The 144,179-nt window shown below is 33.1% G+C and overlaps 11 protein-coding genes and 2 long non-coding RNA genes across 13 annotated transcripts in view; 11 read left to right on the top strand and 2 right to left on the bottom strand.

Annotated features, from left to right (window-relative positions):
• Positions 1-2,130, top strand: part of LOC101257682 (probable pectinesterase 8) — a 2,986-nt gene extending 856 nt beyond the window's left edge. Inside the window, exons 3-5 of the mRNA XM_004243600.5 lie at positions 492-698; positions 1,488-1,747; positions 1,823-2,130. Of these exons, the coding sequence (XP_004243648.1) occupies positions 492-698; positions 1,488-1,747; positions 1,823-1,979 (624 nt within the window). The 3' untranslated portion in view covers positions 1,980-2,130. The remainder of the gene's footprint in view (positions 1-491; positions 699-1,487; positions 1,748-1,822) is intronic.
• A 52,362-nt stretch (positions 2,131-54,492) lies between these two features.
• On the top strand, positions 54,493-57,492 carry LOC101257981 (zinc transporter 5-like). The gene is made up of 3 exons (XM_004243601.5): positions 54,493-55,304; positions 56,127-56,276; positions 57,000-57,492. The coding sequence occupies exons 1-3, from the start codon at positions 54,732-54,734 to the stop codon at positions 57,303-57,305; spliced, it is 1,029 nt and encodes a 342-aa protein (XP_004243649.1). The 5' UTR covers positions 54,493-54,731; the 3' UTR covers positions 57,306-57,492.
• Positions 57,493-62,435: 4,943 nt separating this feature from the next.
• On the top strand, positions 62,436-65,417 carry LOC112941880 (uncharacterized). Its single transcript, XM_026032220.2, has 2 exons — positions 62,436-65,137; positions 65,214-65,417. Exon 1 carries the CDS (start codon positions 62,507-62,509, stop codon positions 63,809-63,811), a length of 1,305 nt encoding a protein of 434 aa, XP_025888005.2. The 5' UTR covers positions 62,436-62,506; the 3' UTR covers positions 63,812-65,137; positions 65,214-65,417.
• A 9-nt stretch (positions 65,418-65,426) lies between these two features.
• LOC104648492 (uncharacterized) lies at positions 65,427-68,281 on the top strand. The gene is made up of 3 exons (XM_069287447.1): positions 65,427-67,497; positions 67,582-67,701; positions 67,775-68,281. The coding sequence occupies exons 1-3, from the start codon at positions 67,279-67,281 to the stop codon at positions 68,279-68,281; spliced, it is 846 nt and encodes a 281-aa protein (XP_069143548.1). The 5' UTR covers positions 65,427-67,278.
• Positions 68,282-77,925: 9,644 nt separating this feature from the next.
• LOC101248893 (zinc transporter 5-like) lies at positions 77,926-80,073 on the top strand. The gene is made up of 3 exons (XM_004243848.5): positions 77,926-78,604; positions 78,687-78,836; positions 79,526-80,073. Exons 1-3 carry the CDS (start codon positions 78,032-78,034, stop codon positions 79,829-79,831), a joined length of 1,029 nt encoding a protein of 342 aa, XP_004243896.1. The 5' UTR covers positions 77,926-78,031; the 3' UTR covers positions 79,832-80,073.
• A 6,097-nt stretch (positions 80,074-86,170) lies between these two features.
• On the bottom strand, positions 86,171-93,114 carry LOC101258278 (UDP-glycosyltransferase 1). The gene is given in 7 exon segments (XM_010325651.4): positions 86,171-86,728; positions 86,730-86,837; positions 86,839-86,956; positions 86,958-87,232; positions 87,234-87,389; positions 87,391-87,524; positions 91,542-93,114. Coding segments are annotated over 7 exon segments (2,802 nt in total). The 5' UTR covers positions 93,022-93,114; the 3' UTR covers positions 86,171-86,197.
• Positions 89,461-91,335, top strand: LOC101258571 (UDP-glucose flavonoid 3-O-glucosyltransferase 6). The gene has a single exon (XM_004243603.5). The coding sequence runs from the start codon at positions 89,633-89,635 to the stop codon at positions 91,091-91,093; it is 1,461 nt and encodes a 486-aa protein (XP_004243651.1). The 5' UTR covers positions 89,461-89,632; the 3' UTR covers positions 91,094-91,335.
• Positions 93,115-99,798: 6,684 nt separating the features above from the next.
• On the top strand, positions 99,799-102,298 carry LOC104648425 (uncharacterized). Its single transcript, XR_742430.4, has 2 exons — positions 99,799-99,939; positions 101,888-102,298. It is a non-coding gene; the product is annotated as an uncharacterized lncRNA (long non-coding RNA).
• Positions 102,299-106,203: 3,905 nt separating this feature from the next.
• LOC138337531 (uncharacterized) lies at positions 106,204-110,605 on the top strand. The gene is made up of 9 exons (XM_069287446.1): positions 106,204-106,295; positions 106,539-106,638; positions 106,740-107,063; positions 107,557-107,815; positions 108,937-109,083; positions 109,186-109,312; positions 109,576-109,700; positions 109,791-109,961; positions 110,379-110,605. The coding sequence occupies exons 1-9, from the start codon at positions 106,204-106,206 to the stop codon at positions 110,603-110,605; spliced, it is 1,572 nt and encodes a 523-aa protein (XP_069143547.1).
• A 4,431-nt stretch (positions 110,606-115,036) lies between these two features.
• On the bottom strand, positions 115,037-117,297 carry LOC101258876 (anthocyanidin 3-O-glucosyltransferase 2). The gene has a single exon (XM_004243604.5). The coding sequence runs from the start codon at positions 116,636-116,638 to the stop codon at positions 115,190-115,192; it is 1,449 nt and encodes a 482-aa protein (XP_004243652.1). The 5' UTR covers positions 116,639-117,297; the 3' UTR covers positions 115,037-115,189.
• Positions 117,298-118,478: 1,181 nt separating this feature from the next.
• Positions 118,479-120,866, top strand: LOC112941879 (serine/threonine-protein phosphatase 7 long form homolog). Its single transcript, XM_026032218.2, has 6 exons — positions 118,479-118,509; positions 119,033-119,267; positions 119,352-119,823; positions 120,142-120,281; positions 120,492-120,582; positions 120,693-120,866. Exons 1-6 carry the CDS (start codon positions 118,479-118,481, stop codon positions 120,864-120,866), a joined length of 1,143 nt encoding a protein of 380 aa, XP_025888003.2.
• On the top strand, positions 120,142-121,679 carry LOC101249472 (uncharacterized). The gene is made up of 3 exons (XM_019215015.3): positions 120,142-120,582; positions 120,693-121,253; positions 121,334-121,679. The coding sequence occupies exons 2-3, from the start codon at positions 120,866-120,868 to the stop codon at positions 121,411-121,413; spliced, it is 468 nt and encodes a 155-aa protein (XP_019070560.1). The 5' UTR covers positions 120,142-120,582; positions 120,693-120,865; the 3' UTR covers positions 121,414-121,679.
• Positions 121,680-136,244: 14,565 nt separating this feature from the next.
• Positions 136,245-136,631, top strand: LOC104648426 (uncharacterized). The gene is made up of 2 exons (XR_002028128.3): positions 136,245-136,386; positions 136,558-136,631. It is a non-coding gene; the product is annotated as an uncharacterized lncRNA (long non-coding RNA).
• Positions 136,632-144,179: the final 7,548 nt, after the last annotated feature.

The following is a 144,179-nucleotide window of genomic DNA, read 5'->3' as shown; positions in this document are numbered from 1 at the left end:
ACACTTGATTATATTCACGTCAAAAAGTACTACATTGGGGTAAAACGCTTTCTAAGAAATGAGCATTTTATACCTTTTCTTTCTCTTTCATTTTTCACTCAGAAAAAAGTAAAACTATTACTCCCTCATTTCAGTCTGTTCATGATACTAAAAATAGATATTCACTTTTTACTTGTCCAGTTTGAAAATCAAGTATTTTATGCATAATTTAACCTTACTATTAGGGATGATATAGTAAATATACTATTTTTTTTAATTGATTGTTTGAGTGTGTCAAATAAATATAGATAGAAGGGATGTTTTGGTACTTGTAATTCCATTATCCACCACAAACTTAATTAATTCTAAATAATACAACGATCATGTGAACAAAATTTGGTTTTCAACAACACAAGAAACTTCCCTTTAATCCAACAATTTGTTTCCACATTATAATTGAAGATTTGCATCCGTACGTACATAGTCAAAAGTTTTAAATAAATATAATCCAGAATGTAGCTCCAATGCCGGTACCTGGGGCAGTCGGAGCACAAGCAGTGGCGATTAGGATAGGCGGAGATGAAGCTGCCTTTTGGGGTTGTGGATTTTTCGGAGCTCAGGATACCCTTCATGACGATCGCGGTCGTCATTACTTTAAGGATTGTTACATTCAAGGCTCTATCGACTTCATTTTTGGAAATGGCAAATCAATCTACGAGGTATACTAATACTATTAACTAATTAGATTTAATAAGATAACTTAGCAAATATCAAATTTATATTTGTATGTTATAACAAAGTTTGCATAATTGCACTACATAACAACCATAGAAAGAGATAGTGACTTGGGCAGAGAATAGCAGAAAAAAGAAATATATAAAACGAATTGTATAATTATAAGTGTATTGAACGATTATATTCGATTTGAATTAGTATAAAATGAAAAAGAGAGAGACAAAAGAGACTTGGGCAGGGAATATACAATTGAATCAAATTGTATAAAACGAGAAAAAGAGAAATTATATACAATTTGAATTTGTATATATAAAACGAGAAAGAAAGAAAGACAAAAGAAACTGGGCAGGGGAGTATTTTTATTGTATAATTATAAGTATATATGACGAAAATATATGTATTTGCATGTGTATATACAATTTTCTTTCGCTTTATACAAACAGGAACACAATTTATACATTTCGCTTCTGTTTGTATAAGCGAGAGATGCGTGGGTGGCGAGCGAGATCTGGAAGAGGGGAGAAAGGGGAACAAAAATATGTGTTATACAAATAGAAACAAATTTTATACACTTGTATTTGTATAAAAGTGAGAGGAACCAAGCGAGAGATGGAGCGAGAGTTTAAGGGAGAGGGGTGACTGGCAACAGTTTGCTACGGGACACATTTAAATCAAATGATTGTCATAGCAATTAATTTAATATACTAGTTTGTCATTATATACAATTTTTTTTTTTTCAAAAAAATTTGTAATAGTTTCAAGTGCGCTTGTAGAACTGTCAATTAATATCAATAGCAAGCCCAGTAGCCCCAGGAGTGAAGTCGATAAACGGGGCAGTAACTGCACACGGAAGAGCTACTAAAGATGAAAATAGTGGCTTCGTTTTCGTGAATTGCACTTTAGGAGGCACCGGTAGAATTTGGTTGGGGCGGGCCTGGAGGTCTTACTCTACCGTTGTATTTGCTAACACCTTCATGACCGATATCGTGGCTCCTGAGGGTTGGAACGACTTGAACGACCCTACCAGAGACCAGTTAAGTAAAACGCGTAATCATTTCATCTAAAAATATATATTACATTCTTTGATTAATTTTTTTTTTTGTTATAGGACAATTTTTTATGGGGAGTATAATTGCTCCGGAGCAGGATCCAATATGGCGTTGAGGGCACCATATGTTCAAAGACTTAATGATACACAAGCTCTTCCATTTCTCAACTCCTCTTTTATTGATGCTGATTTATGGCTTCAACCTTTCTCATCTTAGCATTTCTCCTTCTTTGTATTTTTTTTCGATTTAATTATAACGTTATGTGTGATGCGCTCCATCGTGAAATAATTTTAGAATTGAACGACATTGGTGTAAATTATTCTGGATTTCTCTTGTATATATATACATACATATCCATTTGATACTAGTATAGATCATCAAAATCATTTTTATTTTATTTTTTTACATAAAACCCCTTCATGTAGTCCGTCGTGTTTGCTAAATTAGTACGTTTTTGTCCTCTCCTAAACTTTTGTCTATTTATCAACATTGGTTTTGAACTTTTGATCACAATTTTGTGTATAAACTGTTCAGTCGTCATTTTCGTCGTTAATCGTCGTCCTCTTTGTTTAAAACAAACATAATTATATGAGAGAGGGTAAGAATATGAGTGCCTTTTATCTTGTATAATCCAAAAATCATTATAACCAAACCAAAAATCTATATTAATTATTCTTTACAACAAATTTTAAAGTGATAGAAAATAAATTGCAATTACAATAAAATAAGAAAAAAAATAACTTTACTCATACAGATTGCGGGTACAATTCTGTTAATCCCTTGATTTTACTCTCCTAAAATGATTTATCCAAGATTCCAGGGCCGCTAATGGCGTATTTCTCGAAATATGATAATTTAGATTTGACCTCTCTGTATGAATAATTTATCAATTTGCAGAGTATTCGAGATGTTGATCTCTTTATGAATTTATGAGATGTCTTTTAAGGAATTTAGTTTTCTTTATATAGGCATAAACTAGGATTTAGAGTTGAGTAACCTCCAAGAATCCTAAGTTGAGCAGAACATAATTTGTAGAGTCCTAACTCGAATTGAACGCATCTTTTAGAGTCCCGCAAAATTTCAAAGTCTACAAATGCCCTCTGCTTCAAGGCTTGTCGGAGTGTAGACTTGATGAAACTCAGAGACAAGGCTTGAAGTACTCATTCGTCCACCTTTGAAGCTTCAGATTTTCATATTTTGATTTAAGAGAGAAGAAATGGACAAATTTTGTCCCACTGGACGTGTCAATTTGTTTGTAATAAATTTTAACTTGTTAGAAAAGAAATTGCAACCACAAATAAAAGATGAAGAAATATAATTTTATTCATCAAGAATTGCGCGTACAATTCTGTTGATCCCTTGATTCTACTCTCCCAAGATTTATCCATGATTCGAGGGCTGTTAGTGGCGTATTTCTCGAACTAGGATGATTTAGATTTGACATCATTATACAAATAATCCATCAATTTGCGGAATATTTGAGATCTTGATCTCTTTATGGAATTTTTGAGATGTCTTTTAAGGGAATTTAGTACCATTTATATAGACATAAACTAAGGTTTATGATTGAGTAGCCTCCAAGAATCCTAGTTTGAGTTGAACACAATTTGTAGAGTCCCAACTCGAAGTGAACGCATCTTCATGTAGAGCCCTACAAAATTTCAATGTCTATACGAGCTATATCAATTTGTTGTAGATAAATAATTTCATGCACGATTAAATTTGAAAAGAAAGGGTATGTAAAAATTACTCAGATACAGATCTTATTTTACCATAATCTCTTAAATTCCCCTTTATTTAAAAAAAAACCAAAAAAATCATCTAGGATACATCATTTCCTTCTTATTGATGCATCTCTATCACTCTCGGATACATCACTTCCCTCTCGTTGATACATCTTTATCCCTCTCAAATACATCCCTCCCCTCTAGATACATCCCTCTCATATGTATTTGATCCTAGCCCCTTTCTAATCCATTCCTCCTCTCTCAGTTACATCCCTCCATATGTAACCGGATGACCTATCCCATCTTTGACACATTCCTTGCTTATGTATTCGGATGTCTACTGATGTATTCAGAAGTTAAGTGATGTATCTAAAATTTATAAATTTTGAGAGACTTTTGTAATTTAAAAAAGAGTAAGGAAATAATGTAAGTTGCTCTAGACATTATACATGGAATATCTGTAAATTATACAAAAAAAATATACTAATATAGCTTTTTAACTTATATAATGTTGAGATGGTTGTAATAATTGCGAAATGAAATAGTTTTTAGATAACTCTAGCATGATTTCTTATTTTATTTTACTATTCCTTGTTCTCTTTTTTTTGGGGAGTGGGGGGTGGGGGATATAGTATTCTTTAGTAAAAGAAAGGAGTGATCTCTTCTTATGTATATATCTTAGTCTTTGGTAGCGTTGCTTCTGTTCTCTTTTTTAAGTGTGGTACTCAAATCCTTATGGATCACAGAAATGTTGACCCTAGGCCCAATTGTGATGATGGATATTTTGCAATTGTTTTCGTCACAATGCTAGCGAATATAAATTTATTTGATACTTTAAAAAAAAATATTTTTCATGAATATAAAAATCTAATCTAATTCTTGGTATAATTATAAAAATATATAGTGAAACCTATAATTTTATTTAAAAAATTTAATAATCAATTTGATTAAATTTGCTTCAATCAATTCAATTGATTTTGCGAATTATTTCACACCCCTAATTTTTTGTCATCATTCATTCTTTTATTAAAGTTGAAAAGACTTTAAATATGGTCCAAGTTAGACAAGTGGTTGTAGTTAATATTCCATATACTTTATAACGAAGTTTTTACTACGTAACTTGGAAGTGTCACTATTGAGCGATGCTAACATGAATATCGAATAGACGCAATGACTTCAATTTTAGACATGTTGAAATAGACAAATTAATAAACAAGTCGGTTAGTGATGCGCCCAAAGTTATTTGGTTGTTAACAAATTACAACAATTTTTTTTATATATAATTTTAAAGTTAAATGCATAATTCAAATATAATTTTGATTTCTGATTTTTCTACCCTTAATTTCAAATACTATTTTTCTTTCGATTGAATGTCGAAATGTCTACCTAATTTATGAGACGTTATTTCCACCATTTTTGGATCTCTAATGAATAGTGTGTCCAAGGGATACTACAACTTATATGTAAAAAGAAATATTATTATCCTTCATTTCATTTTCAATTTCACCTCAATATATCATCAACTACTAAAAATTAACGTTTAGCAACGAATTATTTTGTCACTAAATAACGACAAATTCTCAACGAAATTATCATTTTGTTGCTAGAAGAACAAATAATTGTTTGAGGTATATATTGACGGATTTGCGACGGGATATTTATTTTGTCGTTAATCATTAGCGCGAAGTTTTGGCGCCCAAACTTTTCCTACGGATTTAATAACAAATTAGCTTGACAAATTTAATTAATATTTAGCGATGGAACTAGTGAAGGAAAAAAGGTCTCTAGACTTTAAAATATATTTTTATAAAATTAAATTATTTAGTGACGGAAAAATCCATTGTTAAAATTTATTATAAACAAACTTATTCATTTGATAGAGTCGAATGTTATAATCCGTTGTTAAGTCCGTCACAAAATTACTCTAAACACTATTTTCATTGATGGATTTCACTGATGCATTTCCTCTTCTTCTTGGATTGAGATGGATAAATAAATGACTTTTTCCTATAAATTAATTGTCCAAATTCACTACAAAAAAGGTGTGAATTACAAGGGGATTTGTTAAAGAATAACAATAAGTCTCACATTGGTAGTTAATGAGATGGGTGGACTCCCTATAAGGTTTGGACAATCCTCCTTCCTTTGAGCTAGCTTTTAGGGTGTGAGTAGGGACCCCAAAATCAAAATGCCCATGCACCAAATGCTAAGCTACTAGGCGTGAGATGTGGTGTTAAAGAATGACAAAAAGTCTCACATCGGTAGTTAATGAGATAGATGAACTCCTTATAAGGCTTGGGTAACCCTCCTCTCTTTGAGCTAACTTTTGGGGTATGAGATAGGCGTAAGATTTAATTTAATGGGAGCACTTTATCATTAAAAATATCGTTGTTATTGGCGGGATGAGAACACTACTAAAATAAAATCTTGAAAAGAATACAAATTCTATTTTACTTACTTTTCTAATGGTGAAATGATCTAATGGACCCTTATACTTGTACTAGTTTGTATTATAAATCCTTCTGTTTGATATTTTACCAACTAAACTCTTAAACTCAATAATATATATATATCCCTCTGACCATTGACCAATGCTGATGTGGCATTCAGATAGTTGAGTTGGCGAGAGGAGTGTGTCTACTCGCGTGTTAAAGGCGAGTGAATGTCAAATTTAAGTTTAAGAATTATTGAAATTATAGAAGAATAAAACTAAAAAATAAAAAATAAATTACAGGGAATAAAAATCCTTCTTTTTCAACCTCTCAACCCTTTTTCGATTTACATCCATGCTCAATCACTATGCCCAACCCTTTTTTCTTTTTAATGCAGATCTCTTGGCATTGCCACCTCCCTCAGTCCAGTGATTCACCGGTGAAAGGAGAGAGCGACGGTGTTTGTCAGAATTCGCTGATTCGGAGTGGAATGAGAGAGAGATGACGCTAGTTCATTTTTCTGCAAAATGGGAGGCGGTGAGGAGGTTTGTCGGTCGCATTTGTGGTGCAGTAGCTTAGGGTTGCTGGATTTCTGGAGGGTGGATAAGGAAGAAAAGAAAATGGTGAGGGTCTATCAGAGATGGAGACAGATGAGGGAGAGAGAATATGTGATTTCTCCGGCAAGAAGAGTGGCAGCGGCGGCGGAGACAAATTTCTCCAGTGAAATTTGACGACTTCACCATGGGAATGGAAGAGAAGATGTATAGTAATCGTGAATCCCAAATTCTAGTTTTAATTTTTTATTTTATTATGTTAGTACCTTTTATTTAATGAATTTGGTTAAATTTTAAAAGTAATTAATAAAGATTATTATGACATGTTATTAACTTATCTGACTAGGATTTGACATGTCATTTATTTAAGGGAGAGTGGACTATTCACATGATAGGAAGAGTTTAAAAATCTTCTTTTGATTGAATCTAAGGATACTAAGGATACAGTTGATAAATGATTAAGTAAAAGGATTCATAATACAAAGATATACAAGTATAAGAGTTCACCAGACAAATTCAGTCTTTTCTAATTTCTCTACTTCCCTCATTCTTGGGACACATGTTCCCAACTTAAGTTGTACGGCTAACTATTTTCTCTTTCCAAGATTTGATACCTTTTACTCCGTTACCCTACCCTACCCTGCTTGATATATGAATATTTTTTAATCAAATTTTGACGATAAAGTATTTTTGAGCCAAATAAATTAAATAAATAGTATTTTTATTCCTTTCACATAGTTAAAGATATTTTTTTAATTTTTTTCCTAAAAATAATATGATAAAATTTTAAAAAGAAAATACAATAAAATTGAAAATAAATTTTGAATTTTATCAAATTCCAAATACGGCTTTAATCATATCTGAATTTTTTTGACTAAACATTGATTTTCAATTTATTTATTTTTTTTAAAAAAAATCATGGTCTAACATAGGAGGTGGTCCTGCTATATTGGAAAAATTCAGCTCAATTTTTAGGCTTGTCCTCACCTCAATCAACATTAATTGTCAATATCAGAAGCATACACTTTACACTTGTATTATTTTTAGTTGATTATATCTTTGTGGATATTATATTCCATGAAAAGTAGAACAAATTATTAAATGCAAAATATCTGACCCTATTTGAACGTAAAATACTTCAACTCCTAGGGCAGGCTAGACACATTTCTTAGAAATTGTTCCTAAGTAGCCTAGTTTACATTTTCGGTAGAATTAGAATTCTCATTAACCTTGTAGAATCAATCTCAATATTTTTAGTACTGAATTTATTATATTTTTTAACTTATGAATTTATATCTTTTACTTTATTATAACTTTTGTAATATTATATTTATCAAATTATACTCACATCAAAAATATTAAATTTAGATGGACAAATATATTTTTTTTAGAATATTTATTTTTTATGATCAAGTCAAAATTTGATGTTTCATTATTAATAGCTGAACTATTTGGGTGGGTTTCAAGTCGACAATGGAAAATGTGAGTAAAATCTTCTAAATAATGAGAAAATAATACCTAAAGTCACATCATATATAGTTTTTCTTCATTGGGAGAGTGACTAGGAATTTAAATATTCTTCGTTAAATTAATTCGTTATTTTTTCTCCTCAACGTACGTGCCATTTTATTTATTTGAAGTGTCTTATTTTGTTATTATGCACAACAAGTCAAATAAGGTGATTTTATTATATTTTTGGCTAAATAAGGTTTTAAACTTGTGTTTGTTGATAGTTTTTGTCAAGAAAATTTACTTTAAAACTCAAGCATAATATGCTGAAATTTAAATATTCCTACAAATGAAACTCCAACATAATGTGTTGAAAGTGAAACTTTACCAATATGCTAAGGAGCTCGAGTTGTTTTCTCTATGGTTCATGAAGTATCAAATGCAAAGGTTTAAAAGTTTGTTCAAGTCACTAAATCTATTATAGAAAGTCCTCAAAATTGTCACTGAGTGTATTTTTTTTAAAAAAAATAATTATTTTTGGCTAAACAAATTGTGTTTGACCAACTTTTTAAAAAAACTTATATTAAGAGTCAAAGTACAATAAATAGCGAATATAATGTACTTTTAATTATAGAAAGAAACTAGTTTATACATCTATTATAAAAAAAATTAAATTAAATTTTAATTTTTTATCAATTAATATATTGAAATACAAATTTTCAATCAATTTGTTTTAAGGGTTGAAATCTTTAAATGTTTTTTTTTCTAATTTTGCAAGAAAATTATATATAATCCTAAAAAAATAATTTTCTACTTCTGCTTTTCTCTAAGAAGCAAAATTTTTTAGTTATTTTTCAACCACAGAAAAAGTGCTTCTGCTTCCATTAAAAAACACCTAATTTTTCAGAAAAAAATGCTTTCGACTCCCAACATCAATATCAAACAGACTCTAAAAAGACTTACAAGATATGCTTTAGTACTCCTTAAGAATATATATAATTTGTGATTGAGCACTTTATATTTAATTTTTAATAGCTTGATTTATTTCAAAAAGTTTTAAAAATACATGAAAAAATGCACGTTTAAAAAATTGAGTAATTTGAATGTTGTATTCTATATCAAAATATTGCGCGGGATAGTCAGAACAGAAACAGGGTAGATCTAGTAATACATATACAAAATTTTCGCCTTTGTCGTTCCATCAATTGCCATCCCTAGCAGAGACTAGCTTCAATAGGTTTTGGAGGTATACATTCTTCTTCTTCATGAATTGAGATGGATAAACAAATCCTTTTTTTTTATAGAAATTATTGTTAGTGTAGTTTTAGCCACAACCTATTTATCAATGGTGAAGATCAGAGGCGGACCCGCATGGTGTCCGCCGGGTGCTCGAGCACCCATTAACTTTGTTACGGAATATATATATCTATGTAGAAATTGATAGGTATTTGTTTAAAATTAACATAGAACACCCAATAAATAAATGATTTAGTTGGCCCAATGACTCCTAGATGGATACTTAAAACTTTTTTAGTGTTGTTGTTTTGTATCAAGGTTGGAATTTTTTTTCTAAAAAATTCTCTGTGTCACGATATAAATTTTGCAAAAAAAATTATAAATAGAAGATGATTATGTTAGAATGCCAAGTCAAAGAGGAGATTTGTTGGATATTTGTTCTGAATTACTTATCATTATTGGTCTCTTTTTTTTAGGAAAAGAAAAACATGTAATCTTTATATTCGGCTCGTCTTTTTTCTTGTAGGAAAAATTTGTCTCTGTAAATAGAAGTTTATTTCTTCTAACACAAGAACATTCACAACGTAGTCGTAAGGGTTTTAAGAGTTTTTCCAACAGGTAGAACTTGTGGGATACAAGTAATACGTTATCACTTGACGTCTTTATATTCCAAGTGAACTGGGCGAGGTTAATTCTCTCAATATTTGTACTCTCATATTTATATAGTGAATTGCTCATTTCTTCTTGTCGACGTAGGTCGGGTGATCAAACTACGTTAAATATTTATATATTATATATCTCATTTGACTTCTTACTCATGATTTTTCAGAATTTGTTTTGCTACCTTCCACATGACAACTAATTATTTCGACTCTAACCGTTTGTATTTTTAATACAAATTATAGTTTATAACTACAAATATCTTATATGATTCAACAACTGTCATATTATTTTAAAAAAATTATTGTCTAATGTTATTTTTTAAAATGTTTGAATAATTTTCACGCTAAAGACTAGCTTTCAGTAGGCGTTGGGGGTATATATTCTTCTTCTTCTTGTATTGAGATGGATAAACCATGACCTTCATTTAGAAATCTGTAGTTGCAAAATATTGTTGAATCCATCTCATTGTTTTAGTCAACTTTAGCTATTCAATTGGTACAAACAATTGTTAAAAAGGAATAGTAATTGGAGTTGAAAAGAAAAGATTTGGTAGTTGGCAAATTGGTAAGATTTGCAACCATTTTTGACTTTGCTATGTTTACATATGTCATTAGTGACATATGTATTGTTTTATCCTTCTATAAATAGAGCATTCTTGCTCATTTGTAGAACAGACCAAGTTAGAGAGAAAAACCATTTTGAGAGCAAAGTGAAGTATTCCATAGACTATATAAGAAAATAGTCTGTGAAGAAAAATAGAGTATGAGCGATATTTTAGTAAGACGGAAACCAAAAGAGTGTTGTTCCTTTTGAGTGTGTAGTAGTCACATTGAGTGTTGAATTCGTGACTACACAGTGTAAAATTTCTTACTATAGTAATATCAGTTGCTCCTCTTGGCCCGTGATTTTTTCCCTTATTCAGAAGGGTTTCCACGTAAAATTCTTGGTGTCGTTATTTTCCCATTTTATTTCCATTACATTTACCATATATATTTTTGTGCTTGTCCGTGTTTTCCCAACAAACTGGTATCAGAGCCAAGGTTTTATCTGAGTATGCTCTGTGGTTGCAGCACAGTCTGAACTTCCACATCAGAAAAGATTTACTTTGATTTGCGATAACTATATTTTTTGGGGAAAACAGTGGAAGTCAACACAAGTAGAATAGTTACTTTGAATGGTGTTAATTATGTCATTTGAAAGGGGGAAATGGAAGATCTGCTTTATGTCAAGAATTTTTATAAACCAGTATTTACCACTGTAAAGCCTGATAATATAACAGATGAAGAGTGGAATTTGTTGCATAGACAGGTTTGTGGATTCATTAGTCAATGGGTCGACGATAATGTGTTGAACCATATTTCTGGGGAAACACATGCTCGAACCCTATGGGAGCATCTTGAAAGTTTGTATGCTCGAAAGACTGGCAACAACAAAATGTTCTTAATAAAGCAGATGTTGAGTTTGAAGTATCATGATGGTTCTCCAATGACAGATCATTTGAATAATTTTTAGGGGATTATGAACCAATTATCTGCTATGGGCATCAAATTTGATGAAGAAATTCAAGGCTTGCTTCTACTTGGTTCCCTACCAGATTCTTGGGAAACATTTAGAACGTCATTGTCAAATTCTGCTCCAGATGGTGTGATCTCTATGGATTCCGCCAAGAGTAGTGTTTTGAACGAAGAGATGAGAAGAAAAACTCAAGGTTCCTCTTCGTCGGATGTCCTGATAACTGGCCCCAGGGGGAGAAATAAAACTCGTAGTTATCAGCATAGAGAACAAAATAGGAGCAAATCCAAAGGCAGACTTAAGGATATTGAGTGCTCTCATTGTGGCATGAAAGGGCACACAAAGAAGTTCTGCATCAAGTTGAAGAGGGAGAACAATAACAAAGATGAAACTAAACAAGATGGCAATGAAAATTGCCTAGCCACCATCACCACCGAAGATCTTGTTACCGTTCTTGATGCAAACATGATAAATATTGCTTGTGATGAGTCAAGCTGGGTTGTGGACACTGGTGCCGCATCTCATGATAAATATGGTGAATGCAGTTGAGAGCGATAACTCTTCAACATTATGGCACAAGAGGCTTAGCCACATTAGCGAGAAAGGACTTAATGTTCTAGCTAAGAAGAAATTATTGTCAAATTTCCAAAGTGCTAAATTAGAAAAATGTGAGCACTGCTTGGATGGTAAACAAAATAGAGTTTCTTTTAAGTCCTACCCTCCTTCGAGAAAGACAGAGTTGCTTGAGTTAGTGCACTCTGATTTATGTGGTCCAATGAAGACAAAGACATTGGGTGGTGCACTTTACTTTGTCACTTTCATTGATGATTGCTCGAGAAAACTTTGGGTCTATGTCTTGAATACTAAAGGCCAAGTGTTAGGTGTCTTTAAGCAGTTTTAGGCTTCAGTTGAAAGAGAAACTGGAAAGAAAGTGAAATGTATTCGTACTGATAATGGTGGTGAATATTGTGAACCATTTGACGAATACTGCAAGCATCAAGGTATTAGACACCAGAAGACTCCTCCCAAGGCTCCTCAACTTAACGGTTTGGCTGAGAGGATGAACAGGACCTTGATGGAAAGAGTTAGATGTTTGCTTTCTGAAGCAAAGTTGCCGAACTCATTTTGGGGTGAGGCTTTATTGACCGTTGCACATGTTATTAATCTATCTCCTGCTGTTGATTTGCAAAGTGATGTACCAAATAGTGTTTGGTATGGAAACGATGTTTCCTATGACCATTTGAGAGTATTTGGTTGCAAAGCTTTTGTGCATGTGCCGAAATATGAGAGGTCAAAATTAGATGCCAAGACAAGGCAGTGCATCTTCATTGGATATGGCCTAGATGAATTTGGTTACAGGCTATATGATCCAATTGAAAAGAAACTTGTGAGAAGCCGTGATATTATTTTCATGGAGAATCAAACAATTGAAGATATTGACAAAGCAGAGAAGGTAGAATCTTCAAGTTTTGATGGTATAGTCCATCATGATGAAGTTCCTCACACAAGTGTGCATGATGTTATTGGGTTTGATAATCATGGTGATGCCCAGAATCATGTATCGAATCAACATGTTGATGTTGATAATAACAATGATATTGTTATTGATGATCCTGTTGCTCATGAAGTTGTGGACGAATCAAATATTCCGCTTCGGAGGTCCACAAAACAGCGGTTTCCTTCCTCCCGTTATTCACCAAATGAGCATGTGTTACTCACTGACGGGGGAGAACCTGAATGTTATGAGGAGGCCATGGAAGATGAGCACAAGAATCAATGGATTGAAGCCATGCAAGACGAGATGAAGTCTTTGCATGAGAACCACACTTATGAGTTGGTAAAAGTGCCCAAGGGCATGAGAGTTTTGAAGAACAAGTGGGTTTTCAATGTTAAAGTTGAAGAACACAACTTGAAGCCCAGGTACAAAGCTAGATTGGTTGTTAAGGGATTCGGTCAAAGGAAAGGTATTGACTTTGACGAAATATTTTCTCCTGTTGTGAAAATGTCCTCGATTCGCACAGTTCTAGGTTTGGCTGCTAGTCTTAATTTAGAGATTGAGCAGATGGATGTGAAGACGACTTTCCTTCACGGTGACCTAGAAGAAGAGATTTATATGGAACAACCTGAGGGCTTCAAAGTAGATGGTAAAGAAAATTTTGTATGCAAACTCAAAAAGAGTCTCTATGGCCTAAAACAAGCTCCTAGAAAGTGGTACAAAAAGTTTGAATATGTTATGGGGGAGCAAGGCTATAAGAAGACTTCTTCAGATCATTGCGTATTTGTACAAAAAATTTCTGACAATGATTTTATCATCCTTTTGTTGTATGTGGATGATATGTTGATTGTGGGCAAAAGTACTTCCAAGATTGACGAGCTAAAGAAAGAGTTGTGTAAGTCTTTTTCTATGAAAGACTTGGGTCATGCCAAACAAATTTTGGGCATGAGAATTACTCGTCTTAGAGATAAAAGGAAGATTTATTTGTCCCAGAAGAAGTACATTGAACACGTACTGGAGCGCTTCAATATGAAGAATGCTAAGCCTGTTAGTATACCTCTTGCTGGTCATATGAAGTTGAGCAAGAAGATGTGTCCTACAGCTAGGGAGGAAAAAGAGAATATGGCCAAAGTTCCATATTCCTCCGTCGTCGGAAGTCTAATGTATGCAATGGTGTGCACTAGACCTGATATTGCTCACACAGTTGGTGTTGTCAGTAGATTTCTCGAAAATCCGGGAAAAGAGCATTGAGAAGCTATGAAATGGATACTCAGGTATCTTAGAGGAAGCTCAGATGAATGCTTGTGTTTTGGAGCATCAAATCCAATCTTGAAAGGCTATACAGATTCTGATATGGTAGGTGACCTTGATAACAGAAAATCCACTACTGGATATTTGTTTACTTTTTCAGGGGGAGCTATATCATGGCAGTCAAAGTTGCAGAAGTGTGTTGCACTATCTATAGCTGAAGCTGAGTATATTGCGGCTACTGAAGCAGGCAAGGAGATGATATGGCTAAAGCGATTTCTTAAAGAACTTGGTTTGAATCAGATGGAGTATAATGTCTATTCTGATAGTCAGAGTGCAATATACTTGAGCAAGAACTCCATGTACCATGTAAGAACAAAACACATTGACGTCAGATATCATTGGATTCGTGAGAAAATGGAGAATGAATCATTTCACGTCAAAAAGATTCACACAAGTGAAAATCCTGCAGATATGCTGACCAAGATGATACCAAAAGACAAGTTCGAGTTATGCAAAGAACTTGTGGGTATGAGCTCTCTCTAAAGAAGTTGAAGATACCTTCTTCCAGTAAATGGGACTGGAGGGGGAGATTTGTTGAATCCATCCCATTGTTTTAGTCAACTTTAGCTATTCAATTGGTACAAGCAATTGTTAAAAAGGAATAGTAATTGGAGTTGAAAAGAAAAGATTTGGTAGTTGGCAAATTGGTAAGATTTGCAACCATTTTTGACTTTGCTATGTTTACATATGTCATTAGTGACATATGTATGGTTTTATCCTTCTATAAATAGAGCATTCTTGAATTTGTAGAACACACCAAGTTAGAGAGAAAAACCATTTTGAGAGCAAAGTGAAGTATTCCATAGACTATATAAGAAAATAGTCTGTGAAGAAAAATAGAGTGTGAGCGATATTTTAGTAAGACGGAAACCAAAAGAGTGTTGTTCCTTTTGAGTGTGTAGTAGTCACATTGAGTGTTGAATTCGTGACCACACAGTGTAAAATTCCTTACTATAGTAATATCAGTTGCTCCTCTTGGCCTGTGATTTTTTCCCTTATTCAGAAGGGTTTCCACGTAAAATTCTTGGTGTCGTTATTTTTCCATTTTATTTCCATTACATTTACCATATATATTTTTGTGCTTGTCCGTGTTTTCCCAACAAATATGATTGTGAATAAACTTTGGAATATGGGTGCCACTTTAATATTTTTTTTCTTGTTAAAGATAGCCTTATTATTGGCTGGATCAAATTAACGCCACTAAAATCTTTGAAAGAGCATAAATTCTATTTTACTACTTTTCCAACATGTCTACTTCCATCATTCTTGGGACAAATGTTTCCTAGTTAACTTGTCTACTTTCAATAAGGTTATCTTTTACTCCCTCACTCAACTTGATCATATTCTCAATATATATATATATATATATATTGAGAATATGATCAAGTTGAGTGAGGGAGTAAAAGATAACCTTATATATATATATATATATATATATATATATATATATATATATATATATTGTATTTTAAAAAAGAGTAGTCACTTGTTATCCTAGAGTAGATTTATAGACTAAATGCTTTATTTCAGTTTATGTGATTCAGTTTTCTTTTTAGTTAATTCAAAAAAGAAGATATATTTTAAAATATTTATTTTATTTTTAATGAAATGACTAATAGCTATAAAAATATCAATCACTTATTTTAGACTAAAATTTTTAAAAGTCATTCTTTCTTAAATTTCATATCAAATCTAACTAACTCAAATAAAATGAAATAAAGAGAGTATTACATATTATTATAAATATTGTTTTTTACTTTTATTGAAATTTTTTGAGTTGGAATTGTAGATAAGATAATATTTGATTATAATATTTACAAATAATATTATTTGTTTGAATATACTTTTCTTTAAGAAACATGAAATACGATTAAATATGGTTGTTTTCATAAAATAAAAAATTAGGGTAACATTTGCAAAAAGCGATATAGCAAAAGTAAAAATAAGATTACCAGTGTTTTTCAAATTTCAAATTATATTTAAAATTTTCATGACTTAACACTGATTTTTATTTTTTTTGAAAAGTAAAAAACTGAAGAAAATAAAAAATTTCATGGGCAAACAGGCCTAATATTAATTTTTAAAGGAAAAATCTTTTTGGCAATAGTAAAATAATAGATTTCACCCTATGTTAATTTACTTTTTTGAACGTTTTAATCCTTTCAATTTTCATACTTTTCAATTAAAAATTATTTTAAAATAAAAAAATATTATACACTTTTTAAATTTCTAATCAAATTTAGATTAAATTTTATGATCATTTATCATTACCTCATTATTATTTTGGAGAGACCCGTCTTACGAGGTGGTCTTGCTATATTGGAAAAATAATTCAGCTCAATTTTCACCTCATCAATCAACATTAGTTGTAAATTTAAGAAGCATACACTTTACACTTGTATTATTTTTATTTGATTACATTCTTGTGGATATTATACCGACCTTAGCTGAACATCAAACAGTTCTGGTTCTAGTGTCCAAGGATTGGTTCTTTTTTCATTGGGTCCGGAGTTCACATTAAAGGCCCGATTAAATTTGAATTACATATTGCAAGGTCTATTCGGAGGGTGGCGCTTTCCCTACAGGATTTTCTCCATATTCATAACTCAATCTCGAGACTCTGATTAAGGGTTAAACACTCTCACAACCTTAACACACGATTTTCTTCCTTCTTTCACTCCTCTAATCTCTCTCTAATTTCATTCATAATCTTATCAGTTACAATTTTCATATCAATTTTGATTTACAAAAGCTTCTTTCTCCAATTAATCAAATTCAAACTACTTAATAGGTATAGTGCGTCTCCTCCATAGTCGTCTTCTTTAATTTTATTTTTTTCTTCTTTATTTCCTGATACAGTGGTCACCTCCATAGTCGCCGTCTTCAATTTTATTTTTTTTCTTTATTTCCTGATTCATACAAATTACGATCCTTATTTTAGTATTGATATTACTCAACTAGTGCAAGAAGGATGCATCTAGTACTTCTAAATAGACTGTGAAAAAAACGCTCAAAAAGACAGAAAAAATAAAACTACTAGTGGCTTTGGGAAGGACTTTTGATCGGGTTCCATGGATGACGTCTATGTTAAGTTTAAAAACAAAAAGATACAAAAGTAAATGTAGAAAAAATGGATGTATATTTATCTTCTAAAGTGAATGTTGAGAAGGAGAAGTCGAAATAAATCAGATTGTTGATTTTCTTTCTCGATTTTTCTTGTTCATCTTTTTCTGATATATATGGGTTCAAATTTTTAATGTATCATGTTGTTTTGTTTCTTAAATTAATGTATAATACCTTCATTTTAACATTATGATACGTTATAATTCCATCATGTACAATGTATCGTGTTTGAATACTAAATTATCTTATGGTTATAGTCTGGTATACATTAACTTATTTTTAATATATCTAGTTAACTTTGTTTCTCAATTTAATGTATAATGTCTTTTTTTCAACACTACTATACATTACAATTTTATCATGCACAATATATCGTGTTCAAATATTAGGTTTTGATACATAAACTTAAATAGTTTTATACTTGAATCAGAACTTCTACCGAATGTTTCATGTATCTAAGTGTTGCTATGTATCTTCTATCATGTTCAAATTTAGAAGGATATGTATCTATACACAATACATGATACATTAAAGTGTCACAAGTATGTATCAGATTCATAAGTGGTGATAGGTAAATGTTATTATCAAAAGATTGCTTAGTTGAGGCAAACTGTGAAGATCTTAAAAATTATCTACACAATATTTTGTCATTTAAATAGTGCTAATATCAAATACACTTTATTATACACAATTGTACAAATTATGTGTTTGATACACATTTTTATGGAACACAATATTACATCTATTAAACCTTATAACTGACACATGATACTCTATAATGTATCGGATACACAACATTCTATACTTACATGAACGAATACACAATTTTTTAGTCATGATACGTAATTTGAATTTATATTAATGGTATCAGATACGTAGCCAACTACCACAAGGTAATGTATCGATCTCAAACCTAACATCTTATGGACAACAATTGCTTATTTAATATATCTTGTAGAAATACAACACTTATTAATTTAATTAAACGAGTTATGTAAATAATAATGTATTTATTAATCTATCGATATTGGAAACAAAATTCAAAAGATGATTACGCGACCTTATAAAAGGTATGAATGATCTATCAAATCTGTATGCATCTCTTTAGCCTTTGTGTTTGTTGTATGAATGAATAACGAATACATTGAAATCTCAACTCTTGTTTCTTTACCTCAACGATGTATTAGATCTCCAAATTTTTCAACAACTCATCGATTTTTAATTCAACTGCAATGGTTGATTTGAGATTCACGAATCAATTTTTGACCAACAATTTAATCACTTTTGTATTATTCATACTTCACCTCACTTTCTTAGATTTTGAAATGTCTCGACAAGATCAACATGTTCATGTTGTATCAGTACAATTTATCGACAAGTTTAATTCAAAAAATTGAGATTTTTTTAGAAATAATCAGAAGAAAATTTTTATGGAATACATTAACTAGATTTTAATATATTTTGAAATACAAATAGAAATGGTCAGTAGCTTTATTGATCATTTCCTACTTTGGTGCCCACGAGATAGATGAGATGGAGAAGAGGCCAAGCAACATAATCAACATTTTCCTGTGATTTTCTTCTACTATATATCGAATTTCAAAGTTTTTCTCATCTCATCGATATAGTGCAATGGTAGATTTGAGATTTACAAAAATATTTTTCCAACTACTATTCATTATGCATCTTATCAAATTTTTGGCGAATTTGGATCTAATTTGGATGATTATTTGATGAATAGGAGACGATGAATAGAAAGAAAAAAAATGAATTTTGAATTTGTTGATTCTAAAAGAATTTGCATCTGATTGAATATTTGAAAGAAAATTGATGGCAGAAAAATTGAATTTTGAATTGGTTGAAGTTGTTACCATTTGGGAGAGATCGACATCCAATTGATTAGCGTGATTTGGGAAACTCAGATTCAAAATGGATTCTCTTTCGTTTTAAAGTGTAACTGAATTTGTTTAATGTATCAAAATTAATGTATCCAACTCCTTTGCTATGTATCCAGATAGCACTTATTTTGAGGAATTTTTGTAAATTAAAAAATAGTAGGGATAGAATGTAATTTTAAGTCATTACACTATGGGACTTAGGTAAGCTATACTTAACTAAAAGGTTTAATAAAATATTTTTATTTTATTTATGAATAATATATAAATAATTATAAAATTTATATATCTGATTTCTCAATTCAATTTGGTTATTTTTACAATTTATTTTTAGTAAAATCAAAATCAAACTAAATAGTATCGATTTTTAAAATTTAAATTTAATTAAGCCAAATAAAATATTAGTTTCTTTAGTCGATTTGATTCAAATTGCAATTCAATTTGATTTTATATATATATATATATATATATATATATATATATATATATATGCCTTGCGCTATTTGGAAAATAATTGTGAAACTGTTGGTATTTTATTATTGATCGTAACAATAATAAATAATTTACTAATGTGTCAACTAATAAAGTCGTTATGTATTCCAAATGTTGAAAGTTTTATAAATTTATGTCATACATTTATTTGAAACTTTACTTTGCAGGAAAAATTTAAATTTCGTATTGTGACCCTAATGACTTTATTTTTCTCCCTCACAACTCCTATCGGAATTGCAATAGGACTAGCAATAACAAATGGATACAATGAAAACAATAGAAAAGCTCTCATTCTAGAAATTTATTTTGGGTTTAACTGACATCTTAATTTATACGTCACTCATTGATTTTTTAGCTGCCAATTTTATGCATCGAAGAATGCAAAGCAATGGAGAACTTCAAGTAGGGGCTCATACTTCACTTCTTCTAGGTGATGGTCTCATGTCTGTCATAGTCGTATGGGCTTGATCTAGCACAATCATTATCAATTTCACTTTTTTTTGTCTTTTACTTTCAATGTATCTTCTTTAGATAGTTAACTTAGATATAAACATATGAATGTAAATCTTTTTATATGGAAAAAATAATGACGTCAAAGCTTGCATGATTATAGAACCTTATTACCAACATATATTTGGGTGTAAATATTAGCTCATAAACATTTTGAATTTGATTTTGCAACATCTTCATGAAAAATTTAGTAGGGAGTTGAGAGAACAATATGTGGAGACTCGCCATTTTTACGGCATTTTTGGGTATTTAAGAGTCATTTTACAGAAATTAAGGGATTTTCTCAGTTTATTGTAAGTATTAGCGCATAAATATTTTGGTAATATATCTTCCACTTGATTTTTTTTGAACCTTTATAAAATACTCTATAGGGAGTTAGGGGAGAAGTGCGTGAAGCCTCACCATTTTTAAAATATTTTTGAACACTTAGGAGTCATTTTATAAGAATTAGGCGATTTTTCTTAATTTTCCATGTGTGTTAGCGCAAGAATATATTGGTGATATGACTTTTGGAAGAATTTTTTTAAAAAATGTTTGTGGAACTCTCCATAGAGAGTTAAGCGAGCAATATGTGAACTCTCGCCATTTTTATGATATTTTTGTGCATTTAGGAGTAATTTTACAAGAATTAAGCGATTTTTTCTGTTATTATGCACATGAATATTTAGGTGATATGCATTTTAGATAATTTTTGTGCAAACCTTTACGAAATCCTCCGTAGAGAGTAGTATGTGAAATCTCACCATTTTACTATAATTTTGTATATTTTTACAGGAATTAGACGGTTTTCTAAATTTTTCGTATGTATCAACGCATTAATATTTTTGTGACATGACTTCTGTTTGATTTTTTTTTGCAAAACATATGTGGATCACTTCGTAAGAAGTTGATGGAGTAGATAGTGAAACCGCAACAGTTACGATATTTTTGGCATTTGAGAGACCTTTTTTTTACATGAATTAGGCGTTTTTCTCAGTGCTTCGTGTGTATTAGCTCTAACACTGTCACGATCCAAAACGCGTCGTGAGTGGCACCCACACTTAGCCTCCTATGTGAGCGAACCAACCAATCTAAACCCCATCATTTCAAACATAATGAACAAAATACAATGCGGAAGACTTAAAACTCATTAATAAAAATAGATTAATAACTTCTAAAACTCAAACACTTATTATTATACCCAAAATCTGGAAGTCATCATCACAAGAACATCTATCCTCGAATTACTAATTCTAAGAAAATCTAGAAAGCTAAAATAAATATAAAGCTAGTCCATGTCGGAACTTCAAGGCATCAAGACATGAAGAAGAAGATCCAGTCCAAGCTAGAAGCGTTAGCTCACCCTGAAATCCGGTGTTATGAAGACTGGCTAGAGTTGCGGTTGAGTTGAAGACGACGGTACGTTTGCTGTACTCCACAAATAACAAAGAAAGAAACATACAAGTAGGGGTCAGTACAAACACAAGTACTGAGTAGATATCATCGGCCAACTCAAAATAGAAAACAGTATATATCAGATAATATCATAAAATCAACTACAATACTCAACATGCGGCATTTACAGTTACCATAACCCTTGGTCACAACACCAAGCACATCAATAAGGACTCACGCCTCCCCATCATACTCATTTGGGAATTAGGTTCATTAAATTGAGTATATTAACATCTTTCAAGATTCATTATCTTTATCCTTCTCGTGTCGGTACGTGACACTCCGATCCTCATATACTATCCTGGTACCGGAACGTGGTACCCGATCCATAAACTATCCTGGTGTCGAAACGTGACACTCCGATCCTCATATACTATCCTGGTACCGGAACGTGGCACCCGATCCATATGCTATCCTGGTATCGGAACGTGACACTCCGATCCTCATATACTATCCTGGTACCGGAACGTGGCACCCGATCCATATACTATCCTGGTGTCGGAACGTGACACTCCGATCCTCATATACTATCCTTGTACCGGAACGTGGCACCTGATCCCCTAATCTCACTACATGTTCATCAAGCCTTCTTTTCTACCAAGGCATCATCATTAACAAAGTAGATTAGGGTTTTCAAGATTTAGGATTCAATAGCTTCATCATGCTTATTTTATCACAATTATATAATCACATTCATGCAAGCATACAATTAAGCATATATAAGGGTTTAAAACACTACCCAATACATATCATTCGCTATTAAGAGTTTACTATGAATATCATAAACCATAACCTACCTCCACCGAAGAATTGTGATCAAGCAAGCAATTCCTCAAAATCTTGGCTATCTTCTTCGTTTTCTCCCTCTCTCGATCGTTTCTCTCTTTCTCCTCTGTTCTTTCTATTTTTCTTATTCAAACCCTTTTTCTTTTACCCTAATTAGCATATAATTAAGTATAAAAAATGATGAATTAACCCATTAATTAATTAAGGGTTATCTCCTTTAACCCTCAAGTAGTTAAATTATTAACATTAACCCACTAAATTTATAATTATAGCAGGAATAGTCCAAAACGCCCCTTAAAACATTTAACAGAAATCCGACCCAGCCTGGGATTACGCAGTCTGTGACGGGCCACCGTGACTGCGACGGTCCGTCCTGCTGCTTCCGTCACAGAGTTCAGAGACTCATTTTATTAAAGAGTCTGTGACGGCCCGTCATGCTTGTGACGATCCGTCCTGTCATTTCGTCGCGAAGTTCAGAGAGTCTATTTCAGTACCCAAATTTCAGAATTCTAAGTGTTTTGGAACGAGACCCCCTCGACGGTCTGTCGTGCCCATGACGGTCCGTCGTGGGATCCGTCGTCTCAGCCAGTTTTTCCATAAATAAAATCTGCTGCTCAAAACGACTAAACAGGTTGTTACAATAGATACCAATTTACCCATCGTTCATTCTCGAACGATCACAAGAAAAGAAACAAGGGCGAAAAGGAGTACCTGAATCTGTAAACAGATGTGGGTATCTTTCTTGCATATCAGCCTCCTTCTCCATTGAACCTTGATGGATGCAATCTCTCTTGACCTCAACTTGCGGACTTCTCTATCTAGAATAGCAACAAGCTCCTCCTCATAAGACAAATTCTCATCAAGCAGAACTGAATCCCAACGAATGATATAGTTTCCATCCCCATGGTATCTTTTCAACATAGACACATGAAATACTGGGTGCACTCCCGACAGTCCTGGGGGCAAGTCTAATTCATAAGCTACCTCCCCCATGCGCTTCAGAACTTCAAATGGACCAATATACCTTGGGCTTAGCTTACCTCTTTTTCCAAACCGCATCACCCCTTTCATGGGCGACACCTTCAGCAAGACTTGCTCACCCTCCATAAACTCCAAGTCTCTAACCTTTCGATCCGCATATTCTTTCTGCCTGCTTTGAGCCTCTAAAAGCTTTTCTTGAATGCATTTTACTTTATCTAAAGATTCCCTCAGAAGATCAGTACCCCAAGGTCTAACGTCAAATGCATCAAACCACCCAATAAGAGACCTACATCTTCTCCCATACAATGCCTCGAATGGGGCCAATATCAATACTTGAGTGATAGCTATTGTTGTATGAGAACTCTGCTAAGGGTAAGAAGTTATCCCAATGACCACCAAAGTCTATCACACATGCACGAAGCATATCCTCCAACACTTGAATCGTTCGCTCAGACTGACCATCGGTCTGAGGATGGAACGCACTACTAAGGTCCAACCTAGTACCCAATTCCGCATGCAATGTTTTCCAAAACTTAGAAGTAAACTGCGTACCTCTATCCGATATGATGGAGAGTGGAACCCCATGCAATCGAACAACTTCTGAGATGTAAAGTTTAGCTAACTTCTCTGCATTGTAGGTCACCTTGACCTGGATGAAGTGAGCAGACTTAGTTAATCTGTCCACAATTACCCAAATAGATTCAAACTTCCCCAATGTCTTTGGAAGACCAACCACGAAGTCCATTGCAATTCTCTCCCACTTCCATTCAGGAATGGGCATTCTCTGAAGTGTTCCTCCGGGACTCTGGTGTTCATACTTTACTTGCTGACAATTTGGACATTTGGCAATGAAATCAACAAAGTCGCGCTTCATTCTACTCCACCAAAAGTGTTGCTTTAGGTCACGGTACATCTTGGTTGCACCAGGATGTATAGAATATCCGGAACTATGAGCCTCTGTGAGAATAGTGTGGATCAAATCATCAACACGGGGCACACATACCCTTCCCTTAATTCTCAAAACACCATCATCATCAATCATTTCTTCCTTAGCCTCTCCTCGCAACACCTTATCTCGGATCCGGATCAGTTTCTCATCAGTAAACTGTTTTCCCTTAATCTTGTAAAGAAAAGAGGATCTTGCCTCCACACTGGCCAAAAATCCTCCCTTCTCATTTACTTCTAACCTCATAAAGTTATTAGCCAGAGTCTGAACTTCTTTAGCTAATGGGCGTCTAGAAACTTGCAAGTGAGCTAGACTTCCCATGCTTCCTGCCCTTCTACTTAAGGCGTCTGCCACAACATTAGCCTTTCCTGGATGATACAAGATAGTGATGTCGTAGTCCTTCAGTAGTTCCATCCATCTCCTCTGTCTCAAGTTCAAATCTTTTTGGGTAAAAACATAATGTAGGCTATGATGATCCGTGTAGACTTCACACTTAACCCCATATAGATAGTGTCTCCATTGCTTTAATGCAAACACTACCGCAGCCAACTCCAAATCATGGGTCAGATAATTACGTTCATGCACCTTTAATTGCCTCGAAGCATAAGCAATTACATTCTTCTCTTGCATTAGCACTGCACCCAACCCAGAATAGGATGCATCACAATAAACAATGAAGTTCTTACCTTCCACTGGCAAGGTGAGAATGGGTGCAGTAGTCAACAAAGTCTTGAGCTTCTGAAAGCTTTCTTCGCACTCGTTCGACCATACGAATAGAGCATTCTGTTTAGTCAAGCTTGTCAATTGGGAATCAATAGAAGAGAACCCCTTGACAAATCGGCGGTAGTAACTGGCTAAACCAACAAAGATCCTTACTTCTGACACATTAGTAGGTCTCTCCCAATTCTTCACTGCCTCAATCTTAGATGGATCCACCATCACTCCATCCTTAGAAACCACGTGTCCCAAAAAGGACACTGAATCTAGCCAAAACTCACACTTAGAGAATTTGGCATAAAGATTTCTCTCCCTCAACATTTCCAACACAATTCTCAAGTGCTCCTCATGTTCTTTCTTGCTCTTTGAGTATACCAGTATATCATCAATGAATACAATGACAAATAGATCCAGATATGGCTTAAAATCCCATTCATCAAGCTCATGAAAGCGGCAGGGGCATTCGTAAGCCCAAAAGACATTACTAAGAACTCATAATGCCCATACCTGGTCCGAAAAGCAGTCTTGGGCACATCCGTTTCCCGTATTTTCAATTGATGGTAACCGGATCTCAAATCAATTTTTGAGAAGGTACAAGCACCTTGTAACTGATCAAACAAGTCATTAATGCGAGGAAGAGGATACTTGTTCTTAACAGTTACTTTATTTAGTTGCCTGTAGTCTATACACATCCTAAAGCTTCCATCCTTCTTCTTCACAAACAGAACAGGAGCACCCCAAGGAGATGCACTTGGTCTAATGAAGCATTTTCCTAACAATTCTTGAAGTTGGGCCTTTAACTCTCTTAACTCCGCGGGAGCCATTCTATAAGGGGGTATAGAAATGGGGCGAGTACCCGGTTCAAGATCGATGCAGAAGTCAATATCTCTATCCGGTGGCATACCAGGAAGGTCTGCAGGAAACACATCCAAAAACTCACGGACTATCGAAACCGACTCAATTGAAGGTACTTGGGTAGTATCATCCCTGAGGTGTGCCAATAAAGCTAAACAACCCTTACTAACCATTCTCTTAGCACGAAGAAAGGAGACGATACGAACTGGATTGGAAGTGTAGTCGCCCTCCCACACTAACGGATCTGTCCCAGGCTTGGCTAACGTCACAGTTTTAGCATTACAATCCAAGATTGCAAAATTTGGAGAAAGCCAAGTCATACCCAGAATTACATTGAAATCAACCATTTCTAAGATAACCAGGTCTACATGAGTATTGCTCCCCACAAAAGTCACCAGACCAGACCTGTATACTTTTTCAACTATCACAGACTCACCCACCGGAGTAGAAACACGAATAGGCATGTCAAGCAATTCACAATGTAAATTAAGACCATTAGCAAATGAGGAAGATACATAAGAAAATGTGGATCCAGGATCAAACAATACAGAAGCCATGCAATCACAAACCAAAAGATTACCTGTAATAACAGCATCAGATGTCTCCGCTTCAGACCGCCCAGGGAAGGCGTAACAATGGGCCCTATCACCTGTTTTCCCGTTGCCCCTACCATGCTGCGCTGCAGTAGTTCCAGTTTTCCCGCCACCCCGGTTGGTTTGGTGACCACCATTACCTCGGCCACCACGTTCTCCAGAATAGCGGCCTTTTCCATGACCACCTCTACCTCTAACTATTGGAGGTCTGTAACTCTGTTTTGGACAATACCTCTTAATGTGTCCGGTCTCCCCACATCCATAACACTCTCTGGATTCAAGCATCGGCCTCTGTGAGAAAGACGAAGTCTGGGGATAACCACCAAACTCAGAGAAATGTTGGTCGGTCTGCGGTGGACCCCCAACTACAGTCTGTAGTGAAGACTGAATAGGTCGGGCTGGGTAACCTCCTTAACCCTGCCCTCTGGAGTAAGAACCATTAAACTCACCTCCCTTACGAAACCTTTTTGATGTCGATGCCATGGTGCAGTCATCTGGCTTCACTCCCTCTACCTCTATCACGAAGTCTACCACTTCTTGAAAGGATTTCACTGTAGCCGCTACCTGTAAGGCTGAAATTCGCAACTCTGATCTCAACCCCTTCACAAAACGGTGAATCCGCTCTTGTGGACTGAAACATAACTGGGTGGCATACCTGGATAATGCGCGAAACTTAGCCTCGTACGCAGTAATCGACATCCTACCCTGCTCTAGGCTTAGAAACTCATCTCTCCTCCTATCCCTCAAAGTACGGGGTATATACTTCTCCGTAAACAAGCTAGAGAATGATGCCCAAGTCATAGGTGATGCCTCTGTTGGTTGACACTCAACATGTGACCGCCACCACATTTTGGCATTCCCTTGAAACTGATAGGTCACAAACTCAACACCAAATCGTTCTACTATACCCATTTTGTGTATTAGCTCATGACAATCAACCAGAAAATCATAAGCATCCTCAGATTCAGCACCCTTGAAGACTGGGGGTTTCAATTTCAAGAACTTACTAAAAAGTTCATGCTGATCACTTGTCATTATAGGCCCCATAGTCAACCGAGGAAACGTGCCTATTTCCAATGAGGCATCCATGCGGGGAGCCACAGTAGCCGCATGTTGTACCTCCGGAGCCTGAGGTGCTGGTGCAGAAAACACTGGAGGCGCTTGGCCTTGATCAGATAACCCGCTAAGTTAAGCAAGAACCTGATTGATCATCTCTGGGGTAGGTTGGGGTGGTAATTCCTCATTCTGTACTTGCTCATTTTCCCCATCCTCCCCCTCTCTTACTACTTCCTCAGTTGGTGGAGGAGTCACCGCCCTAGTACCAGATGGGCTAGGTGCTCGTCCTCTTCCTCTAGAGGGCGTCCTCCCACGACCTCTTCCACGGCCTCTTGTCACTACTCCTCTTCGAGCTACAGCCCCTGTGGCTGGCTCAGACGCTTCTTGTCTTGCCGATGTTGGTGTTGGCGCAGTCGTTGCTCTAGTTCTAACCATCTGCGAAATAGAGTGAAGATGGTCAGATACCAATTTGTATCACCTAGATACCAATTGGATCCAAGTAATAGCACGAAAGAAAGAAAGAAAGAACAGAATTTTCCTAAAGTCTTATAGCCTCCCAAAGAAAAGTGAAGGCGTCCCCCTACCGTTCCTTAAGACTCTACTAGACTCGTTCTTGTGTGATGAGACCAACGAACCTAATGCTCTGATACCAAGTTTGTCACGACCCAAAACGCGTTGTGAGTGGCACCCACACTTAGCCTCCTATGTGAGCGAACCAACCAATCTAAACCCCATCATTTCAAACATAATGAACAAAATACAATGCGGAAGACTTAAAACTCATTAATAAAAATAGATTAATAACTTCTAAAACTCAAACACTTATTATTATACCCAAAATCTGGAAGTCATTATCACAAGAACATCTATCCTCGAATTACTAATTCTAAGAGTATCTAGAAAGCTAAAATAAATATAAAGCTAGTCCATGCCGGTGTAATGAAGACTGGCTAGAGTTGCGGTTGAGTTGAAGACGACGGTACGTTTGCTGTACTCCACAAATAACAAAGAAAGAAACATACAAGTAGGGGTCAGTACAAACACAAGTACTGAGTAGATATCATCGGCCAACTCAAAATAGAAAACAGTATATATCAGATAATATCATAAAATCAACTACAATACTTAACATGCGGCATTTACAGTTACCATAACCCTTGGTCACAACACCAAGCATATCAATGAGGACTCACGCCTCCCCATCATACTCATTTGGGAATTAGGTTCATTAAATTGAGTATATTAACATCTTTCAAGATTCATTATCTTTATCCCTCTCGTGTCGGTACGTGATACTCCGATCCTCATATACTATCCTGGTACCGGAACGTGGCACCCGATCTATAAACTATCCTGGTGTCGGAACATGACACTCCGATCCTCATATACTATCCTGGTACCGGAACGTGGCACCCGATCCATATACTATCCTGGTGTCGGAACGTGACACTCCGATCCTCATATACTATCCTGGTACCGGAATGTGGCACCCGATCCATATACTATCCTGGTGTCGGAACGTGACACTCCGATCCTCATATACTATCCTGGTACCAGAACGTGGCACCCGATCCCCTAATCTCACTACATGTTCATCAAGCCTTCTTTTCTACCAAGGCATCATCTTTAACAAAGTAGATTAGGGTTTTCAAGATTTAGGATTCAATAGCTTCATCATGCTTATTTTATCACAATTATATAATCATATTCATGCAAGCATACAATTAAGCATATAGAAGGGTTTACAACACTACCCAATACATATCATTCGCTATTAAGAGTTTACTACGAATAGCATAAACCATAACCTACCTCCACCGAAGAATTGTGATCAAGCAAGCAATTCCTCAAAATCATGGCTATCTTCTTCGTTTTCTCCCTCTCTCGATCGTTTCTCTCTTTCTCCTCTGTTCTTTCTATTTTTCTTATTCAAACCCTTTTTCTTTTACCCTAATTAGCATATAATTAAGTATAAAAGATGATGAATTAACTCATTAATTAATTCAGGGTTATCTCCTTTAACCCTCAAGTAGTTAAATTATTAACATTAACCCACTAAATTTATAATTATAGCAGGAATAGTCCAAAACGCCCCTTAAAACATTTAACAGAAATCCGACCCAGCCTGGGATTACGCAGTCTGTGACGGGCCGTCGTTACTGCGACTGTCCGTCCTGCTGCTTCCGTCACAGAGTTCAGAGACTCGTTTTATTAAAGAGTCTGTGACAGCCCGTTATGCTTGTGACGGTCCGTCCTGTCATTTCGTCGCGAAGTTCAGAAAGTCGATCTCAGTACCCAAATTTCAGAATTCTAAGTGTCTTGGAACGAGACCCCCTCGACGGTCCGTCGTGCCCATGACGGTCCGTCGTGGGATCCGTCGTCTCAGCCAGTTTTTCCATAAATAAAATCTGCTTCTCAAAACGACTAAACAGGTCGTTACAAACACCCCGTATCTAAAATAGACCAAAAAAATAAATTTTTCAGAAAATCTGCAGGTGCATCGATGGAGTTAGAAACCCCAAAATCTCAGCCTAGAAAAATTTGACAAAGTGTCGAACGAAGGACGGACCTACGGTCTGTAGGATAGACTACTTTCCGTAGTCTACGTTCGTCGATCAACACCCCATTTACCCGCTATCTGACAATAACCACGATTGACCAGCACAGTCTGTAGATGGACCTACGGACCGTAGGTGAAAATTAACAGATAGTTAGGGGAAAATGCAGTCTGGTCAACTTCAATTGATAATAACTCTTAACACAAAATGAATTAGGCTTCCTATGACATACCCACAGATAGATAATTGAATTATCTTTCCATAACCACCGATCTTTCTAAAATAAGACCTCAGAGTAAAAAATTTTGTCCGTTTTAGTAAGGACATGTCGAACATGCCCAACCTACGGACCTAAACAACGGACCGTCAGTCAAGGTCGTCGTTTAGTCCGACAACAATTAGCTCAGGGTTTTTTTGATATTTTTCCACTTTGTTTAAAACCTAAGATATTTAATTTTGACCATAAATCATCATATTTTAGTCAGTTTAAGCCTAGAAATTGTAACAACCCTAATATGGCTATGCTAAGTAATGCTTAATGTATCTAGAATGCCTACGATTAGACCGGGTTCGCACGTATTGATGCGCGTAGAACCAGACCTCTGAACCCTTGCAATAGCCAAGCCAACCAACTTGGTGATTTTGTTGAGCTAGGAAAGGTTGGGTCCAGCCATGTAGCACACGCGAATAAAAAGATCTACCCGGATGAGTCTTAACCGAACTTAAAAAGGGGTAATCTTAAGTTTGGAGGGTCTAGGGGTAAAATGGTCTTTTTCAGACTAGAGTAGAATTGTAATTACCCTTTAATTAATTAATATGGTAGAGGGGCAATTTGGGTAGAAAGAGCCGAAATTGACTCTTTGAGCGAAATCTTTCTCCACCCAGATTCGAGCCTTTGTGAGAGCAATGATTTAATTTGATTTATTTTATATAGTGGATTAATTTAATTAATATTTAATTGCTGATTTAAGAGAAAATCAGATTTTATTTTTATTAAAAGATAAATCCTAATTTGACTAAGTCTCTTCGTAATTTCCTAATTATAAGTTAACACTCTCACACGTTTCTCACCACTTCTCTCTCACTCACGATCAACCTTCAACAAGAGAACAAGAGTAGAACGTCAAATACAAAATTTCATCAAGAACTTGAAGCTAAAAAAACTCAAAAGTAAAACAAGCTTAAAAAGAAAGATAAAAATCAATTTCAGGTATGTGTTTTCTTTTCTCTTGGTCCCTTTCCCAAGAGACTCTTAAGGTTCAGTTTAATCGCAACTGAAAAACTAAGGTTGTCACCGTTGCAATCCCCTGTCATTAGATCCTTTGAAAGATTCAAAGCATGTGTTGGTATGTATTTGAAAATTATGTAAGGAATGAAAGATGTATTCCGGAAAAGTGTATTAAGTTAACTGATTGAGTATGTGTGTGCTGTAAATTAACTATGTTGCTGCCTGAAATTTGTATGTTAAAAATGTTGTGTTTCAAGTGTATGAAAATGTTGAAAGCATGATGTTCATATAAGGATAATGTTTCTGATTAAATGTCACCCGAAATACTCCACGAATCAACATAAAAACTTGAGAGAAAGATGGATCGAAAAAGACCGAATTTCCAACTTGCTGGAAATTGTTGGTTTCGTCCTAAGATTGGAAAAATGAGCTATGTTTTCTTTAAAAAAATTAAATATGAGGTCATTGGGGATTGAACCCAAGACCTCACCAAATGCATATTACATAAAAATTTCATGAGAAAAACGAAAAAAAATTAAATGTGGTGAGTGGAGATTGAACTCATTACCTCTTGAATAAATGAGAGAGTTAGGAGAAAAATAAAGGAGAAAATAAAATGAGGTGAGTGGGAATTGAACCCACAACCTCTTGGATAGGTGAGAAAGTTGAGAGAAATATTAAGAGAAAAAGAATGAGCTTGTGGGGGATTGATCCCACAATTTCCTTGTCTTAAACGAGAAAGAGAAGGAAAATGATATGGGGGGTGATGGGGATCGAACTAGGATTCCCTAAATCTGAAAAATGCAATTATCCAGTTTTATATAAGATTAAGTGTTGCTCAATGGATTCGAAATCGGGTTTCCTTGCCCAAATTTTGTATTGACACATAATTCTTACGTGATTAAATAATTAATGAATGATTCCTATAGGAATCAAATTGAGACCTTAGCATACTTGCAAGATGCATAAGTCTTGTACCACATAATCTTGGACAATATGAATAACTTAAATGAACTATCAATGAATCCTCATAGCTTGTGTGTGTGGACTCATAAGTCCAACATACGTTTATAAAGTAAGTGAACCTAAGATGTTATGTGATGAATGATGAGACCCAGAAGGGTTAAGTAAAAGTGTGAAACACACTAAAAGGCCAAGTGTATTGGCATATAATGAAATGAACATTCACGTAAAAAAAAGGGTGAGTATACAATGAAATGAACGATAACAAAGGTGTTTGATTAGGATAATCAAGAGGTGAACTAAACTTATATAATGAAACTAGGTCATTCTTAGTCATTGCACAGTGAACCGAATGAGAGTCTTAAACTACATCCTAGGTATAGCTGGTGTTTACACTAGCCTATGAATGAAATGAAATAAAGTACGTATGAATGAATGAAGCAGACTCTGTGTTTTCTAAAGAAGGCTCCCTAGTTGAGGTGCCATATGTAAAGCCCTCATTTTGGGAGTCCTAATGTTAAGTCCATGATTCCAAGGTCTCATGGCATAGGAACGAACGAAATAAAATATGATATGTTCTATATGCAATATGTTATGTGTTATATGTAATATGTTATGTGTTGTGTGCCATATGATACGTATGATGATGCATGTTACTCTCATAGCATGACTTTCCGAATTCAATTTTGGCAAGTCCACTGACTCGACTTTCCGTAACTCATATCGTTAGGAGAAAGCTTTTCTAAATCATGCACGTCCGTGGTGTGTGCTTGCATATACCCAAACTTAGTACAAGTGTGTACTAATTCCATACATTTATCTACTTTTAGGTGAAGGTGCAGCTGAACGTTAGAGATTATGAGTCGACGCAGAAGTTATCCGGTCGTGGAGCTTTCATCCGGATTTGGTAGACCCTCATTCTTTCGAGGATGCTTATTGGTTTATTCTAGCGTAGACGTAGGCATGATCTAGTGGAGTATGTTCCACTAGCGTTTCTTTTGTATTTACTTTCAGACATTGTATTGGTGCCATTTTGGCAATTCTATATTTATGATTATCTCTTTTATTTGATTATCTTGATTTAGATGGTTGTTTTGAACGCTTATGAGTTTACGTAGATAGTATTATGCGAGATCAATATTTTCCAATATAAATTTTAACTAAACAAGAGTTCAAATGCAAAAATTAACCTAGAAGAAGTAACAATGACGTATGTAGGCTTGTATGAGACCTCTGAGAGGTCAACGACGCCTATCTCGTCTGGGGTCAAGATTCCGGTCGTGACAGAAACATAACAAAAACTTACCTAAGTCAAATCATTAATCAAAACTTAGAAAATTAGAAGCAAAAAAAAAAAGGTCAAGAACCCTAGTTCAAGAACCAGGTATGTGGGATTTCACTAGTGGGTTCATTTCACCCATTAGGTCCCTAGTTTTCAGTCAAATTATTGATTTTTATATCATGATTAGACCTAGATTTTCTAGAACTTCAACAGAACTTCATGAATTAATTAATTATATGTTCCAAATCATATTTCCATGTTATTATTCAGTTTATCGCATGAATTTCAGAACCCTAGGTATGTATTTATTTATTTCTTGAATTACACATGCTACGTCTGATATTTTACTTACTTCATATATACATGCCTCAGTTATAAATGCATAATTACCAGATTAATTGTTGCATTCTCAGTTTGCATGTTCACTTTTGAGCTATCCAGTATTTTCAGAAACTCAGTCATAATCAGTTAATTACATAATTCATTGGGGGTAGCATTAATACCGAGTTGAACTAGGGTTCAGCGTACCCAATAGTCCCAGAACTACTAGCCAAGTAGGTTGTAAGTTCCCTTTGTAGGCAATCAGTTTAGTGATCACGCCAGCATGTCTTTATACCTCTGGAAGGGTATATTGGGTTCTCTCGATGGGGCGTATACATCGGACTCCACATTTAACTCATGTGATTTTGTTATCGGTTATTAGTAGCTCCCATAGATCAGTAGAATTACACTACATTGACCATTTATTAGTATATTTAGCATTCAGTTTCAGCATGGTATAAATTGGTCATTGTATTCGGTTATCTCAGCATTCAAAATCTATATCATGTTCAGATTATATACTTGCTTTTGTGTTTGTTCAGTTATGTGTTATTTTAGTTTTATTCTATCCTACATGCTAAGTACCTTCAAGTACTGACGCATACGTGCACTACATCTTCTTGTGATGTAGGTTCATATTCTTAGCATCCAGATCACGCTTAGATTGATTCTCAATCTCCAGTTCAACCTCATTTTCTTAGTATAATAGTCATGAGTTTCTTTTCAGTCTTTTAGTCATTTAGTTTCAGTTTTTGCTAGAATTAGTTGGGGCTTGTCACAGCATTTCTAGTCGATTAGAGGCTTATTTCAAACATAGTTAGTTTCAACTTAGTATTGAGTTAATAACTTCTTTTTATTAAACTCGTCAGTATTTCAAGTATCTCAATTATTGAATATGGGTATTTCCTATCTTTTCATTTAAAGTATAATTTAGCTTCCACAATAGTTTATATTCTTTAGTATGCTCATGATCATGCACCAGGGTTGTCTTGGGATCACTTGTGGTCCTAGGTTCCGTGTCCGCTTCTTGGGGATAGCTTGGGGCATGACATTAGCTCATGAATATTTTGATGATATTACTTGCGGTCGATTTTTTTTGCAAAACCTTTAGTACAGAACCTTGAATAGGGGGTTGGGGGAGCAATGTGTGAAGACTCATTAATTTTTGCATTTTTTTACATTTAAGAGTTATTTTATATGAATTAGGTGAATCCCTATTAATAGAGATCTCTTCCCTGTTCAAAAAGAAGAAGAAAAACATATGGTTGTTTATTTGAACCAAAACTCACATTATCTCTCCTTTTATTTTCTCTATAAAATAGCATTCTGAGTTCTAGTGAAATATGGACACTATAGGCATCACTTATTTAATTATTGAGTCTTCTTATTTTGAAAATAATTTCAAATAAGTAATTTGAATTATTTTATCATAATAAATTACATATTATTCACTAGAAATTCATAATTGTACTCCTCTATTTATGTTTTAAAATTTTTCATTTAACCCTTATGTAATTTCTCGTGTTAAGATTATACATAGTAACTAATAAATTAAATTACTGACGACTTTAATTTAATGATTAGTTTTCTTTAAAGTACTGCTTAACTTATTTCATGTGTCGGACTCATAAATCCACTTGCAAGGTTTGACACGAAGATAACTTATAAGTTTCTCAAAAATGCATATCATCAATCTCTATATCGAGATATGGATTTCATCAACTAACTTATTATTTCACTAATACATATATTATTATCATCTAATCTAACATGTCTATTGACTCATCTCAAAATCTCAAATTTTAATAACTTAAAATATACAAATTATAATAGTTATATGAGGATGAATAATATAAGTATATTCAATAGTTTAAAAAAATATGCTTTTGTCAGTCTAAAACAATTATCTCTACTCAGTCTCGTTCAATACATACAAAATGCACTAGCACAAAAAGTTGGAAATATACCGTTCCATAATCATGATAAATTATACTATATAATATTGTGCTACAATCGTACGATGTCATGTCTCATTTCTATTTTAGATTGTGAAAAAAAACTTTATACTTGTAAGCATCAATAATTTAATCATCTCTGTATAAACTAAAATTCTATATATTAAATCAGTTAATGTATAAGTAAACAAACACCATAAATAAATGTATAATCTATCAAACTTTTTTATTATAACATAATAAATAATTATAAAATACGATATCGATAACATATGATTAATAATATATACCATAATTTTAATAAGCTCTATCAAAAGACGACGTATTATATTTGAGATACATAAAATTTTGTATTCAAGTGATGCACGGGTGCTCCGACTCTTATTTTATAAGGATTATAGTAAAAAATTATGCTAAAATATATTGTTGTTGATATTAACTACTACTCTGGATATTGGTATTAACTTTGTTTTGATAACTGAACAAAGCAGTATAAAATCGATTAGTTACAAAGATATCCTCTACTTTTATGATGATGTTAAAAAAAGTTTTGAGAGATAACTTGTGTTTTTATCATTTTAATGCATGTATTAAATTCATTACATTGTTAATATCTAAAAATTCATGGTATTATCAATGCACAATAAGGGATCGTTTAGTACACTGCATTAACAGAAGTATTATATATGGTATAATTTAAGGAAAACATTCACATATAGCCACTTAAAAATAATTAATTACTCTCTATAGCTATGGTTTGATAATTACAATTTGTAACTACATGTTATTTGGAGGAGAGAGGCGAACGAGATTGGAGAGAGAGGAGAGAGGCGAGAGAGAGGCGGAAAAGAGTGGGAGAAAGGTGAATTGTATATGTATATTGGTTAGATAATTATATATTATACATATGTAATTGTATATATGGCAAGAGAGATTGGAAGAGGGAGGAGAGAGGTGAGCGAGACTGAGAGATAGAGGGGATAGGCGAGCGAGATCGAGAGAGGCGAGAGAGAAAGGGCAGAGAGTGGAAGAGAAGTGAATTGTATATGTATATAACTGTATATACATATACATTTGTATAAATGGCAAGCGAGTTTGGGAGAAGGAGGAGATAGGCAAACGAGATTGAGAGAGGGAGGAAGAAACGAGTGAGAGAGGGAAGAGAGTGGGAGAGAGGTGAATTGTTTATGTATATAGGCTAAAAAATTGTATATTATACATATTTATTTGTATATCCTGGCGAATTATACATATACAAATATGACTAATTATACAAACTCGTAGTTAGCCCACATAATTAATGTATAATGTTAGTTGCGAGTGATAATTATAGCAAACTATAGCTATGATGAGTAATTAACTTGTATAAGTTTGTTTATCCGCGTAATTTTTTCCATAATTTAATTAATACATGGTATTATAGGATGTATTACTGATACATTCCATTTGGAGGTATTAGTCACATAAAGACAAAAATATCCCTCAAATCTTTTTAATTATTATTTTTAATTTTCTTGATTTAATGTTTTATATTTGTACTAATAAATTTATTCAAATAAATTTGCTTACAAATTATTTGAGAGATTTATTTGTTAATAAATATATCTAAGTTTAATCAATACAAATTTGAAATGTGAGTTACTTAACATTTACTAATTAAAAGATAAATATATCACTAATTATTCGTATTTTGAACAATTTAAAAAATTACATACATATTAAAATTATAACTTGCAATTTTTATGCGTAAATGTATATGATTTATTCAATTTTACCATTGTTGCCCGTTTATACAATTTTAAAAGTAGTTGATTTATCTTTTTAAAATTTAAAATTGACATCTTATGAGTGATCAATTTATTAAGATGAAAATTATTTATCCTCAAGTAATTCAAATAGAAAATTGGAAACATTGACAACAAAATTATTCTTCTCATAGTTAGACCATAAAAAAAATATTTCTCGACAATTATCTACCTTGATCCAACTACATAATAATTTAAGGGTATAATTGGAAAGGAGATTTTTTAAGAATTTGAATACAAACACAAGTTGGAGTTGGAAACAATGAACCAAACGTTGGATAAAAATAAATTCTGCATTATTAATCCCTGCATTACTAATCCATGCGTTATTCATTTTTGTACTAAACGACCCCTAAATACAAAATAGAGTGTAACTAGTTATACATAGGTTGAAAAAAGAGTGTCAAACAAGATACTAATAATACGCATAGTTAATACATGTATTATTTTTCTTATATATTCTATTAAACTATCTTTAAATTTTTATCCCATAATTATTTATTTTTATCCCTAACATCAAAAGTGTATTTGTTATTTTTCACACTCTGTCCCTTACTTTAATTTGTATGAAAAGTCAATTTAAGACTTAGTTTCGTTTGAGTTATTAAATTCTGCATTGGCTATGAAATCATTTTATTGGTGAAAGAGGATTTTTGCGTAAAAATCTGATAATTGGATTGAGACAACTAAGCAACGCGTTTTGGTCAACTAAGGACATTACTGTTCTGACAGAAGAATCTTTTGCCAAGTCTATGAAACTCGAAGTCTTCTGGCCAGTTGACAATTGAGTTCAACAAGAGAAATAATAATATTTTATTGGTATATCATGTATTTTAATATTAGAAGTTAAATTATCGTGTATGTGATAATTAGTAAGCATAAAAGGAAGAAAATGATGACATATTTCTTTATAACTCGTGTAACTATAATAATATGTCCTCATTATCTCCAACTAAATGTCCTAGTTAATTCTTAAATAACTATCCATAATTTTTATATTTTATTGTGGAAGAAATTCTACACACATTTTCCTCTTCCTTTTTTCGATATAATAGAAAAATGGAGAAAAAAAATTGAAAAGTGGATGATAAGTTTTATGTTGTGTTCGTATTTCGAGTTAGTATAATGAAAGAGAGAATTGAAAAGAGAAAAATATTTGAAGTCAACTAATTTACTATAAAAAAGAGATTAAAAAGGGAAAACTACAAAGATAAGCAAATTTATACTATTTAATTACTCATCATAGTTATAGTTTGCTATAATTAGAGTTCAGAACATAAATAAGCTACAAAAAATTAAAAGTAACCAAAATAAGCCACTATTTTAGAAAGTAACTAAAATAGGCTTAGTGAAAGAAAATATTCCACTTTATCCAATATTTCAAACGTTTTCCTTTAGTCCCATAACGTCTACATTTTAATATAAAATGAACCTATTTCTTATACTTTATAAAGTGGAAGTTTTTTTCTTGCACTTTGTAAAGTGGACTTTTTATTACACTTAATAAAGTGAAAAAAAAATTTATACCTTACAAAAAGGAATATTTTTCACGTTTTGCTATCTTTATGAAGTTTTAGTGTTGTCATACAATTGAGATGTTTTTTCTATATATGTAAAAAAATATAAATATTTATCACAACAATTAACTTACTTAAATAAAAAATCAAGGGTTGAATATACTGATAATCATTTGCATAAATAATAGGCGAGACATAAAAATTTGAGAATGTCCTAAAATTTTCCATCATTTCAAACTTTGAGGACTAACCAAAATAATTATCTAGTTCATAACTTGAAGCAATATTCCTATCTTGCTGAAGTAAACCACTACAAAATATATAATAATAATAATAAGAAGAAGAAGAATTAGAAATCATATAAGTTAATAAATAATTGACAAAATGATCAAATAATAATCGAAATATAATTATTGAGCATTACTAGTCACTTTCCTTGATAGTTTCGTTCGAATCAAAATCATATCGATCGGTAAGAATATTTTGATAATGAGTCATGTTAGAAAAATCAGTAGATTGAGTTATCAAAAATCTATCAACGGTATTATGATTTTCTAATTGGGGATGAACATCGACCGATAAATGAGAACGTTATCGGCTAGTCTTAGACTCCTTTCTAACATAGATTTCAAGTATTGCTAACTTGATTTGATCTATGTAATCATTTGGAACCCTCAAAAAGTCAATCAACGATTAGTCATTATAGATAATCCACTCTCTAAAATTTACTTGTCCTTGTGATGAAAATGAAGTAGGTGTTTTTCGACTATAATCAAATTATAATCAATACTATTTATGCCCCAATCGTTTATAAATTAATGAAAGAAATATTTGATATCGGATATTAATTGAATATGTAGCATTGTGTTTGGGAGGACAATTATAATAAATGGTAATTCTATCATGTATAATTACTCCATCCCAATAAATTGAAACTCAAACTTTTGATTTAGAAGATATTATTTTGTGATTGAAATGAAGAATAATAGAAGACATGTGTACAATGTTGTTGTATTGGGCTCTTAATTATCTGTCAATTCTGTATGTTGGGCCCAAGCCTGTTAGGGCGTAGCTTAGCACTATATATAGACGCTAAGACAAACCCTATTCTGTATTCTGTTTTTGCCTCTCCGTAATAAAACTGCTCCCTCTCTTCCCCGTGGACGTAGCCAATTTATTGGTGAACCACGTAAATCTGTTGTCTTGTTTTTCGCGTTTATATTTTCTCGTATTATCTCGAATTACGCACAACAAATTGGTATCAGAGCCTCTCGGTTAATCGGTGTTCTTGAAGAATTCGAGATGTCTTCTTTGAACGTGAAAATCGACAAATTCACAGGGAGGAACAGTTTCAGTTTATGGCAGATCAAGATGCGGGCTTTATTGAAACAGCAAGGCTTCTGGGCGCCGTTGTCGAAAGATAAGAACGCCGCCGTTACTCCTGAGATGGCGATTCTGGAGGAAAAGGCGCACTCAACGATCATGCTGTGTCTCGGGGATGACGTCATCACGGAGGTCTCGAATGAAGAGACTGCTGCTGGTCTGTGGTTAAAGCTGGAGAGTTTGTACATGACAAAATCTCTAACCAACAAGCTGCTTTTGAAACAACGTCTATTCGGTTTACGAATGGCTGAAGGTACACAACTCAGGGAACATTTAGAGCAATTGAATACTTTGTTATTAGAATTGCGTAATATCGATGTGAAGATCGAGGATGAAGATGCTGCCCTGATTCTGTTAGTATCTCTCCCAATGTCGTTTGAGAATTTTGTTCAATCGTTCATTGTTGGGAAAGATACTGTGTCGCTGGAAGAAGTCAGATCGGCCCTTCATAGCAGGAAATTACGGCATAAGGATAACGGCACAAGTACAGACATACAGCCTTCCGGTCTGTTCACCAGCAGTGAAAAGGGAAGGAAAAACGGCGGAACGAAAAAGAAGCCGATGTCGAAAGGTGCAAAGCCGGATGATGTTTGTAATTACTGCAAGGAGAAGGGACATTGGAAATTTGATTGTCCGAAGAAGAAGAAGCAATCGGAAAAACAATCAGTTTCTGCTGCTGTTGCTGAAGAAGACACCAATTCTGAAGAAGACATTGCCCTAGTCACGGATGAGCACACTCATCATTCAGATGTGTGGGTTCTCGATTCTGGGGCATCCTATCACATCTGTCCTAGGAGAGAGTGGTTCACGACTGATGAGCAGGTAGACGGAGGCAGCATCTCGATGGCCAACAGCTCTGTCTGCAAGGTGGTTGGGACAGGCTCGATCAAGATAAGGACACATGACGGTAGCTTCTGCACATTGAACGAGGTCAGGCACGTTCCATTGATGATGAAAAATCTGATATCTCTCAGTCTTTTGGACAGTAAGGGATTTACCTGGTCGGGAAAAGATGGAGTCTTGCGGGTCTGGAAGGGTTCAAATCTGATTCTGAAAGGTGTCATGCGTGGTACTTTGTATTTTCTACAAGGTTCCACGGTTACAGGTTCAGCCCATGTTGCATCTTCAGAAGTTCACCAGAAGGATATGACTAAGTTATGGCACATGAGACTTGGTCATATGGGTGAAAGAGGGATGCAAATTCTGTCAAAGGAGGATCTTCTTGCTGGTCATAAGGTTAAGAGCCTAGAGTTTTGTGAACATTGTGTCTTTGGAAAACTACATCGCAACAAGTTTCCAAAGGCCATTCACAGAACAAAAGGCACACTTGATTATATCCATTCTGATTGCTGGGGTTCATGCCGTGTTGAGTCTTTGGGAGGCTGCAGATTCTTTGGGTCCATTATTGATGACTACTCAAGGATGACTTGGGTGTACATGATGAAGCATAAAAGTGAAGCTTTCCAGAAGTTCAAGGAGTGGAAAATTTTGATGGAAAATCAAACAGGGAAGAAGATCAAGAGGTTGCGAACTGATAATGGGCTGGAACTCTGCTGGTCTGAATTTGATCAATTCTGTAAGGATGAAGGGATTGTTCGACATCGTACAGTCAGAAATACACCACAGCAGAACGGTGTAGCTGAGCGGATGAATCAAACACTTCTGGAGAGAGCAAGGTGCATGCTCTCTAATGCTGGGCTAGATAGAAGATTCTGGGCAGAAGCGGTTAGTACAACTTGCTACTTGATTAACCGCGGACCACACACAGGCATACAATGCAAGACACCTATGGAGATGTGGTCAGGAAAAGCTGCTGATTATTCAAATCTAAAAGCTTTTGGTTGTACGGCTTACTATCACGTCAGTGAAGGTAAGTTAAAACCAAGAGCTAAAAAGGGAGTATTTGTGGGCTACGGAGATGGAGTGAAAGGTTTCAGAATCTGGTCTCCAGCAGAAAAGAGGGTTATTATAAGCAAGAACGTTGTCTTTGATGAAAGTTCTCTGCTTAGAACCATTGTGAAGCCTACAACTACGTCAGAAACTGGGAGTCTTGATAAACAGGTGGAGTTTCAAGTCATTCAGAACGAGAGCGATTTGAAAGAACCTGAAGAGGAGGGTCAAGAGCCACAGACAGAAATTGATATTCCAGAATCTATGCCATCAGATATCCATCGGAGTATAGCTCAAGATCGGCCAAGGAGGGTTGGAGTTCGGCCACCTACGAGGTATGGTTTTGAGGACATGGTGGGTTATGCACTGCAGGTTGCTGAAGAGCTAGATACATCTGGGCCGTCTACTTACAAAGAAGCCATTTTAAGTCCTGATTCTGAAAAATGGTTTGTTGCTATGGGAGATGAGATGGAGTCCCTACACAAGAATCAGACATGGGATTTGGTCATACAGCCTTCGGGGAGAAAGATTATTACTTGCAAATGGGTTTTCAAGAAGAAGGGAAGGGATATCACCAGCAGAAGGAGTCAAGTATAAAGCCAGGGTTGTTGCCAGAGGTTTCAACCAAAGAGAGGGAGTGGACTACAATGAGATCTTCTCACCAGTGGTCAAACATACTTCCATCCGAGTGTTACTAGTGATAGTTACACATCAGAATCTGGAGCTTGAACAACTTGATGTGAAGACAGCGTTTCTACATGGAGAGTTGGAGAAAGAGATATACATGACTCATCCGGATGGTTTCCAAGTTCCAGGGAAGGAAAATCACGTCTGCAAGTTGAAGAAGTCCTTATATGGACTTAAGCAGTCTCCAAGGCAGTGGTACAAAAGGTTTGACAGCTATATGGTGAAGTTGGGCTATACTCGGAGCTCATATGATTGTTGTGTCTACTACAATAGGATCAAGGATGATTCATTCATCGATCTGGTGCTTTATGTAGATGATATGCTGATAGCTGCAAAGAAGAAGTATGACATTCAGAAGCTGAAGGGTTTACTTAGTGCTGAGTTTGATCTGAAGGATCTGGGAGCCGCTCGGAAGATTCTAGGGATGGAGATCATTAGAGACAGAGAGAGAAGGAAACTTTTCTTGTCACAGAGAAGCTACATTCAGAAGGTCTTGGCGAGGTTTGGCATGTCTTCATCTAAGCCTATTGATACCCCCAGTGCTGCCAATATCCATCTCACTGCCATGTTCGCTCCACAGTCAGAAGAAGAGAAGGAGTATATGTCACGAGTCCCTTATGCCAGTGCCGTAGGAAGTTTGATGTATGCTATGGTCTGTACAAGGCCAGATTTAGCACATGCAGTCAGTGTAGTGAGCAGATTCATGGGACAACCAGGGAAAGAACATTGGCAGGCTGTGAAGAGAATTTTCCGGTACCTTAGAGGTACATCTGACGTTGGTCTCATTTATGGAGGTGATAGTGCTTGGTTACTGGCTATTCTGATTCTGACTATGCTGGAGATGTTGACACAAGAAGATCGATGATTGGCTATGTGTTTACCCTTGGCTATTCTCATTTAGTGTTGTCATACAATTGAGATGTTTTTTCTATATATGTAAAAAAATATAAATATTTATCACAACAATTAACTTACTTAAATAAAAAATCAAGGGTTGAATATACTGATAATCATTTGCATAAATAATAGGCGAGACATAAAAATTTGAGAATGTCCTAACATTTTCCATCATTTCAAACTTTGAGGACTAACCAAAATAATTATCTAGTTCATAACTTGAAGCAATATTCCTATCTTGCTGAAGTAAACCACTACAAAATATATAATAATAATAAGAAGAAGAATTAGAAATCATATAATTTAATAAATAATTGACAAAATGATCAAATAATAATCGAAATATAATTATTGAGCATTACTAGTCACTTTCCTTGATAGTTTCGTTCGAATCAAAATCATATCGATCGGTAAGAATATTTTAATAATGAGTCATGTTAGAAAAATCAGTAGATTGAGTTATCAAAAATCTATCAACGGTATTATGATTTTCTAATTGGGGATGAACATCGATCGATAAATGAGAACGTTATTGGCTAGTCTTAGACTCCTTTCTAACATAGATTTCAAGTATTGCTAACTTGATTTGATCTATGTAATCATTTGGAACCCTCAAAAAGTCAATCAACGATTCGTCATTATAGATAATCCACTCTCTAAAATTTACTTGTCCTTGTGATGAAAATGAAGTAGGTGTTTTTCAACTATAATCAAATTATAATCAATACTATTTATGCCACAATCGTTTATAAATTAATGAAAGAAATATATGATATCGGATATTAATTGAATATGTAGTATTGTGTTTGGGAGGACAATTATAATAAATGGTAATTCTATCATGTATAATTACTCCATCCCAATAAATTGAAACTCTAACTTTTGATTTAGAAGATATTATTTTGTGATTGAAATGAAGAATAATAGAAGACATGTGTACAATGTTGTTGTATTGGGCTCTTAATTATCTGTCAATTCTGTATGATGGGCCCAAGCCTGTTAGGGCGTAGCTTAGCACTATATATAGACGCTAAGGCAAACCCTATTCTGTATTCTATTTTTGCCTCTCCGTAATAAAACTGTTCCCTCTCTTCCCCGTGGACATAGCCAATTTATTGGTGAACCACGTAAATCTGTTGTCTTGTTTTTCGCGTTTATATTTTCTCGTATTATCTCGAATTTCGCACAACATGGGTATTTTCCCTTAAAATGAGTTATATTAGTTTTCTTAGGCAGTGTGTGAAGTTTGGTTAAGTTTGGAGGTCAAATGACCAAGAACGTCCATGACGTTTGCAAAGTGTGCCTTAGATAGTGTTCTTATTTCTTGAGGTGTTTAAGTGAGTTTAACATGTTCATTTTAATTGAAATTGGTGTGAGTTGTTCATAAGACCTAGACGACTATGTTTAGGGGTTCAACGTCCGAACACGACCCCACCTAGGACCCACAAGGGGTCCTAGAGAAGGTCCCAAGACTTGGACCCAAAACTGCCTAGGCACTGTCCACCAACGAGACCAAATGACGGTTGGTAGGTCAATCAACGACCCATTGTCTTGGTCCGTCGATTGGACCTGCAAGGTCAGTTGGTCAGGCTCCAAATGGAGCTAAGTGTCAACCAACGAGACCCCACCAACGGTCCGTTGATGGACAAATGGTCCGTTGGTTAGGTCTCGTCAGTGAGCCTGCCAAAAGCTGTTAAGAGGTTGCCTTGTCTTGGGGTGTTTGGTAAATTTACCTCAAGTCTTATATGACCCTAGGACGTTAGTTTTAGGATTATTTAGGTATATTAAAGTGTATTAAACCCTAAGACCTAATTTTAGACTCCTCTTTCTAAAACCCAAAACTCTTCTCCCTTAGAACTCTCTCTCAAGTCTCTTTGGAAGCTAGAAGTCAAGAAGAGCTAGGAGGGCTGTTGGTGGCCAAGTTTTTCATCAAAATCAATGGGGCTCGTCTTATCTAAGGTATGATATCCATCCTTGAACTCTCTTCCATTCAAGTAGTTCTTTTTAATGAATTTTCAAAAAGGGTTTTTAACGATAGTTTCTTTTATCTTTAATTCTAAATATGGGTCTTGCATGAAAACGTTTCTAATGACTTAATAATGATGTTTTTAATGTTAGTTGGTGATTTTAATGCTATAACTTCAATGAAATCATGATAAAACTTTTCATCAAATGTTGGCTTAAGAAATAGGTTAAATGAGCTTAGTTTTGTAGTCTTTGAACTTCGGTGTCCTTATGTTGATATTGTTTTTTAGCTACTATCTTAAGGGCTAATTTATGATGAATTATTGATTAAAATGTTATAGGTGATCGAAGTTTGGATTAAAGGGTAAGTTGGTTATGTTGTTTAAGCTTTAATTATGAAATGCTCTTGAGTGGTATGGTCCACCTTCTTGGTGGCGGTGTTTGTTTGACTTATATGAATGTGAAGTTACTTATTTATTGTGAATGAGGCTATGAAGGCTTGTTATGTGAAGTAAGTATGAAAATGGTGTTATTCTTGTTAAATGTGCTTATTGAAACTATTACGTGAAGTATGCTAGAAAGTATGCCTAAATGAAGTATATGATTATGTGAAGCTTGTAAAGTGTGTGATTTGATGACTGAAGGTCTAAATCATGTATAAAAGTTAATGTGAATGAAATGATGCTTATGTGCGAGGTGTGCTCACATGTACACAGACACACTAAATGAATGTATGAAGCCTAGTTGAGTAAAAAAAAAGAGTCTTGGGGTGAACATTCTTTGTGAGTTGAGATGAAGTGTTTAGTAGAAACCTCACTACACCGTAAGAGCTCTCTAAGATAGGTTGGAGGATGAATTCCCTTTGCGAGTTGAGATGTGGTGTTTACTAGTTATCCTTAACCTAAAGTTTATAATGTTAAAAATCTGTGGGGAGTTATGCCTAGCACCGAGAAGATATGATGGAGAGGTGGGTACACTTCGTGAGTTGAGATGTTGTATTCCAATGTACCTCTTGATATAAGTACTCCTCGTTAGTAGAGAATGAGTTACTTAGTAGCAATCTCCTTATCCCTTGACTATGCGCCCACATAGGTGTATCTATCGGGTAAGCCATGTAAAAGCTAAGAGAATGACCTCACTCTAGGCAAGTGAGGACCCCTCATTCAATAGGGGTTATCATCGGGATTCCATGTCTAGCTCTCATGGTCTATGTCGGTTAATCTAACTCCCACAAAAATAATGAAAGTACTAATTCTTCTAAATTAGTGTGCTACTTAGGGTAGGTAGTGAAATAGAACGCTATTTATCCATTGCATTAGGTAGGCATTTCGAAGGGGAGTCTTGGTGAGTCTTATGTGAATTGAATAAACTAAGTCTTCTAAAAGAACGTGCTACTTCGGTTAGGTGGTGATATGGGACGCTATCTATCCATTGCACTAAGTAGGACCTTCCGAAAGGAAACTCTTGGTGTCAAACCTTCTAAAAGAATGTACTACTTAGGGTAGGTGGTGGTATGGGACGCCATCTACTCATTGCGCTAAGTAGGCATTCCAAAAGGAAAGTATTTGGTGTTTTGTTGGGTATTCTTCTAATGTCTTGTGATTGAGTGGTGACTTGTTCTCCCGAGTGGAGTAAGCTCATGGTGCGTAGTCTTAAGGATCTCCTTGGTGTGTATTGAAGGAGGTGTTTAGACGTTGTCTTCATGTCATACCTTGGATAGCCTTAGGATAACCTCGGTTAGAAAACTTCTACGAAAATGAGTTCACTTCCTCATTGACAATACCTTGGAAATTCACTATTCTAGAGTCTTTTTAGTTCATTGTTATGTCAAAATGAACTTATTGTAAGTTTGGGTACTTTTCTGTAAATTGCTTCCTTTGGTTTAAAATTATGAAAATTCTTCTTTAAGTGTTAAATGATGATTCTTATGTTGTTTTACTTCTATATTCATATTACTTAATTGGCATGAAAATGTGTTTTACTAAAATATTTCTTTTTGCATGTTTTTGCATATGCCATACTTAGTACATCGTTTTCTACTAACCCCAAAATTTTTTATTACTCTATAAGTATAGGTTTTTGGAAGCAAGGTTGAAGGCTAGAAGGCAAAGCTTAGGAAAGTTTCTCTCAAGACAAAGTATGTTACTCATATATTCGAGGTCATAGTCCTTTTCTTAGTTTCTTTATTTAAAGACTTATTATGTATTTTCTTTCATGTAAAGGGTCGTGTCCCTAAGATATTATATTGTGTCTTTAAGTTGGCTTCTTACGATGAGATTCTCCAAATATTTATGAAAGACTAGCTTTTTTTATTAAATGTCTTGAAAATTTTTAATTCCGCACTACTTTTCATGTCTTATGTAATGAATGATAGTTAAAGGGCTTGTACAAGACCCCAAAGGGTCAAGTACACCTTGCCACGATCCAAGGGTTCTCACAAGCTTCTAGGGGGTGCTTTCGGATCGTGACCGGAATATTGGATAAAGTGAAATTTTTTCTTCCACTAAGCCTATTTTAGTTACTTTCTAAGATAGTGGCTTATTTTGGTCACTTGTATTTTTTTGTGGCTTATTTAGGTTCCTAACTCCTATAATTGCCACTCGCGACTAACATTATACATTAATTACGAGGGTTGACTTCGAGCTGTATAATTAGTCATGTTTGTATATGTATTATTCGTCAGGATATACAAATACATATGTATAATATACAATTATTTAACCTATATACATACACATTTCACCTCTCTCCCACTCTCTACCCTCTCTCGCTCGGATCTCTCCTCTCTCTCTCAATATCGCTCGCCGCTCTCATCCCTCTCCCTATCTTGCTTGACATATATACAAATGCATATGTATAGTACAATTATGTACATATACAATTCACCTCTCTCCCACTCTCTGCCCTCTCTCGCTCGCCTCTCTCTTCGGTCTTGCTCGCCTCTTTCCTCCCTCTCCAGTCTTACTCGCCTCTCTCCTCTCTCTCCCAATCTCTCTTGCTATATATACAAATATATATGTATAATATATAATTATCTAACCAATATACATATACAATTCACCTTTCTCCCACTCTTTTCCTTCTCTCGTTCGCCTCTCGCCTCTCTCCTCTCTCTCACAGTCTCGCTCGTCTCACTCCTCTATATAAATGTAGCTACAAATTGTTATTATCAAATTATAGTTATGGGAATAACTAATTATTTTTAAGTGGCTATATGTGAAAGTTTCCCACTAAAAAAGGTATTCTTATAGTGGGGGATTATATTCTTTTAACTGATTCAGAATTGTAAGAGCTACGATGTTGTCCGATTGTTATATCCTAGAGGAAACAAATCAAGGGTTACACAATAGGATCGATGTAGATTATGTCGCAGACTTGCAGTAGCTAACAGCTCCTTAAAAAGCAAAATATTGTTCCTCAACCTAAGTTCTTATTTATTTGTTTTTGTCATTTTATTTTTAACATTAATCTATTATAATTTGTGTTATATACACCAATATATTTTATATTAAAATTGTGTTCCTTCATTACAAAACAACATGGATATTTATAAAAGAAAATATGAATATTTATAACCAACTCTCTATACAAATGTCGCTTAAAACTTGCAATTCTCGATGCAATGAGATTAATTAAATACGACTAAATATCAAAATTATTTAATATGCCCTTCAACTTTGCGATTTAGAGTTGATATATGACTTATTATAAAAGTGACTCTTATTATGAGTCCGTTTGGATGGGCTTAAAAAAAGCAACTTTTGAAAAGTATTTTTGAAAGTGCTGAAACCTATTTTAAAAATGAGTAGTTATGTCTTTGGATAAAAGTGCTTCAATTGAAAAAAAAAGTTGTTGATGTGTTTGACAAATAAGTGCGGGTAAACACTTTTTTTTAATCAAAATGTCTGAAATACCCTTAAAAACTGTTAACATGATAAAAAAAATTGATTAATTTAAGGTTTTTATACTTAAAAAAATTAAAACAAAACTAATTTATTTTTTACATCCATAAGTAATAATATTTCCTTTCATTCACATATTTCTTTATCATCACAAATGTTTTATAATTATAACTATAATTATAATAATAATATAACGATAATAATAATAATAATAAATAAAAATAGTAATAATACTAATACTACTACTACTACTACTAATAATAATAATAATAATAAGAAAAATAATAATAGTAATAAATAATAATAATAATAGTAAAAGAATTAAGGGCAAAAAAAATAATATATTTGATCAACATAAATGACTTTTTAAATTGAAAACAAAAAGCGCCCCTCTTTTGATTTAAAATAAGTTTTTTTTGAGTTAAAATAAATCATTTTAATAATTGTTACACACTCTAATAAATCAAAAACTGACTTTAAGTCAGTTTGACCAACTTTTAAACTCATCCAACCAGGTTCATATACCGTTATCATTATACATGACTAAGATATACCTTTATATCTAACCAAAACAAATAAATTAAATTATTTTTAAAAAAAAATGCGTTAATTAGATCGTTCTAACAAAGTTCTAAGGCATAATTTGATCCTTCAATACAAGTTAAATTTTTTTATTTATTTTCCTTCTCTTTAATTCATCGAATGATCGATATTTATTATCTTGATGATCAAATATATTTTCGCTTATTTTCTAATAATATTTGTTACAGACTTTGATTGTTTTTCAAATATGAAAAATAAATTACTCTATAACTGTATAAATTTTTTTAATACATTCTTGCTTTTTTGTCTTTTTTTTAATTCACATTTCTTTCTTTTTATTTCTTATTTTTACACTAAAAATGATTTTTTTTTAAATAATAGTAAATGTAATCAAATAGATTTATAAAAGAGATATTTTAAAATTAAAGTAGTCTTTAAATAAAAGAAATCAAATATACATTTTTTTTGAACCTGCACGTAACATGTTGATGTTCTGTTCCCTTATTGAAATTTGTTTGTTTTTTCTTTAAAATTCATTATTATTTTTTCTTTTTTCTCTTAGCCATTTCCTTATGTGAATTCATTGAAAAAAGAGTTAACCAAGTTGGACTAATAATTATATTCAGTTATACATTCTTATGATACTTATTACTTTAGGCACAATTTGTCAAGGTATTTGGATTTAGGTCAAATAAAATGTTTTTCATCAATCAATATTTTTGGTTTGAAACGAAATGGATCGAATAGGAAGACCGTGGCTTAGGAAATTAAGCACACAAAAATTGGTTATGATTTTAATGTTATTTTCTTAACAAACAAAAGAAAATGAAGTCTCCATGTCGTGGGGTGGGGGTAGTGGATGGGGTAGGTAGGAGGATTGCCTAAGCCTTATAAGGAGTCCACTCATCTCATTAACTATTGATGTGGGACTTTTGTCATTTTTTAATAAAAAGTTTGATTCATTTATGTCACTACCGTTAAAGAAAATGCTTATTTATGCCATTATTTTTTAATAATGGTTTTACAAAATCATTTTTGACACGCTATCAATTTTAATTAGTCACATGACAAAAAAGATTTTGCAAAATCACCGTTAAAAAATAATGGCATGAATAAGCTTTTCTTTAACGATAATGGCATAAATGATTCAAACTTTTAACTGATGGCATAAATAAATTTTTTTCAAGCTTAATGCATATTTAAGCCTTTTAATAACATTCTATTTTTTTTAAGTAAGTTTAGTTTAAAAAGACATCATATCAGTCAAAATAAAGTAGTGAGTTACACGATTTAAACGTGATTTTCTGCATTTTAAAATCTGAATTTCAAGAATGGAGGAGAATACCTTAGTCCACATAAAATTAGTTAATTTAATCAGAAAAAACCAATCCAACCAGTCAAATTATAGTTACGAAATAAAAGAAAAATAAGTTTTACATAAAATCCAACATTACATATAAGTAGTAGAAAAATGAGTTATGTGCCAGTTAATTAAGAAGAGTCAATTGGTGAAAAATACATATAACAACTAATAAAGAGGAATATACTACTTTCTAACCTATGTCCAACAATAATTATTTCTTATTAACTTAACACATAAAAATGATGTATTATTCATTAATTTTCTAAACAAGACAATAAATATTTAAAATCTCAAAATAATTTAATGAACAAGTAAAAATATACACAAAAAAGATAAAGGTTAAAGCTAATAAAAATGACTTGTGGTCTCCTCTTCGTTATATGTCGACATCTTTTTGATATTTTGCTCTATTTTTCTTATATTCTTTCTCTATCTGTCCATATCTACGTAGCATAGTGAACACATTATGTCTTCATTTCTTCCCCTTTTAATGTTTGGTTGCTACAAATCCGAGTTAATATCTCAAAAGTTACTCAACTTTGAAAAAATCATCCAATTTCTTTATATCAATAAAATCACTCAACATAAAATTGTATATCAATAAAATCACTCAATTAAATTTATCACTTTAAAAAAAATTGATATAACAAAACAAATTATGTTTTATATCATGTTTATGATTTATATAATAAAATAAATAGCTCAAAATTACTATGTCATTATAAAATAAAATAATTAAAGATAAATTTCAATTTTGAGATACTAAAATACAATTTAACTTTCGTATAGTTGTTCTTGTTTCTAGTACAACTTCAAATACTTTTTTTTTTAAAAATAAATCTCTCCAAACGCTTACTTAATAAAAAGATATAATACATCAATATCATTTAACTTAGCTTCAAATCATATTTATGTCCTTTAACTTTGAGTGTACACAAGTAGACACTTAAATTTGTATGAAGTTGAACAAATGGACACACATGTTCTATATGTCATTCTACATATCATTTTTTGTCCTACGAGGTGTTCTACGTGTATTGTGTCATGTAGAACTCACGTGATTATTTATTTAAAAGTTGAATAGTTAAAGTGCCTGAAAAAAATACTTTCCTATAGAAATTTTTAGAAAAATACTCAGCATTGTAACACTGTTATAAAGGTTGAATGTATCAAAATTATTTTGTTTTCTCCAAATTAGTCTATCGAATGTGTCAAATCTTTCAGTATACTCATGGGATGTTATTAATACAAGAAATAATATAAAAAATCTACCAGTTTCAGATTTCATGATGACGATGAAGAAGAAGCAATAAGAAATAACGAAAGACAGAAAGGAGGCTGCTGAAAATATTGTTGTTTTTATCTTTTATTATTTTATTCAATAAAGGTGAAATAATAAATTTTAAGATATTTATTTATTATTTTAATTATTATAATTATGATAGTTTAGTTGAATGATTTTATTGATATAAAAATTTAAGTTGAATGATTTTATTAATATAAAATAAAATTTAATAATTTTACTAAATAAATTTTTAAAATTTAGTGATCTTTGAGATATTTACTCCTGCGAATCCAGAATAACCAAGTATGTGCATACTCTTTATAAATACTCTTTTTATCCTAATTTATGATATTCTTTTATATATTTTAATTTTTGTGAATGACTATTGTAGTTTTTAATATTTTTTTGTCCTAATTTACATGAATAACTCTACGATTCTTTGATACTTTTTATGAACTTTCTCCCGGGGATCAAAAATACTAAATTTTAGATATTAATATGAGTATAATTATTTTGTAAAAAAATATAATTTATGTATGTACAAGTCAACATATATATCTATCGAATCCAATTAATTAATTTAGTTAAAGAAAAAAAAACCTCCAAATAGTCCTACTTTTGGGCGATATTGGAAGTAATAGTTTATTTCTTTTAAAAGCTGTATGACTTTGTATTTTCTATATATACTAGAAAAAGAGAAGCCGTGCTTCGCACGGGCTCAATTATTATTTGAAAATTTTTAATTTTTAATTGTGAAAATTTTGAAAATACAATAATATTTATTTTTTCTACTAAAATATTAAAATTAAAAATCAAAAGAAATTTATGAATAAAAAGATTGAGAAATGATAAGCAAATGTATTTCTTACTTAATAATAATAAAAGATGATATAATTTGGACAGCTAAATCAAAAGTTTAAATTTAAATCATAGGAATATTTGCTACCTATTTAGTATGACTTTTTTGAATATTTAAATTTAGAAACGTGTATATAACACTAAAAATTTATATATTATTTTCATGTAAAGCAGAATATGAAATAATTAACACAAAAATAAGTAATACATAAATAATTAAATCTTAATAATTAATGTTTATTTAAAATCACATAGTTAGCATATCAGGTTTTTGAATTTTTCTTTTCCTATTTTATTCTCAACATTAATTACTTATTTTAAATTATTTTTTAAAATATATAATTGTATGTCAATTAACGTAAACAAAACAGTTATATAAATTTAAAATTTAAAATTTAAAATTACAAATATTCAAGTGGCCGAATGCTTTTTTCTATGTAATATGTGTATAAGCAATAAAAATGCAAATTAATAGAGAAGTGGGCCCCGTTTGAGTGACCCCAAGTTCTTTCTACGTAATGTGTACAAGCAATACAATGAGACACTGCAAATTAATAGAAAAGTGGGCCTCCTTTGAAATGTGAATCGGAGTGCTGCTTGCTTATTCACATTTGCTATATAATAAGTAAAAAAAAATATTAGTAAGTTGTCCAAGTCTTTCTTGGTTTCCTCTCATTATTTTTCTCTTTTTTTTAATACTTCATATGTATCAATAGTACTCCATAAAACACTCAAAACTATCATTGGGATCACATAAAAAGCCCCTTTTAGCTTTCTACACCAATATTTATTATTATTAATGGCACAGTTTAAAAAAACGATATTCTGGTACATTCTATTGGTTCTTCCCGCGATAGTATTAGGGGATTTAGGGGATTGTACTTGTGATCCCGAGGATGAATACAGAAACAAAAAAGAAGCACTCAAGTACAAAATGGCAGCACTCGCTTCTATTTTGGTAGCGAGTTCCATTGGTGTGATTATTCCTGTTCTGGGCAAGGCGATTCCCGCTTTAAGCCCAGAGAGGAATTTGTTCTTTATAATTAAAGCTTTTGCGGCTGGTGTGATTTTATCAACGGGGTTTATACATGTGCTTCCTGATGCATATGGAAGTTTGACATCGCCATGTTTGGCAAAACATCCATGGGGAGATTTCCCATTTAGTGGATTTATTGCAATGGTTTCTGCATTGGCGACTCTGATGGTGGATACTTATGCAAATTCGTATTATAGTAAGAAAAATTTGGAAAATGGAGTGGCGGTGGCTCAGTCTGGAGATGAAGGAGGAGTGGTTCATCCTCACTCTCATGGTTCAGGATCAATGATGGTTGATTCCAAGTCTGAACTCCTCCGTTACCGTGTTATTTCTCAGGTAAATTATTTGATAAGTAATTCGGGAGAGTATTGAGTTATTATCTATCTATTAAATCACGAATTAATAATCTTTATGATTATTTTGTACACTACTCCGTGCGGAGTAAAGTTCGATTCAGACGAATTTCTTTTGTGTAGATTAAGTAAATATGTGTATATTCTTCACGCTATTAATATTGGCTGTGATTACACTGTAAAGATCGTGGAAGGGAGAGAGGTAATATGAGAATTGATTCTGCACTTAATATGTGTCAGATTCAGTAAAAGGAAAGTACATCTTTTTTCTTTTTAAAAAATAGTAATAATGAATGATATTCTTTTATTTTTATGTTGATTTATTTAAATAAAATAAAGTTTTACCTAATATAAACACTATATTAAAGAATTAAATTTTTTATATTTATTCAAAGATCTGAGATATTTTATATTAAAGTTTTATCTAACGAAAGAAGTACTAAAGAATTATATCTTTGTTTTATACTGAAAGATCTGAGATATTTTATATTAATTGAAGTCAAATGCTATCATTGATTCTTGAACACATTTATATTTTCAAAGAAAGAATCGCTACCACACACTATTGTATTCCTCGTTTTTTATTTTAAATTTTACCGGAATTTTAGAAAATAATGATTGATACGAGTATTTTAACATAATATTCATATTAATTGATGATATTAATAAATAACTTTATTAATATTTTAAATGAAATAATAAATAATTATCTATTTTTATACGTTAAAATAAAAATAAACAGAGAGTATAATTATTTTTTAGTGTGTGAATAATACTAACATAAAATTTATGGTGGGGCTTGCAGGTTTTGGAACTTGGGATAATAGTGCACTCTGTGATTATTGGAATAGCTTTGGGTGCTTCTGAAACTCCAAAAAACATAAAGCCTCTAGTTGCTGCTTTGACTTTTCATCAATTTTTCGAAGGCTTGGGACTTGGTGGATGCATAGCTCAGGTAATAGTTTATTTATTTAATTTTATATTCCCTCCGTCTTTATTTATTCGTTCATATTTTTTCTTGTAGTTGTCTCTATATACTTGTTTATAATGATAAATCAAGAAAGGATAATTTTCTTTTCCTATTATACCTAGACTTCTTCAAAATTTTCAAAATTTATAATTAATAAGGTTAAGATTGTAACTTCACTATGTTAGTATTGTTATCTTAATATGTATATAATTTCTAAAGTAAACAGCTAAAAAGGAACGGCAAAAGTACAAATTTGATTATCTATATGTATACATCTAAAAATCGTTTCATATAAATGTGGGGTGTGATGAGTATTGTTTTGGGTCCATTGCATTTATGTGAATAGAAAGGCTACGTACTCGCTGCTTGTTTCTTTTCTAAATTTTGACAAAGTCTTGAACGTGAAGTGTTGTGAGTTTTTGTCCAAATGCATAGTTACAAAAATACTTGCCATCCAAAGTCAGAAAAAGCATGCTACGTCAAGTCAATGAAGAACAATATAATGGCTACGTTATTACTCCAAAAGTTTAGGTGTCGGTACATTAACTAATTAAATGTATCGATCGATGATTAATTTTGTAGGTCACTTATAATTTATTTTTTCTAGTTTTATAATCTTCATTTATACACATGACAGATCTAAAAAAAAATCCATTTTTCTTATAAATTCATTTAGACACTTAAAGTTTAGTTTGGATGTTTTGGCAGGCAAAATTGAAGAGTCGGACAATCGCAATAATGACGTTATTATTCTCGCTCACAACTCCAATTGGAATAGGAATCGGACTAGGAATAACAAATGTTTACGATGAGAACAGTCCAACGGCTCTTATTGTGGAAGGAGTATTTAATTCGGCATCAGCTGGCATTTTAATTTATATGGCACTCGTTGATTTTTTAGCTGCCGATTTTATGCATCCAAGAATGCAAAGCAATGGAAAGCTTCAATTAGGGGCCAATTTCTCACTTCTTCTTGGTGCTGGACTCATGTCTATGTTAGCCATATGGGCTTAATTGTTACCAATATAGGAGCTAGTATTATAAAAAAATTTCACTTTTTTGCGTCTACTCTTGGCTATTGGTTCTATACAATATATACATATATACACACGATTGTAAATCTTTATTTAAGCTACATAATAGTGCACCCTTAACTTACTTTCACTTGTTTTGTTTATATGAAAGATTCTGCTTTCTAGTGTGCCTACTATGTTTTGGACCATGTTGATTGAAATCAACCTTGAAATTGTCTTCCGTTTCAATTTTATTGATTTTGACTTGACACAAAATTTAAGAAAAAAAAAGAAGACTTTTGAATCTTATATTTTTAAATAAAATCAAGTGTGTCATTTTTTTTTACGATGAACATGAAATTCAGAAGAGGCGTGAAGATTAAAATAAGTTAAATAAAGGATAACTACTTTGTTAGACATACATCACTACCATATATACTAACTTACCTTTAGTTTTAAATAATTACATATATTATCACTTTTATATTTTATACCATATATTATTGAAGATACAATCAATATTCATATCCCTTAAAACTACGATTAATTACTTATCTATACATTTAAACTCCAAATTACTGTTTTAATTAAAATTCTCTCAAAGAAAATGAGTTAGAGTAGAGCTGAAAACTTTCCTCTTTCTCTTCCCTCGAAGAGTCAAAATTTACTAAGAAAAACACTCAATTGAAATGGATGTTCTACAACTTGTCAATACACACATCAAATTCTTAACCTTTGATTTTCTCACTCTCAAACTAATTCCCTAAAAATCCACCATTTTTTCTTGCAAGGGGAGATGTCTGTCACACTCAGAGACAATGGATATTGTTGTAAGCAGAGATTTCTAGCTCACTAAATTTATCAGATTCGACATTGATGACAGTATCAATTGAATACCTTGTATACTATAGATCAACCAAGAAACTTCACATCACTTCTCCAGCCAAATCTAGGCACCGTTAGCAACACCGATGAATCAAAAGGTGAAGCAAACACTACTGTAGTGAGATGCTTTAACTAGCCAGGAACATGATCGAAAAGTTTTAATAAACGGAGATTTATGCATGTATTTGACACATTATTAATGTATCTGATTATATTTATCTGTTTTTATTAGTGTATCTTGCTATTTGTGGATTTATCTAATGATAAATTGGAGATATACGTATTATTGAAAATTTACGCATGTATTTGACACAATTTGCTTGTCATATATTTGAGTCTTGTCATATATATATGATCTTCTCTCTTGTATCTTAATACTATCATATATATTTGTTGTGTTACCACAAGAGATAATACACAAGTACCCTCTCAACCTATGTCCGAAATCTCAGAGACACACTTATACTATACTAAGGTCCTATTACCCCCTGAGCTTTTATTAATAATTTTCTACCCCTTTTCTGCCTACGTGGCACTATCTTGTGCCCAATGCTGGGTGATTTTTTTTTCAAGCTAGTGCCACGTAGACCGAAAAGGGGTAGAAAATCACTTATAAAATAAGTTCAGGGGGTATTAGGACCTTAGTATAGTATAAGTGTGTATCTAGAGTTTTGGGTATAGGTTGAGGGGGTACTTGTACATTTTCCCTTATCACAATGTATCTAACTATTTTCATATTTATCTGATATACATGTTTTTGGATATAAAATATGAAATTGATACTTGATACATCAAATTATATATATAAAAGATACATGAAATAATATGATATCATATAAATAGATACATGAAATTAACGTTAGATCATACCAATAGATACATGAGATTAATACGTGATACTTCTATGATACATATGAATATATTTGTATGACACTCATGTATCTAAGTGTTTAGTTGGTCGAATACATTATATATTGGAAATACATACATCAAATTAATAAATTTAATATTTAACAATAGTAAAATGAAACTAATCAAATTACATAACCAAGATATACACGTTTTTGTCTTTTATTAATAATATAATAAAATGAAATTAATTAAACACATATATAATCCTTGGTTGTTCGCCTTATATTAAGGGATTTAATTAATTTAAATTTTAAGAAATTGTCCATGTATTTTGAAAATCCTCAATAACTCCTCTAATTAAGGAAATCCGTTACAATCAATTAATTTCAATAAATAAAATATGCGTCTCAATTTAAATTTAGCATATACATATATCTCGCTGATTCAAGATGAAATATGTTAGAAGAAGTAATATTTGAAACTATCGAAAATCTAAATAATTAAGAACTAAACTAGTAAATTTATGTAGTTTGCCTTTAAAATAAAAGAAGCAAAATATGTTGGATTCGAAAGAATCATGACGTTATTAAAAATTAAGTAAAAGTATACCAAAATATATTACTAATATAATTTGACCAAACGATAACCTACATATAATAAAACTAATATAATATTGAAAACATAAAAACTACTGGGAGAATAATCTCCCCCCTAAACAAGACTCTAAAATGGACGATCTTGTATTTGTAGCAGTGATAGAGCCAAAAATTTCACTAAAGTTATTCAAATTTTAAAAGAGACAATAGATTATTTTAGCAGAGTGAGCACACAAAATATATTTCTTTACTGATAAGTGGATGCACCCAAATTTCAAAATTAAATTACATATCATTAAATAACTAAATCATACGGAAACTTCTTTTTATATGAAACATAAAATAAACTAAGAATGGTATAAATCAAAACTAATGAAGGAAGGTCAACAAAAACAACTTTAGCTACTAGTTGAATATACTCCCTTTAGTTCATATTAAGTGAATTGTTAGAGAGTTTTTTCATGACCCAAATAACTGTCTGCTTCAAAATTCAAGAGAATTGTTGAAACTTTTTTTTCTTCCGTATTTACCTTTTCTTTTAATAACATCTTAACTATTTTACATTTCTAAAAAAGTTGATTTATAAATAATAAAAAAAATATAATAGTGGATGATAATTTTTAATTTTATCTTTAAAAATAATTTCTTGAGAGTGTGTTATATACCTAATAATTCACTTAAAAAAGATCAAAAATATAAAGAAAACAATAAAATCTTAAGTATTAGGTTAATCAAAATTTAAGGTTAATTATTAGATTAATCAAAATTTAAGATTAATTATTAAGTTAATCTAAATTTAATGCTAGAAACATAAAGAAGATAACGAGGCGGCTACTTTGTTTTTTAAAAAGAAATACTCTATTGTGTTAAAAACACAACTAATGAGGATCGAACAACCGACCTCAAAGACCTAAATTAGCATGGTAAAAATATTTTATTAAAAAAAGAAGCTAAAACATAGCATGCTTACTGCAAGCAACCAATCTGTGTTGTTTATAAGGGCGTTCAATTTATTAAATATCTAGATAATATACACCATTTTATTTATATAGACCATATAATTTTTTGACAAAGGATATCAGCTGACCACCCTTACTAGGTTGTAGCTAGCTCTGCCACTGATTTTTTATATGAAAAGTAGGGGTGTTCGTTGTTTGGTTTGGATCGGTTATTGATTAAAATCAAAACAACACTACTAAAAAAAGACCAAAAAGAGACCTAAAAATGGAGACCTCAAAAATAGGTCAATAATAAGAGACCTCATGAGGTCGCTATTTAAATTAATATCTTTTAATTTTTTTTTAATGTAGAAGAGACCTCGTGAGGTCAATTTAATGAATAATTTTTTTTTTTACCTAACTTATTTAAAAAATTTTAATTTTTAATCTAATTCTCATAAAATTGGAGACCTCATGAGGTCTCTTAGACAAAACCAAAAACCTAGCCAAAATTAAAATAACTCTTTCTTCCCTCTCTTAATTTTTTTACACGACTGCGCGCCTCTCTCTCTTTCTCACTGACCTCGTCGACGGCGCGCCTCTCTCTCTCGTCGTCGATCGTCGACCGCCTCTCTCTTTCTCGTCGTCGATCGTCGACCGCCTCTCTCTTTCTCTCTCTCTGTCGACCCTCTCGCATTGCTATCTCTGTCGACCCTCGCTATCTCTGTCGACCCTCGCTCTCTGTCGACCTTCTCGCTCCGCCGCCAGGTCTCGCGCCACCAGCTCGCCAGCCGCCGCCAGTTGCAGCGCCTCAGCAGCAGCACAACGCCTCCATCTCCAGGTAAATATCTTCGCATAGTACAACTACTTATGGTTTCACGTGAATTAGGACTTTTTCTTATTATTTGGACACCACAAGACATTGGGCATCCTAAGAACTTGTGACCAGAAATTGTGACACTTCCAATTGGATTCTTGAAACTAATCATCTGTTCAAAATTAAAAAGAATAATTAGATCGTCGCTTTGAGAATTACTAAAGATATTGTAATTAGAAGTAAGAAGCAATTGAAACTCACATTGTTTACAAAAGGGGTCATAAGACCACATAGTGCTGCATCACAGTGGATGTAAAATCGATCTTGTGAATAGCCACATTCTTTGAGTGTTTCAAGAATAACATCAACATCATCAATAGCTCCTTTGAACGTAGTTCCTATAGTTAAAAGAACCATCAATGGAAAAGACTTAAGATGACTGATTTGATCACATAAAAGAAAAAATGAAAAATGATAAGAGGTTGGAGTATACGTATATACCAATTGTGACATTTATAATAGCTGGTTTGTCCTTATTTTGAAGTAACTTTGCTCTTAAATCTGAATAGTCCATCTCTCCATTTACTGATGTGTTGATTGTTTCTGAATCCATTCTATACATTCTTGCAGCTTTGAATACTGATATAATAATTAGCTTTAAATTTTAGATATAATTATTTGTTAAGCATAAGTACCAACACTAGTTGATCCTATTGATGACAAAATTGATTTTCTTTTGAAAATCAATTTGTGTCCATCTAGTGTTGACACTTAGCTTTAAATTTTAGATATAATTATTTGTTAAGCATAAGTACCAACACTAGTTAATCCTATTGATGACAAAATTGATTTTCTTTTGAAAATCAATTTGTGTCCATCTAGTGTTGACACTTAGCTTTAAGTTTGTAACTATCGTGTTAGTATTAAGTTAAACTAAACTAATTAAACTTAGAAATTTGTTAAGTTAGTTAATAAGTTAAACTTGTTACTATAGTATTAGAATTTATTTAAAACTAGACTAATTAGACTTAGAAATTTGTTAAGTTGGTTAATAAGTTAAATTTGTAACTATTGTGTTAGTGCTTGACAAATTTAATTTATGATTCTTATGTAGATGGATCGTAGTTGGATGTATAATATGACTAATTTTGGTCTAATGGGGCTAAGACCTGAATTTGTAGAAGGTGTCGTTGGTTTTGTGGAGTATGCAAAGACATTAGATCCTTTTCAACGTAGTGGTATGATTAAGTGTCCTTGTAATAAATGTCAATGTTTAAATTATGAAAAACCAGATGCTGTTGAGCTTCATATCTATCGAAATGGGTTTAAAAAAGAATACACTGTGTGGACTAGTCATGGAGAAATTGATAATAACTTTGATGTATTCCAACATTATGTTCCTGGTGAAAGTAGTAGCAATGTGAATTCTAATGCACAAAATTATAGAATTGATGACATGGTTCAAGATGCTTTTGGTGTGCATTCTGATTTTGATTTTGCTAATCAAGGTGAAGAAGCTCCTAATGTTGAATGTAAAATTTTCTTTGAACAATTGGAATCTGCTAGTCGGCCTTTATATGAGGGGAGTCCACACTCACAGTTGTCTATTGCGGTTAGATTATTAAGTATCAAATCAGATTGGAGTGTTCCTCAAGGGGCAATGGACTCTGTGATTGACCTTATTTATGATTTAGTTGACCCAAATCTAGAGATACCTGATAATTTCTATAAGGCAAAGAGGTTGGTATCAAAGTTAGGAATGTCATCGATGATAATTCATTGTTGTGAAAATGGTTGCATGTTATACTATAAGGATGATATTGATCTAGAATCGTGTAAGTTTTGTGAAAAATGTCGTTATAAACAGACAGCTAGTGGGAAGAAAGTTCCTATTAAGGCAATGCATTACTTACCTCTTATACCAAGGTTAAAGAGGTTGTATGCGTCTAATAGATCTGCTCCTCATATGAGATGGCACCGTGAACATAGAAGACCACCTGGAGTTATGTGTCATCCATCCGATGGAGAGGCTTGGAAGCATTTTGATAGAACATATCCACTATTTGCAGCTGAACCACGTAACATTAGATTGGGTTTATGTTCAGATGGATTCACGCCACATTCTGTTTCTGCTGCACCATATTCTTGTTGGCCTGTATTTGTAACACCATATAATCTTCCACCCGAGATGTGTATGACCAGTCCATATATATTTCTCAATTGTGTCATTCCTGGCCCTCGGAATCCAAAAGTATTGATTGATGTATACTTGCAACCTTTGATTGATGAGTTGAAACAATTGTGGGTTCAAGGGGTTGAAACATTTGATGTGTCTCTTAAGCAGAATTTTAATTTGCGGGCTGTCTTAATTGGACTATTAATGATTTTCCAGCGTATGGAATGTTGTCAGGGTGGATGACAGCGGAAAAGTTAGCTTGTCCTTATTGTATGGAAAATACTAAATCATTCACTTTGAAACATGGTCGTAAAAATTCTTGGTTTGACTGTCATCGACAGTTCTTGCCAATGGATCATGAGTTTAGGAGTATGAAAAATGCATTCAGAAAGAATTCTGTTGAACAAGGTTATCCTCCTCCAATCTTAACTGGAGAACAAGTTTGGGAGAGGGTTCAAAACTTTCCAAAGGTCGCAAAAGAACAACCCTATAAATTTGATGGATATGGTGTTGCACATAACTGGACAAAACAAAACATATTCTGGGAGTTACCGTATTGGAAGGACAATCTTCTTCGACATAATCTTGATGTCATGCATATTGAAAAAAATTACTTTGATAATTTATTTAACACAGTAATGGATGTCACTGGCAAGACAAAAGATAGTGTTAAAGCTAGAATGGAATTACCTGAATATTGCAGGCGAAAAGAGTTATGGTTGCAAGAGAAACAGAACAACAAGTTCTTCAAGCCTAAGGCTAGTTATTCATTTACAAGGGATCAAAAGCGTAAAATTTGTGAATGGGTCGAGCAACTTAAGATGCCTGCTGGACATGCTTCAAATTTAGGAAAATGTGTTGATATGGAGCATGGAAAATTACATTGTATGAAAAGTCATGATTGTCATGTCTTTATGGAAACATTACTCCCCGTTGCATTTAGTGGCTTGCCTGATAGAATTTGGAAACCTATGACTGAAATCAGTTTGTTCTTCAAGGACTTGTGTTCTAATACGTTAAGGGAAGACAACCTAGTTCAGATGGATCAGAATATTCCTGTAATTACGAATAAATTGGAGAAGATTCTTCCACCTGGATTTTTCGATGTGATGGAGCATCTTCCTGTACATATAGTGCATGAAGCACGCCTTGGAGGTCCGGTTCAATATAGATGGATGTATCCTTTTGAAAGGTAAATATTTAACTATTAATATTTTTATATTAATATGTTGTTTAAATCAATGATAACAATGTATAATGTAGGACTATTGGAAAGTCTAAACGTGGCATGAAACAAAATCATAGAGTTGAAGGCTCAATGGTTCAATTCCATCTTGGCAGGGAGATAACTAATTTTGGTTCTTATTACTTTAAAAGAAGTGTGTCATGCTTTCAAAATAGACCCAATTGCCATGACGATGGTGGTGAAACTATGAAGCCACTATCAATCTTCAATCAACCAGGCAAAGGTTCAAAAAAACGCACAAGGAGGAATCTTAGTGCCATTGAGTTGCAGTCTGCATCTACACATGTCTTATTGAATTGCCCACAAGTTAAACCATTTGTTGAGTAAGTTTCTGGGTTCTCACTAAAATATGTAATTACAAGACAAAACAATTAACTCAATATCCATCTTGTTTGACAGTTACTTTGTGCATTTATATGGCAATGAAAGAGTATTTGAGAATTTCTCAAAGTGGTTTCAAGATTACGTAAGCCTTATAATATTTTCATAATACTATTATTATTAAATAAATTTATATTTAATTGATGCTAATTTCTTACTTTTTAAATATTTATAGATTTATGACACAAAAAATGGTCAATTTGACCAATTTTTGAAGGAAATTTTCTTGGGGACCCATCAAGACTTATTCAATGAATAAGTATGTTGTTAATGGTTTTAAATTCACTACTGAAGAATACTCCAAATATAAAAAAACTAACAATAGTGGAGTTTGGGTAAAAGGTGGTGATGGAAATCTAGATGGAGTTGATTATTATGGGGTACTCAAGGAGGTTTTGGAAATGGAGTATTCCGGTTGGCCTACAAAAAAAATTATATTATTTAGATGCAAGTGGTTTGATCCAACCCCAAAAGAGGTACGAGAGAAATCAAACAATATAATATCATTGAAGTAAAGCACACAAGGGAATATGAAGCTTATGATCCTTTTATTATTGCACAAAATGTTAAGCAAGTGTACTATGTTCCTTATCCCTTGCGTCCAGATAAAGCTGATTGGTGGGTGGTTATTAAAACCAAACCCATGGGCCGTGTGGAAGTTGAAAACGTGTTGGATGTTGCATACCAAAATGATGATTCATTAATTTTCACCACACCGTCGATATTGAATTAGAAAATGATTTAGAGCATCCTGAACACATATTAGAAGAGGTTGATATGGAAGAAATAACAAATGAAGGGGCAAATGCAACAATTCATGAGGATGAGTTTGAGTATGATGATGAGGATGAAGATGAATATGAGGACGAGGACGAGGATGAGGATGAGGATGAGAATGAGGATGAGGATGAGGATGAGGACGAGGAGGATTAGTAATTACCAATGTATCTCTATATTAATTACCTTGTGTGCCTTTTGTTTTAATTTCAATAACTTCAACTTCATATGTACTCGTGTGCCTTTTGTTGGATGTTGTTTTCGATATTATTTTGTACTTGTGGTTGTGGCTTTATTTTATTTTAAAAAGTGATGAACTGCTAGATAAGCTACTGGATGATGTTTGTCTCTCATATCTTTAATATTTAACAACCTTTGACTTTAATGTTTTTGTTACTAATTAGATGACAGGTAAATGTAAGAATAAAGATATTGATAATGGCCCCAAAAAGAAAAAAAAGAAAGAAGGTATGGTTAGTATACAACAAACAGGTATACATAGAAGATCAGACAACACAACATCTCTCCCACCAAAAGACACTCAGCCACATAGCTATTCTAGGCGGACCGTGCCTCCACGTATTATTCCTCCTTCGACCTATATGCATCCACCACTGGAATATACTCAGCCGCCCCCTCAGGTACCTTTGATGATGACCACATCAGGGAATGCTACCCCACAGGGATACAGTGTTTTGCCTCAAGAGGATAATCGACCAACGTCTAGTGTCTCTCGCACTAATACTCACAACCCTGCAGACTCACAACCATCATCATCATCTGCTTCACAACTTATGATGTCGAGTCTTCGCATTCAAGGTAATAGTTCTGAGCCTAACACTCCTACCACAAATCAGTCAGATACACCTGGTCATGACAATACACAAGTTGGCATGAGGGACATGCATAATAGACTTGTCATTGAGCCTGAAGGCTACACGTAAGTTTTTTTTAAAAATATGGTATGTTTATTATTATATGATTTAATTCTATTTGTTTTAACTTGTAAATGTTAAAACTTTGTATTATAGTTTCAATCCAGATGATGCTGTGGGGATCATTTCTCAGACAATCAAAGAACTCTATAGAGATGCTTATCCTACATGGGGCAAGTTCCCTAGCAATCTCAAGAGACAAATATTTTTGGAGTTCAGGGTATATTCGAATTTATTTGTTTAACACTATTAAAATACTTGTCTTCATTAATACTTATCAAATAAAATAATTTACGCTTTGATTGTAGAAAAAATGTGCTTGGCGTCCGGAACATGAGGCCAAAATTTGTGCAAACTTTCACAAGAAAGCTATGCATACTCTTGCTAGTTTGTTTAATAAAGCTCGTAGAGATAATAGCAAACCTAGCTGGGTTCTATCGGAGGATTGGGCAAAATTACTCGTGCATTGGAAATATGATCCAAGATTTAAGCAGATGAGTGAGATCGGTAAAAAGGCAAGATCATCTACTAAGGGTGGTTCTCTACACACAAGTGGGGCTCAAAGTCAAGGAAGTGTGAGGAGGAAATTGGTGTGTATCATTTTTCTTTGTGTTTATATATTTTATGTATTAATATTTAATTACTCTTGATTATAAGTTTATTATTTTATGTAGGAAAAGGAACTAGGAAGACCGATAACTCAAGCTGAGGCATTTAAGGCAACACACATTAGAAAGAAGAAAAATCCTGAAGATCCAGACGTGTGGGTTGAACCGCGAGCTGAAGTGACCTATGTAAGCCTCTAATTTTAAAAAATAATTACTTATTTTCTAAATTTATATTCTCATATGATAACATTCAATTTAGAATCGATATCTTCAAGCTTTGGAGGATTTACAACAAACTCTGCCTGAAGAAAATCGAGGTATGCCACTTACTCAAGAACAGGATGAGAGAGTTTGGTTAGACTTGACTTGTGGGCCGAGTAGATATGGGTATGCATATGGAATGCCGCATAAAACCTTTCGTGAATTTTCTTCTGAGTTTGAAGGCCTAAATAGTTCAAATCATGATGAATCAATGAAGAAAAATTTGGCTATGGAGAAAAAGATTGTTGAGCTATCTAGCCAAGCCGAAGAATCACGGGCTAGGGAAAGGCGGTTGGAATTACAGTTTGCGGGTCTTAAGGCTCAATTCGATGCATTACTTGCCTCAGGAGGGATTCCCCCTTGTTCTGGTGATGTCACTTTCCCTCCTCGACCTCCTCAATCTCAACCTACTCAATATCCAATGTATGGTCAACAAAGAAATATGACCCATGAGAGTAGTGATGAAGAAAGTGATGATTATGTGGCAAACACACTACCACATTAGTGAATTTTAGACTTGTGATATCTAACTTATGGATTATTTTGTTAACTTTATAATTTTGTGATGTGAATTATTTGTTTTGTGAATACATGATAACGTTGGAATGTATTATATAACTTATGGATATCATGGTTTTTGTTTAATATATAATTATGTTGAAGTGAGTTGCAATTGAGTTGATAAGAGAATATTTAGTAAATGTATTGCTTCAATTGAGTTTTTGAAGCTCTTTGAGTTTGATTTGGTTACTGAATTAAAATGACAGGTGATGAGAAGCCACAGAAATAATAATTTTCTGCCAGTTTTTTTTCCAGAAAAAGAGACCTAATGAGGTCTCTATTTTGCATTAATTTTCCAGATATTTCATAATAGAGACCTCATGAGGTCTCTTTTTTGCATTAATTTTTTCAGATATTTCACATTAGAGACCTCATGAGGTCTCTATTTATCATTTTCTATTTTATAAATGCAGAAGAGAGACCTCATGAGGTCTCCCTTTTGTATTAATTTTTTCAGCTATTTCAAAATGGAGACCTCATCGGGTCTCTAATTAACATTTTATAAATGCAGAAAAGAGACCTCATGAGGTCTCTTTTCTGCATTATATTTTCCGTAAATATCATAATGGAGACCTCGTGAGGTCTCCAAATATAAATGCAGAGAAGAGACCTCATGAGGTCTCTACTTTAAAATAATATAAAATTAAATTAAATAATATCTTAGCGACCTAATGAGGTCTCTTAATTAAAATATAAAATTAAATAATATTATAAAATTGTGACCTCATGAGGTCTATATATAAAAAATATAAAATTAAATTAAATAATACAATAGTAACCTCGTGAGGTCTCTTTTTTGTAAAAAATCAGATTATTTGTTGGTGACCTCGTGAGGTCTCCGTTTGGCGACCTCATGAGGTGTCTGTAAAAAAGTGACCTGCATTTTACTGACCTAGCGTTGCGGTCTCTTTTTAGGTCTCTTTTTTCCGAAAAGAGACCTCGTGAGGTCTCTTTTCTAGGTCTCTTTTTGGCCGTTTTTTAGTAGTGCAAGTCAATCTAGTCGGGTTTTTTAAATATCTAAAATCAAACCAAACCAAAAAAATAACCATCGGTTTGGTTATTGTCGGTTTGATTTGATATCTCTGGTTTATTCGGTTTGAAAGAAATAATTTTTTTGAGGACGTATGTATCTCGATAGACACAAACACCAAGTACATAAACAATCTACGGAAAAGCTAAGTCGGTTCAATCAAGCAATTGAGCAATATTAGAGTTATCATTACATGAACCAAGTGATTCATTTAAGAGAAAGTGAGACTATTTTATGTGAAGTACAGTAGGTAAAGACTAAAATAAATTTTGATGGACTTAGATTTGATATTGTTATACCTGGGCTGAAGTGTTGGGCTTGAGAAAATATTAAAGTTAAAGACTTGAGCTAATTGAAATTTAACAAAACATTTTAAATTTATTTATTAATAATATATAAATAATTATAAAATTTATATATCTAATTTATCGGATCCGTTTGGTTATTTTTATGGTTGTTTTTTAGTAAAATCAAAATCAAACCAAATAGTATCGATTTTTAAAATTTTAAAATCAAACATAACCATACTAAATCAAATATTAAATTTTTTAATCGATTACAATTGATTTGATTGTTAACCATACCCATGAACGACCCTAATAAGAAGGATGGTCTTCGATTGATAGAGTTCTATGATAATACTACTTCAAATTTCTTTTAAAGGACAAAAAAGTCAAATATGATTAAAAAATCAGAACAAAACAGGTCTGTAAGGCATTGCCGGAGAAGTCAAAGATCCCCTTGCATTAAGTCAACTTTAACTCTAGAATCATTGCCCACCTAAGGTAAGAATTGTTTAAGCAACTATAATTGACTAAAACAAGGAGTTTACAACTAAAATGAGCCAAACAAACTTAGCTAAAAATTATAAACACACCACCTACCTTTCAACAGAGAGAGTAACAGATAAGCCACAAAAGTTTACACTGGCTTGTTAGACGATAGTTATGACTTAAAATCGTTGACTTAAATAAAAAATTTTAACATTTTTTCGTCGGATATTTTTTTCCCACTCGATGTACGGTATTTATATTGAAGCCCGACTAAATTCGAATTCACGCTAGGAAATTCCATATTGGGATGTAAAGAGCTCTCTAGAAAAGCGACTCTATACGTAAGGAGGCTCAAACCCGAAACCTCTTGGTTAAGGATGAATGAGTACTACTATTACCATTCCACCACAACCCTTATTGGTAATATTAAAATGAAGCGTGACATGATTGACAATCTAATTTAAAGGAATTACTTTCTGTTTCATTTAGAAAGAAAAAAATGTTTATTTATAGGGACATTATTATTCCACTTTTATCTTTTATTTTATCGAATTTTCTTCAAACTCAAGCAATTTAAAATTTACAAGTACCCTTAATAAATTAAGAGAGTAGTTAAAATTTTATTTCGAAATCATACAAAGAAACTAACTATTACAACAGAAAAAATTCAATATTGTTATGAAATTATATAAACTTAGAAGAAGAAAAAAGTAGGGAGAAGAGAAAAGACTTCTTATTTCTCTTGAAGTATATTCAGGATTCATACATCTTTCACAAATCTTATTTACAATAAAGGAAAATCCTTTATTTATAGAGAAAAACCTTACTTGGTCCCCAAGTAGGATTTCTAACTATATCCTACTAGGACTTCACATAATTAGACATTCACTATAATACAAATTGTTTATAACACTCCCCCTTGAACGTCGATAGATTATGTGCCTCGTTAAAACCTTACTAGATAAAACCCAGTGGAAAAAAATCTAGTGAAGGAAAAAGAGTAAACATATCTAACAATACGCATTATGGATGCCTCATTAAAAACCTTACAAGGAAAATCAAGTGGGACAAAATCTTATGAGGGAAAAAGAGTACACCGCGTATTAACTCCCCCTTATGAGAACATCAATTTAGAGACTAGAATCTTCGTTTTCCAAGCTTGTACACCATCTTCTTGAAAGTTGTAGTTGGTAGAAACTTGGTGAATAAATCAATAATAATATTACTTGAACAGACCTCTTGCATGTTGATATCACCATTCTTGGGAGCTCATGAGTGTAGAAAAACCTTGATGAAATACGTTTTCTTCTATCTACTTTTATGAATCTTTTATTCAGGGTCAAAGATTTCTGCAAGTTCGTTACTTCAACTTCTTTAAGCAAATAATCTATTGCCAAGAGTTTCAATTCTAGTCATTAACTTGTATAATAATACTTGTATATGCTCTATGCATTTTGAATCTATTTAATCCTTATGAGGATGATAAACAAGTTTTCCAAAAACTTGTATATGCTTTAAATTTTGAATCGTTGGATATTTTCATATCAATTTTGTCAAGTAACAACATTCAATATTAGATGTATGACATCTTCTAGTACTTAGATTGCAAGTCAAATAAGATTCACGCTTACCAAGATGCTTTAATAAATATAGAATTCATATCCTCATTATTCTTTTACAATATTTTGCGCTATTGTATCAAAGATATCGTCAACGATATACCATTTTGTATCGATTCACAATACGACAAAACTTATTGAGATCTCATCACTTCATTATTTTTGGGTAGCTACCCCTCTCATGAAGTTTCATAAAGTGTTATGTCGTAGGCTGTCCAAGAGCATATTGTATCCTTATTATGATCATTTTGATTCTTTGATCCTCTCCCTTTTTCAAGGATTATTTTATTTAGAATTGATTAGTCTATCATGCTTTATGCATGTCATAGACTTTATCCTCAAGGGACATTCAATATATGTATTTACAACTCTTGTGTTGCTTCTAGCCTTCCCCTTATGTTAGACAACTAACATATATCTCAATCTTTTGGAGAATCTATCTTTGTGCATTATTTTATATTCATTGATTATATTCCATATATCAAAATAATCAGATGAAAAATATTTGGTCCTTGACCATAAATCGATTGAAAGAAAATCTGATCATAATTTATTGGTTTGATGCATACAATTACTTTTGTATGCGCAATCATATTTCAGATCAACACATGGAGCTTTATTTTTACAAGCAATGATTTCACCGTCTCTGACATTTAATGTCACAACATCTTGAGTATTTATCAATATCATCAAGATAAATTGTCTTGATTACATATCTGAAATTGTGCTCTTAACTCAATTATTTTTGCACAAACAATTTTGTGAATATCAAACTACAGGTTGACAACAAACGCACATGTGATTATCTTATAAATACATCTTTTTATCATGTCACATGATAGGTAAACGGGACCATATTCACCTTTTATACTTTTCAGAATTAAGAGATTTAAGCTCAACATTAGTTGATCCAATGAACTTGTCATGAGAACAAACAACAAAAGAATTCTTGAAGGATCTTCTAGTTTTTCAATCTATGTCCATTACTCAGTATGCATATCTTTGGGATGACCAAATTATTCACGCCAACTAATATAATTATTAGTACTCGTAAACTCCAAGTTTACTACGACATGTGCCTTCTGCTTTAGTAAATTTCTAATTTATTATTACATGAGTAAATTTTAATTTTATTACTCCAAGAGTAATTTTAAGATTTATTTTTTCTCAATTACTTTACCCTTTAGGTGAGTCGTGATCCCATCATTGAATGAACTAATCTGAAGAAAATTGTGCATGCAACATATTATTTGTGCCAACATTTTTGAAAACATCAAGTTGTGAGATAATAATAGGCACACATTAGATCATATAGAAGAAACTTTTATTTGGACTATTAAATATCTAAACAATCCACTAAGTGGATGACTAGGTCCACAAATATCTGTATACGTTCCTAGAACGCAGAGAATTCAATCTCAACTTTCGTTTATGATGGTCTCACAATTAACTTGCCTTGCTAACAAGTAGTACAAGAAAATTCACCATTTAAAAAAAATTTTAGTTTCTTCCATGGATGTTCATTTTAATTTTCCATAATTCTTCTAAACATTATAGACTAACGATGTCCCAGACAATCGTGTCAAACTAAGAAAGTATTGGAATTAATGAACTTTTTATTTATCATATAATGTGCCTCAATTGCACTAATTTTTGTCCAATACAAGCTTGAAGATAAAGTATGAAACTTTTGTATAATACATGTCTTCTTAGAGACATTCTTGGTGATACCACATCATTGATCAAGGTCGCAATCTTTCACATGCCTAGCATGGTGGCTTACACATCATTCCCTTTAGAGAATGTATCCATATTTTAGCATTTATCAGAAATTCTCATTCTTCATGAATGGAACACAAACATGTGAGCTTATCAAATTATGATAGCTTTAGTACCTCATTCCATATTTATGTGCATTATTCAATCAGTTCTCTTCTTTCAAACATATTATGCACTAATACCACATTCACTTTTGTAATAAAGTAAATTTAGTAAATTTCATAACTCTTCATCTAAAACACATTAGTTTTTCTTTAGTCATTATTATATCATCAATATGGTGCATTAAGACACAAATTCAATGTCTTATCCATATAATAGTGTCTTAGGTCATAAATCGACGGGTCTTGAACCCAATATCTTATCATCAAGGTGCATCAGGACTTTAACCCAATGTCTTACCCTCTTTGTGCAATTAGACATAAATCCACCGTCTTATTCTTTTGATGTGTTAAAACTTAAATCTATCGTCTTACTCACAATGAGGCTCAACCTCAAGCCTTCAAAATAATTGTAATTTTACCACTTTTGATGACCATTAATATGATCGTACATTATAATACACACAAAATTGAGATTATTGAATTCTTATAATCCACATTAGTAGTTAATAAATATAGTTTAAGATCACATACCTCATATAAAGGTTGAAAACATACCTTTCACTAAATTGTGCTTATTCAATTATTAAAATAAATTAAGAAATTCTCTTCACAATCGATTAAAATTAAATGTATAAAAAGTCAACAAGTCTCTTTAAATACTTACTTTAGATGGTACCTCCAGATCTGTCACATAAATAATTATAACATAAAGATAAATCATACCTTGAAGATATAAGAATCTTATTGCATAACTTATGCAATATCTCTTTTGCACTTTTCCCGTCTTCTTCATAATTATTTAAAAATAGAACAATCGTGCTGATAACGTGTTATGAAACTATATAAACTTAGAAGAAGAAGAAAGTAGGGACAATAGAAAAGACTTCTTATTTCTCTTGAAGTATATTAAGGATTCATAGATCTTTCACAAATCTTATTTACAATGAAGGAAAACCCTTTATTTATAGAGAAAACCTTACTTGGTCCCCAAGTAGGATTTCTAACCATATCCTACAAGGACTTCACATAATTAGACATTCACTATAATACAAATTGTTTATAACAATATACATATCTTGATAGGATCAGATTTTTTAGTTGTAGTAGCTGCTTCTTTGTCAACACTATTTGTGTTGAATTTCATTCTAACGCCTCTCTTTGTGTGGTCAAATTCCAAAGCTTTATGTCATGTTGGTTATACAGGAGTAAACAATTGTCTTGTAGTTCTCCAATCAAACACCAATTGATTCAACTACACATCATTGTTTTTGACACCTCTAATAAAATTGATTCTATTTTGGGGATGATATTTTTTTTTTTGTTTAAATTCTCAAACTTTAATTTTTGCCCTTAGTACTACTCATTTAATGAAATTGTGAGTTAAAAGTAACCTTATAATTTGCATGACAAAATTCTTTAGAGAATGTTTTCCTAGGGACATAAGTTTTATAATATCTTATTTGCACGCAAGACTTTTAAATAGAGTAACTTTTATCTTGAGACATAACTTGTGTTACTCAACTTATATCTGCGGGCATAGCTTGTGTAGTAAGCTTAATTTCTTTTGTCTTCACATATAACTTGTGTCACTGCACTTACGCCTTGTGCATAAGTTGTGCCCATGATATATTATTAAAAATTTTGGTGTATAATTTGTCACTGAACCTATATCGTGGGGTATAACTTAGTCATCGAACTTATGCCTGACCCATAACTTTAACTCAAACTTGTGAATTTTAATTCTTTCCATTGTTGAGGACATTTTCAACTATATATTTTTGTTTAAAACTTTGAAGAGTAAAAATTAAAGAACATCGATTTTAAGGGGGAATATTGGAGGGACCTCCCTATTTGTGGGGCATTTGTGCCGAATAACCCAAATCACTTTGGACCGCAAAGGTATTGTGGGCTATTGCAGGAAATTTTCTTAGAGAAAATTGTATAAATAACAACCTATTAATTTAAATTAAATACAATAATCATAATTTAATTTAGTTGTAACCCCTAGTAAATAATTGCATTCGTCTCTCTCCCTGAATTTTTCGCTTGTTATTCTCAATTTCTCGCGGTCAGTCTCTCCTTAGCCTCTTTCACTTGATACAACCACAAATGTATAAAATGCGTTTGTGTTTGTATAAAGCGAAAGAAAACTGTATATACAAATATATATATTTTTGTCCGATAGACTTATAATTATACAAATACAGATTTTTCCCTGCCTAGTTTTTTTTTGCCTTTCTCTTTCTCGCTTTATACAAACACAGATTATACAAAGTACAATGTATAGTTTGTGTTATATAAAGCAAGAGAAAGAGAGAGATGTAGATATACAAATGTTTTATTTTGATTCAATTGTATACAAATTTAAATTTTATGCAGATATAATAACAAATAAAATTGACTTGAGAGGCTGCCAACAATTCATACAAACGAGAGACTGTTAGCGATTTATACAAATCTGATGTTCCATAGCAAACCTTATATTTGCTACGGAGCGCAATTATACAAACTATAGTTATAATATACAAATATAATTTTTTATGTTTGCTAAGCCTAACATTTATAATTTTGTAATTAGCACTTTTAGAGCCAATTTTTGCAATTTATAGCTCCATTTTTTTAGGAAAAATTGTAGAAATAACAATTTCAAATTAAATGCTATAACTATAATTTGATTTAATTATAATCCACAACAAATAGCTGTCATTCGCCTCTCTTCCTAGATTTCTCGCTTGCCACTTTTCATTTCTCGCTCACCAGTCTCTCCCCGGCCTCTCTCACTTTATACAAACACAAATGTATAAATTGCGTTTGTGTTTGTATGAAGCGAGAGAAAACTGTATATACAAATACATATATTTTTGTCATATACACTTATAATTATATAAATACAAATCTTCCCCTGTTCAGTTCTCTTTTGCCTTTCTCTCTTACTCAATGCAAACACAGATTATACAAATTACAATGTATAATTTGTGTTGTTATATAAATCGAAAGAGAGAGGTTTGGACATACAAATGTTTTATTTTGATTCAATTGTATTTAAGTTCATATTTTATGTTGATATACAAACACAGTCATTGATACATATACATAATAGTTATATATACACAATTATCTAACCGATATCAATATATAATTGTTGTACTTTTATACAAATGAGAGGCTTGCTAAAGATTTATACAAATATGATGCTCTTGCCAGCGATTTATACAATCTGATGCTCCATAGTGAACATTGTGTTTGCTATAGAGTGAAATTATGCAAACTATAGCTAAAACATATAAATATAATGTTTATCTTTGCTAAACCTAAAATTTACTCTTTTTTGCATTCAAAACGAAGTTGCATTTTCCTTTATGCGTAAATTTTCAAAGTAAACATTGAATGTATGTGTATGTATGTGAAAATATTAGGCATAATACATAAACATCACCCTTAACTGGCGCCAACGGATAACTATGCCCTCCAACTTTGAATGTGCACAAGTAAACCCTTAAACTATTATAAAATTGAACAAGTAGACACAAGTGTCTTACATGACATAATACACGTAAAATGCCATGTAGGATATAAAATTGTCATGTAGGGTGCCATTGAATATATATGTATTATGCCAAAGTATTGATTGTAGATGTGGTTAACTGAATCCAATATTGTATGTTTTAAAGCTATTTGTCTTTTTTTGATTTGTCAAAAATGATAAGTAAGAAAAGAAAATCAAATTAGAAAATTTTTGACAGCTAAATAAGAACGGAGGGAGTATAATGTTGTATTCACATTTAATGTACATAGCTTTACTTATAATCTCAATTGATTATTTGTAAAACTAACCACAAGGTACCAGAGGTGCTAACATTGAAAACCTTTATTTATTTATTTTTAGTGAGATATTAAAAGAGAATGACAAGAACGTCTTAGCACGTATAGAATTATTTTGTTAATATAACTCTTGAGGAATAAATCAACTCAATTTAACTAGTAAATAATAAAGGATAACCTCATATGGAAATCGACGAATAAATAAATTAAAGGTCAGCTAATAAATAAGAGCAACATATGTCGACACTTTTTCGACTAGTAATGTTGTTAAGACTCTTTTTAGCTCTAATTTACTTAATTCTTTCTCCTTTGTTTAGTTTTAATGTCTTAATTATGTCTTCATTTTTTCTTTATCATTAAATACGTGTTCCCGAATATTTATACGATAATTAAGTATGAATGTACCTTTTAATATATTTTTTTTCCATGTTTGACATTCTTTTCTCTTATTTTTTATTTATCGAAGTTGTTTTCTCTCTTTTATTTAGACACTTCATGTGACTAGAGTGATGTTGTGTTGTGAGTTTGACTTTTAAAAAAAGCACTTCAAAAAAGTTTTCATTGGTCATGGCGAAGATGATATTTTGGTACATTCTATTGGTTCTTCCTACTATAGTATTAGGTGAATGTACTTGTGATCCCGAGGATGAAGACAGAAACAAAAGTGAGGCATTCAAGTACAAAATGGCAGCACTCGCTTCCATATTGGTAGCGAGTGCTGTTGGGGTGTGTATTCCTGTTCTGGGCAAGGTGATTCCCGCTTTAAGCCCAGAGAGGAATTTCTTCTTTATAATTAAAGCTTTCGCGGCTGGTGTTATCCTATCAACGGGGTTTATACATGTACTTCCTGATGCATTTGAAAGTTTGACATCGCCGTGTTTGCCAGAACATCCGTGGGGAGATTTCCCTTTTTGTGGATTTGTTGCTATGGTTTCGGCGATGGCAACTTTGATGGTGGATACTTATGCAACGTCTTATTATAATAAGAAGAATTTGAAAAATGGAGTGGTGGGGACTGAGGTTGGAGATGAAGGAGGAGTTGGCCATACTCACTCTCATGCACATGCACATGCACATGGTTCAACAACAATGATGGTTGATTCTAATTCTGAGCTTCTTCGTTATCGTGTGATTTCTCAGGTAATGATTTAAGTTATATATACTGACTAGAACGGACTAATAAATATATGTATTGAATTAACATTTGTGGTGTGGAGAATAGGTTTTGGAATTGGGGATAATAGTGCACTCAGTGATAATAGGAATAGCTTTGGGTGCTTCTGAAAGTCCCAAAACCATAAAGCCTCTTGTTGCTGCTTTGACTTTTCATCAGTTTTTTGAAGGCATGGGACTTGGTGGATGCATTGCTCAGGTAATTATTTTTACTTTACTAATAAAACAATGACTAGTCAATGGTTAGGGTTAATACCTTCTCTATTTGAGGTAATAAAAAATACTTGGGTTATCAGGTTTTGCTAGATTAGTACAATTCGTTTTCATAGTAATTATTATATATGCTCCAAGTGTGTCTAATTGCAAACTCTCATCTCGCGTGATGGAGGTCTCAACGAAAACTTCAATTTTAAGAATCAAATTTACTTTGTTCTTGAAAAAATTAGCAAACAGAATTGTAGACATTTAAGTATTGAAGTTTTGTGGGACTCTATAAGATGAGTTCAATTCAAATTGGGACTCTAGAAGGTGTGTTTAGTTTCAATTCGAATTGTTAGAGGTTGCTCAACCCTAAATCATAGTTTATGTCTATATAAAGGTCTGTTCAGTTTCAATTCGAATTCTTAGATGCCTCAGGTGAACAATATAGAGTTGTATACATTATTAGATGCCTCATGTATTGGTGAACAATGTAGAGTTGTATACATTATTAGCCACGACAAAACTTTAGGCATCGACACATCAACTAATCAATAGAATTAAGAATTTGTTCTTGGATATTCATCTTGCTTATTGAAATTGAGTTACATATAACTTATATTTTAAGTAATCTAATTATGTAAATACGTGGAGAAACAAAAATTAAACTCTAGTTTTGATTTTTTACAGGCAAAATTGAAGTGTCGTGAAATTACAATAATGGCTTTATTTTTCTCCCTCACAACTCCAGTTGGAATAGGAATTGGACTAGGAATAACAAATGTTTACGATGAGAATAGTCCAACGGCTCTTATCGTGCAAGGAATATTTGATTCAGCTTCAGCTGGCATCTTAATTTATATGGCACTCGTTGATTTTTTAGCAGCCGATTTTATGAATCCAAGAATGCAAGGCAATGGAAAGCTTCAATTAGGGGCTAATGTTTCACTTCTTCTTGGTGCTGGACTTATGTCTATGTTAGCCAAATGGGCTTAATTGACTAACACATATTGTTATCAATTTAATGTCTGGATTTGTTTTATTTTTTTTAACATAATCTCTTGATTGATTGCTATACAAGAAGAGAGTGTAAATCATTATGAAGTGATTTTTTTGTCATTGCTTATTGGTTTGTTTGTTTGTTTGGATTGAATATTCTGCTTTCTTTTGTGTGCTTTGTTCTTTTGAATTGAGACCTCTTATTGGATTGTCATGAATAAATTTATTTTCTACAAGAATTCTCCTTCATGTTCTATTTCATGTATAATTTATTTGTAATTCGTATTTTGTATATTATTAATTAAAACAAGAACGAAGTCGCAATAATTGTTTATACATAAAACGTATAGTTACAATTGTACTTGTATACTTGGATAAAGATGACCTTATCGAGTAAACTGGGACAGTGAATAGGGTTATAAAAAAGTTTCAAAATTACGGATAGGTGACTCAAGTTTTAAGTATTGAGTAGGGATAATAAATTTTAAATTAAGAATTAAGGGATTGAATTATTCATCCCTAAGTTTTTTTATTTTACACTTTAGTCCATCTTATTCAAAAACCCTAAATATTCAGAATTTGAGGGGAAAAAAAACTACCAACGACTCACTTTTCTCTTTTTTTTTTCTCTTGCTTGTTATTCATTATTGGGGATCATTGTTGTTGCTCTTCGTCATTCATTATTGCTGCTCTTCTTCTTCATTCATCTTCCCCATCATCATTCTTCTTCTTCTTCTTGTTCATTACTATCTTATTCTGATTGTTCATCACTTTCTTCTTCTTCAGTTGATATTCACATTGTACTGCTGCTTTGAGACCAATTTTCAGTCATATATCATTGAGCATACATTATAGGTGATTTTGGTAAGTAAACTAATGATTTTTACTCTAATTTTCATATTGATAGTTTGAGTGTTTCTTCAAAAATTTAAAGTCGCGTACCCAACAGCTAAATCATCTGCTGTAGCAGATAGATTACTTGTTGGATACATATTACTGTACCATGTCAAGCTGGGACTGAACCAAAAGCTTGTCCCAACAAATAAGTCTATTATTGCAACCGATGAGTCATCTGATGCACCAGATGACTCATTTGTTGCACTAAAGGGCTTACCCGTTGGTTAGATATTATAGTATCGGGAAAGCTGGGAAAAGAACCAAAAGCTTGTCATAATAAATGAGTCATTTACTGCAACATATGAGTCATCTTCTTCACCAGACGACTCATCTGTTACAACAAATGACTTACCCGTTAAATTCATGTTACAATTTAAAATCAAACAAGGACAAAATCAGAAATTTTTTCAAACAAGAAGTGACATATTGCAACAGATGACACATTATATTATATATTGAGTCTCTTGTTGAAGTTTTATATAATTATATATCTTTTTAAGTTTTTTTTTTGGGATAATGCCCAAGTACCCCCTCAACCTATGCCCAAAATCTCAGAGACATACTATACTATACTAAGGTCCTATTACCCCCCTGAACTTATTTTATTAATAATTTTTTTACCCCTTTTTCGACCTACGTGGCACTATCTTGTGGGCCCAACGATGGTTGACTTTTCTTTTTAAACTAGTGCCATGTAGGCTAAAAAAGGGTAGAAAATTACTTATAAAATAAGTTCAGGGGGGTAATAGGACCTTAGTATAGTATAAGTGTGTCTCTGGGATTTCGGGCATAGGTTGAGGGGGTACTTGTGCATTATCCCTTTTTTTTTTGTATAGGTATAATATTATGACCTCAAACATTGTTGAATCCGTGAATGCAATGTTTGAAGTTGAAAGAGAATTTTCTATTGTCGCTTTATTTGATGAAATAAATATGAGATTTGCAAAATTATTTCAAAGAATATCTATTTGGGAAACAAGTTATTGACGCATTAAATAGACTATTACAAGTTTAGTATCAACGGTCATGGTGATGTTGTCACGGTCGATCTTCAAAGAAGAACGTGCATACAGAGTTTATGACTTGGACAAAATACATTCTCCATATGCTATAGCAGCTCTTCGACCCAGTATGGTGCACATTTTGTAAATAAGATCTTTGAGTACTCGTCTTCATATTATTCGGTGGAAAAATACATAATTGCATATTGTGAGGAAAAATCTGGTGCCTCCCGAAGAATCTTCAATTGTTCCTTTGGAGATTTTGGAGAGAGAAATACCTCCTCCATATGTTGATCTAAGTAAACCGGGAAGAAGACAAACGAACAAGAGAAATGGAGTCGGAGAATCATTTTCAACAAGAAAAAATAGGTGTTCAATATGTAAAAATATTGGACACAAGAGAACAACATACCAGGTTCTAAATGCTTAGTAATTATTATGATAGTAAAATAGTTATTTTAAACATAATTATGAATATGATAATTTTAACTCATTTTGGTTAAATATGAATATGCAACAAACTTCGCATATTTTGCATTACATGCATTATCTATTACATTATTTGTTACAATAGATAACTCATATGTTGAAAATAATTAAATAAATATGATCCTCTGTTGCAATAATTATAAAAAATTGTTACAACAAATGTCTAATATGTATTATTTGTTGCAATAGATGACTCATCCATTAAAAATAATCAAGCATATATGTTTAATTATATTTTCAATTTGTTATAGAGTAATTACATGATCAATTGATTATTTTGAAATGAGATACTTCATTAGCCCATAAATAATGATAAATAAAGTTATTTAATCATAATTACCTTTTGATTAATAAGTTCAATTACATTTACAATGTATTGTAGAGTAATTACATGATCAACTAACTGTATTTGTCTTAAATAAAGTGATTAATTAATTTTTTTGAATATGAAATACTTCATTAGCCCATAAAATTAGTGATAAATAAAGTTATTTAATTATAATTAACTTGCAATTATAAGTTAAGTTAAATCTCAATGCATTATTTGTTGCAATAGATAACTCATCTGTTACAACAAATGTCTAGTATGTATTATTTGGTTGCAATAGATGACCCATATATGTCCATTTGTTGCAATGGATGATTCATCTGTTACAACACATATAGGAATTTGTTATAATAAATGCCTAATATGTGTTATTTGTTGCAATAGATGACCTACCCATTAATCAAACATATATGTTCAATTACATTTTCAAAGTATTGTAGAGTAATTACATGATCAATTGATTATATGGATATGAAATACTTCGTTAGTCTATAAATAAAGATAAATAAAGTTATTTAATTATAATTACCTTTTAATCAATAAATTCAATTACATTATCACTGTATTTTAGAGTAATTACATTATCAACTAACTGTATTCGTCTTAAATAAGGTGATCAATTGATTATTCGGAAAAGGGCTTGAAATACCCTCGAAGTATTGGAAATAATTATCCTTCATCCACCTATTGGCTCCAAAATGCCCTTCTCATCTACCTATTGACTCAAAAATACCCTTCGACCTCATCCACCTTTGGGTGCAAAATTGGCCACTTATTTAACTATTTTAAAATTAAACTATTTAAATATTTTTAAATTACTTGACACTCAACTATTGGTTATAATTTAATTTATTAATATAATTTATAAACCAACCCGCTACCCACTCAATATTAACTAAACCCCACCCAATTAATAATCAATTACAATATCAAAATCGCCATAAACACTACTAAAACACGACGAAATTATAGATTCCTGAAAATGACATCCAAAATTATTTGAGTCTGAATCAAAGCCCCAATTGAATTTAGGTTGAGCCGCTTATTTAGGAGGACAATTTCAATCAGATTCTATTTCAAGCTTGAATTCGAAATTTATGATTAAAGGTAAAGAAATAGTACATCCCGAATTAATTCATGCACTTTTTAAAAATATAATTTTATAAATATTTATGATTTGTGTTAAAGCCTTTAATATATTATTTTAAAAAAATTATCTAAGAAGTAACATCATATATTGAGACGAAAGAATAACTAAGATGAACATAGTCAAACTTTTAAGTTTATTGCTAGTTTTTATTTAAACACTTGAATGTATGATAATTTACTTCTATGGATATTTTCGCCTCAAATTTTTAAAAACACTCATTAGAAGTAGCTTTCTTGTTGTTGCATAAGTAATGTGACGGGTTCATTAATTTGGTGGGGTTTAATTAGTACCGGGTAGGTAGTGGATTGATTTATAAATTATACTAATATGTTAAATTATAACATATCGTTGAGTGTCACGTATTTAAAAAAATATTTAAATTGTTTGAATTTAAAACCGTTAAATAAGTGGTCAATTTTGAACCCAAAGGTGGATGATAAGGGTATTTTGGAGCCAATAGGTGGGTGAGAAGGGTATTTTGGAGTCAATAGGTGGATGGAGGGTAATTTTGTACCATTGTCAATGCTTCGAGGGTATTTTAGGTCCTTTTCCGTTGATTATTTTGACATGAAATACTTCATTAGCCCATAAATAGTGATAAATAAAGTTATTTAATTATAATTAACTTGCAATTAATAAGTTCAATTACATTTTCAATGTATTGTAGAATAATTACATTATCAACTAACTGTATTCGTCTTAAATAAAGTGATCAATTGATTATTTTGATATGAAATACATCATTAGCCCATAAATAGTGATAAATAAAGATATTTAATTATAATTACTTATTAATTAATAAGTTCAATTATATTTTCAAGGTATTGTAGAGTAATTAAATGATCAACTAACTGTATTCGTCTTAAATAAAGTGATCAATTGATTATTTTGATATGAAATGCTTCATTAGCCCATAATTAGTGATGAATAAAGTTATTTAATTATAATTACCTTGCAACTATAAATTTAATTATAATCTCAATGCATTATTTGTTGCAATAGATAACCGATCTGTTACAATGTCTAGACTAAAGCAACAACCTAAACTGACCAAAATTGCACTAAAACATATGCTAAAACTACAACAGGTAGCAAATATTATATAAAAGTGATAATAAAAAAGCCCAAGATTGATAAACTAAAAAGAATGAAATCAATAAATAAAACTTAAATTAAAAAGCTCTAATTTCTTAACAGAAAACACCTACAACAATTTGTTTATTCCAATATTTCTCTAAAAAAAAATGAACTAAAAGCCCAAATGTTTTTCAAAAAAAACAAACTTTACCAGCAGATCGATGTTTCCTTGGCTTGAATTAGAATAAATGAATTGGAAGCTCAAAAGTTAGGCGTCAGAAGTTGAAAGTTATCGGAGAAACTGGTTGGAAGATCAAAGCAATTTCAATTTTGAGAAGATCATCACTGCGCAACCAAGAAAGTAGACCTCGAAAGAGAAGAGACTGTGTTTGAGAGAGAGGGAGTGATACGTTTATTTATTTAGTGTGTGGATTATTTTGTATTTATTAAATGATTATAAGTTTTTGAAAATACTAATTGAGTCCCTAATTAACTTAATCAACTATTTAAGTGTTTTTGACCTTTTTTTTGTCAACATTGTCACCAATAGTTAATTCAAGACTTAAATAATACCTTTTCTTCAATTTTCTCGAGTAAATTAGTATAATAAAACCTTTATAAATTAATATAGGTGAGACTATAAAATTTTATTATTTTATTGAGAAGTGGAAGAGAAAATAAATTAACCTGAGTTATAGATTTAAAATTGACATATATCATTATATTAAATATGCAGTTGGACCTATTAGAGAGATTAGTGTACCAGAGAGGAGTCTCCTTCCCATGTGCTTGCGAGTTACTGAGCTTCAAGGTTGGGATTAGTCCGACTTGCCAACTCAGTCAATTGGATTAAATAGTATATATAATCGACTAATAGAATAGAGAGAACATGAATTTGTACGGTATCTTCTTCTCCGAAATCTTTCTCATTCTATCCAATTTCTTCATTCTCAATCTCTCTTCTATTTCTGCAGATCTATCGAGCCATGGAGCTACCATTCGACTTCCCTATTTTCTGTTATTTCCGTTATTAGCTTAGTTTGTAGTTCAATTCCGTTACCAATATAATCGAAAATTGCCTAAAAAAGTACTTTGGTATTTCAAGTCCCCGTTCGGAATCATTATAGATCTATTGAATTTTCTCATTTTAGTAATGTAATTTTTATGTGAAATTTTTACGGTGCATACATTGTATGACATGTTATGCTAAAGTTAACCGAAAGAATCAAGTAAAATGGTATTCTAACCCTATTATGTTGTATTGTATTGTTAGTTTAAATATAATGTTTGTTTGATTGTTATATAAATTCTAACCAGACCCATTTTACCTAACGACCGATTTAGTGTGCTTGCATCTTCCATGACTCTATCATTCAAATTATGGACGTGTGACATTATGTAACGACAAAAAACAATATAATCTATTCAAATATACTATTCATTAAATGAATACAATACAATACATATAGTGGAAATGCCTTCATGTCTTTCACTTTCAATCTTATTCCATTTTCAGGATCCATCAAATGCCTTATTGCTTTCTCCATCTCCTTCGCTTTTATAACATGTGTGTTGCTTCCTTTTATCTTATAATCCATTTTAATATCCACTGCCATACTCAAATCCTTCACCAATTGAAATGCATTTGCTTGTTGCTCCGAATACATTGGCCAAGTTGCCATTGGCACACCGAACCATATACTCTCCAAAATTGAATTCCAACCACAATGCGAAACAAATCCACCCACGGCACGATGAGACAAAATTACTGCTTGCGGTGCCCATCCTATCACCATTCCATTACCTTTTGTCTTCTCCAAGAACCCCTCCGGCAATGCATCTTCCAGCTTCTCGTACTCACTTGGATACCATGAGTTTTTTGGTGGCGGTTTCCTTAGAGACCACAAGAACTTACACCCACTGTCCCTTAGAGCTTGTGCAATTTCCTTTACTTTGCTCCTTGTTGAAACTTCCCGAGCTTCCAAAGCAGAGGAACACTACAGAGGATGAATTTTTCCCATCTAACCATTTGATAATTTCGTCATGAGACGACTCTTCCTTTATCATTAACGCCACTGCTGAGGTTCAGCAATGGTCCTATTGGATAAACGGGTGGGATTTTCTCATCCAGAGAAAGAGATATCATAGCATGAGCTTCTAGCTCCTGGAATGTGTTCACCCTTGTCCAAGAATATCAACGGCAAACATTTCGCTGGGAATGGATTTAAATACGAAGGTACACAGAGTTCCAATTCAGGGTCATTGTTATAATCGGTAACATCCGTGTTAAAATCATCTCTTAGGCTCTGCATATGAAAGTGAAGACCAAGCATGGCTGCACTAGTAGTGTAGAAAACATAAGTTGGAACACCAAATTCATTGGCCACATCTATGATTGTGGTACACATCATGTCTACCACAAAACCGGATGGTGTGACTGTTTTTGATTGCAGAATTTTGATCCACAACATGTCTTACCTGAGGTTTATGGCTTTCAATAAACCCAGAAAAGAAGGTATTCTTGTTGAGGAGTAGCAAAGCGGATTCGTCACGAGGGAGATTTATGAATTTCAATCTTGATGAGGTGCAATTAGCATTTGAGGGAAGTGATTGGGATGTAAGGATTGAGGTTCATGTTCATGACAAGGACAGTGATGGAGAGGTGTTTCTCTCTAGCTATAAGGAGTTTCGCCATCTCCACTGCGGGTACCAGATGACCTACTCCAGGAGATGGTATGATGACCAACTCTGCATTCTTGATTTCACTCATCGATGTTTTTTTATTTCCTTCACCTATTGTGTCTGATGTTTTAGGCTTTGAAGAGAAAGATGGCTTTGCTATGTCAGACATATATATATATATATATATATATATCATATATTATTATAAGCATGAAGCTCTCAATTTAAAAGTTGAATTACTATTTTGCCCTTATTTTATCTCTAAACTAAATAAATATTAATATATAATTAATTTAATATTAGATAATATTTTTTTATTTAAATTCATGCCTCTAGACACAATGGTTCAAATTCTTTTGGGAAATGGTAACAAGAAGAGGAAAGACCAAAAGTTGTATTTTTCTTAATAAATGTGTATATCAATTCTTATTTATCAAAATCAATTTAATTTTGGTTTGGGACTTAGTCAGTGATTATTTCTTTATCACCTTTTGTTGTTAATAGAGAAAAGATATACAAGAAGTAGTATAGACACTAAAGGTAATTTCATTCATATTAAATCTTATGTTTTTTTATTTTTTATTATTTTATTTATTTAATCTTGATTTTGTTTATTGTATTTTAATATGTTTTATTTAAGTTTTTTATCTTGTTTTCATCAAATTGTGCTAAGAATCTGTAATACAATTTGTTAATTTTGTGTGATCTTTTTAGTGTTATTTGCTTTTGATTCTTCTTTCTTAATATTAGATTTTGATGTATTCTTTGAATATCAACTTTTTTATTGGTTTTATGGTATTTGATATGCTTAGCCTCATTATGGTTTCAATCTAGACTAGAAGAGGTTTACACAATTATTATTTTATTTTTGTGTGGTCTTGTTCATATGTTGTATCATTGAATGTTTCTTTATATTTTTATTTTTTTTTTGACTATTTTTAGTAATTTTGAAATGTATTCTCGAGGTATTGCTCAATTTTATACGTTATGTGATAGTTTTCTATTTTTTATCTTGAGATTTCAATTTTTGTTGGTTCTTTGACGAACTTGTTCATCCTTTAAGAAATGTAGTTATTACTGTCAACACATAGTATAGGATTATAGAGACATTAACTTTCAGAAAGTCATCGTAGTAATGCCACTTTTATGGTAACAATTAAAATAATATGATTGAACCTCACTTTTATGGTACCAATTAAATTGAAAAGTCATGCATATATATAATACAAGTGTATGTAATACAAATGACCAGTGAATAAATATATGGTTCTCATATCTATATTTGATAATAGGGTAATATTACTTGACGTTTCAATTAATACACAAAATTTGGAGTATACATGTCACCCTTCATTGTTTCAAGTTTATGATTATTTTTCTAAAAAATCTACTTTATGCCTCATTTATATATTTTATACTTGTATCATTTTAAAAAAATGAAATATTAATTAATAGGGTGCACGTGCGTTGCACGTGAGCAAAGACTAGTATATATATATATGGGAACAGATATAGTTGGCCAAGAAGATAAAGGGAGATGGAATATGGGAACCCCAAAACAAACAAATTTATTGTTTGACTTAAAAAAGAAAACTATGACAATTAAAAATAGACGGAGATAATACTATATAACTTATTAATAAAAACCCTTTGGGGTGGTCCAGTGGTTTGAGCTTGGGACTTTCATGTTGGAGGTCTCAAGTTCGAGATCCATTGCCAGCGAAAGCAAGGGTTTGCCTTCTGGATCGAGCTCGTCGCACCAGACTTGCCTAGTGCGGATTACCTCTCCTATGTGGTTTGCGAGCTATTGCATAGGAGCGGGATTTTACCCTGTTCACACCCAAAAGGATAGCGACTGCGGGTTTCCCTTGTCGTCAAAAAAAAAATATTAATAAAATGTGGGACCACACACAAAAAAAGGAGCTAAAGGCTTCACCCAAAGGCCACTCTGCTAGTAGTCGATTGTAATTAATTGTAAGTTGGGACTTGGCAGCCAAGGCATGGCATCATGTGCCATTAATTCTTGCTGTCTATTGGTCTTCACTCACCTAACACTAACAAGGTTTTTTTTAAATTTTAAAATCAGCATATGATTTTATTAAATAAGTACAAATCAAGCTTCCAGTTATGAGCCATTACAAATTTCATGTAATATCCTCTTCAAGCAACAAAAAATGAATCCACTAAATAAGAAGACAGAACTGGTTTTCATACCTGTTCCTGGCATGGGCCACCTAGTACCCACACTTGAGATGGCAAAGGTCCTAATAGCTAGAGATGAACATCTCGTCATTACAGTCCTCGTAATCAAGCTGCCTTGTGACAACAAACTCAGCTCTTATATTGAATCAGTCTCGACAAACCCAAACTACAACTCTCAAATGAAGTTCATTGAACTCCCTCAAGATGAGTCCATCTTACAGTCAATCACAAACACAACTTTCATCACATTTTTATCCAGTCATAAGCCTCAAGTCAGAAATTCAGTGATTGAAATCTTGAATTCAGGATCAAATCGTCTTGCGGCCCTCGTTATTGACATGATGTGTACAGCAATGATAGACGTTGCCAATGAATTTGGACTCCCGACTTATGTTTTCTACACATCTGGTGCTGCCATGCTTGGTCTTCAGCTTCATTTGCAGAGTCTCAGGGATGATTTTAACGAAGATGTGACAGATTACGAGGATGATCCAGAAGCAGAGCTTTCGGTGACAACGTATGGAAACCCATTTCCAGCTAAATGTTTGCCATCTATAGCCTTTGACAAGGATGGTGGTTCCACAATGTACCTTGATCTTTCTAAAAGGCTTCGAGAAGCTAAAGCTATTCTTGTTAACACTTTCTCCGAATTCGAATCTCATGCTGTCAAATCCCTCTCCCTCGATGAGAAAATCCCACTTGTATACCCAGTCGGACCCTTGCTAAACCTTGATAACGATCAGGTTAACAATCAAGATTCTTCTCAGCATCAAACTATAATCAACTGGTTAGATGATCAACCTGATTCATCAGTAGTGTACCTCTGCTTCGGAAGCTTAGGAAGCTTCAACGAGGAGCAAATAAAGGAAATTGCATATGCTCTGGAGAAGAGCGGATGTCGATTCTTGTGGTCCTTAAAGAAGCCTTTGGCTAAAGATACATTTTTTCCAGCTGCTTATGATAATCCAGAGGATGTTTTGCCTGAGGGGTTCTTGCAAAGGACGGAAGCAATTGGGAAGGTGATAGGATGGGCACCCCAGGTGGCTATCTTGAGTCATGATGCTGTAGGAGGCTTTGTGTCACACTGTGGGTGGAATTCGACTTTAGAGAGCATGTGGTTCGGAGTACCACTGGCAACTTGGCCAATCTATTCGGAGCAGCAAGCGAATGCATTTCAATTGGTGAAGGATTTAGAGATAGCAGTGGAGATTAAGATGGATTATAGGAAGGATCTCAGAGGGACCGAATCGAATGTTATAGTAAAAGCAGAGGAGATAGAGAAAGCAATAAAGCAGCTGATGGAGCCTGAAAATGAAATAAGGTTGAAAGTGAAAGGCATGAAGGAAAAGAGCAGATTGGTGCTCAAAGAAGGTGGATCTTCCTACAATGCTGTTGGACATTTTATCGAACAAGTGATGGACATCACAAATTGAGAAACAATCTTTAAAACAGCGATATAATTATTCGAAAACAATAAAATTTCTTCTACAGTTCGATTTGGTCTTCTTCTAGACCACTGCATTCTTATTTTAGTTATTATGTAGTTCTCATGTAAAAATTTTCAGTCCAAGAGTACTGTATTAAAGTGGGAGTACGAGGGTCAAACTTATTAATGTTTGATGTGATTCAGACATAGAATTTGATATCATTGAAATAAAATTTATACATTTAGAAACTACAGTAAGCCACAATACTTAAAAATCCAAATATTTACAAAATAGTTGAAAAATTATGATCAAGGAAAATATCTTTTGACTGCGCATGAACTGCCAATACTAACTATAATTACACTAAAAATATGCAACAACAACAAATATCAACATAGAAAACTTTGGTCATAATGCATTTAAAAGTTTATGTTCTGAGCATCCAGTGAAAAACCTACCATTGCTGAAGATCTTTTTGCGGAAATTTTTCAGGAGATGTTGCTGATGAAATCGTCAATTAGAAGTCGTAAAGAGGTATAAGACGATCCGCCTTCTTCCATGGCTTTTCTGCTCTTCTCTCGCATTTCCTTCACTCTTTTCCTCACTTCATTCTCTTCACCATTCTCCATAAGCTTCTGTATGGCGCCTTCAATTTCCTCAGCAGTAACTATATCAACTGGATTTTTCCCCTCAAAGTCCTTCACATAGTCCATCCGAATCTCCACTGCCAAACCCAATTCCTTAACCAACAAAAACGCATTCATCTGTTGTTCAGCATACAACGGCCAAGCAGCAATAGGCACCCCACAACACACACTCTCCATTGTCGAATTCCATCCACAATGTGACACGAATACCCCCACCGCAGGATGTGAAAGTACAGTCACTTGTGGTGCCCATCCTACCAGTTTCCCAATTCCTTTTGTCCTCTCCAAGAACCCTTCAGGCAGCACTTCCTCCGAATTGTCATAATTGCTTGGCATTTCTATTTTCCCCTTTGGTGGAGGCCTTCGTAAAGACCACAAGAACCGGTGCCCACTATGCTCTAACGCAATTGCTATCTCCTTTACCTGCTCAGGTTCAAAACTACCCATGGTTCCAAAGCACAAGAACACTACAGATGAGTTTGGCTGATTATCTAACCACTCCACAATACTTTCTATTTCCTGTTTTTCCTCATTATCATCCGAATTGAATACAGCATGAATGGGATAAATCGGAGGAGCCATTTTAGCATCAGACAATGACTGAAGAGCAAAAGGTTCAAGCTCCGCAAACGTATTGATAACAATACCTTTGGTCTCTCTAAAACGACGAATCCCATCGTAGTACAAAGTCGAGCTTGGTGTAATTGCTTTAGCTGGTCTAGGTAAAACTTTAGCAGGATACGGATTTTTAAATCCGAGAATCGATAATTCCTCATCAGACTCGGAATAATCGAACTTGAAGTTATTCCTCAAAGCTTCAAAATGAAAGGACAGGGCTAGAAAAGCAGCAGCAGAAGTAAAGAAAATATAACTAGGAACACAAAATTCATTAGCTACATCAATCATGGAGATGCAGAACATGTCAAGAACAAAGCCAGCAAGCTGAGTAGAGCCAAATTGGGAAGGGGTGGAATTATTACTAGTAACAAATTCACTTACCTTGTGTTTGTGACCATCAATGAAATCGTATAAGAATCTGTCCTTGTTAGACAAAAGTGGAACAACTAATTTCGGGTCAATTGAAACATCAACGAAGCGAAAACGGGACAGAGAAGGGAGTGATTGGAGATAAGATTGAACACCAAAATCAGCAGGATGTTTCATGACGAGAAGAGAAATGCATAGTCGTTCATTTGTAGCAAGGAGGAGTTTGGCGAATTCGACAGCGGAAGCGACGTGACCCAATCCCGGCGATGGAATGAAAACAAGCTCTGCTTTGGTCTCCATTGCTCTGTATTTGAGAGAGCAGAAGTGAGCGAATTTTGAAATTTATATTTGTACTACAAGGTGAAAGAAAACAGGTAGGTGGGTGAAGGTTGTTCACATATAAATTTGATCTTTAGGATAATTATACAAACATCCATTAACATTTATAGCGAGTACACATACCTCCCTATGGTTTTTTAAGTGATAAAAATAATCCTCAACTTTTGAACCACCAGTAAAGCTATATATATAATATGTAATATTAAAAAATCTCATATGTAGATAAATTTGAATTAAAAAATATGGATAGAGAAGTGAATAATCATCAGAATCCCAAAATTAGACGAATGCCAGAATCTAACAACTCTAAGAAATTGCTACTTCATTGAAATAAAAACAAGAAAAGTAGATAAAAGGAGAGAAAGATTTTCATTTTGTTGCACAAAGCCTGAGTTAAACATGAGACAATACAATATATACATAGCAATGTAAAATGAAAACCATAAAAGCAAATGACACTAAAAAGAAGAATATAGATAAAGATGCATACACTCGAAAGGGAGAATTTCTTTATTATAAATCAACGAAGAAATATGTCTTGTTATATTAACTAAACTACTCAAAGCATTATTATTTATACACGCAGGCTCGACCAAAATGTCTAAACAACTAACTATACTATGTTTTGTCTTTAATATCTTCTTTTTATATATTTTTGAACATTTTATTGAAATTAATTTTAATTTTTGTAAAAAAATTGTCACATCATTTCCTTGATATCTATTTTTTTTTTATGAATAATAAATCTCTCTTATTTAAGGGACCTTTCCTAATATTGGCAATTAGTAGACGCGGTATCAAATAATCCTAATATAATTCAATATGGACGCATTTGTAAGTTACACGTCCTTTTTACATATTATTTAATCACATATTTATATAACAAAACATCACATTTAATTAACTAACTAAGAATTATTCCTGGTTTCACATATGTCAATAATCTTGATTTCTGACATGTAACAACAGTTTTACAAGTCATTAATTCTTATAACTTGCCTTGGACTCAATACAAAATATTGTTATAGGTGTGTGAATAAACTTTTCATATTAAAAGCCCTCAAAAAAAAAAGTTACGTGTATGCAAGATTAGTCGTGACATATATTTGAAATTGGCTAAAAGTATATACTTATAGCACATTATCATAGCGTATATCTAAATCATAATTATGTTGATATATCATTATTTTGAATGTCTTTACACTTAAATGTTTATATTTTATTAGGTTTGAGAAAGTAATAATTGTTACTTCTTGAAGTCATTCGACACTAGAAGACCTAAAAATGGAGCATACATCCCCCAAATAAGGGAACAATGAAAGGCACCTAAGCCAAACCAAAATTATGAGTCCCAAATGTGACCAAAATCTGTTCTACCATAATGAGAAAAAAAGAGAAGAAGATCTACGGGTGACTGAATTGATACAATAAATGGTATTCATAAAGGAAGCTAGAGATTTGATTCTCTCTGTCAACGCTAATGGAGTCGATCGCACTAAACATGTTTCATATATGATTTAACTTATGACTTATACATGCACAAAAAATAATTTATTATCTAGTGTTCATTCAAAGAATAATGACAAAATTTCAAAAAAAAGAAAGGGTCAAATGCCCCTACACTATTGAATTAGAATATACACCCCCTTGTTTGCATTTTGGCACAAAAATGCCTCTATCGTTAGCCAAATGAAACAAATATATATGCCTTAAACTATTGAAATAAACTAATTATACATTTCATTTACTTTTTGGCACAAAATATCCTTATAATAACTAATATGCCCCTCTCCACTCACATACTTCACGTCAGACATATTTCAAAAAGCAAATGAAGAGTTTCACATCAAATGTATAACAATGAGTTCATAAGGTAAACAATATCAATTCAACATAATATCCTCCACTTAATTCACTACAATATATACATCTTCTGATCGAAATAAATATATATACATTTTTAAAAAAATGCTAAAATCTTATCAACATCAATTAATTTTGATGTGTAGAAAAAAATGGGAATAACAATTTTATACAGTATACTATGAATGTAACCAACGAATAATAAAAAGCCAACGGTATTGTTTTTTATAAAACTTATTGGTCTCTCCCCGAAATTATATAAAAGTGTTGACGTGACACTTTTATGTGGTAGGGTGTGATTTTGATTTTAACAATAAAAAATAAAGTAACTTTTTTAATTTATATGATTAAGATCAAAACTACTCTTAAACTATTTGAAATAGATTAAGTATATTCTTAAACTATTTTTCAGTTAAAAAAATGCTCTTCTCGTCTAAATATTGAATCGTAGTTACCTTTCTGTTTAACAGGAGAGTATGTGGCATTCATGTGTGTATTAAAATACCACATGAATGTCTAATTTGTCACTCTATATAGATTCATAATTTGTACTATATACAACAACAGTCTATATGGTATAGCTGTTATGACTAAATAAAATAGAACCAATATTTTTATATAAAGATAGTACAAACAAGACGAATTTAGTGAACCTTTGGCTATCGACTCCTGTACAATAATTGTTTCAAAGTTTTAAGTTTGATAAAATATTATTTTATAAAGTCGGGAGTAAATCGGATAAAAAAGTGAAAGAGTAAAAAAAAGGAATGTAAGCATTATTATGGCACTATACCAACGACTTTTTGGCGATAGGATTGCATTGCTTACTCGAGACAATTTTTTTTTTTAAAAACAACAACATATTTTTTGTTATTTGGATCGATTCTTGTATTCTTGTGCTCTGAAAGATAGATAAGCTCGATTTGAGTGTTATAGTAAGTATGTACACATGAAGTGATAAGGTAACAATATTAGTTCAAAGTAGCTTGATTTTATTTAAAAAAATTATAGGTCATTTTAATTTGACAGTTTGAGAAAAAACAAATTAAATAGCCAAATACCTAAATATGGCCCTTAACAATTCACCATCCTAAGTATTTCCAACAAGGGATTTGAACTACTTTGGATAGTATTTAGAGATCATCATTAATTAATTTTGTACTTATGAGTAGTCCCCAATTTAATGAACTTTTTTTAAAATCAAAACTAAAAAGCAAAGTGCATTAGAAGGTTGTTGATTATGGTTAGGCTCCATTAGACAAAATGACAAACAAATTTACAACTAAGACAAACAAAGATTAGATATTATTGAATTACTTTAACGATTTAAATTAATCGAAGAAATAAATTATTTTGAAATTTTTTAAAATTAATGCAGAATAGGCAAAAACAAGAAGATGTAATTAGGAAAATCAAATCCCTAGCTTATATAAATCGCAAATTCAAGATTCTTGGTCAGCCAATTTGTGTTCTTAATAGTATATAATAGTGTGGTCCTATTTCATAATAATACTACAAAATGTTGACCCCCAAAAGCAACAATTTTATGGCCCCATAAACAAATAATTCTGAATTTTTAAAAGGCTTTTTAATACGTGACACTATATTATTGGGCCACATTATTTTTCCAGCTAATATGACAAGATTTGTTAATAATTCTAAATTTCCTAACCTCCAAATTAAGGGGCTTTACTAATACATATTACATACTATATTATACACAATCAAATCTCGTTATAACAGATTCATTATGATAACATCTAACTGTTATAAAATTATTGAATAAGAAGAAGAAACTAGAGAGAAAAGAAGAGAAAACTTGTTATTTCTCTTGATGAATTCATTTACAATGAAGAGGAACACTCTATTTATAGGAGAAATCTAACTTGGTCCCCAAGTAGGAGGACTCTTTAACCATATCCGAAAAAGGACTCCACATGATAGACATTCACTATAATACAAATACTTTATAACAAAGATAGTAAATTCAAAAAAAAAGTTTTTTTTTTATAAAAAGGTCTTCTTCTTCCTTCAACTCCAGCAACCATCCTCATTCCTGCCCAACCCCTTTTTCCTTCTTCTATACACTTATTATCACCTTTAGCAGGATATTAACACCTCTTTATCGTCACATTTCAAGTTATTATTATCGAAGGGAGAAAGCGACATTGATTTTATGGTGGTGCTCATCGGAATCTAATGATTCAAAGTGGAGTAAGAGAGAGATGACACTAATCCTTTTTCACCAGAACGGGAGGCGGCGATAGGGTTTATTGGTACAATGGAGAGGATGGAGAAAAGAGGTGGTCCCTGGTGGCTCGCAGGTGTCGCTAGTGGTGTTTCGACTTAGAGTTACTAATTTTGTGGAGATTGGAGAAAGAGAAAAGAAAAATAGTTAGATTTGCAATAGAGATGGAGACGTGAAGGTATGCTGGCAAGAGGAGCGGTGGTGGCAACGGCTTTCGCCGGTGGATTTAGATGTAACATTGTTGAAGCGGAGGTGTGGAGTCCTAAAATTTAATAAATTTAAATTTATTATTTATATTTTATTTAATAAAACTTTGTTTGATAATTTTTAAAAATAAATAATAAAGATAATTATGACATGTAATTAATTTATGTGACATGGATTTGAAATGTCATCTATTCAAGCCGAGTAAACTACACACATGATAAGAGCAGTTTCAAAATATTCGTTTGATTGAGTTTAAGAATTTACTTGGTAAATGATTAAGTAGAAGGGTTCACAATACAAATACATACAAGTATAATGGTCTACCAGAACATATCACCTTAAATTTAATGATTTAGAAATGTATTAGATACTGAATACGGGATAATGCATAAGTAACCCCATAGCGTATGACCGAAATCTCAGAGACACACTTTAACTTAACTAAGATTATATTATCCCTTTGAACTTGTTTTATTCGTATTTTTGTTCACCTTTTCTGCTGATGTGGTACCTTCAACCACCCAAGTTGGTTGTGTTTGTACACACTCTCCCGCCATGTGTGTAAATAATTTTTTTAATTAGAAAAGAATATATTTTTTATTAAAATGTTTCTTAATTTTTTAAAATAATATTTCATAATTTTATTTAAAATAATTTTTTTAATTTTCTTTAAAAGAATATTTTTCTTACTTACATTCATTTTCTCTCTTTTATTTCTCTATTGAGTTTATTTACTTTGTCTTTTGTTTTGATTTGATTCCAAATATCTTGTAGTTAAAATAAATTAATTTTGAACATATATCAAAATAAGTTAAGAAAATCAAATAAAACATAAAAATATTAAAACATTAAAGTTAAAGAACACCTTTAAATTGTTTTTCAATACATACGATTTGTAAAATAATAACTAAAAGTCAAAAGATAATAAATTAATTGAAAAAAAATTGAAGTGAAAAGAAATTAAAATAAATATTTTACAAAGAAAGAAACAAATATATATATATATATATATATATATATATATATATATATATTATACAATTACCAATTAAAAAATGGCATGTGTCCAATTTGTGCTCTAATCACTTGCCTTCAAGAGAGTGTGTACACTTTCTATGACATGTCAAAGTTTCTGGTGTATATATTTCATTTTTTAGAATTAGTTTAGGTGGGTAATAGAACTCTAGTTAAGTTCAGGCGTATTTGAAATTCTGGTCACAATTTAGAGGGGTGCTTACGCATTTTCCCAATTGAGTACTACTATTTAATACCAAGGGTGTAATAGACACTTAAAGGTAATTATCTCTTGATTTCCAAATTGAATAAGTATTGTTGGAAGATTACTCTCTCTCTCTCTCTCTCTCTCTCTATCTATCTATCTATCTATCTATCTATCTCTCTCTCTCTCTCTCTCTCTCTCTATATATATATATATATATATATATATATATATATATATATATATATGAAAATACATAAAAATCTCTAAACTTGGCGGAAAAATTTACTTTAACACTTTAACTTTACGGATAATTCCTGACCCCCCTAATCTCGGATCAAGTGAATTTAAATGCACCCAAATCGCTGATATGGCAAGTGGAACAAATGCTACTGCGTTTGACAAAAAGTTTAAAAGGAAAAGATAAGTGGGTCCCTTTTATTTTCTTCTCAGCCATCATTTTTCATTCTTCATCTTCCTTACACCCCCACCACCCCATCCTTTGCTACCAGCAACACACATTTTTCTTCCCCACAGCTCACTACCCACTGTCGCCTTCAACCACCCATGCACCACCCCATTCTTCTTAACCAAAACACCCCCTCCCCCTCTCTTTGTCCTTCTTTAAAACTCCCCACCCCATTTCTCCTACTTCGAACCCCACCCCTATACTTTTTCTCCTACTCCAAAAAACCTCCCCTTTTTCAACTTTCATCTTCCTCTTCTTTTTATTCTTCATCATTGAACCCCACCAATTTTTTCTTCACTTCTGATTTTCACTCATATTAATTTTTATTTTAAGAAGAGGATCTTCTTTTTTTCAAAATGTCATAATTGAGAAGGTCCTTTTACCTGCACAGTCTCTGAACTCATCGACTGAGTGTAGAGGTGCAGGCTATGGTCCGTGTGTGGATCGACGATGCCACTGTCGTCCCACACTTAAACAAATTGGAGTAAGCCCTCGCCTGCAAAGTCTTTGACCGAGACGACGGAGTGCAGGACGAAGAGGGGGGGGGGTTGTCCGTCGACTCACAGATGGACCGTCGATCGGGGTCTCATCCGTGAGGGTCGAGTTTCACTGTTTAATTTTAATAATTTCATTTAATTTAATTATGTGGTTTAGGGGTTAGTTGGATATTAAAGGGAGACTAATTAAGTTGGTTAAGTGTCACTATAAATACCCTCAAACCTCATTAACCTAAAAACAACTCTCAAAATAAATACTCTTCCTTCTCTCTTCTTTCTCTCTCTAATTGAAAGACTCCATAGAAGCTTACCTTGGGAGGTGAATTGGGGTATGAAAAAGGGTGGATTCATTTTCAGTTTTCAACAAAACATTAAGGTATGGGTTCTATTTACCTTTGAGGTTCTTTCCTCAAAGGGTTCCTTCAAAATAGATTTCAAAAAGTTGAGTTATATTATAGGTTTTATTCAAGTACGAAAAAATTGAAGTTATGGATTGAGTTGTTAATGGATTATTAGGGTTATATTTATTTTATTAGCATGTAATTGAACTTGTTTATGGTATTGTTTATGGTTTTGTCTAAATTGAAGAATATGATCCTCTATCCCTAACCCTAGGCAGTGATCTTGACCTATATTGTATTGTGATCATTCAGTTGAGTTTGTTGTTGATTTGATTACTATCCTATGGTGTTATTATGATCAAATTAAAATGAATTACAGGCCTATCATGCTAGTTCTTAAGATGTGATTTAGGTTATGAATTATAATGTGAAATTAGCCTATATACCTTATCTCAAGTTGTGATCTAAAGATGAATTGTTTTTATAGAGATGTAATTGGCCTTGTTATTCTATTTGTTATCATTGTGTGATACTATTACTCCCCAAGTTGGGTTGAGCTATGGGTTGATTGTAAGACCTTGATGATAGACTATGAGGAAGACTTGGTAAGTCTTAGAATCTCTATCTTTTCTTCCAATTGCGATTAATTGTTGTTAAGTTATGATATTACAGTGGAGTATGCATTACACTAGGATTATAGGGTGGTACGATGTTGAATTGAAATGTCTTGACTATTTTGTGAGGTTAATTAAGGTGTATGTGCTATAAGGATGGTGAAAACTATCAATGTGCCTTAATATGTTATGAAATATTAATCTGTTAACCTCACTTATATGAATTGTGATGAAAGGAATTATACTGATACAATTCTTATTGAGTTATTGATGATGATGATTATACAAGGGGTAGACCCTATGGCCTAAATTAAGCTATGATTGGTAATTGAAGGCTTAAAGATATTTCAAAAAGAGACTCTAGCTTAACACTGAGTGAACTAGATAGAGGAGTGTCCCTTCCCACATAGGGAAGGTAGGAACACTACATTACTCTCGAGATTGGAGACTATAATGCATGGCACATAAAGAGGGTCCCAATTAAATCTTCTAGTTCTTGAACTATGGTGCCTCTTTAGGAATACTAGCTAGTGGATCCACGTAGTTGCTATGTTTCATGTTTTGGTACTACCTTGGCAAGTAGTTCGTCTTCTTTGGTGTAGGGTCTTATGACACGGGATTCCATACTAGCTCATGTGGTCTATGTTGGTTAGGGAAAGATATTCCGAAAATGATGAAACGAATTAAAGAACTTGTACTCTAACTTGGATAACCTAAGGGGTCTATCTTAGTCTAGGTAGGGGTATGGGACTCTACCTAGACATTGCACTAGTTAACCTTAAGGGGAATCTTAGGAGGAGGTTCTTATATATGTTTATGTTATGACAATATATGTTGTATATATGATGACCATGTCACATTGTTGATAACATATGTTGATTTGTTCATTTATGAATATGCCTTGGGTTATAATGATAATACATGATGACATGCAAGCCTAAATGTTATGATATGTAAATTTGGACATTGATCATGTTTTCTTGTTGAGGATACTTGATTGAGTAAGGTTATGGGACTTTGCTTGGTCATTGCACTTGTTGACTTGGTAAGGACTTGTGAGTAGTGGTCTTGCTTATTATGATATGTTTAACTCTTATTCATTCTTGTGATATTATTCCTTGATGTTAGAGTTGTAGTAAATCATGGTTTCAAGTATGTTGGGATAAGTATTACTTGTTGAGATAGTAAGCATATTTGGTTGATTAATATGACTTAATTGACTTTTCATTAAGTCCCTAAAGGGGTAAAATGACATGTTTTGATAAAAAGTCTCTTTTAGCATATTTTGTTTGTGTATGTGCATAAGATCTCATATTTAGTACATGTGGAGTACTAATCCTATTTTCTTACCTTTTTTCAAACATTTTAGGTTCTGGTCGTTGAAGAGTTTGGAAGGCGACATTGTTGAATACTCGGATCTTCCTTTCATCTAAGTAGGGTAGGTCCTCAACTTTCGAGGGAATGTCATCCTCTAGCTTTGGATTTTGTTATGAGCGTATTGACTCTATCATTCCTTTCCTTTTTAATTCAATATTGTCCGTATGACCTTTACATGGTCTTATTGAAATGATGTAAGGGCTATGCCCATATTGTGATATTCGTTTAGATGGTATGAGATGTGACAATCGTTGAGATTATTTCTATATTTTTATATATGTATGTGCAATAAAATTAGAAGGCTGTGTAACCTTCCTATATGAAGGGTCTATGTATACTCGATATGAATATATATTATGTGTATGTAGAGGTCTATGTAAGCCTCCAAGTAGTGATAATGAAAGTTTTTTTTATTTTTCTGCATTTTTCAACCAATGAATGTAATGACATGAAACTAAGAGGCTATTCTTAGTCCTTGAAAAGGACGGCGACGTCGGTCACGTCTAGGGGTTAAACTCGAATGTGACAGTGTGTCTTTGGTATTTCGGGCATAGTATGAGGGGGTATATATATATATATATATATATATATATTAAAGTTGAACATGTACGCGTTGAAGTGGCATGCTTCCATGACAAGTACCACTATTTATCTTTTCATAGAATTTTGAACTTCTTTCCTTATTTTTTGTTCTAGAAATCTTGAAAAACTACAAAAGAGTGAATTTAGAAGAATCTCTTATTTTAACTCTAAGAAATTAAAAGGTGAATTATGCTAAATCAATGGAGTCACAACATGTAAAAGAAATTCGATAATATAGGTGAGGGAAAAAAAGTGACATACAATTTATAATTATGTGTGAATCAGGGAATTGAGTATGATCATATAACTTTCTATTGATAAAATATTATAGCTTCATAAAATAATTATATTTAAAAAGAAAATTACAAAAGTTAATATAAGATTTATGTTTGCCTAGGTATATAGATTTTTCTTTTAATAAAATTACCCCAAAATATGAATGGCAATGGGGCGAGCTAGGCGGAGGGGTGGGGGGTGGGGGGGAGATTTAAGGCTAACCGGAGTGGGACATGTTTAAGGATATGCAGGGCGGGTGGGATGCAAGGCGGGTTGAAGTGGGATTTATTCAAAATTAATATGGGGCGGGGCTGTAATGACCCGAAAAGTCTTTTTTTTTTGAAATTTTAAATATTAATTTAATTAGAGTGAATCAATTGATAATTAATTATTAAATAACTAATTTTAATTAATGCTGAATGGGTTATGTTTATTATTAGTTTCATACAACTTGACCATATAGGGAAATAAATTATTAGGGTTTGAAATTCATAATTAAAAAAAAAGAGAAGGCAAGAAACTCACCTTTGCGGACGAAAGCGAAAGACAAATTGTGAAAAACTTGTGCGGCGGAACCCAGAAACAATTAGGTAAGCAAACAAATATGTATATATAAAGCTAATTTTTCATTCCTGTACAGATCGATGCATATATTTTATACATATATTGATGGACTTGAGTGTATTAGTTTAATTAATTTGGTTGGCAGATGAGGTACTACTAGAATATAAATATTTTTTTCATGTTGGAAATATGTTATTCATTATGTACTTTGGGGAAAATTTGAGTGAATCGATAAAGTATTAAATCTTTTTCCTTTCATTGAATTTAAAGTGTATTGTTGGTACATGAAAGAAGGAAAAAAAAGATAAAATAATTGTCATAAGTAGGATGAACATCAAACTAAAGTGAAGTGAATGGAAAATATTAGTAATTAACGTGGGTCCCTGGAAATATTTTTTTAAGAAATATTAAAGTTTCTATGAACATTACCCATATAAAATATTATTATAATAATATAATTGTTGTATTAGATTGGAGTGGATTCGATGAAGTCAATTGTAATACAATGATTTCTTTGGAATAATAATTTAGTAGTTTATAGTGTATGCTCCAGAAGCATTGAAAAGTTATATTTTTTTGGGAGTTAGCATACCACTGGATCATAATTCTGCTACGTAAATATGAATTCTTTCGAGTGTAATTTTTAGATTCTTAGTTATTATATTATGGTTTAAATTTTGATATATTGGTATGTATATTATTTAAATATTGGGTGAATGATATTTTGTGAGTACCGTTTAAATTATGATATTGAAAAAGAAAATTGGGATGAAATTCTAGACTTGAAACTTGGAAAATATAATAGTTAAAATGTTACTTGGCATCAAGAATTACGAACTTGATTATAAATTGGGGTGTATTTTTAGGTCAAGATTAAACACATAAAAGTGCGAGTGTTGTTAGTTCTGAAACCTTATTGTGAATATATACTTGATAGATTCCATTGGTTCAGAAGCTCAACGGAAAGGGAAGGCTCAAGTCCAAGAGTAATTATTCGATTGGCTAAGGCAAGTGGATTTTTAAACTCTTGTTAAGCGTATGAAATTCGTGTAACTTCTTGTGTGATGTTGAGAACTTATTTGTTGGTGTTGTATTCCTTCTTGTAAATTGCGCTTTGGTGTCAAAATGGTTATCTCCTCATTTTCATTTGAGCATGTCATTTGCATTGTATCTGAGACATGGTTGTGGTAAGCGGATGTACCATTTCGAGGGTCGTATCGCGCGCCGCGATGGATATTATATTTCGAGGGACGTATCGCGCGCCGCGATGGTTACTATTATCGAGGGTCGTGTCGTGCGCCGCGACAGATGCATGGACAGATATGTCCCCCATGGGTCCCGGACTGATAGACAGCGGGTGTGTATTGTTAAGAAAGACATGCATCATTATACTTGACATTGCATCTCATGGCATTGCACATTTTATTATTAATGAACTTGAATACGTGTTTTGTTGATCTTGTGACTATTTCTCTGTGAAGCTTGTGACTGTTGAATATTGAGTTGTTATCGAGAATGTGTAAACTGATAGAGTGTGGTTATTGAGTTGTGTGTTTGGTAAACTGTAAACTGTTAGGCTGTAGCATGGAGGTTTAGATAGGGTGTAAGGAGTACCCGTATTTTGTTCACTTAACTTGTGTTTAGAGGTTTTCTTGTTGGGTACCGCGGGTTTGGTACTCACCCCTTGCTTCTACAAATTTTTTTGTAGGTTACCAGCCCGGATTTTTGTGATACCTTCCATTCTCTTCGTTTCCGAGGCATCTTGTGGAGGATTGTGAGGTAGCTGTTTGTCATCTCAGCGAACTTTCCTACTCCAGTTTATGACTTTGTTTTTACTTGAAAGACAACTTCATTTTAGACTTGTATTTTATTTCAATTCTGATATTCACATTAGAGGTTTGTGCACGTGACAACCTGATTTTGGGGATTGGATTAATATAACTTGGTTTCATAATAGGAATTGTTGTTGGATTGTCATTTACTTCTGCACTTTGTTAGATATTGGGTTTTAGGTTGACTTGTCTTGGTGGGATAAGACGAGTGCCATCACGCCCATTTTTGGGTCGTGACAAAATTGTATCAGAGCCCCAGGTTCATAGGTCTCACGTGTATACAAGCCGAGTCTATATAGAGTCTCAAGGATCAGTGCGAAGACGTCTGTACTCATCTTTGAGAGGCTATGAAGATTACTAGGAAACTTCCTTTTGTTCATTCTTTCACATCGTGCGTAGTTACATTCGTTAGTACTGAGTTGTTGTATACTATTTTGACAGATGACAAGGACTAGAACTAATGTTACTGGTGGTAGAGGGGAGGCACTTCCCGAGGCAGTTGTTGAGGCCCCAACTAGGGGTAGGGGTAGATCTCGAGCAAGAGGTCGTGCTAGTAGTACGACAGTAGCCAGAGGTCGTGGACGTGGAGCAGCACCAGTGAGAGGTCTTGCTAGAGAGGTCTCTACCAAACCTCAGATTGATGACAGAGAGGACCAGGTTCCTCCAGATCCCATAGTCACACCTTTGCTTCAGGATACACTATTGAGGGTGTTAAGTGTGCTAGAGGGCTTTTCTCAGGGTGGTGGTGAAATTACCACACCATATGACTCCCGTACTAGAGAGGGGGCTCAGACCTAAGAGCAGCAACAAGCTCCAGCTGTTCAAGATGCGGTGGGGAAACTACCAGTAGATCCCGCGGTTTAGAATGATGTTGCACCAGCAGTTGGGGGTCAAGTTGCATCGATGGTTGTTCTGACAGAGGATGAGCAGCGTAGGTATGAGAGATTTCGAAAGATGGACCCACCTCAGTTTCAGGGTAGGAAGAGCGAGGACGCTCATGAGTTTCTAACTACCTGCCGAGAGTTACTAGAGGTTGTTGGATTAGCTGAGTCACATGGGGTTCGATATGCTACACTCCAGCTTCGTGGACCAGCGAGAGACTGGTGGGGGACTTATTCGGGATGTTTGCCAGTTGGATCTCCTCCAGTGACTTGGGAGCAGTTTGCTAGCGCATTCCAAGATCGTTTTATCCCATGGAGCGTGAGAGAGCAGAGTCGCTTGAGGTTTGAGAGTCTGAGACAGGATGGTTTCGGTTACAGAGTATGAGGCGCGTTTTTGCCAGTTGTCTAGGCATGCATTGGCCATTATTCCAAATGAGACAGAGAGGATCCGCAGATTTGTGAGGGGATTGACTTTCTCTATCAGGTCAGCTGTGTTTCGGACATGTAGGGAGGGGACTTCTTTCCAGTCTATTGTGAGCGTCGCCAAAGAGGCGAAATTGATGGAGAGAGAGAAGTTTGGGGACCCTAAAAGAGCTCGTATATATCAGGTCAGTTTCAGGGTGCCTCATCTAGAGGTAGGGGATCACAGAGAGTGAGTGGTTCTTTTCAGCAGCGGGGACCTATTCATGCATCTATGCCGACATTTAAGGGTGGCCAGACATCTAGGGGTTCTTATGGCCCAGGTCAGGGCTCGTACGGTTCACAGCAGCGACGTATAGGGCGAGGCAATTATAGTGGGTTTTCAGGGTCCACACAGCAGTTCCCAGGTCAGAGATTTTGTTTTACTTGTGGAGATCCCGATCATCTAATGCGGCAGTGTACTTCTCAAAGGAGTCGTGGTGGGCCTCGACCTAATTCTTCATTCCATACTAGACCACCAGCTCCACAGGGTAGAGGTCGTGGCAGAGTTCTGTCAGGTAGAGGTGTAGAGTTTCTAGTAGTGGTGTTGCAGCTCAACAGACTGAGGGTAGAGGTACCACCCAAGATGGAGGTGGACGAGGAGGCCAATACTATGCTTTCCCTGGGAGACCTGAGGCGGAGACCTCTGATGCTGTTATTACAGGTATCATCCCAGTATGCCATCGACCTGCGTCTGTGTTGTTTGATCCAGGTTCTACATTCTCTTATGTGTCTACGTATTTTGCTGCTAAATTTTATATGATATGTGATCGCATGACTATACCTATTCGTTTTTCTACACCCGTGGGTAAGCCCTTAGTGGTGGATCGAGTGTATCGATCCTGTCTTGTTTCTTTGGCTGGTATGACACTTGGGTAGACTTAATCATTCTGGGGATGGTGGACTTGGATGTTATCTTGGGCATGGATTGGATTTCTCCTTATCATGTTGTCCTTGATTGTAATGCTAAGACTGTGACCTTAGCAATGCCTGGTGTTCCGAGGGTTGAGTGGAAGAGTGTTAGTGGTTCTTATCCTAACAAGGTCATCTCTTTTATCCGTGCTCAGAGATTGGTGGAGAGGGGGTGTTTGTCTTACTTAGCTTTTATTCGGGATACTAGTGTTGAACCACATCCTATGGACTCTGTTCCCGTGGTTCAGGAGTTTCCCGATGTATTTCTTTCTGATCTTCCAGGTGTTCCTCCTGATAGGGATATCGATTTTGCTATTGGTTTGGAGCCGGGCACTAAGCCTATTTCTATACCTCCATATCGTATTGCCCCAGAAGAGTTGAAAGAATTGAAGGATCAGTTGCAGGATTTATTGAGTAAGGGTTTTATTCGCCCTAGTGTATCACCTTGGGGTGCCCCTGTATTATTTGTGAAGAAGAAAGATGGGACTATGAGAATGTGTATTGATTACAGACAGTTGAACAAGGTAACAGTGAAGAATAAGTATCCTCTTCCGCGTATTGATGACTTATTTGATCAGTTATAGGGAGCATTATTGTTCTCTAAGATTCATTTGAGGTCTGAGTATCATCAGTTGAAGATTAGGGCATCAGATATCCCTAAGACAGCTTTTCGAACTCGGTATGGGCATTATGAGTTCTAGTGATGTCCTTCGGATTGACTAATGCCTCTGCAGCATTCATGGAGTTGATGAATGGAGTGTTTCGACCATACCTTGATTCTTTTGTGATTGTTTTCATCGAGGACATCTTGGTTTACTCCAAGACTAAGGAGGACCATGTCCGGCACTTGAGGATTGTACTTCAGAGGTTGAGAGAAGAGAAGTTGTGTGCCAAGTTCTCAAAGTGTGAGTTCTAGCTTACTTCTGTGGCATTCTTAGGACATGTGGTGTCTAAGGAGGGTATTAGAGTAGATCCGGCCAAGATTGAGGCAGTTAGAGGCTGGACGCGACCTACTTCACCTACTGAGATTAGGAGTTTTGTGGGATTGGCAGGCTATTATCGACGATTTGTTCAGAGTTTCTCTACTATTGCAGCTCCATTGACTAGATTGACTCGACATGATGTGAGTTTTCAGTGGTCTGATGAGTGTGAGGAGAGCTTTCAAAAGCTCAAGACTTTGTTGACTTCTGCTCCTGTGTTGACTCTACCTGAGGAGGGTGTAGACTTTACTGTGTATTGTGATGCTTCAGGAGTTGGTTTGGGTGGTATGTTGATGCAGAAGGGGAAAGTGATTGCTTATGCTTCTAGGCAGTTGAAATCCCATGAGAAGAACTACCCTACTCATGATTTGGAGTTGGCGGCTGTGGTATTTGTACTTAAGTTATGGCGTCATTATTTGTATGGGGTGCATTGTGAGATCTTCACTGATCATCGGAGTCTTCAGTATATCTTTAGCTAGAGGGATTTGAACTTGAGGCAATGGAGATGGCTTGAGTTGCTGAAGGACTATGATGTGACCATTCTGTATCATCCAGGAAAGGCCAATGTTGTGGCCGATGCTCTGAGTAGGAAGACTCCTAGCATGGGGAGTCTTGCAGTGCTTAGTATTATGGAGAGACCATTGGCTAGAGATGTGCAGATATTAGCTAACAGTCTTGTCCGCTTGCAGATTTCAGAAGAGAGTGATGGGATGATTGCTTTTATTGAGGCTCGATCTTCTTTAGTCGAGCAAATCCGTGCACACCAGTTTGATGATGAAAAATTATGTCTCATTCGTGACAAAGTATTGAGAGGAGAAGCTAAGGAGGCTGTCCTTGATTCTGATGGTGTATTGCGGATCGGAGGCAAAATTTGTGTGCCCAAGACAGGAGATTTGATTAGATTGATTCTTGAGGAGGCCCATTGTTCTCGGTATTCCATCCATCCGGGAGCGGCGAAGATGTATCATGATCTGAGTCAGCATTATTGTGGTGTGGGATGAAGAGAGATATTTCAGACTTTGTTTCGAGGTGTTTGACTTGCCAGCAGGTCAAGTGTGAGCACCAGCGGCCCGGGGGTGTATCTCAGAGGATGGCTATTCCTACTTGGAAGTGGGAGCGGATTACTATGGACTTTGTTGTGGGTTTGCCTACCACAGTGGGTGGTTATGACTCTATATGGGTTGTTGTTGATAGGCTGACCAAGTCTGCCCACTTCATTCCGGTTCGGGTGAAATATACGGCAGAAAAGTTAGCCAAGCTATATATTAGTCAGATTGTTCGACTACATGGAGTTCCTATTTCTATCATATCAGATCGAGGTTCACTATTTACTTCTCATTTTTGGAAGGCATTACAACATGGTCTGGGTACCCAGTTAGATATGAGTACGGCATTTCACCCTCAGACAGATGGTCAATCTGAGCGGACCATTCAGGTATTGGAAGATATGCTTCGAACGTGTGTGATCGCTTTTGGTGCTAGATGGGATCAACATTTAGCATTAGCGGAGTTTGCTAATAATAACAGTTATCACTCTAGTATCCAGATGGCCCCATTTGAGGCGTTGTATGGAAGACGGTGTAGGTCTCCGATTGGTTGGTTTGATTCGGCGGAGATGGACTCTTTGGATACAGACTTGCTTAGAGATGCTATGGAGCAAGTCCGTATGATTCAGTATAGATTATTGACAGCTCAGAGTCGACAGAAGAGTTATGCAGATCAGAGAGTTAGAGCCTTGGTGTTTATGGAGGGTGATCATGTTTGGCTCCGAGTATCACCCATGAAGGGTGTGATGAGGTTCGGAAAGAAGGGCAAGCTTAGCCCTAGATTCATTGGACCTTTTGAGATTTTGAGCTGAGTGGGAGAGGTGGCCTATAAGTTGGCCTTGCCACCGAGTTTGTCGGCAGTTCATCCTGTTTTTCATGTCTCTATGCTTCGGAAGTACATTCCGGATGAATCTCATGTGCTTTCACTTGATTCTGTGGAGTTGGGTCCAGACTTGACATTTGAGGAGGAGCCTATAGCTATTTTGAATAGGCAGGTTCGAAAGCTTAGGACCAAAGAAATTTTTTCAGTGAAGGTGCAACGGAAGCACCGATCAGTGGGAGAGGCAACTTGGGAGACAGAGTCTGACATGCGTGCTAGATATCCACAACTTTTTGAAGTTCCAGGTATTTTCTTTGTTCATATGTTCGGGGACGAACATGATTTTAGTGGTGAATAATGTAATGACCCGAAAAGTCTTTTTTTTTGAAATTTTAAATATTAATTTAATTAGAGTGAATCAATTGATAATTAATTATTAAATAACTAATTTTAATTAATGCTGAATGTGTTATGTTTATTATTAGTTTCATACAACTTGACCATATAGGGAAATAAATTATTAGGGTTTGGAATTCATAATTAAAAAAAAGAGAAGGCAAGAAACTCACCTTTGCGGACGAAAGCGAAAGACAAATTGTGAAAAACTTGTGCAGCAGAACCCAGAAAAAATTAGGTAAGCAAACAAATATGTATATATAAAGCTAATTATCCATTCCTGTACAGATCGATGCATATATTTTATACATATATTGATGGACTTGAGTGTATTAGTTTAATTAATTTGGTTGGCAGATGAAGTACTACTAGAATATAAATATTTTTGTCATGTTGGAAATATGTTATTCATTATGTACTTTGGGGAAAATTTGAGTGAATCGATAAAGTATTAAGTCTTTTTCCTTTCATTGAATTTAAAGTGTATTGTTGGTACATGAAACATGGAAAAAAAAAATAATTGTCATAAGTAGGATGAACATCAAACTAAAGTGAAGTGAATGGAAAATATTAGTAATCAACGTGGGTCCCTGAAAATATTTTTTTAAGAAATATTAAAGTTTCTATGAACATTACCTATATGAAATATTATTATAATAATATAATTGTTGTATTAGATTGGAGTGGAAACGATGAAGTTAATTGGAATACAATGATTTCTTTGGAATAATAATTTAGTAGTTTATAGTGTATGCTCCAGAAGCATTGAAAAGTTATATTTTTTTGGGAGTTAGCATACCACTGGATCATAATTCTGCTACGTAAATATGAATTTTTTCGAGTGTAATTTTTAGATTCTTAGTTATTATATTATGGTTTAAATTTTGATATATTGGTATGTATATTATTTAAATATTGGGTGAATGATATTTTGTGAGTACCGTTTAAATTATGATATTGAAAAAGAAAATTGGGATGAAATTCTAGACTTGAAACTTGGAAAATATAATAGTTGAAATGTTACTTGGCATCAAGAATTACGAACTTGATTATAAATTGGGGTGTATTTTTAGGTCAAAGTTAAACACATAAAAGTGCGAGTGTTGTTAGTTCTGAAACCTTATTGTGAATATATACTTGATAGATTCCATTGGTTCAGAAGCTCAACGGAAAGGGAAGGCTCAAGTCCAAGAGTAATTATTCGATTGGCTAAGGCAAGTGGATTTTTAAACTCTTGTTAAGCGTATGAAATTCGTGTAACTTCTTGTGTGATGTTGAGAACTTATTTGTTGGTGTTGTATTCCTTCTTGTAAATTGCGCTTTGGTGTCAAAATGGTTATTTCCTCATTTTCATTTGAGCATGTCATTTGCATTGTATCTGAGACATGGTTGTGGTAACAGGATGTACCATTTCGAGGGTCGTATCGCGCGCCGTGATGGATATTATATTTTGAGGGACGTATCGCGCGCCGCGATGGTTACTATTATCGAGGGTCGTGTCGTGCGCCGCGACAGATGCATGGACAGATATGTCCCCCATGGGTCCCGGACTGATAGACAGCGGGTGTGTATTGTTAAGAAAGACATGCATCATTATACTTGACATTGCATCTCATGGCATTGCACATTTTATTATTAATGAACTTGAATACGTGTTTTGTTGATCTTGTGACTGTTTCTCTGTGAAGCTTGTGACTGTTGAATATTGAGTTGTCATCGAGAATGTGTAAACTGATAGAGTGTGGTTATTGAGTTGTGTGTTTGGTAAACTGTAAACTGTTAGGCTGTAGCGTGGAGGTTTAGATAGGGTGTAAGGAGTACCCGTATTTTGTTCACTTAACTTGTGTTTAGAGTTTGCTTGTTGGGTACCGCGTGGTTTGGTACTCACCCCTTGCTTCTACAAATTTTTTTGTAGGTTACCAATCCGGATTTTTGTGATACCTTCCATTCTCTTCGTTTCCGAGGCATCTAGTTGAGGATTGTGAGGTAGCTGTTTGTCATCTCAGCAAACTTTCCTACTCCAGTTTATGACTTTGTTTTTACTTGAAAGACAACTTCATTTTAGACTTGTATTTTATTTCAATTCTAATATTCACATTAGATGTTTGTGCACGTGACAACCTGATTTTGGGGATTGGATTAATATAACTTGGTTTCATAATAGGAATTGTTGTTGGATTGTCATTTACTTCCGCACTTTGTTAGATATTGGGTTTTAGGCTGACTTGTCTTGGTGGGATAAGACGAGTGTCATCACGCCCATTTTTGGGTCGTGATAGAGGCGAATTGCGGGTATATGTGATTTTATGTGGGTTCAAACTTAATTTTATTTTTTACATGTTATAAGAGTTATTGTATATTATTTATTAATAGAATTTCTTTAAAGCTACTATAATGTTCAAGATAATAAATGAAAATGGTTCAGTAAAATAATATAATTTTTTACGTTTTTCAATCGACCTCTAAAAAATAAAATTATAAATTTTTTTCCTATTAAATTAATACAACTTAATAAAAAATGAATTAATTTATGAAATTTAATTTTACTATCTAAATTAACTAAAAATAAATAAAATATTTTAAAAAAAAATATGCAGGGCAGGTTCATGCGGAGCGTACTATGCGAGACGAATTGAAAATGAAAAAAAGTTATGAAGGACGGGGCGAGACAAATTGAAATTTTTGTGGGTTAAGCTCAACCTGCCCCGCCCACGCCCGCACCACCCTATTGTCATCACTACCCCAAATAGTAAGGATGTGCATCGATCGGTTCAATTCGATCTTATTTATTATCAGTTCGGTTTATCAGCTTCGATTTTTAACAATAATCAAACTAATAAGATATTTTTATCAGTTTTGATCCTTAATGATTTGATTTTTGATTTAACCAAAAGAAAATACTTATAAAATAAATATATGACTTCTCTAATAAATTTGACGACGTGACATCACATTAATATAATGAAAAACTAAACAAGTCTAACACAAAGAGAAATTAAGAGAAATATGATTCTTACTTTAGATTTTGACGTTTTTTATAATGTGAAGTTGTGAACTAGTAGTCACTTTGAAGTGTGAATTCAAGGCTAACGAATAAAAAAAAGTAACTAATAAGGTATTGAGATTAATATACAATATTTATGTAGGGTAAAATGCACAATTACACGCTAGACTATGATTGAAATTTCAGAGACACACTTTAACTAAACTAAGGTCCTATTACACCCTAAACTTATTTTTTAAAAAAATTTATACATCTTTTGTCTTATGTGGCATACTCCGTGACTCCACATAATTGAGGCACATGAGAGATATTTGGATGACATGTAAGTCAAAAAAGTGCACAAAATTATTTTTTTTAAAAAAGTTCAGGAGGGTAATACGACCTTACTTTAGCTAAGGTATGTCTCTGGAATTCCGATCATAGTTTAGAGGAGATACTTGTGCATTTTCTCTTTATGTACAAGTAAATGTAGAAAATTACTAGGGAAATGCACAAGAATCCCCCTAAACTATGACCAAAATTTCAGAGACACATCTTAACTAAATTAAGAGACTATTACCTTCTTGAGCTTGTTGTTTTTTTGTAATTTTATACACATTTTTTTTTACTTGGCACACTCCATGACTCCCCACCATTGAGGCACGTGAGAGATATTTGAGTGTCACGTAAGTCGAAAGTTGCACAAAATTACAAAAAAATAAGTTCAGGGGTAATAGGACCTTAGAATAGTTAATGTGTGTCTCTGGAATTTCGGTCATAGTCTAGAGAGGTACTTGTGCATTTTTCTTAAATTACTTGTCTCTTAATGAGTTATCGATTTATCCAATAATCCAATATTACAAATCAATACTGAACTGATAACTTGATAATTTTTTTTATAAAACCAATAACAATCGTTAATTGAATAACCAATATCAATAAACCAATAACACTTTAGTTGATTCGATTTATGAATGATTTTTGCACACCCCTACCAAATAGTGCTTAATGAGATCTCATTAATTAAAGTTCTAACATAGTCTATTGGAATGGCCCAAGCATTATGTCCGATCCACAATCATTAAAAAAAATCATAAGGTCATACTTAAGCTTGCGTGTAACAGTATTTTTCGTATCCAATTGAAAGTTGTAAATACACTAGTGGTAGAATAGGACATTTTTTCATCGTATTTCAAATATATATACTGCTTATAAATAAAACGATTTTCTTGGTTCGTTATAATGTCATATATCTATAATTTGAATAATACATTTATAAAAAAAATAAGGTGTGGGATAAATTTACTATGAAAAGCTAGGGTAAAGGAAGATATAATTATCAGATAAGAAATAAAGAGAAAATGAGAAAAAGATTATTAAGATAACTACGCAATCAGACAAAATTAATCATTACATAAAATAGTATTTTCATCATTACCTAACAATGGTTTAAATATATCGATACAATATAATTTAGTTAATAATCAAAACAAACATTTTTTTTTAAACCAACAATACGATACAACACAACAGGCAACAACTATAACGTGTAGAACAAAATGATCAAGAAATGTTACTAATGACATCCTTAATTAGAAGCCCAAGAGCAGCATAAGATGAGCCACCCTCCTTCATAGCTCCATGGCACTTCTCTTTCATCTCGTTCGCCTTTCTCCTTATTTCATTCTCATCTGCGTTCTCCATCAACTTTCGTATACCACTTTCAATTTCCTTTGCACCCACAATTTCGACATTCTCATCATTCCCATGGAAATCCTTGAAATAGTCCATTCGAATCTCCACTCCCACTCCCAATTCTTTAACCAACTCAAACGCATTCATCTGTTGTTCAGCATACAGGGGCCAAGTAGCTATTGGTACCCCAAAATACAAGCTTTCAAGTACAGAATTCCATCCACAATGCGATACAAATCCACCCACTGCTGGATGAGACAGTACCGCCACTTGAGGTGCCCATCCAATCATTTTGCCAACTCCATTTGTCCTTTCAATAAACCCTTCTGGTAGCACTTCCTCAGCATTCTCGTAATTGCTCGGAAGCCCGATTTGCCCCTTTGGTGGTGGTCTTCGTAACGACCATAAAAATCTATGACCACTACACTCAAGTGCAATTGCTATTTCTCTGATCTGTTCCATTTCAAAGCTTCCCATACTACCGAAGCACAAAAACACTACAGAGGACTCTGGCTGATCATCTAACCATTTGATTATGCTCTCTGTTTCGGATTGACTGTTTCGACCATGACCTCCTTCCTTAAAATTCACCACTGGACCAACTGGATAAATTGGGGGAACTGAAAGAGACCGAAGAGGTAAAGGTTCTAGATCGGCGAATGTGTTGACCATAATACCCTTCGTCTCTTTGATTCGGGTAACAGAATCAAAGAACGTGGTGGTGATTACTGATTGATCTGTTGTCAATCTAGGCAAGAACTTCGTTGGATACGGGTTTTTAAAACCCGGGATTGTTAATTCTTCATTTGAATTTTTGCATTTGGAGGTATCGACGTGATGCTCCTTTTTCAGAGACTCGAAATGAAAACAGAGGGCAAGGAAAGCAGCATTTGAGGTGAAGAAAATGTAACTAGGAACACAAAATTCATTAGCTACGTCTATCATTGACGTGCAGAACATGTCGAGAACGAAGCCAGCAAGACGAGAATCAGATCTAGAAAAGCTGGAGTTATTTAAAAAATCTTTTACTTTTGGTTTATGACTTCGAACGAAGTTCGTGAAGAAGGTCTCCTTATTTGACATGAATCCAGCAATAGTATTTTCGTCAACAGTGATGTCAACGAACTGCAAACGGGGTATAGATGAGAGTGATTCGATGTAAGATTGAACACCGAAATCCATTGGAAGCTTCATAATGAGGATAGAGATACAGAGCCTCTCATCTCTGTTGAGAATCAGTTTTGCAATTTCAACGGCAGAGATGAGGTGACCTGCTGCCGGAGAAGGAATGAAAACAAGCTCTGCTTTCGTCCTCATTGAGGTATTTTCTTTGTATTTCTGTTAACAAATTTGTGTGTGCAATTATAAACTTAGGCCTTGGTCAAGGCCATATCATATTATATATATATATATATAGTTAATGGTGATTATTTTAAGCCAAAACTTGTATCTTGTCCAACAAGTTTTTAATAAAATCTCATTAATTGTAAGTTTTTTATTTTTACTAGTCTGCTCGAATGTGTCATGGCTGCTCCAAGCAATTAACAAGCTTAAATCATTAAAAATTCAGTAAGGTGGCACAAAAAATTGAGATTTTTCAAAAGTTTGTTTTAATTTTATATATTCAAAAATAAATTTGAGTTGAATTTATATACTAACTCAACTCAAACTTCCAAATTCTATTTTTTTAACTCTTCTCCTTTTTTTTTCCAAATATTCCACGTGTCCAAATTTTATATGTTTAATGTCGAAATGACCACTTTATCTTGCGTTTAGTTATATTATTCATGTATCAATATGGATTATGGTACAAGTAGGATTATTTTATTCTGTAATTAAAAGTATTGATTTTGAACCTTGAATATAAAAAAAAAATCTTATTGAGAGTGTCACTTCTTAATGAATTCTACATTGCGCGATTTGAATTTAATCGAAGCTCTAATGCAGATTCCAAACATCGAATTAAAAAAAAAACTAAAAAACATGTCCAAATAAGAGTTGTATATCTAATTGATATACTAGTCTAGATTAGTTTCCTGCTTGCTTCATATATGTGTATATATATATATATACATATATATACTAGTTTTCGAGCACGTGCGTTGCACGTGTAATAATTTATTAAAATAATATTAGAAAAATGTGCGATGAGTTATATGAATTTTTAAAAGAGATATATGTTACCTTTTGCCTGCAACAGAGTCTTTTCATAATAGAATTTAATCGAAATAATTAGTTAAAATGTATGTATAATATCAAATGTAACATGACAAAATATTAAGATCGACGTGCTTCGTCCAATGTCACACCAAGTTAAACTAAGAACTTCAAACAATGAATTAATCCTCTAAAATACAAGTTCATCTACAATATATCACCTCATATATAATAAAAATTAAAGATTTTTTGACCAAAATAAGCCATTCTATAAATCAATTCACCAAAATAGTATGTTTTTAATTTTGTTTACAAAACTAGTATAAACGTGGTTCACAATAACGTTTTATACTTTATTTATTTTTTAAAAAATTTATTTTATTTTAAAAAATTTAATGAGAAAAGGGACGGTCTGCTAACGACGTTAAATAATAATACGTAACTGGAAATTACGTTTTAACTCTAATACGTTATTGCGAATAACAGTTTAAGCATATATAATTTATTAATAATACGTAACTGGAGATTACGTTTTAACTCTAATACGTTATTGGGAATAACGTTTTAAGCATATATAATTTAATAATAATACGTAACTAAAAATTACGTTTTAACTATAATACGTTATTAGGAATAACGTTTTAAGCATATATAATTTATGCCTTCCCTAGAACAAAAAAACCCCAATTTAGTTATATAAAATTGGGGAAGAAGCTCGTTCCTCCGAGGGTGGTTCTTTTTCCATTGAAGCGTAAAACATAAATTAGCCCCTTCTCCTCTTTCTCTCTCTTCTCTGTGTTTTTTTTAAACGAGAAAGATAAAAGGTATTATCGCACTCGATTGCAACCCGTATTTCCCCAAACTCGCCGGCACTCGGCTGAGACCAAAACGACAAATTGGGGAAGAAAACCCTCCAAGAAAACCCACTTCATTCTCCAAAGCTACCTTCAAGTTACAAGGGATGAAGAGAACTAGCATCAAATCTCGCTCCAAAGGCACAATGGAGTTGATGAATGTTGTATCTGAAGAGTGTACGAATTTGGAAGACCACCATCTTCTTGTTCTTCCATAGTTGATGCTTAATCTTACTCTATTTGAAATCGTTTTGCTCTATACAAGAGATTTGAGAGTGTTGATCGAGTATTGTAGTTTAAACACTGCAGATTGGAGGTGAAATTTTCAAAACTTTGAAAACGGCTGCAGATCTGCTTTAAAAAGGTAAAAAAAACTTTGATAAAGAAGAGTTCTTTTTGTGATTCAGGTAATTTTGTCATACATTGATTTAGTTTATCTTATTATTGATGAATTTGTTATTTTCCTTTGGTGAATTGATTTATAGAAACTTATTTTGGTCAAAATTCAGATTTTAATGTTGATGTAGGTTAGCCTCTGCCACTCTTACCAAATCTTTGGTAAGTGAAAGCAGTAAACTGTTGTGCTTTTGATCGTTTCTGTCATATAAACATAATTTACAACCACTATATATTTAACAACTCTTGCACTCGTAGATTGAGAAAAGCTTCTAAGTTACGTTGTATTCTTACTTCTGTATAGGTATTTATTTTATGGCTGCTAATAATGCATACCAATTGGATCCCGGTCCACTTGATCCGTCTGTATTAAATGGAAAGCTCACTCATAGGTCACGAGATATATGGATAGGGAATGATGATATGATTTTGAACACAAGAAAATATGATGGGAAGTTTTGGGACCTAGTAAATGAGCATCCCATTCATCCACGAGTCCTAGATGTGATTAAACTATCTGGAATATATAGTGTTTATAGGTCTCATAGGCCTCTTATTGATCGTAGCTTAATCACCGCACTAGTTGAGAGATAGCCTCCTGAGACTCATACATTCCACTTTAGGACGGGTGAGAGTACAATCACTTTACCGGACGTGGAGATATTGTATGGCTTACCTGTGAAAGGTAATGCAGTAGTTGGGTATGAGCCACAGAGGTCTGTAGTGGATTGGAAAAATATTTGTCAAAGATTATTAGGTTTTAGTCCACAACCTCAAGACTTTAAACATAGTAGTCTCAAGGTTTCTGCGCTTAATGCACACTTGCGACTTCAACCACGATTACCCGACTTGGCAACACAGGATATGGTCAATGAGAAAGCTAGGTGTTATATGTTTTGGATGATTGTTGGTTTACTATTAGCAGACACATCTGGTGGTCTTTTAAAGCTTATGTACTTGCCTATGCTGGAGGATATCACTACAGTAGGGTCTTACAGTTGGGGTAGTGCAACCCTAGCATATTTGTATCGTTTTCTTTGTAAAGCCTCCCAAAGTAGCCAAAATGAGATTGCTGGATTCCTACCACTACTTCAGGTACACTCAATAATTACACTAAATTTTATCTAGTTTATAATTATCTATTATGTCCAGATTTGGGCATGGGAGAGAGTTACCGTCCTTACGCCTCAGATTGTAGTAAAAAGAGATACAAGAAATATTTTCCCTGTTGGTTTACCAAGGGGTCCACATGCTGCTAGATGGTATGCACATTTTAGTTGGACCGATACTACCAAACACGTGTTAAGAGTTTTCAGGGATGCGCTGGATTCCATGACATAAGATCAGGTAAGATTTTGTACTAATTTTCTCTTAACTTTCGTATATATTGTAATTGTGAGTATTTTTTTATAGTTTATTTGGGAACCATATTCTTCTGACATAATTGAGAGTCTTCCCGAATATTGCCGCGTTGGAAGAGACATATGGCGTGCTAGAGTTCCAATTTTTTGTTGGGATGTTGTTGAGGTTCATTTACCCGATCGAGTTATGAGGCAATTTGGATTGGTACAAGCGATACCATCTTCATTTGCATTTGACGCTACACATTTTAACCATGATCGTCGAGGAAGATCAAACACAAATTGAGAGTTAGAGCATGCACAATGGTTGCATTTTTGGAACCATATTGATCAATATGTATGGAATGCACCAATCCTTCATGGATCACTTCGGTATGATGATCCCTACCTTATTTGGTTTAGACGTATTACTCGTTTTGTCATTGGTAATCCTATTTCGAGTCCTCAACAACAACAAGGTTACGTGCCTAATGCAACGACATACGAAACAATGGTAAGTTTGATATTAGCTTATTAATTGTTGGAGCATAAATGATTTCTTTCGAACTATAGCTAGAATGGGTTAATTTTGAATTTTGAGGCAAGTTTTGTTATTTTGGACAGGTGCGTCATATTCATTTGATGGTTAATAAAGCAATATCTCTCAGTGAAAATCCATCAATGGAGGAATTTTACGGGTTTTGTGCAATGGTGCGGGATGAAGGATCTAATTGTTTGGCATATGTGCAAGAGGCAGATAGGACTCAGTTCAAGCAAATTATAGAAGAGAGGATCTAATGTCTGACCATTTGCATCCTCCTATTCGTTGGCGAGGAAAAGGTGGTGTTGCGGGTAGGAAGGTACGTGCTATTGAGAGAGGTCGAGCACCTATTGAAATGAGTGAAGATGATCAAACCACACAATATTCCCAAGCAGTTTCGAATTATGAACCAACAAACATTGAGAATGTGACGTACACGACAACACAGACTCCACAAATATCAAGGAATCCAAGTCTTTCATCACTTGAAAATGTATTTGGTAGTAATCAACCTCAACATTTTGACAACGCCCCAAACTTTATGGATGGTGATGAGTTGGAGGATGCGAATCAAGGTGCAAGCCAAGGTGGTGAACCATCAATGAAGAAAAAACGTACAATCATTCCTAAGCTTTGTAGGACTGGTATGTTAAAATCTTCACATTATTCTTTGAAAAAGTGTTTCTTTTTAGTTGAATAACTGAAAAGTTGTTCCTACTTTTAGGGAGTCATTATCTTAATCAGCACGGCCAAAAGAACAAAACAAAAGTTTCTGTGTTGACAAAGAAAAAAGGCAAAGGATGATTCTGTGAACCGCCCCAGACTGTGGTGGATTACATTCGGTATGTTGTTGTATTGAATTTGTGGACACATCGCGAGTGGTAATTTGCTTTAACTCCTGTTAATTTAGTTTTAGTTTGATGCCCAGATTTTGGGGCAGTGGTAAAGTTGTGTTTTTTATTTAGCTTATGTAATTTAGCTTTAATTTGCAGTGAATTTCATGCTTTATTGTTGTTGTTGTTGTTTATTGTATTGGTTTATGTTAAAAAGATGTGCTGTTGCAGCTGTTATTTATGAGCTTTCTGGGAAGTATTAGTTCCAATTGTGTTGATTAGAATTTTGTTCAATCAAATCAAGTACTAGTTGGGGTCGACTGTAATTATATTTCCATCCTCTTTATTCAGGATTCAGTTCTGATGTTCCTGTTTGAACTTTGAGCAAAGCAAGGCCTAACTTCTTCTTTTTTGTCGACATAACTCTAGTTTCTTATGGCACTGATTGTTGAAGCTTGTATTTCTGCAAGCTGTGTAAATGTTTTTATGCCATAAATGTTGCTCCTTTGCTGGCTTTTTTAAGTTTTGTAATGTTTTATGCCGTAAATGTTTTTATCCTATTTCTTTTCTCCTTTCTATTTCTGTATGTTGCATTTTTAAATTAGAATTTTAAGGCTTCAAACATGTAAAATGGAATGAGAAACAAAAAGAAAAAATGGGCAAGGAAGATCGATACTGACGTACATAAAATGAGAGTTATATTGTCTTAGTCACGTTGATTGTATTCTATATTTACGATTCATGTGACAAATATTAACAACCTAATATAGCTTATCATAGTCTTCAAACAAGGAATGATTACTTTATACAGAAACCAGAGAAGGATTGAATTAATATAGCTTATCTATATATGTATATTTATAATGAGTAAAATTGTGTTATCAACTAATTATATTAAAATTCATTAAAACATAAATTTGTTGTTTTACCTGCTCTCATATTTTCTCGAACTATTGTCAACATGTCTTTGGCTACTTGAACCTTCGCCAAATGATCCTTGGTCATGCATTAACAATTGTTGAAATGGTGGTTGAGCAATCGGCTCTGCATAATGAGGTAGTCTAACCGTGGCAAATCCATAATTTTGAGACAATAAATTCATGTGATAACCATGTTGACCACTAATTTGAAATATATCATTTTGATTTGTTGATTTGGTCTTTACATACATTTCCAAAACATTTATGTCAATCTTATCCGCAAAGTTTTGAGGTATAACAAAAAATTGTAGCAAAGATTGATCATCATCAATTTTAAACTCAATGAACCTTATACGGTTACCTTGAATCGAACAAGGATATTTTTCCGAAATATCCATTTGAATATTTTCACTAATTGTACCCATTTTCTCATGCAATAATTCAATCAATTCAACATACTTCATTGAAGTATACATGTTAATAATCATTCTAGCACATTCAATATACCTGCATCCGTTCATTTCAGTAATTATTTCGCCACCCCAGTACAAAGCAACCATCACATTATGTTCAAAATTTGCCATTTTTATTCCTACACATAAAAATAAGTCATCTTTCTAAGTAATAAATTAGAAAAATATTTGAAAGCTATGGTAAAAATAATAACACAATATGATACATTGACTTGACTTATTTAATTCATACCATTGTAAATATTGTTTCAAAATTGGGCTACACAAACAAAATTTTGAATGAATATTGTTGGAGTGCTTAGAACATTTGTTTCAACAAGGTTCATTTTATAACCATTTGTCGTCAGTAAAAAAAGAAAAAATTAACTTTAACATAGTGTCGTAATTGATAGTCACGATTTAATGCAGAAATGTGATCAGCGATAACGTTTTATGATCTGTAAGATTCCAATGTAGCAGGATTTTATTCTTAATTTGGTGCTCCGTGATTAAATAAACATAAAAAGTAATTGACAGTTACGTTTTACATAATAAACGTGATTGTCAGTTACGTTTTATAATCTGTAAAATACAGGATTCGATTCTTTAATTGCAGAGCCCGTGACTGGATAAAACGTACTAAAATATAAAAACGTTACTTTAAGTAACGTTTTAGCTCTAAAACGTGATTCTAGATAACGAAGCATAAAACGTTATTGTCAATAACGATTTATTTCTGTTTGCTCCGTGAACTTTTGCTTTTTTTTTTCATTAAATTTTTTAAAATAAAATAAAGCATAAAACGTTACTGTGAACCACGTTTATACTAGTTTTGTAAACAAAATTAAAAACATACTATTTTGGTGAATTGATTTATAGAATGACTTATTTTGGTCAAAAGTTCAAAAATTAAATGTAGTAATTCATGCAATTACACATTCAAGTGTAACTCGAATTAAAACTTAATAACATAAATACACAACGGCGGAGATAAGGTGGCCTGCTGCAGGGGAAGGAATGAAAACAAGCTCTGCTTTCATCGTCATTGGATTTTTGTGGTTTCCGGTGAACAGAGTAGAACAAGATTATAAATTTGTGACTACTAGTCTACTACTAAGGTTGGAAGACGTTTTGTCATTTGTATTTTAAAAACAAATACTTCATATGATTAGGCAATTATGAATTCACACCGTAGAAGAAAGGATATAAATGTAATTTAAAAAATATCAAGTAAAATGATATATTTTTTAAAAGTTGTTTTTGACAATTTTCACTCTAAATTACTTGCAAAAATTTAAAATCAACTGTAATATTTTTCATATTCAAACAATATGAGACACGTTAGACTCTAAAATTGACTATAGACTAATAATAATGGGCTTGAAAATATACCATTGAATTCAAGTACATTGTTAGGTAGAGAGATGATAGGGAGCCGATTTCATTATTTATGTGTCATTGTGTGTTGAGTTATTTTGCATATTTCTTTGTGTATTATGATATTTAGAACTTCCGTTTGGTACATAAAGTGAAATGAGGAGTTGATTAGCAAGATATATTTTAGGCACTTCTTTATTAAATCAAAATTTTGACTATATTTTTGTTTATCCTTTCATTATTCTTTTTAGCTTTATTTATTTTATTAGTCACTCACTAAGTCTTTAATTTTGACTGTATTTTTGTTTATCCTTTCATTATCCTTTTTAGCTTTATTTCTTTTATTAGTCACTCACTAAGTCTTTCTTCTTTATTGATTAACTTTGCATTAATTTGATTCTGAAGTGCTTTTTCACAATCTATACTTCTCTGGATAACACTTACACTAACTCTCCGATGAGGCAACCAATTAGCATTCAAAAATTTAACCCAAAACACTTTTGTATGAAGCCAAGTCATGAAATAAATAGTAGGAAAACCGTTTTAAAATAAGTAAAGGATTGAGCCCCATAAACTCAATCAATAGTCAAAACATATGTGATAATTAACTCTTAAAAACTAAAAATCACAAAAACAAAGCTCTAAATAGTCAAGAATGAGGATGTGAGCCCGAAGCTAAAACATAATGTAACAACCTAAAGTGTTGTGTTTCAAAAGATGGAAAAGCAAAGTTAGAAGAACCCTTAACAAACTAGAGAGTAGCTCACCCTTGGATTCGATTGGTCACACTTCCTTCAACTCAGTCCTCGTATGAACCGCTTGATCATGCCATGTACTCAACAAGAAGAGAACAAGTGCAGTATCTATACATAACTATAGTATACCGATAGGATCATACGGTCTATTCTAAACTCTGAATATAAACAAACAACTACAACATAATAAACATAGGTTAACACGCATAACAACAATCACGAATACAGACTCTCAGTCGCAATATATTGATTCGACTCATATCTAAAACATGTCCCACATGATCACAACATACCCAGTCCTATCATGAAATCCACACACAAACTATTAGTGTACGGTGTGGTATAGAGCTAACTAGCATTAGCATTTATATCAATATCGTATTCGAGTCAACTGCTAGTATTTTTGTACCATCGTGTCACCCGAGCCAACTAGAAATCATAAACAACATGCATAATCACAATCATAATGAACAATAACACTTGAAACCACATAAAGTAATCAAGTAATTCATTGCATAATATTATCAATATGGTGTCCTTTCATATCATTCTCTATGTTTTTTCCAACATGCATCGCACAAGTGATACTACAAAGTAGTAGACATTCATGCATACATAACTTCAAAAAAACACAACCATCACCTACCACGAATCAAGCATCTTAAAAATTCTAAAGAACCTGAGTTTTCCCCTTGTTCAATAACTTTGAGTAAGTACACTTGGACTGAAATTATCTTTTATCATGTATGTGGATTATTAGGTCGATTACCTGATTGCACTTGTCTCATATTCATCTCTATAGCGTCTTTTCAAGGGCTATCAAAAAAATGTCTCGAGGAATAGTTAAACGAACAAGAGATAATAACAGAATAATTGTGTGCAATGGTAAACCTAATACTTATGTGCCCGAGCGCCCTCTCTCTTCAGTACCCTCTCTCTCTTTTGCAGAATGATATGCAACAATAATAAAATACAACAACCAATGAAAAATGACCTAATATTCCTAAATCGTAACTCAATCGTAATCACATGCCAATTCATGATCATTCTATCATACCTATAGATTTCTTCACCATGAAATCAAGTCAAAACCCTCTCCAAGAATAATATCCTAGATTCTTAAGGCTTAAGAATAAACTAACAAGATTGCAAAATAATGAACTTAACTTTATTGACAAACTTAATGGATCAAGTGAGTAGAAATTACCCTAACTTGCTTTTTTCAAATCCAAGAATAGTGTTGCAGAAAATAAGAGGTTTTTGTTATAAAATCAAGCTCATAAGAGATATAAATATAAAGAGATGAAGACAAGAGAAGTAAGATGGAAGATAAGACTTTTTTCTTATTCAAGTATATATAACTTTCATATATCTATATTACAATAGTGAATGAACAACCCTATTTATAGAGTGAGAAACCACTCCAAAGGTCACCATATTAAGTATCATAATAAATAGATACATTCTTATCCAAAAAGGTTCATGTAACCTAGTGAATATGAATGGTTGTTCATGTACCAACCTTATGGACTATCCACTCATTCAATAAATTTATAACACTCCCCCTTGGATGTCCATAGATAATGTGCCTCGTTAAAAACCTTACTAGGAAAAACCCTGTGGGAAAAAATTCTAGTGAAGGAAAAAGAGTACACATATCTTTTGATACGCACCATTTGTTGCCTCATTAAAAACCTTGCCAGGAAAACCCAGTGGGAAAAAACCTCGATCAAGGGAAAAAGAGTGCAATGCGTATTGTACTCCCCCTGATTTAAACATCACTTAATTTCTTGTGATGATGTCTCCAATCTTCGTACATTGTGGTTGGTATATTCTTTTTTAAAGAAAAATCACACATTTCTTGAATATGGTGTGTCATTTATCTCAACCAAACACACTTTCAACTTGCTTCATGGAGGACTTTTATTTCTGCATAGCAACATTTGTTTGCTTCATTGATCGCCAGGATATTATTGTGCCTCCACATGAATACACATAGCGTGGTTGAGATAGAGCTTTATACGGATCAGATAAATATTCTGCATTTGCGTAACCAATCAATTTTGTCTTTGATTCCTCGGGATAGAATAAACCCATAACTATGGTCCTTCGAGGATATTCAATCATGTGCTCAACACCATTTCAATGTCCTTTTATCGGGGAGAAAATGAATCTTGCCAGTAAATTTACTGCAAAACAAATATCTGGAATAATATTGTTAGTAAGATGCCCTAGTGCCCTGATTGCACCAAGATAAAGTTTCATCACCAAGAAACTCTCATCCTTCTTTTGAGATCAAACTGAATCATCATTTATGTCAAGTGATCTCATAATCATTGGGGTACTCAATGAATGCGATATATCCACATAAAATTGCATCAAAATTTTTCAGTGTATGTGCACCGTTAGACAAATATTTTATTTGTCAAATTAACAATCTGTAGGTCAAGACAAAATTTTGTCTTACCAAGGCCTTTTCATAAAAATACAAGGACAATTAGGGTCATTCTTTTGTACCCTTTTTCTTCCTTGACTATTTCAATCCATATAAGAATTCTTGAAGCTTTATTGGATAAGTTTCTTTCAAACTCTTATATGCTTCAGACACCTCGATTGTTTCAAGGATTTTCATATAACCTTCATTGTCTAGCTAGACATTACAATTATTCATTTACATGCATTCAAGTTTTCATATGTTGCCAGATCAAAACAAACCTCATTTCATCCACCAAAGGAGAAAACATCTCCACTAATGTCAGGATTTTTGCGATAAACCTTTATGCCCCAAGGCACAAACCGTATTTGATATCTTACGGTTATACTATCGCATAATAATTTATTTGTACCCCACTGACATTATATCTTGATTTATGGACTACCAGTCCAAAATGTCACTTTTCTAAGTGAAACAAAATATACTTGAATTGTGCATTTTACTTGGCCAACCATTTATCTGTCCTCACTATATGACAGATTTGAATTCAAGATCCTCATCACAATTATATCATTGAGCGCTACCTCATATCAAAGATACCGTCGACGGTTATTTGATATCGATTCCAACAAGACATAACTTATCGAGATCTCTTCATTTTTCATTATTTCAGGTACCTGAACCTTTTTCAAGATTTTATGAAGTGTTATGTCAATGTGCTCTTTTATAGCACTTGCCTCATTATCATGACCATATTGATCATTTGCTCCTTCCTTCTACAAGGAATTTTATATTTGGAATCGATTGGTCTATTACGCTTCCGGCATATCATAGACTCTGTACTTCAAGGACTTCACATTGGAGCATTTGCAGCTGAATTATATCATAGGGTCAGTGCATTCATCTGGCAACTGATTTGCAACATTATGCAACTAAATTATCCCTTGAACTATAAGTTCACATATTTATTTTAACGAGGATCTAGATAATTCATAATTAACCTCACACATAATTTTCAGCTGTCAATCATCTCTCCCCCTAATGTTAGAAAATCTAACATTCATTCCAAAAGTTCATCTTTGTGCGTGGTGGAGTAATTAAAATCATAACTGCACATTCAACATTTTAGATGAAAATTATATGGTTCCTCACCCTGAACCAATTTTAATGGGGAAACCTTGTTGGTTTGATGCATACATGTGTTGCTACATGTTAAACAAAATTATCTCATACCAAATCATATTTGGGAGTTTTGTTCTCATAACCATGATTTGGCTATAATTGGAGGCATACAATTTCTGCTAAAATCAACCAGCATTATCAATATAATTTCATAGTTTGGAACTATTCTCTTAATTTTAACAATTTGAGCAAACAACCTTACAAAAACCAATTTGTAAGTTGACAACAAAATACATGTGACCATCGCATAGATGCATCAATCATATAGTTGCAAATGATCCACATGACAGGTGAACGGGCCCATATTCACCCTTTTATATGTTCCAAAAAATTTTAGGGGATTACAGTCCCGACCTTAGCTGGTACAATGATCATTTTATCAAGAGAACAAGCAACACAAGAGAATTCTTGAAGAATCTTTATTTCTTCATCATATAAATCATCTGAATTCTCAATCACATTTGCATTACATTTAATCGGAATGGTCAACCAGTCATGCCAACTGATCTTTATTTTAGTACACTTATAATTTACTTTTACATGTGATTTCGTCAGCATGTACATGTTTGTATGGAACAAACAAGAGGAAAAGTGGGGTAATCTTTTACATAAACATTATAACCCTTTTCGATTGTAGTGATTTATAGTCTCAATATTTATTTTCATTCATCCGAAACTTAAAAAGTTTCTTTTGAGACTTACTACAACCCCAATATTATTCCTCTGATAATAGCACAACTCGTTAGAGCTTACAATTAATTTTGTGTACTATCACATATTGCATGACAACATCCCTATGGTGGGCATCTCCTTCAAGGAGGAAATTATATTATTATTTCATTGTCAAAATCATTACGAGCAAGACGTCTTTCTTGCTTTACTTTTGTTGTACCATAGGTACACAACCAATGACAAATTTGTATTGCCACACAATAATGACCACAATCCTTATAGGCAAAAACTATTTCTTTCTTTTGCCCTTTCGGTAGTTCATACCATAGTGACATATAAACCGTACAATACAATTAGCCATTTCTGCCAAATAAAATTTATTTCCTCTCAAATCTGCCGTAAAGATGAGAAGTGACATGTATCATTTTTTCTCAAACCTTCCATAGAGGTGAGTTGTGACATATATCCAACCCATAATGATTTTATCACATCTGGACCCATTCTCTTATAGAATGGTCGAGCATTCACGATACTCATAACAAGTCACATTCTCTTCAAGGATTGGACTAATTATTTATATGTACTTCATAAATTTGCATTATAAGCACATTGTCATGGCTTTAAAATTCATCATATTTCCATGACACACCTCAACATCACTTTGAAAGATCAAGTGTACCATCACTTTATCTTCTTGTCTTTTGATGGAGGATTTATAAATTATTGGGTCGATAACATTCACAAGTCCAATGTCCTTTCATACCATTTTGATAATGAAAACTGCCTTCACATTTTGAAGGACTATTTGGAGAACCCATAGTGTTCTTCCTTTTATAATTACCACAATGATGACTATCATATTTATGTCCCTCCACGCCCTTATTCATATCATTAATCATTTGTCATCTTTCAGACTAACATTCACTGCTACCACATTCGTATGATTGAATGGAGCAAGTTAACAGGCGGATTTCAGAGTTATTACATGTTGCTACCACATTCTTTTCAAGGAATGAAGCAAATTCAATAGAACGAATTTCAAGACTTTTCATCAAAGCCTAGTCATCATTATATCATCATTATGGTGCATTGACTCAAACTCAATGTCTTATCCATATAAGGCGTTTTACGCCATAATTCTATGGGACTTGAACCCAATCACGGTGCATCAAAACTCAAATTGATGTCTTACCCTTTTGGTGCGATAGAACTTGAATCTATCGTCTTATCCTCAAATATTTTTCATTATGGTGCATCCGGACATTAACCTGATGTCTTACCCTTTTGGTGCGATGAAACTTGAATTCATCGTCTTACCCTTAACCAACGGTATAATAAATCGAAGTACAACATGACTCATCCTTTGAGTCTTTCAAAACAATCAAAATAACATTCAAATTCATGCTATTAAAATTTTATACCTTCTTCTATTTAAGAAATTTTGTATAGCATGTCATATTCAACCAATAGTAGTATATGTCTTCGGTTCCTGATAATTGTTAGTGACTGAATACTATTTTATTCTAAATCATAAAAATATTCTAGAAAATACATACCTGATTTTATGCATATAATACTTTGATCTTCATAACGAGATCAACCAAAACATGAGTTAAAGAAAAAGTAAAACTCAATCTTAATTGGCTAGAGACTCGTGCTGATAACGTGTTATAAAATCAAGCTCATAAGAGATATAAATATAAAGAGATGAAGACAAGAGAAGTAAGATGGAAGATAAGACTTTCTTCTTATTCAAGTGTATATAACTTTCATATATCTATATTACAATAGTGAATGAACAACCCTATTTATAGAGTGAGAAATCACTCCAAAGGTCACCATATTAAGTATCATAATAAATAGATACATTCTTATCCAAAAAGGTTCATGTAACCTAGTGAATATGAATGGTTGTTCATGTACCAACCTTATGGACTATCCACTCATTCAATGAATTTATAACAGTTTTGAAATTTTTTCTACATAAAATCCTGACTTATCCCGCTAGGGCAACCCAACCGACTATATTAGTTGTCATTTCCGTAATAGTGCCTGCACATGCCCTTTATAGCGGCTTGTCACCCGCTATAATGGATTGCAAGATTTTCAAAGACTCAAAAACTCCTGAAAAATCTATTTTTTGCAACATACCTTCGACCCTTGACGTCCCAAACTATCTCATTCATGTAACACCCTAAAAATGAACTCGGTTAAACTAGATCATGACATAAGGTCTTAAAATGGTGATTTATAGTGTTAAGAGGCAGTGTGTTAAGTTTGGTGGCCAAATATCCAAGACGTTCGAAAGTTATCCTTGAGACGTACTTGTGTGTTCTAGTATGCCTTTGCATGTTTTAAATGGTGTTTGGTGTTCAAATTGATATGAAAGGTTCCTAACATATAGATGAGGGTATTTCGAGTTGAAACTTTCGGGCGTGACTCCCCAAGGACCACCCCAAGGATCCTTGAGGAGGACCCAAACTTGGGCTTGAGTTCTGCCAATACAGCCCCCAACCAACGAGTGCCAAATGACGCCCCGTCGTCCAAGGCATGATCCGTCAATGGGGGTCGTTGCTCCAAACTTAGTGGTGGGAGATTAAGCCCCCAAAATGCAATCTCTGACGAGAACGAAGACTTGCTAGTACGGCTCATCGTCTGGTCGACGGATCGTAGGTAGCCTTCGTCGTTTGACACCTGCAATTTTCTGCAGGTGTCTCAGCTGAGTGGGGGGCTTTTTGATAAATTCACCTAGCATCTAAATAATATATTGGGGTGTTACTTAAGGTGTTTTTGGATATTTTAAGTCACTTTATAAGTCTAGAACCTATAGTTGAGTTCATTATTTCAAAATCAAAACCCACGACCCCAAATAGAATTCTCTAGAACTACATTGAAACATGAAGCAAGGTTGAGGCTAGGTGCTTAATTTCTCCATTGAATCTTCATCTATTTCGTGGATAATCTTCATTGAGGTATGGTGTTTCATCCTTGAATCTTCCTTCTGTGTTTCATCCTTGAATCTTCCTTCTTCAAGGAGCCAAACTTCAAAGGCTTTTTCTAAGACTTTCTAAAAGCATGAACTTCTATTTTGACTTCTAGCCATGTGTTCTTGCATAAAATGGTTTGAATCAATGATTTATGTTACAATTGATGTTAATTGAATGATTTTAGATAAAAAAATTTATGAACCCATGCAATTCATGAAATTTTGGCTATAATATGAGTGATTTAATCATGACTTAATGTTAATGAATTCTTGTGTAGATTCCATTAGACTATTGAATTGTCTAAAGATCATGATAGGATTCTATATAGGCTGCCTTAATTTGATTATTTTCATATTTTATCTTGTTGTATCATTGTATGATTTGATTATTGATTTAGAATGATGTGTATGGCTAGTGGTAAGAGCCTTTGTGAAGTATTTGATTTAGAAGGTTAAAGATTGGTGGCGTTGGTGATGGAATGGTGGTAAGATGACCTAATCTTTCTATTTAGTATAGAATTGTTATTCAATTGTGATGATTGGTATGGTCCACTTATGGTGGCGGTGTTTATGTGTTATAATTGTGATGAATATGACATTGTCGGCATTATTATGAAAATTGTGATGTTATTACGTTGTAGCTTGTATTGGTGATCAATGTGAAGGATTATGTGGTACAGGTGTATATGTAAAGTGAAAGCATGAGTTATTCTATGTAGCTATAGTAGACTATGATGATTTCTTTATATGTGTATACTTGATGTTGAAGTATGATTCTTTCTAATTGACTATATGAGTCTTATGATGGACTATGTTGATGTTTCTATAGGAATGAATAGGGTGACTTGTAGTAGACTTAGTTGTCCCTAGGTGCTACTTGAATGTTGTTGTACATGTGATAAGATGATAATGTATGTTTTGATTGGTAGACCTATGTCCCTTTACTTGATACATAAAGAATATGAATATGAACATCTTGACTTAGTAGAATTAAGCACCTTTGTCATGTATGTGTATGAATGAATGTTGAATAAAAGTCTAGGATAGGTAGACCCAAGATGTTTCCTTTATAAGGATGACTAATATAGGACCTTGAATATGTAAAGAAGGTCAATAACTTGGAACCTTCAATATAGAATGTTATGATATCCTTGAAGTTGAAAGCTGTAATATTATCCTTCTTGTATGAATGATGGACTTAGGGATAGGTTGGCTGGAGAGGGATGAAACCATCTCTAAGAAAATCATTGAACTATCCTTGTTGACCATTGAGTAGCAGCCCTAGTGGACCCATCCTTGGTATTGTGATTGAACTTACTCTATTAGAACATGGCTAGCACCGAAATAATATGTTTGTGGTAGTGGCTCTACTTGAGAAGGAGACTAGAGTAAAAAGAAATCCTTGATATTCCTTAACAATGTGCATACATGGGATGTGTCTTAGTTCTACCCTTGGCAAGTAGAACACCCTCCATCGGAGTAAGGTAGACTCCAGATTCCATGTCTAGCTAGTACGGTCTATGTCGTTTAATGTATATTCTCATCACGTGGTATGCATTCTAGTATTGGAGAAGTTCTATAACGTGTAGGTAGTGGAACGTGACGCTATCTATACATGACACGAGTAGACTTTGAAGATGTTAGGATGTCATTTCCCTAGGTCTTCTTCAAGACCATTATGTGAAGTCCTCTAAATATTTAATTGTATCTTAATTGAATTAATGAATGATTATGACTTAAGCTAATGTATGTTGAACAAGAAAAACCCTATCTAGGGTAGCTTTGAGGATTTCTTAGGTAGGCTTGGAGAGGGTGTATGGGCGGTCTCTCCATGTCTTACTCAAGTGAGTCTTAGAGTAACCTTGGGTAAAGAGTATAAGTAATGAAAAGGATATAATCTTATCCTAGGTAGTCTTAAGGATTATTTAGGTGTGCTTGAAGAGGGTGTATGTGCGGTTTCTTTTTGTCTTACTTAAGTAAGTCTTAGGATGACCTTTGGTAGGATGGTTATACATTTATATGGTTTGAAGTGATGTTAATGCTATATTGTGGATTACTTGGAATATGTCTTATATGTGTGTATGTTAGACTTGTAAGTGGTTTATCATACTTGTTTAATGAGGTTTTCTCCAAAAGAGCATGAGAGCATACTTTAAAGCAAATGTCCTCTTTGCATGGTTTTATTGCATATCACCGTACTTAGTGCATTCAAATGTACTAATTCGATATATTGTCTTATCTTTAAAGGTGTAGGTGGCAAGTGAGGAGGTTATTGGGAGCAAGCTTGGAAATAGCATCCTTTCAAGCAAGTTTTGGTATGTCCTCAATTGAATCGAGGATATAGCTATGTTTTAGCTTTTATTTTCAAAAGACATTGTATTAGACTTTGATATTTTCTATTTCGTTGAAATATGGGCCGTGACCCAAGATATTCGTGTGTCTACGATGTCTACAAGGAACTTAGTATTCCCTATGTTTTTTATGAAAGAGATATTGAGCTATGGTTCTATCGTTGTGAAAAGTTTTAATTCCGCATTACTTTTCATATATACATATGTGATGAATGATGTCTAAGGGCTTGTGCAAGACCTCTGAGAGGTCGAGTACGCCGTCTGGCGACTTGAAGGATGCCCTATCTTCTAGGATGTACTTTGGGTCGCGACAACGCCAAATTTGATTCTGAGAGTTTTACCCGTCTGAATTCGATTCTATAATCCTATGGGTTCCTTAGTGTCTTCGCTGCTAGGTATTATAAAGCAGGCCTAGAAATTTCACCCCACATATCCCCAAATGGACCTAGACCTCCCCTCGCTCAGATTATGTCTGAGACTGACTTAACTTAGAATCTTAACTCTCAACCCAAAAAGTTTTTTGGTCTGATTTCTTTCACCATTGACTTATCCGTAACAACCAAGATGGATGTTAACCTAGTGTAATTTAAAGTTTAAAAAACTTATGAGTAAAGGAAATAGAAAAAGGTGAAATAATGGGAATTGATTTAAATAAATGTAGTGCTGATTGGTGCCCAAATAAGGACGTTTCAAGCATATTAATAGCTATAAACGAAATTCAAATGGAGGCCTTACCTTTAAAAAGTAAATAAATATATTTTCTTATGAAGTTTATTCTTCCAGATCTTTGAGTTTCAGAATTGTTAATTTTTTTATAATTGATTTCCTTTTTAAAAAATTGAACTAATAATACAACCAATCAATTTAATTTTTACTGTTGATTTGCCAAACATTTTCTAATAGTTCTCTTCTTTCATCTGAAAAAGAAAAACCATTTTTAAATTTTAAATGGCACTTACTTATATTTATGTTTATTATTTTCAAAAGAGTAAGTTATGTTTCCAAAAAACAATGATAAGATTGAATCTTTGTCTCCATGATAAGAACTGTGATTTGTGATGGACAGTCGATTTTGTGTGTCTACTATTTGCTTTGCCACCTCCACAATGGATAGTAGATACAAGGTGATTCATCCCAGGAATAGGAATGGATACTTTTTTTTTTTTTTTTAATAATAACACTTCTTTTAAAAAAAAATATTTTTCAAGTTTTTCTTAATAGGCAAAGTAATTAATATACTTAATATAAAGTTATTTTGAGATGCAAAATTATTATTTCTTATATGGAAAATTTACTTTTTCTATAAATAGTATTTCTTAGTTTCAATTTATTATCTAGTTTTGACTTCATATCGAGTTTGAAGTAAAGTAGTCATCTGTTTCAATTTAATTGTCTAATTTTAACTTGACAGAAAATTCCTAACATATATATATATATATATATATATATATATATATATATATATATATATATATATATATATATATATATATATTACTACTATATACAAGAGTGGTGAGAGGACGACCAAGGGTATACTTGTCATTTTACATTAACAAATGAACAAATTTCATTTCCAAAAGAAGAAGGGCAAATATGTAATTTCACATTTAAAAAGGACAAATTTTAATTTCAATAGTAAGATTTTATAGGTCCATTTCTCTTCCACCTTTGCAGAACATCGGTCTTTATTCAAACAAAAAAGTTCAATTCATTCCTAGCACAAAGACTTACTCAAACATGATTCTAAAGCATAATTTCTTCCAACTCTCTCCTTTCAACAACCATTAATCGATTTGCAATTCAAAACTTCAGGTATGTTTTCTTTCATTGGTAAAAAATGGTCTCAAACCCATTTGCGATTTTAAGATAGATTTCTGTAGATATGCAAGTCAAGAGTATAGAATACTCGAGAATGTAGCTAGTTTAGTAGAAGTATCGTTAAAGTTCTAGATTTTTTACTTTTCTGCTTTATATTTTTTCCAGTTTCATCAGCTTCAAATATAATATGTACCTTCTAAGAGAAAAGATGAGATACGAATGATGTGTGCTTAATTTAAGGCGTTTCTTGATTCTACTAGAGTATTCTAGAGAACGACAGGCAAACCAACAGGCATTTTCTTCAGTACTAGCTCTCAAGGAGGTGGCGAAGAGACTACCACGTTAGTTCCTTCTTTGAATTCAATGTGCGATTTAAAATAAGCTATATATTCTTATATATGAATACAGATGATTTTAGTAAAATTAAATGGCTATTGATCTGCAGATATGAAACCCATCTTAAGATAAAAATTATTGATAAAAATTTTTATATCAACAAACTTCTTGCTTCAATGAGTTTTATAAAATTAAATGTTTATTGATCTGCAGATATGAAACACATTTTAAGAGAAAAATTGTTCATAAAATTTTTTATATCTACAAACTTCTTGCTTGATCTTCTTGAACTGAATTTTAATTTCTGATATGTTCTTTCATTTTGTCTGAATCTCAAAATCTCTAACAAAAGAAATTTGAATAATAATTTTAAGTATAATTATTATAATAAATAAATAAATATGAAACATAGAGATGTATATGTACAAGAAATGTTTATAATTTTTTTTTCTTTCTAGATTAATATTTAAATTTAAAAAAAAATAGGGGAAGTGGTTATAATAATTATATGAGATGGACTACAACAGTAAAAGGGATACATGTCTTAAAGAAAATATACATTGTTCTACACAATTACAAATGGAGTGGTGTAGGCTCCTGCTTTTTAGGCTTTTAGCAGTGGTGTAGACTACTATTTTTATTTTTCAGGCTTTTAGCAAAGATTGTTTCTCCTTTTTTTATTTTATATATATCTTAAAAAAATTTTAAATTGAATTTTAATTTCTGATATATCCATTCATTTTGCCTGAATCTCAAAATCTCTAACGAAAAACAATATGAATAATAATTTATAATTATAATTATTATAATTAATAAATAAATAAATATGAAACATAGAGATGTATATGTACAAGAAGTGTTTATAATTTTTTTTCTTTTTGAATTAATATTTAAATTTAAAATTAAAAAAAGGGAAGATAGAGGAAGTGGTTATAATAATTATATGAGATAGAATACATCAGTAAAAGGAAGACGTGTCATAAAGAAAATATATATTGCTTTACACAATAACAAATGGAGTGGTGTAGGCTCCTGCCTGCTTTCATTTTTAGGCTTTTAGCAATGGTGTAGGCTACTGTTATCATTTTTAGGCTTTTAGCAAGACTGTTCTTTCTTTTTTTTATTTTATATATAATTTTATTATTATTATTATTTTATTATAAGGGGATCCAATATTTACCTACCCATTATTTTTTTATCACGTGGTTGAATATTTAACACATAATGAAATATCTTCTATGGTGAGAAGAGAAAAGAAAAATGAAGAGTTATTTAAAGGTTGGATGAAAATACATCGATGATGATCCAGAAGATCCAAGCGTGATAGATGCATTTGTTTTTATCTAATTTTATACGGTATGTAAATATATGTAATTAGTATTCCCACATATAGAAATGTTAAACTACGTAAGTATCTCACTTCAACATTCAGCAGTATGATATTCACATGAATATATTATGAACAAATTTGGCAGCTAAAATATGTTCGAATTACTAATTTTTCTCATTGAAATATTAATTTTGTTTGTTTAATATGCAACACATTAAATTTAGGTCCATTATAAATACCTATAATGCTCCCAACTACAGCATTAGCTGAAAGCATGTCTACAAGCACGGAGCAGTATTATGCATATAGATTCAGCAACTCCTAAATGTTAGTTCCTAATTTGTTAACATTCAACTACTCTTGATGTTCAGTTTCTTCATACTGTCAATTTGCTTAATAAACAGTGCATTTGTTTTGTGAACAAAATGCTATTTAACCATGTAATGTTGTAAAGTATGCTAATAGTTCAATACAAAACAGTCATCTAATGTTGTGAAGTATGGTAATAGTCCAATACAAAACAGTCAAGCAGAGCTGATACCTGCACTTTGATATATAGTGTCCTTAATTCAAAGACGAAATTATCATTTTTACATCTTATTGTTTCAAATCAAAATGTACAAGGGAAGTGACCACAATGTTTTATGGCTAACATGTATTCGTATGTATGAAAGTAATTCCCAATTGAAGTTTTAGTATTGAAGGGGATTTTCACCTTGCTTAAGAAATCTTGGTGAAATGGTAAATCAAATAAAAGTAAATGACGAGACTCGACTGATAACGTATTATAAAATAAAGCATGTGTCGTAAAATAAGATAATAACAAATGTATAAAATATTAAACGTTGAGCCCGTGCTTAGCACGGACAACGGTCATCTAGTATATATATATTCAATTCAACATGTAATATTTTATTATTGCAAATAAATGGAACCCCTCAAATCAGTGGTCCAAGGTAAGTGCCTTACACATAAAGCCTCCCCTTAATATGGACACGTTGAATCTTCATGAGTTTAGAAAAATAACAAAAATATTTGGATATGTATTTGACGAAATAATCTTTTGGCGGAAGCGTGGAAAATCTAGTAAAAATGGAGATTGATTTCTACATATTTTGAAGTCTATGCAATTGCCAATTAGCAAAATTATTCGGAAAGAAATGTGGATGAGATTTACTTGGACTATAATTTTATAATTGACAATAGTGATATACACCAAGTCAAGCAACCATCAAGAATAATGAAAGAACAACTTGCACTTGAAAATTCCTTTGATGACAATTTTAATGAAGGCTGATTTATATAATGACAGGTTAGTCAATATGCCATGAAAAAGGCAGGACCAAAGTATTATGGGTGAAATAGAGTTTCTTACTTGCCGTCTGGACATGTGATATGAAATTATAATATGAAATCGTGATATGATATCATAATATGAAATCATAAGATAAAGTTGAAGTTTTATTTGGACATGCGATATAGAATTTTTGTATTGTGTATTTTCACATAAACATAAGAATCTCATAAGTTATAAAAACTATTAAAATGATACTAATTATTTATTTAATATTATCAAATAAATAAAAATATTAATAAAATCACATAATAAATTATTATAAATTTATTTGTTCACCAATTAATTACCTTTTTCATCTGACTTTAATTGATAAAATTTTAATTGCATAAAACAATATTGAACATAAATTGTACTATACTAGTGTATTAGTATTTACTATAATTCTCCCACATAGACGGAAAATCTTCTCACATTAAACTTTCATTTCTCGATCAGATGACTGAGAAGACGAATTAACTTTGTTACTTTGAATCATTAGTTGGTCAATATCATTCACAACTATATTCTCATGCTCATATACCATAAATATTTCATTACTTTTTTTGTACTATCGCAAATAATTTTAAAAAGTAATGATGTGATTATTAATTTTATTTACATATAAAATAAATGGTTATTTGATATAAATGTGGAATTTTTAAAAACAAAATGTAAATTTTTGTATTTGAAAAATCTCAAATCATGATATGAAATTTTTAAATCATAATTTTTTTTTTGGAGAATATGGTATTCAATCTCATGATATGAAATCATGAGATGGAATAAGCGTGAAATCACATATCCAAACGTTGATTCTATCTCATGATTTTCTATCGTGATATGATATCGAATGGTCAAACGCTTACTTAGTGTTGAAATAAAGAGAAAGATAACAACCATTTTGCTCTCGCTCTCCCTCACCTTTATAGCTATTTTGGTTTGTGTATTTATATTAAAGAAAAACAATACAAACACAAACATATTTGTATCATAATGAATACAAATTAAGAGAAGAGTGGTGAGCGAGATTGAGAGAGGGAGTAGAGAGGATTATAGTTTGCATTTATTTTGCATTATATTATATATTTATTTTATATCAATTGTATTCAAAATACAACAAATTCTATTTTGTATTTTATTTTTGTATTGTATTGTGTATTTACTTTGTATTAGTTGTATTTGAAATACATCAAATACAATTGTATTCATCCTCTCTTTGATTGGATACAAATACAATTGTTACAAAGTATGAATGCATATTGTATTCGTATTAACATAAATGCAATTGATACAAAAAATATAAAATACAAAATACAATTGAAATAAAATACAAAACTTTCGTTTATATTTGATTGAATATAAGTGATACATAAAAAGTTTGAAAGTATTTTTTTCTTATGGGCAACACACACACACACACACACAAAGAGAGAGAGAGAGAGAGGAGGGCAGGAGAGAAGATGAGAGAGGAGAGGGCAAGAAAGCGGGAGGAGAGGCAAGGGAGAGAGGGGACTGAGTGAGAGAGAGACAGAGAGGAGATATATACAATAAAATAACTATTCACAATAAATATAACATTACTTCGTTAATATAAAAATATCCAAAAATCACAGAAAGTATACATTAATTATACAATATGATTTGTCAAAAATCATAAGAAAGTATACATTGATTATACATGATCTACACATTGAGGATACATTCAAAAAACTAAAATATAACTTAAATATACATGAAGTATATTCTGACTATTCATTTTGAATCAACTCAAAATCACCTTAAATAATACCAAATTTGAATATGCAATCCTCTGGATAATTTGAACCTTTTCATATATAATTTGTTCGAAACGATTGATCACTAAGATTCACAATAGTTTGCAATATTTGTAACGACCTGTTTAGTCGTTTTGAGCAGAAGATTTTATTTTCGGAAAAACTGGCTGAGACGACGGATCCCACGACGGACCGTCATAGGCACGACGGACCGTCGAGGGGGTCTCGTTCCAAAACACTTAGAATTCTCAAATTTGGGTACTGAAATCGACTCTCTGAACTTCGTGACGAGGTGGCAGGACGGACCATCACAGGCATGACGGGCCGTCACAGACTCTTTAATAAATCGAGTATCTGAACTTTGTGACGGAAGCAGCAGGACGGACCGTCGCAGGCACGACGGACCGTCACAGCCTGCGTAACCCTGACTGGGTCGGATTTCTGTTTAATATTTTAAGGGGCGTTTTGGACTATTCCTGCTTATAATTATAAAGTTAGTGGTTGAATATTAATAATCCAATTTCTTGAGGGTTAAAGGAGATAACCTTAAATTAATTGGTGGGTTACTTTTGTCATCTTTTATACTTAATTATATGCTAATTAGGGTAAAAGAAAAAGGGTTTGAATAAGAAAGATAGAAAGAATAGAGAGAAGAGGGAGAAACGATCGAGAGAGAGAGGAACGAAGAAGAAAGCAAAGATTTTGAGGATTAGCTTGCTTGATCACAATTCTTCGGTGGAGGTAGGTTATGGTTTTTATGCTATTTGATAGTAAACTCTTAATAGCGAATGATATGTATTGGGTAGTATTGTAAAACCCTTCTATATGCTTAATTGTGTGTTTGCATGATGTGATGATATAACTGTGATGAAATAAGCATGATGAAGCTATTGAATCCTAAATCTTGAAAACCTCTTGCTAATGATGATGCCTTGGTATAAAAGAAGGCCTGATGAACTAAAAGAATGAGGTTAGGGGATCGGGTGTCACGAACCGACACGTAGTAATAGGGGATCGGGTGTCACGAACCGACACGTAGTAATAGGGGGATCGAGTGTCACAAACCGACACGTAGTAATAGGGGGATCGGGTGTCACGAACCGACACGTAGTATTAGGGGGATCGGGTGTCACGAACCGACACGTAGTATTAGGGGATCGGAGTGTCACGTTCCGACACGAGAGGAATAAAGAGAGTGAATCTTGAATTATGGTAATATACTCAGATTTAATGAACCTATTTTCCAAATGAGTATGGTATGGAGGCTTGCGTCCTCATGGGTGTACTTGGCGTACTTATTAATGATTATAGTACTTGTTGTTGCTACCTGTTGAGTATTGTAGTTGATTTTATGATATTATCTGATATATACTGTTTTCTATTTTGAGTTGGCCGATGATATCTACTCAGTACTCGTGTTTTGTACTGACCCCTGCTTGTATGTTTTCTTTTTGTTCATTGTGGAGTGCAGCAAACGTACCGTCGTCTTCAACCCAACCGCAACTCTAGCCAGTCTTCACCACACCAGATTTCAGGGTGAGCTAAAGCTTCTAGCTTGAAATGGATCTTCTTCTTCATGTCTTGATGCCTTGAAGTTCTGGCATAGACTAGCTATTATTTATGTTTAGTTTCTTAGATACTCTTAGCTTTAGTAATTTGAGGATAGATGTTCTTGTGATGATGACTTCCAGATTTTGGGAATAATAAGTATTGAGTTTTTAGAAGTTGATTATTGATTTTGTTAATGGGTTTTAAGTCTTCCGCATTGTTTTCTATTTATTATGTTTGAAATGTTGGGGTTCAGATTGGTTGATTCGCTCACATAGTAGGATAAGTGTTGGTGTCACTCACGACACGTTTTGAGTCGTGACAATATTACTCTCAATATCATATTTTGGCCGCAAGATATATGTATCTAATAGTTTTAAAAGTCGAGATACACGAGTTGTTATGGACGTTGTGGACAAGAATATCACAACCGTAAGACTTGTGTAATTTCCAAAAGGAGAATGAATCATTGAATTTATACAAGACATTGATTATCATGTTGAATAATTTTTCAATTATATAAATTTTGCATTGTTATATTTCAGTAAAGTAACTTGAATTGTTAATACTGCGAAGTAGGGGTGTACAAAATCGAATCAAAAATTAAACCAAATCGCAAATTGAGTTAAATAAAAAAAAATTCGACTAGTGATTTGGTTTGATTTGGTTTAGTGTTGGAAAAAAAACCCAATTATATTTGGGTTGGTTTGATTTCAACTGGAAAAAAATCAACCCTAGACCAAATCAACCCGACATCATATATATAATTTTAAAATTAACATATGTAAAATACTTATTTTGATATAATTTTTAGATATCTCTTATACTTTTTCATAATTTTTATCTTTTAATATATTTATTTCATGTTTGGAAGTTAGAATTCTTAATTATCTAATAAAGATTATAGTTCATACATGTTGGTAATTATAGTAAAGTTTAAATAAAAATCAAATTATTATTAATGCAAAAAGAAAATGAATTCAACACTAAGAATAACAATAATATTTAATATTTAGTTTTTAGTTTTACTTAGATTTAGACAATTAAAATACATGATCTAATTTTACTTTCTTTTAATATTTAGTCATGTAATTACTACTTGCTAAACTTATTTTAGCATGATTTAGTACTTTAAATTATGATTAATTTCATTATGACTTATTAATTTGTAATATTTTTTACGCTATTTTATTATTATTTTTTGTTGGATATTTTAGTGTCATTAATCATATCATATTTTTTGTTATTTTATTGAGAAATAACTTAGATAATTGCATGTTGGTACGTCTAAAGAAATATTTGATGTACAAGTAAATTATAGGTTTGTATAAATACTTTATCGAAAAAACCGGAAAACTCGAAAAAATCCGAAGAAACCCGAAAAACTCGAGTTTTATTGGTTTGATTTGGTTTATAAATTCAAAAATCCGACACAAATGATTTGGTTTGATATTTAAAAAAA

Source organism: Solanum lycopersicum, chromosome 7, assembly GCF_036512215.1.
Source record: "Solanum lycopersicum chromosome 7, SLM_r2.1".
NCBI lineage: Eukaryota > Viridiplantae > Streptophyta > Magnoliopsida > Solanales > Solanaceae > Solanum > Solanum lycopersicum.
The sequence above is the reverse complement of the archived record's forward strand: the minus strand, read 5'-3'. Positions and strand labels throughout refer to the sequence as shown.

Excerpts from the sequence above, each read along its gene's own strand:
- LOC101249472 (XM_019215015.3), top strand. The coding sequence starts at position 120,866 with ATGTCTGACCATTTGCATCCTCCTATTCGTTGGCGAGGAAAAGGTGGT. Across the intron at positions 121,254-121,333 it reads TCCTAAGCTTTGTAGGACTG|GGAGTCATTATCTTAATCAG; the intron begins GTATGTTAAAAT and ends TCCTACTTTTAG.
- LOC112941879 (XM_026032218.2), top strand. The coding sequence starts at position 118,479 with ATGGAGTTGATGAATGTTGTATCTGAAGAGT. Across the intron at positions 118,510-119,032 it reads GAATGTTGTATCTGAAGAGT|GTATTTATTTTATGGCTGCT; the intron begins GTACGAATTTGG and ends ACTTCTGTATAG. Across the intron at positions 119,268-119,351 it reads GGAATATATAGTGTTTATAG|GACGGGTGAGAGTACAATCA; the intron begins GTCTCATAGGCC and ends ATTCCACTTTAG.
- LOC112941880 (XM_026032220.2), top strand. The coding sequence starts at position 62,507 with ATGGATCGTAGTTGGATGTATAATATGACTAATTTTGGTCTAATGGGG.
- LOC138337531 (XM_069287446.1), top strand. The coding sequence starts at position 106,204 with ATGGGGTTCGATATGCTACACTCCAGCTTCGTGGACCAGCGAGAGACT. Across the intron at positions 106,296-106,538 it reads TGCCAGTTGGATCTCCTCCA|GGAGGGGACTTCTTTCCAGT; the intron begins GTGACTTGGGAG and ends TCGGACATGTAG. Across the intron at positions 107,064-107,556 it reads TCAACAGACTGAGGGTAGAG|AGATTGGTGGAGAGGGGGTG; the intron begins GTACCACCCAAG and ends ATCCGTGCTCAG.
- LOC104648492 (XM_069287447.1), top strand. The coding sequence starts at position 67,279 with ATGCATACTCTTGCTAGTTTGTTTAATAAAGCTCGTAGAGATAATAGC. Across the intron at positions 67,498-67,581 it reads GAAGTGTGAGGAGGAAATTG|GAAAAGGAACTAGGAAGACC; the intron begins GTGTGTATCATT and ends TATTTTATGTAG. Across the intron at positions 67,702-67,774 it reads CGCGAGCTGAAGTGACCTAT|AATCGATATCTTCAAGCTTT; the intron begins GTAAGCCTCTAA and ends CATTCAATTTAG.
- LOC101248893 (XM_004243848.5), top strand. The coding sequence starts at position 78,032 with ATGGCGAAGATGATATTTTGGTACATTCTATTGGTTCTTCCTACTATA. Across the intron at positions 78,605-78,686 it reads GTTATCGTGTGATTTCTCAG|GTTTTGGAATTGGGGATAAT; the intron begins GTAATGATTTAA and ends TGTGGAGAATAG. Across the intron at positions 78,837-79,525 it reads TTGGTGGATGCATTGCTCAG|GCAAAATTGAAGTGTCGTGA; the intron begins GTAATTATTTTT and ends GATTTTTTACAG.
- LOC101258571 (XM_004243603.5), top strand. The coding sequence starts at position 89,633 with ATGAATCCACTAAATAAGAAGACAGAACTGGTTTTCATACCTGTTCCT.
- LOC101258876 (XM_004243604.5), bottom strand. The coding sequence starts at position 116,638 with ATGAGGACGAAAGCAGAGCTTGTTTTCATTCCTTCTCCGGCAGCAGGT.
- LOC101257981 (XM_004243601.5), top strand. The coding sequence starts at position 54,732 with ATGGCACAGTTTAAAAAAACGATATTCTGGTACATTCTATTGGTTCTT. Across the intron at positions 55,305-56,126 it reads GTTACCGTGTTATTTCTCAG|GTTTTGGAACTTGGGATAAT; the intron begins GTAAATTATTTG and ends TGGGGCTTGCAG. Across the intron at positions 56,277-56,999 it reads TTGGTGGATGCATAGCTCAG|GCAAAATTGAAGAGTCGGAC; the intron begins GTAATAGTTTAT and ends ATGTTTTGGCAG.